General features: G+C 39.8%; 1 protein-coding gene across 1 annotated transcript; it reads left to right on the top strand.

The window, feature by feature from the left end:
- Positions 1–37,945: 37,945 nt before the first annotated feature.
- LOC149434185 (1-phosphatidylinositol 4,5-bisphosphate phosphodiesterase eta-1-like) lies at positions 37,946–139,665 on the top strand (the record flags this gene model as incomplete). Its single annotated transcript, XM_089663990.1, has 11 exons — positions 37,946–38,253; positions 71,687–71,833; positions 75,628–75,871; positions 90,556–90,685; positions 111,771–111,941; positions 124,275–124,368; positions 129,115–129,318; positions 130,927–131,047; positions 132,412–132,583; positions 133,526–133,633; positions 139,504–139,665. Coding segments are annotated over exons 1-11 (1,635 nt in total), but the record flags the coding sequence as incomplete, so codon positions are not given.
- Positions 139,666–144,179: the final 4,514 nt, after the last annotated feature.

The following is a 144,179-nucleotide window of genomic DNA, read 5'->3' as shown; positions in this document are numbered from 1 at the left end:
GGGTCAATAAAGGTACCACCACTGCTCTAAGCTAAAATGGGCCAATTAAGATACTACCATTGCCCTAAGCTAAAATGGGTCAATACAGGCACCACCATTGCCCTAAGCTAAAATGGGCCAATAAAGGTACCACCACTGCCCTAAGCTAAAATGGGCCAATAAAGGTACTACCACTGGCCTAAGCTAAAATGGGCCAATAAAGGTACCACAATTGCCCTAAGCTAAAATGGGTCAATAAAGGTACCACCACTGCTCTAAGCTAAAATGGGCCAATAAAGGTACTACCATTGCCCTAAGCTAAAATGGGCCAATAAAGGTACCACAATTGCCCTAAGCTAAAATGGGTCAATAAAGGTACCACCACTGCTCTAAGCTAACATGGGCCAATAAAGGTACTACCACTGGCATAAGCTAAAATGGGTCAATAAAGTTACCACCACTCACCTAAGCTAAAATGGATCAATAAAGGTACCACCACTGCCTTAAGGTAAAACCGGTTAATAAAGGTACCACCACTGGTCTAAGGTTAAATGGGTCAATAAAAATACCACCACTGCCCTAAGCTAAAACGGATCAATAAAGGTACCACCACTGCCCTAAGTTAAAAATGGGTCAATAAAGGTACCACCATTGCCCTACAGTAAAACGGGTCACTAAAGGTAAAACCACTGTCCTAAGGTAAAACAGGTCAATAAAGGTACCACCACTGCTCTAAAGTAAAACGGGTCAATGAAAGTACCACCACTGCCTTAAACTAAAACAGGTCCATAAAAATATTTGCATAGCGATTTTTCTTATTTTCATATGACATAATTGTAGTGCTCAGCAAAGTACACAGACAAAAGTTGTACAATGGGCTTTTCCACAAATATTATGAAACGTATTAAATAAGAATACTAATGGGAGGAGTAAGTATTCAGAAAATAAAGATATCTGCCTCCTTCCTCTGTTGGTGTCAAGCAATCAGATAAATTGTCATAAGAAAAAGGTAATTAGAATCACTCTGTCCTGTTTCCTGCAGTTAATTCATTCACTACGCCTATATTAAAGAACAGAGGTTAGCTGGATTCCTCTCTGTCTTTTGTTAATCCATAGCTGGTTCTCTGTATTCCCAACTTCTGTGCTGAGAATTCCAGGAGGCTGAACTCTTATTCTTCTCTGCATGAAAGGCAATCTTGCCTGGCAGTTATGTGAAACAACTAAAGTTTTACAACAAAAGTTCATGCAAAGATCTTTTTTTTTTCTTTTTTTTGCTGTAGAACATGTCAGAGAGAAGGAAAAACTGCAGCTTCTATTTTTATCCGAGGGCTTCTATTTTGCTTTTATTTTGTGCTAATACATTAAAGGGTCAGTCCAAGGAAAACTGGTTTCAGTTCTTGGTATTTTCGGTAAAGTTAAATTATTTTTGGATTTCTTTTATTCTTGGGAACTCTGTTAGATCTCGCTGTTGGTCCTTGCCTAATTTCTGAATAATTGACTTGGAACAATCGTATAAACATAGAAACAGAAAAGTGATAGCAGAAAAAAACGAGTAGTCCATTGAGTCTGCACGTTTTTTTTTTAATACGTTTTGTATTGTTTTTGTTTCTGTTTTTTACTTTGTTTTTCTTAACTTTTTTGTCTAAGTATCGATCTATGTTTGTCTCAAGCATGTTTGAAGCCACTTGTTGACTGACTTACTACCTCTGCTGGAAGATACTTCCAAGTATCAACTACAAATCAAGTGCCATATGCTTGGTTCATATCATTGACTCAGAAAGTAGCCAATTAACTATGAGAATGGCAGCACTTGAACTTTCACCTTCGAATCAAAGTAGCAAGGGGCTTTTTCGTGCAAACCTAAACCTTAATATTTAACCTTAAAACTAAATTCCAAGTTATCAGTGAACCTCACAGCTGAAGAACAAATATGGGAGCATTTTTACCTTCCAAACTGTTTGTATTTCTGCCCTGAGTTTATATAGCACAGGCAGAGAATCTAGTGACCTGACCTTCTTCACTACAGTTATCTATTACAGTTAGGTCACTTTCCTGTCCCCAGCTTGTGACTGGACTGTAAGGGCTTACTCACATCTCCATTCCTGGCAACACACCACCCAGTTTGGCATATTTCTGCGGCAGTACGAAATATTGATTTATACAAGTTGAGAAGTCGCAGGTAATTGGAAACACCTGGCTGCATCCACCACAAAAATACACTTATCTTAGCAGTGTACAGCCAGGAAGGACCATGTGAATGAGCCCTAACACCTTGGTCACACCGGGTGCAACTTGGCATGCAATTTATATGCCATGTGACTTGCAAATCGTATGCCAAGCCACACCGTATTGTCCACAATTACAGCGGTCACATTGGTGCAGTTCCGACTTGGTCAGAGCCGCACCGATTTCTAAAGTAAGTACATGTACTACGTTTTCTGCGATTTGCATAGACATCTGACATCTGTGACATCTGAAATCTGCATCTCACCCGACTTTGAAATCGTGCGACTTCACTACACGTCGCACGATTTCAAAGTCAGGCTTGATGTGACCGGGGTGTAAAGGAGTAAGGCACACTGATGAGCTTAGATGGTTGAATCAAAAAATAGTTAGAAGTTACCCTAGGTTCACACTTGAGTGGATTTATGGCTCATGTTTGCACGCCCATGCCAGCCCACGCATTTGAATAGGCCGCAGTGCCTAAGTTTCCTGCAAAAAAAGGTGCTTTTACAGTTTTAAAAACGCAGTAGAAGGGAAATCGCTTATTGCTTTTGTACCATGCGATTTCCCTGTGGTTCCTGCACCTGCAAATGTGCTGAGATTTGAGATGCATGGGGTTTCCATTAAGAATGAATGGCAGCCCCACGCATCTCTACAGAGCAGCTCGTTTTGGCTACGGGTGGTTGCGGGTGCAGGAACATCTATGATTCCCTCATTCCCCACCAGCACGCACAGTGTAAACCTAGCCTTAGGGAAAAAGTTTGTCTTCCAACATATCAACTTTTCTCCCAATGTTGTTGCCTAGAGGTCATATACGTTATTTTAATATTTTGAAAGCTCTTTGATTAAATCAGTATCAAAATGAATACATTCTAAGATGTATGTATACCAGCAGAAAAGAGAAGGGGATCACTTGAAATAATTAAACCGAACTGATATTTATGTAATGATGACATCCCTTTGTATTGCGTAACATGAATGGCTTAACACAATAAAAGAAACATATCCCTGTGTACTGTTTGTTAATTTCTTTACTTCAGAATTTGCTGTTTACAACTTTTGAAGCTGGTGGCTTCTGCTCTCTCACTGCTGCTTTCAGTCTTCACAAAAAAGAGTTAACAGTGGATAGTGCAGTCTTTGGTCAGTTTGTAGTTTGGAGAAGGGAGGGAGGAGCCAGGGATTGCTGGGCAATGGGGTTTTGTTCTGTTTGTGTGATGCACGCAGTCTAGGAAGACATAATTCTAGTCCTTGCCTGCAATGGTGGCTCCATAGGAGGCTTCAAGAGAAAGGAGTCACCCTGAAACAGGAAAATAGGGGCAGCTATCATGTACCAGCTAAAAGAATTGCTAGGCAATGGGGCTTTGTGTTCTGTTTGTGTGATGCACGCAATGTAGGGAGACATAATTCTAGTCCTTGCCTACAAGGGTGGCTCCATAGGAGGCTTCAAGAGAAAGGAGTCACCATGAAACAGGAAACTAGGGGCAGCTATCATGTACCAACTAAAAGAAACATAGGCAAGAATTAAAAGATAAAGAAGCTACATTTTCAGTAAGTGATTAAAGGTTCTAAAGGCTCAAGGTCTTTTACCTTCATGCATTCTACGCATGAAGGTAAAAAACCTCCTGTGTGCAGCATCTCCCCCTAATACTCACCTAAGCCCCCTCTCGATCCAGAGATGTACACTGGAGTCTCAGCTAGCCTGGGACTCACTCTCCTCATTGGCTGAGCCATTTGCTCCCACCGAAGTCAATCACAGCAAGTGAACCAAGATAGGGGAAGGGGTCGAGCCGCAGCTCCATTTGTGAATGGATACACAGAGCAGTAGGTGCCCCCATAGCAAGCTGCTTGCTGTGGGGGCACCCAACAGGAGGGACGGGCCAGGAATGCCAGCGGGGGACCTGAGAAGAGGAGGATCCGGGCTGCTCTGCGTAAAATCACTGCAGAGAGCAGGTAAGTATAGACATGTTTGTTATTTTTCCTAAAAAAAAAAAGCTTTTACAATCACATGAAATCAGCTGCTGAAAGTATTTAAAACTGAGGATTTAATATCACTTCAAGACAGCTAAAGATCAGGATCACTGTTACCCTGTCTGACCAAACTGGACAACGATCTAATGTTTATGGCAGTAGCAGACATCTGTCAGCTGACTGTTCTCATTGGGAAAGATCAGCTGGACCAGTTTAAAAACCTATTCTAAGCTCCACTATTTCCCTTAGAAGAAATGGTGCCAAAAGCTGTTTGCTTCCCCTCCAAGCATCCATGTTTATACATATGCAGCCAAGAGGCATGCTTGAGGGCAAATCTGGAGTTTTCAGCACAAGCATCTCATTTAGTCATCAGACTGCTGCTTTTTGTGTCAACACTTCAGATGAGGTAAGTATGCTTCTGAAGGGCTTCACCATTAATAATTATTATTATACAGTATTTATATAGCACAGAAAGGTTTGCTCAGCGCTGTACATTATAGTGGGGGACAGAACATGAGACAATACAGTAACAAAACAATACACGAGGGGTTCGAGGGCCCTGCTCTTTCGAGCTTACAATCTAGGAGGAATTGCATTACTGTTTCAAATAACTAAATAAATATGTAAATAAATAAATAAATTGATCAAATTAGTGTTAAGGTCAAGGGTTAGGGGTTTAAGCATTAGGGTTACTTAAAGCAGTATTAAACCCAAACATTTATTATTTTGCAGCTTACCAATTCTTAGATATGATGGCTGCAATAGTTTTGCTTTTTAAGGCTTTCTTCCTTTTATTTTAACCTGGTGATGTGGCCAGTAAAACTGTTGTTTTTCAACAGAATATACTGTCCTGCAAATGTAGCAGAGACAGTAGACAAACCATTTAACACTAACAGGGGTGCTTACAATGATCAGCTTTTATTTATGTAAAACCTATATTTCAAAAAGAACTCAACTTTTGCTGTAATTGTTTAAAAATGGTTAGCTGGAATTAGTTTGTTTTTTTTTTTTGTTTTTTTTTTTAGTGCCAGTTCACACTATTGTGGTGTGGAAAACCACATGTGGTTTGAACAGGAATCGCACCGCATTCCAGTTCAATTCACATGCAATTTTTTTCAGTGCAATTTGAGCCATTCATTTTGTATGGCTCAAATCACACTGCAAGCACCACAATCTGATTCAGCCAAACGCACTACATTCTGCAAACCATGTTTGGGATGTCATTGACTTACAATAGACATCTGCAGCGGTTCACATGAACAAAGTGTGGTTGTGATACGATGAAATGTACAGAATTAGCTGCGAATCCCTCACTGCATCAGTGTGAACCGGCACTTAGGCTTTCTTTCCATCTGGTGATCCAGCCAGCAAGTCTGTTGTTTTTCAACAGACCAAGCTGTGCTGCAAATGTAGCAATTGGAGTGTTGAGACAATCCATTTACCACTAACAGTGGTGCTTACAATGATCAGCTTTTATTTATGTAAAACCTATATCCCAAAAGAAAAAAAAATATTGCTGTAACTGCTTGAGTAACTGCAGTCTGAGCTGGATTTTGGCTTCGATTTCTTAGTGTATCTAAATCTGCTAGTACAAGTAACACTCCCCTCCTGACAGACTGACAATGCACCTTTCCAAATGTGCCCTCTGTTCTCCGTCATCCAGAGTGGAGGCTTTCTAATACAGGAAGAGAGTTGCTGACCAGATCACCAAGTGAAAACAGACGGAGAAAAAAAAAAACTAATGCAGCCACCACATCTAATGATTGATAAGCTGCAATATATTATGCTTTTAAGTGAGTGGGGAGAATGAGCAGCTGTATTTAACACAGTGCCATCCTCCATTCTACTAAAATTTCAAATCAGCAATAAAGCAATCAGATTAAGATCTAGTGTCTGGGGACAGGCAGAGTTGGTGAGAAACATTCATATATCTCCACCAGAATACAGTACAACTTGAGACAAATCTAACACAGCCGTACAGCATCATAAAACCTATTAGAATATTCCAGTTACATCATCTTTAACAGGACACATGCCCAGGGCCATGGATAAGGGGGTACCACCAGTCCTCTTGTACAAGGCGCAGGCCAGCAGGGGGGCCCTGGCAGCTGGGTGAATTGGATGTAAGCAGGGAGGGTGATCTGCACAATTTCATAAGAAAAAATATGACCCATGCAGGGGTCCATGTAACAGAGAGCAGCTTGATGTTTGGTCAGCTAGAGTAAGATACTTGACGATCATGGCCAGAAGTATAGCAAAACCTGGTAGTCTACAGTAAGTATCCGCTGTAGAGTCATAGAACCTGATCGCCAGGATTTCTCCTATCAATATCCCATCATTGGCTCACCTCGGGGGAAAAAAGGGGAGGGGGAGGAGTGAGGGTCAGTTCCGTGATCTTTAGAAAGGAATTAAGAAGGATGGGGGAGCATGACGTACGACAATACCAAACAGTGGCCCCAGGGGCCTTAGGAATAAAAGCGGTGGAGAGAAGGGAGAAAGACAAAAAAAAAAGGAGGAGAGAAAATGAATGCAAAATAGCAAGAGAAAAGCGAGGGATGATGGGAAAAGAGAGATCCTATCGTCTCAGAAGGAAACAAAAAGGTGAAATGGAGAAGAAGGGGAGAAAGAGGTAGAGGAATATAGACTAGGAGAAGAAGAGGAATTCACCAATGAGTAGGGGGAGTGTTACACTGTAGGTTAGAGATTGGTCTTCTTCTCCAGCTCTCAAACTCTACAGATAATGCATAATTCCTGGTATAATAAAGAACATTGATAATAAGCCTCTACCCAAAAATATAAGAGAATAACAATCAGTTAGATACCAAACATGCCTATGTTATATTGTGTAGCAAATTAATTCATTCACATTTAATTTCCTGCGCAACACATGCATCCAGTTTTGCTCTTTATCAAATCATAATTTCATTGTTTTGTTTTCAGATGGTAAAACCTGGTCATCTTAAAATATTGATATATTTAGAAAATTAACATTGTAGGAGTGTTTGCTGCAGCATGATAAAACATGTAAACACTTCCTCAGCAGGGCTGTGGATAAGGGGGTACCACCAGTCCTCCTGTCCGGGGCCCAGGCCAGCAAGGAGGCCCAGGCAGCTGGGTGAATTGGATGTGGGCAGGGAGTGTGAGCGGCACGGTGGGGGCAATTACTGGAACTGATGCCCTGTATAGCTGTCTGCGACATCTGAAAGCTGGATTAGTCTCCTCTCCCTCCTGCTATTTTTCAGTTGCTACAAAGAGAGCCATACAGGGGATCAGTTCCAGTAATTGCCACCAACCATGCCTATCACCGTCCCTGTACACATCTGATTTACCCTGCTGCCTGGGCCCCCACAATGCCGGCTGCCCTCCTCTCCTTTCCACTGGCAGCTGCAAGCACACAATAGGATCCTTCAGGATGGAGAGTGCGGGATGGGTAAATATGTCACATTAACCAGCCCCTTCCTTTCCTTAATGAACACAATTGAGTGATTGGCACTGGTCACTTACACTGTGTTCATTCATAACTGTCAGGTTAGCTGTATGGGGCCCCGTGGTTTCTAACAGCAGCCCTGACTCTGAGCAATTAGACTCTGCACAAGAAAAAAGACCAGATTTTGTTAAGTGTTTATCCCATTTAGTTCTGTTTTAGGCCCCTTTCTCATGGGGCAAACTCCATTATGATAAGTAGGGTCCGCTGATCAGGGCAGAGCAGGTGGATGACAGTTCTGTGTTTGCTCAGTTTATGCAGAGCAGACATGGACGGTGCCTGCTTTGTGCTATGGACCGGTGAGAGTAAACAGACTCTGCTGTCGATTTACACCTGGCTGCCCTCCGGTCTGCCTGGACAGAGGAGAACGGATGACGTCCTGTTTTATTTTTCTATAGTGGACCAGATCCATAAAGGTGAGTGGGTTCACCTGAAAAACTCACAGGTGACATGATCGGACCTGCTGAGTGCTCGGCCCTGCTCATGGAGCTTAAAATCTAAAGGAAGAGGGAGATGATACAAAAGGTGATAGGTGCGGGGGATGATCTGGTGGAGGTGATTAAAGTACTGTTCTTAGGTGGAGGTGGGGTAGGCTTCCCTGAAGAAGTGAGTGTTCAAAAATCGCCTAAAGGCAGACAGGGTGGGGGCTGACTGAACATGCTGTGGTAGGGAGTTCCAGAGGATGGGAGAGGCTCTGGAGAAGTCCTGGAGGCGAGCGTGGGAGGAGGTGATGAGGGAGCTAGAAAGGAGGATATCATGGGAGGAGCGGAGTGGGCGATTTGGGCGGTATCTGTGGATGAGGTTGGTGATGTAGCTAGGGGCATTGTTGTGGATAGCTTTATAAACCGTGGTTAGAATTTTGAATTTTATACGTTGGGTTAGTGGAAGCCAGTGGAGGGATTGGCAGAGAGGGGCAGCAGTCGTTGATCGGTTGGTAAGGTGTATGAGTCTAGCAGCAGCATTCATAATAGACTGAAGGGGGGATAGCCTGTGTAACGGTAGACCAGTGAGGAGGGAGTTGCAGTAATCAAGGCGGGATATAACCAAGGCGTGGATAAGTTGTTTTGTGGTGTCATTGGTCAGAAAGGGGCGGATTTTGGAAATGTTCCGGAGGTTGAGGCAACAGGATTTAGCCAGTGAGTGGCTGTGGTGCCCAAATGAGAGGTCAGATTCTAGGATTACGCCAGCACCCTGTCATGAGCGGAATGACCAATGGTTGTGCTGTTGATCTTAATGGTAAAGTCATGAGTGGGGGATCGGGGAGGAGGAAATATTATAAGCTCGGTTTTTGAAAGATTGAGTTTAAGGTAGTGATGTGACATCCATGCTGAAATGTGCACAAATATGTGCATATGAGCATAAATATTACTGGTTTTTGCCTACGATTATATTGTATGTGCAAACATGCATATGCGCAAATACGCACAAATGAGCACAACACAAATGCCAGAAATTATGGCCAGAAATGCTTTTGCTCAAACATCAGTACCATGTGCAAGCTGCTTAGATTGTTGTCCCACAAGCTGGAAAATCTCTGCACAAGTTGAGGCTGAGAGTCAAATTGTCACATTCTGATGACAGTGGTGAGGTTGGAGAATGCTCTCGGCACATATCGGTGGCAGTGGTGGGATTTAAAATTGTTGTCATCACATCTCTGACCAGCTTTGCAGAGAGCAATGATGACAGCCCTTACTGACTTCAAAAAATCAACCCCAATTCAGCTCATAACTAAACTGACTACAAAAACTGAAAGCTGATTGGTTGCTGTGTGTTACTGCATTTTACACACCATTGTTATTTCTATGGCATTTCTAAGGAAGCCTGTTTGTGTCTTTATTTGTGTGATTAATATAAACAAATTCCACTGGATCATGTGAACTGGTTTCAGACATTAGAATTTGCATATTTTTTAAATGGTGCAAATGCTGTTCTGTCAAGATATGGCTTTTCTGACCACACAGAAATATATTTTCCTGCTGAAAATGAGTGTATGTGTATCTGCTTGTCTGTGTTTAGTAAATCGCCCCCTTGCAGTGGTCAGCTGAGCAATCATAATGAATGCCAGAAAGGAATTTACAGGTGGCAGGCATGATGGAAGGTTGCATTTAAATCCAGCTCCACAGAAGTAACTATTAAACAGCTCTAACCAGCTGCACAAAGTGGGTTTATTAAACATCTCTATGCCACATTCGTTCTGTCATTCTGACATGTGGAAGCACTGGAGGCTTACTTAGTCCACAGCAGATCTGAGCTTTGCTATTTCTTGTTATGAAGTGAACCCCTGCCAAACAGCTGCATTGCTTTAAATGACAATGATCATGCTGAAGGTTGTCTAGGACAACCAAGGTCTGGCTCCTAAGGAGATCACATTGGAGTTGGTTGGTTAGGCAGCTGTGAACATCCCACCTCTTCATTTCTGGTTGTGCTGTAACATTATTTAATGGTCCTAAAACATGCTTTTTTGAAATTTAGAATGCTGATGACAGAGGGCAGCCATATGTTTTTTTATCATTATTTATGTAACTATATATTATTCTTAGGAAGGTTTTGTCTATCAATGTGGATGGTGCCGTGGCTATCCCAACCATATGGAGAGACGTTGCCGCACATTACTAAAGTTAGGATGAATAATATGATAATTCATACCACATGTGAGGCAGATGAGGTTGGGAGTTGCTTTTTCTGATGTAGCACATGCCTAGACAGGTGCTAGGTTAGGTTCAAGTTCATTTCAGGCTGTGGGTTTGGCTGCTTCCCTTCCTTCTGGATGGTTCTGGAAAGTAGTTGGCTGGAAGTGTCAAATTTGCAGCATATTTATGTTGACCCAACATATCCCTGGGGGAAAGTGCCCAGAAGGTGGCTGGGAGGAAGCTTAAATGGTTTGAGGCCTGTAGCAAAGGGGTCCTTGTCCAGAAAGAGAAGATCCTAGCCTGAAAGGCTGCTACCCTTTTGGGCAATCTAGCTGTTATTTTTCATTTGCTCACCGAGGTCCCAGCTTTTTTTAGCTGGGGGGGCTTTTCTGGTGAACTTTGCTAGAGCTGACTGAAGAAATTTATTTTGAGTATCTGGTCTGAAGAGTTCACAAGAGATATCTAGCTGATATTGGAGGGAGGCATCCACTATCAAGAGGTATTTGTGAGGACAGACTTGTTTGTGATATCCCAGTGACTGTGTGCTGCTGTTATCCTTCTTGCATCAAAGTCAGCTTGTACTTAACATAAGCGGACATGGCTTATGGTGTCCTTGTGTAGCTCAGCCACTCAGCCCATCATTTGCTGCTGCAAGGACTGTGTTAAGACTCTTTAAGAGGAAGATAGGTGTCCTCAAGTTGCTACTTAACGTTACTGGAGTATCCCACAGTTATCCTGCACCCATCCAAGTTCAAGTTTGTAATAAAGCATAAAAAATTGTATCCCTAGACTAATCATTGAGCCAGAAGAGTGACTGAGACTGTGTGCCTGGCTACTGGTGCACTTATTGGGGAAAGAACCTCGGGACCAAGTCAGCAGGACCTTTCAGGGATGAGTGATACACTTATTTGTATATGCCCTCTTAGCATGTCCTTTTGAGCAAAAATGAAGTTGCACTGTTTCGTACAGTCTTTGGCAAATATTACAGAAATCACCCAACAGTAAGTTATATAATTTGGTTTAAGAAGGAATCCTCCAGTGTATGTGTTCATTCACAAGGAAGCAATCTCATCCAGTGAGATCTGGAGGACTGCAGAAGATTTGAGCTATTCCAAAGAGTGTGTATTGTTAATGCTGGAACCTGTTTTCCGTTTTGTATGTTGTTTAAAAGCAAATCATAAAAAAGCTATAGTAATTTTTGTATTATGCAGATCACAGCTCATGCTCATTTGTTTTTCAATTACATTTCGCGCGATTCTCCCATCATTGATTAGAAATTTGTTTGTTTTTCAAAAAATTTCCAAGATGCCCGATCACTCAGATTCGATGATCGCACGAATATCGGCCGTTTCTGTGGCCCACTAATGGTGCGAAAATTCTTAGAAAAGATTTTCTAAAGAAAATTCTTTTGGAATTCGACCCGTATATGGCTGGCTTTAGGAAAACAATCTCAACCACACAAGGTTCTCTAATCTGTCCAGTGAATTTGTTCTCTGAAAATGATCTTTTGCACAGTCATTGATACATTTGATCATCATTCTGGCCAAAAATGATAAGAAAAGATTAGGCTGCTAATCATTGGAGTTTAGTAACAGGCACTGTGTTCCTCTACTCCGTCATTAAGCACACATCAAACATACATTTATAATAATATACATTTCTAAAGATTGAAGCATGGAGGCTTCTGGTATAATCAGATTGAGTTGCCTTTAATACACAGTTAGGGTTGAGCGGTTAGAATCAATTAATGCACATTTTTATGGAATGTAGGTCATTCGGTTCCTCTGAGAAAGAAGCACATATAGGATCACTGGGCACTCTGGATTATTTAATGTTCTGGGAGAAATTTGTTTTATCAGACAACTTTTAATGCTTTTCTACCACCATGGATGAAATCCCCCAATTAAAGCAGGACTGTTCATTTCCATGCAATGCTGAGTGATGCATAGGACTGCTTGCACTGAATGATGTAGCTACTCTGAAAGGGTGTTCAGAACTAATACTGTAGGGGGCAGATACGTTCCATTTATTGATGCTAATTGCAGGTGAAATATGCTTAATTTTTTATTTATTATGCATACTCTTCTCATTGCACCATACATTTTTTCAGATTTCATATAATTTTAGGCATTCCCTATGCAGCATTCATAAAGGATAGTGCTGATTCAAACAAGACTTAGAACTTGATATTGAAGTTGATTTCCTAAAGCAGTAGAAGCTGTTCACCTAACAAAATTAATATTTACTTTGGAAAGAGAATATTCACAAGTTCCCATGCAAAGCGTAACTTCCCTTGCAAAGTGAAAGTAATTTAGTAAAATCAACCCCAATGACATGCAAGGGAAATTTTAAAAACTGGATGTTTGCTGGTGCCTGATTGGACAATCAAAGTGAATACAGCTATGATCTAATTCACTAGGCTCATTAAACATTAGCTTTTCAAAGTAAACATTCACAAAAGTCTGTACTTCCTTAGTAAATCAACAAATGAATGATTGATAGAGAGCTCAGTGAACCAGTGAGCGTCGTTATTAGTGGTTCTTGAAAACTTTCAGCATGCTGGGAAAATTCTACCCTCCACGAATTAAAATACTGATTAAAAGAAGCGATAACAAGCTGACAGTGTCCTGCGACTGTTGGAAGAACAATAGTTCTGAAGCGTTTTGTTGGAATCAGCAAAAGAACAGCTTAAAGCTAGTAACATATGAGCAGATTATCTGTCAGATTAGGTTATAGACCTTATTTTCTAATAATCATCTTGTGTATGGCTAGCAGATCACTGCCATTCCTGATCAGTGTTAGCTCTGGTTTAAATGACTGGACAACAACTCTAGACAATATACAGTATATTTAAATAGAGAAATATTTTTAGTTACTCTTGTTCTCTGCACTGTGTAGTACTTGAATTTAAATCCAGAAATGTTTAAGATTTAGTAAGATTAGTAGGTGTGTACTGGAATCTTTAGATAAAAATAATGGTCATAGAAATTTATTTTGATTACATTATTAGTACAAGTTTACAAAAAAAAATCAATTTGGTTGTTAAGGGTTACTATACAGTTGCATCTTTCATACATTTGTCAGTGGCATTTGTTCACATTGAGGACAAAGCAAAAGCCTTTGAACATGAGAGCTGGGTATACACTAGAAGGTTTTTTTTTTTTTTTTGTTTAACCAGCAAGCTGTATGGAAAAAAATGAGAGATCGTCGTAACACAAGAGATTTTAATGTGGCGATCTCCCCCGTTCTGCCTCTGTGATCCGAAATGGGGAGTCCCCATAGAGGCCAGCACTGGTCAGATGCTGGTTTTCCAGCATGCCTGTTCAACAGAAGCAAGTTGTGAGACCGGCTTTTGTAGAACAGACAACTGTACACATGGGCTGAAAGTCTTTTGACAGGGAAGGAATATAAAATAGATACATAGATATCCTGTGACCATAACCATGTTATCTATGTGCAGGAGTGCCCATGTGACCTCCAGTAGGTTTGGCGTACCACTGGGAAACTTGCTGTCATTTTAAAGAAGTTCATGAAAAATACCCTACTGGATTGAGTTTTTATGGTATTTTTAAACATTGGGGGGATTTGTAATGAAATAAAAAAAAATCTAAAAACTTAAGACAAAATAAGATATTTTTATTGTGCACACCATAATCAGATGGTCCTAATATAGAATTAGATTGAAATTGCTTTATTTTTGATTACTGATTCATCTATGTAGGTTTTGATACAGAGTGTATTACATTCAGAAAATTACAGAAAAGAGTATGTTGACTTGGATATGCATTGTACAGTATGTATGAGGTTTAGTCCCCTGTGTATTATTATTTTTTAATGTATACCATTGATAATTTTTGGTATTTTATTTATGTTCTGCAAAGCTCACTGCACACATTGCAGTCTGATTGGATCTGCCTGGAATTGTGTGGACATTAAGGTATAATTGACACATTTATAGCTCTTTCTATTGGGGATACATATGTTGTACTGTTCACTGTGTAATAGCAAGACAGCTGCTATTTCATTTTCATTTTATTTAATTGTATTTATTGTTGCGCAGATTGTGTGTGTGTGCGTATATATTTTTTTAGATCATGTTTTAGGCTAAAATGCTAGAAAAATGTTTTTCAGGCTTATATATGTCTGAAAATACATTGAGAATGAACTTATCTAATGTTTTTATATGCATAAACCCTAGTTAAGGTGAAAAGCAACAAAACATGAACATGTAAAACATGAGCACAATTCACACATGAGTGGTTTAAAAAGGTATCTAGATCCACTCAGCTAAGGCTTGTGAATGTTTAGCAAATTATAAAACTGAACCACTGATGCCTGTCTGTCTGTTGGCCTGTGGAATGGCTTGAAGGCCATTTTGAATATCTTTTACTGAGCCTTCTCGCTGCTGACTACACTGGTAAGTCTATTATCTCATGAGAGGGGGCGTTCTGCAATTCTACTTCAAACAGCTCACAGTTAGAGCCTTGTGAAAAGAAATGTGCTTAGAATACATTTTGAGAGATGAATTATTTGAACATTGCGTGTCCAATGCTCTTATTTTATTAAAGAAGCACTGCAATTTGGTTTATGAAAAAGCATTTTTAATAACATACAACATTACAAAAGTACTATATTGTCAAAACTGGATACATGTTAAAAAAGTGAAATAGTATGGAGTGCCTTTTGCTAGTACCTGGCTGCTTTCTTCTTTGATAAACCCTACAAAAGAATAAAATGGCAGATAACTGGAACACAATGCTTCACAGAAAAGATAAATACAACACATATATATATATATATATATATATATATATTTTTTTTTTTTTTTTTTTTTTGGCATATTTGTCAAATGATTGGGATCATCAAATTGTAATATTACATAAAATACAAAATGCAATTTTTAAATGATGATTTCATTTATTAAGGGAAGCTGTCCAAACCTGGCAGGCCCTGTGTGAAAAAGTAATTGCCCCCTAAACATAATAACTGGTTGTGCCACCCTTGGCAGCAACAACTGCAATCAAGCATTTGCGATAACTGGCAATGTGTCTTACACATCGGTTTGGAGGAATTTTGACCCACTCTTCTTTGCAGGATTGTTGAATTCAGCCAAATTGGAGGCTTTTTGAGCATGAATGGCCCGTTTAAGGTCATGTCACAACATCTCAATCAGATTTAAGTCCAGGCTTTGACTAGGCCTTTCCAAAACCTCAATTTTATTTTTTTGAAACATTCTGAGGTGGACTTCCTGGTGTGTTTTGGATCATTGTCCTACTGCATAACCCAAGTGTGCTTGAGCTTGAGGTCATGAACTGATGTCCGGAAATTCTCCTTCAGGTTTTTCAGGTAGAGAGCAGAATTCATGGTTCTATCAATGGCAATTTGTCCAAGTCCTGAAGCTGCAAAGCAGTCCCAGGCCATTACACTACCACAGCCATGTTTGACTGTTGGTATGATGTTCATTTTATGAAATGCTGTGTTAGTTTTACGCCAGATGCAATGAAACACACACCTTCTGAAAAGTTCATCTTTTGTCTCATCAGAACACAGAATGTTGGCCCAAAAGTCTTGGGGATAATCAAGATTTTTTTGGCAAATGTGAGACGAGCCTTGGTGTTCTTTTTGGTCAGCAGTGGCTTTTTCCTTAGAACTATCCCATGGATGCCATTTTTGCCCAGTCTCTTTCTTATTGTTGAGTCAAGATCACTGAACTTAACTGTGGCAAGTGAGGCCTGTAGTTCTTTATATGTTGTCCTGGGTTCATTTATGACCTTCCAACTATTGCTTGTGCAAATTTTCACTTTATCTCCTCTGATCACTAAATTGTTAAATACTTTATAAAAATAGTGCTGATACGAAAAAGTCTAGTTTAGCTACATACAGTAAGCAGCATCGAGTTCCTGCAACAGTAAGCTAGAACTGAAAAGAGTCTCCAAGTCTACAAGTCTCCTCTGATTGGCTGAGGTAGAAATCATTACATCATTCATCCACCTCTTTACCTCAGCCAATCATAGGAAGCTTTGTATTAATTATTAAATATGCAAGGCTTCTTGTGAATGGTGGAGAAGCACTAAGCCTAACTCTTTTTAATGCTGGGCAGCAGTTGGGAAGTCACCTGTGCTACTGATGGAACACAGTGCCACTCACTATATGTAGTTAATGATACTTTAATATATAACAGAGCTAGCAATGGAAATAGATATCTTTGGTCAGATTGGCCCAAACCAACTGTTTGAAGTAACATGAAACTGCTTTAATAAACCCATTTCAAGCTGGGAATCATTGCTGCACTACTTTGCACTGTTAGAATGGTAGAGACGATAGATTTGATTATACAGACTGCACTTTGTATCACAGAATCATTATGAGGATTCTAAATCACCTTATAGATCTAATCCCACCTGTATGCTGTATTCTGGCCTGGGGTCATATTATAAAAGGACATGCCTGGCATATCTCCTTAAGGAGATTCCCAGGCAACAACTAGCACCTTTCAGTTCCAGTGATTGCTCTTCTTTAAGGTGTTTTCAGTCTGTGCCACTACTCAACCATGAAAAGCAAGCCAAGCCCAAGGAGAAATCCCATGTCTGCCCATTACATTCGCTAAATCATCTTATACTTGGCAGTTATCTTTCTGAAGGTTGCAGGTAGTTCTTTTATGTAAAAATAGATGGACAAATTCATAATAGAAGCAGTCAAGTCTAGTACCTGCTGGCAGCCTTACAGGGAACAGGCATGGAATGGACTTGGATAGAAATAAGTTTTTGAAGACCTATGTTTGATGGCTACTCACCTATGCTTTAGTTAGTGAGCTATTGACCGAGAGCAAGCATAAAGCTTGCCATGACATGCATTTCTGTTTCGGTGACTGATTAAATAGTAACAACATAGCTAGGGCATGCCAAACTGTAATTAACAGTCAAAATAAAAAGTATTAATCACAGTAACAGTAAGCAGGCTATGTGTTTCAACATTAAAGAAGTCCCCCTTCATTAGTACTTATGGATATTAGGCTGAAAAGCATCTGGATAAAGGGTTAGTAGTCTAGGCCTAAAGTTGATAGCCACACTCGGAGCCTGCTCAGGCTACTGGTCTAGCATCCTTATAACTGTAAGCCCTAATGAAGGGGGACTTCCGAAATCCCCAAAATGTGTTGGCTGATTTTAACTTACAGTTTGGCACTCTCTTTGTTTTACCAATCTTCTAACTTCTCAAAATCCAAGTTAGGGCTCATCTGAACCTAGTGAGGTGCCTTTGAGAAATAAACTGTCATATAACGTTGAAATATTCACCCAGACCAGGGTCTAGTGCTGCACTACCTAACTATTGATTAAATAGTAAATAACAACAATAAGAATAATTACTAGAGTTGTTAAAAATGTAATATTCCATAATTCACTGCAGACTAAGGGACTAGTTATGCAGATGAAAAAAGTAAAAACCCAAGATGCCAGCTTTTGCGTTTTGTTGGTACATTTAATAATGTTCTCCTGGGAACTGTCCGGTACTGACATAGGGTAACTAAATTCTTTTTTTTTTTATGTGTACTTGTTCTTTAAATAATAAAGAAAAATTAAACTTCAACACCCTAGTTTTTTTTGTAAAGTAGAATATAGTGTTCAGGGGCACAAGCATCTCTTGCCCTGTAGCTAAATTTAAACTTCAAACACTAGTTTTTATTCCCTGATATGAAGAATAAAAAGACCTTACCGTGACTTCTCCCTCTGTCTTTAATGGGATAAAGAAAGACCTCAGGTTGTGGGTTTCAGTAAGAAAGCAGAAAATAAGACGTAAAAGCCTCTTTGCTGAAAAGAAATACAAACAAGCTCAGCATCTGATGTTCTTTCTTGATGTTTTTTCTGGGGTAGCTACCAAGAATATCAAGTAGTTTTTCTGGCAAAGAAAGAGTTATTGAATGACAGTGAAGTACAAGGCTACAACTCAAGATGTGTTTCGTTCCAAGAAAGGCCAAAGACATCAGATGTTTGCTGGATGTTTGCAGACGGAACAGGCTTTTTTTGCCAACATCAACATGTATTTCATGTCTCACAAACATATGTGTGTCTAGTAATTACGGATATTTTCACAACAAATCTTAGCTCTTGTCAACCACAGACTATTGACCCTAATGTTCCAGTTCAGAAGCGGCCTTCTAACCTTGAATTGATCTGTTACAGTTGCACATACCCTGATGAAATCCTGTTGATTACCTTAGACATTTAAAGGGGATCTCTAATGACAGAAACAACACACAGAAATATATTTTAAATGGATCTAAACCAAAAACCCAAAACATTTAAATTATTGTAGCTTACTAGTCTTTAATGTGGTGGCTGCATTTTCCCCTTTTTTTCAAGCTTCTTTTTTTTTATTCTCACCTGGAAATCCTGCAATGAACACACTTATTGCCCCTTTGTGACTGCATCAGTCCTGCTCTGCATCTATGGAGGGAGCCATAGTTGTTACCCTGGGCTGCTCTTCTGAAATCGACTACAAATTTGTAATTTCCATTACTTGGGGGACCAGGCAACCGGTGATTTAGAGAAGATAGGAAGGGAGTTATTCTGTGGTGCAGCCCACAGGAAGTGACAAGGATATTGCACTTCTTGCAAGAGTAACAGGTATTTTCTGTTCTGAACTTGAAAAATAAAATTAATGAAACCATCTCAAAGGACTATCAATCATCTAAGGGCTGCAATACATTGCATTTTTGTTCTTGGGTTTAGTCATCCTTTAAAAAGCAACCAAACTCTGAGAAAGAGAATACTTAGTTTTATAGAGCACAAAAGCAAATCAGGATCACATTATTTATTATTTCCTTGATTTGGGTTCATAATTTATCTACTTGCAATGTGGACTCATCCTATGGACTCTTTTTTATTACTTCCCATGACCATGGACAAATTTCTTAACTTGCATATCCGCCTGATGCTAGTAGAATCTTCAGGATGAGAATAAAAACCTGGGAACATGAAGACTTTAAAAGGAGTCTGCTAATACAGTTCTCATACTTCAGCTATGACATGTAAATCTTAAAGTGACCCTGTTGTCATTAAAATAAAATTTGCATGAAAAATAAACTTTTTAATGTTGGTGTGTCTTGATGCCCACACCGCTGATCTTCACCAATTTGAAGATGTAGTGCTGTCCAAATCATCTTTTGCATCCATCACTTTAAAGAAAGCCAGATGCCTGGTCACCTGCTGAGTACTGTGGTTCCTCCCACTACTCTGTACGCCTCTACTGTGTCCTGTAGTGGCATAGGGGCCAGCCATTTGAAGCACAGGGGACCGGGCATCCCACACTCCTAGAAGTGCAGTTTTACCATTTTGATAGAGGACATTAAGGTGATGTGTCCTCCTCCCCACAGAAAACTAATGAAATTATCTGAGCCTAGGCAAAATCACTTAGTGATAAAAGATACGTTTTAAAAAACATGTAAAAGTAGGGCTCTTGCACACAAATGTACATTAGGGCATATGGCCATACAGAATAAAATACACCTGTTGTTGTGGTGCCAAGGAAACACAGCTGCAATACAGTTGTGTCAATTATCATACATGACAGAATACGTTGTGCACAGTTATATGCATGTAGCCACTGGCACTCACTTTTACATATGCACACTTATGGAATTTTCCAAAATGTAAACCTTTATGTTTTGAAAAATACGCCCATAAACTTGAGTGTTAACAATTACACACATACAGCTGCATGCTGTGCATTCTGTCATGCCTGTCAATGGACACAATTACGCTGCAGAGATGGATCGCAGGCGCCACAGCAACAGGCATATTACTCTGTGCTGCCCTGTGCAAGAGCTCTTAGAGATCCCAAATAACAGAGAACTGTGCAAAGTGCAGTAATCAAACAATAAAAAAATCATCTTTAGAAACAGAAAAGTGTTGGCAGAGAAAAGACCAAGTGGTCTATCAAGTCTGCCCTATTTGTTTTTTTTTTTTAGTTTATACATGATGTTGTATTTTTTTGTTGGCAGAGAAAAGACCAAGTGGTCTATCAAGTCTGCCCTATTTGTTTTTTTTTTTTAGTTTATACATGATGTTGTATTTTTTTGTATTTTGTGTCTTTCATTGTTGAACACAAATGGCAGGTGAAATTTGATTGTTTCCTGCATTTTGAATTCAATTTCTGTTCATTGGATTTCCCATATGAAGAAAAAGTAGACATTCTTTGGCTTTTTGGCTACTTCCAAGTCCCAGAATGCTGTGCCAGCTTGGTTACTGCAAGTGAATGTCCCTATTTGCACAGACACGGTTAAACTGTGGTTGTATTTATTGCTCAGAATGTTTATTATGTAACTACCCCTAAGGTATGCATATCAATCTCATTTCATAATTCCCTTCTCAGTACATATGCATCACTGAGTTTTGGCACAGAAAGCAATGTTTGTGAGAGCAGCTAATGGAGTCTTTTTATTGGATTTAGAAAAATATGCCTATATTTATTGTGTGAATATAGGTTGATCAAATTGTATATCTAATTTTATTTATATTTTATATTATTTTATTTTATTATTACAGTATTTATCTAAAATTAATCCAGAAAATCTGAACAAAATTTAATGGTATCTACATATTTCAAGCCTAACAACAGTTACTAAAAAGAGAAAAATGTAATCATAATTACAACAGTTTTATATGTGCTGAGCAAAGAAAAATTAATATATAGGGTACTTTTTTTCAAATTGTGTCCTTTATAGACAGAATTGTGAATGTACATTTAAATGTAAGTGTATATAAAGCCAAAGCTCTTTTGGCTGTACTTCTCCTGTGGATTATAGGAGTGCAGTTCGTTCTGCACTCCTGTGACCCGTTTTCACCTGACAGCGGGCTGAAGCTGTCACTCAGCCAGTCCAGGCTAGGGAAAGATCCCGACTCTAAAGTCGGGATCCACCCCAGAGTCTGGTGCGGCACCTGGCTCAGCCTCCACAGCGCAGCGCTCCAGTAAGCACTCTTTGCTCAGAGTGGCTGTGAGAACTCAGCTATGAGCAGTCATGTGATTGCTGAGTTCTCACACTTAGAGCAAGTGGGGGACAGATGCAGCATTGGACCAATGCTGCATTTACCTAGGTTAGTATAATTGGGGGGAAAAGCCCATACGTCTCTTTTAAGCTGGCCATAGATGGTTTGAATGTCGGCCAGTTCAGCAGGGACTGAACTTCGAGCAATCTATGGGCAGGCCGATTGTACCCAAATCGAGCAGGTGTCCTGTGTGACGTGGTGTGCTGTGTTGTAAGAAAGGATCCTGTGCATTTTTTTGGAATGGGACATGTAGGTAGCCCATTTGAAATGAACAGGCTGCTATAATGCAGCAAATGTTAGTGCAAGATACAATGCATGTTACTATAACCCACAAAAGTGTGAATCCCACTTGAGCATGACTTATATTTTACATTGCTTCAGTAAATTAGTTCAAGCCTGGTTGTTGGATCAAATGATCTTGTTTACAGTGGTTGGTTGTCTATAACATATAAAGAAACAGAAGAGTGTTGTGTAGAGGTTTCAACTGAACACCAACTTTCAGGATCATTATATTTTTTTTATTTTGAAATTGTGCATTTAAAGCAACCATCTAGTTTCATAGCTGATATTGTTTGATTTTTGTTTAGGATGCAGCTTTCTTGTCAATGTGTGTGTCCATTGTCGATGCACCTTTTTGTTTTTTGACAAATCGTATATGGTAACAGCAGATGGCATGCAGTCTGAAGGGATGTCTGAAGCGTCCCTGCCTTTTATTCTGTTTGCAGAGTTTTTGACCTACTTTTTTAATCAAATCCCTTCCATGTAAAGTGGCATGATCTGACTACTGCAAAGTTGCTCTTGCTATTCTGTACAGCAGGCGTGCTGTGAGCCATACTCTATTGTATAGATAAGACAATATCATTTCCACTATTTAAACATGTTTTTCAATGCATTGTGCAAACATTTCACAAGATGAAACCTTATGCCTGAAAAGGTTGTTTACAACGCCCAGGAACGATGTAACACAAACCGTGTTCTTAGGTAAAATGACTTCAGCTGTCTATTTTGCCAGCGGTAGTTGAATGATCTATGATTTCATGGGTAGTTTGGTAAGTTGAATTAGATCTAAACAGTTATTTAGGATAGGAGAAAGCTGTTTATTAAGAACAATTGCTTTCTGAAGAGGGAAAAGTGCATGCACCAGAGGAGTTGGGGTGTTACCAACTGAATACAATAGTATCTAGTCACTTGAAATGTTTTTTTTTTCATATTATATTACTGTTGTAATGCTAACAGAAATGCACATACAAATTTTCAGGTGCAGTAATTACAATTCTTAACAGCCATCAATATGTGTATTCAGGTTCCTGGGTATAACAACATGATCCTACCAACAATAGCTACAACTGCTGTATATGCCATCTAACTACAGATAAAAAGTAGTTTTATTGGTGAAGGATGAGGGATTTCCCAACACTTCTTCTATTCAAATATGATCAAAGTTACACCTTTTGTTTTCTATGTAAGAAATACACTTCCGATCATTAGGTTTCCTTTTTGGGAATATTGGCAATCCAGAATGATGAAAAATGTCTAATTGCTACTTTAATAATGTAATAAAAATTAATTATAAAAATGTAATGGGATTGAGTTGCTAAAACTGGAGAGTGCAAATCTGGCGCAGCTGTGCATGGTAGTCAACCAGCATCTACCTTCAGCTTGTTCAATAAAAGCCTGTAAAAACCTGAAAGCTGATTGATTTCTCTGAAGAGCTGCACCATATTTCACACCCTGGAGTTTTAGAAAATCAACCCCTATGCTTTTATATTTTTGATGATCAAAACCAAAATCTTACATGTACCAATACATAAAGAAAACTTTCCTAGTGCATTGCAATTTGTTTCTGTTCTTTGCGTTAAGATCTTTCTCTAATAAAATGCTTAACACAGTATGGGAATAACACATTTCCTTGCATTGGCCAATTATTTAGTGCAATTTAGCAATTATTTAGTGAATTTATACATAGCATGTAATGTATGGCCAAGAGTAGATGAGATGACATTACCAATCTATGAGTGGTAAGCTTTAGGGTTAGTGTTCACTGAGCCATCACCTGTGTGTTTTCTTGAAGGGTTAATTAGCTGTTTATAATAACATTAATGAGAACCTATCACTTGGACTAACCCAAGGAGTACACGGGGTAGATTTACTAAAACTGGTTCACTCAGAATCTCTTGCACTTGTTCATAGTAGCTAATCAGCTTCAAGCTTCAGCTTGTTCAGTTAAACTTTGGCAATAAAACCTGGAAGCTGATTGGTTTCTATGCAAAAGTGCACCTAATGTCGCACTCTCCAGCTTTAGTAAATAAACCTCACAGTGACTAGTGCACTATGGACTCTCCCTGCCAGCTACTGGGGGTGGAGGAGAAAAATCCAAACCAGTTTTATGCAAATATGGTGATGTTATAGCTTTTAGTACCACAGTCCCAATGCACACCCCACAGCAATTTAAGCAGAGGGAGTACAAGTACAGGCCCTCCTTATTTGATTCATGGTTACCATGTTTGCTTTAAAGGTAGTTAGGCTCAACGGCTAGCTGTGACATGGCTTAAGCTGGCCATAGATGGATCTAAACCATTTATTGGCAGGTTGCTTGTACTAAAGTCGACCGATAGGTAAACCTCCCGTTGTCAGAATACAATAGCTCCTGTGAAGAATTCTCCCATCAACACTGAATGTGTTGATTGGGAAATTGAGCTATTTTCCTTCCTTCAACCATAGGTTTAAGGAAGGAAATGTATGGCCTGCCTTACTTTTATGGAAACAAGGACCAACCGAGCTGAAAATGTTAGAACCTTAAGATGAGTACACACGGGCTGAAAATCGCCCAGAAGCTCTGCAGAATCTGTCCGACTTTTGGCTTGTGTGTACAGCTCCTTGTTCAAAAGAAGCATCTGATTGGCATTCAATCAGTGCTGGCAGCCAATGGCTGGAAGCGCTGATCAGTGTGTCCTGGCGGGGGTGGTCCTCCTGTCTGAATACAATAGCTCAGCGGGGAGATCAATGCACTAACCTCTGATGTGTTACTATGGCAATCTTTAGGTTTTTTCATTCAGCTCTCGGGGTTAAATGAAAAAAATACTTCCCATGTGTACCCAGTGTAAATGATGGAATCAGAAAATTCAACATTCATGTAAATGATTTGTATTCTACAATTTCCATACCAGTGTTGCTTATTTTCACTAGCCAAGAGCGGAATTAATAAATTGTTAGTATATAATAGCAGGCTTTTCTTCTGATTACATAAGAAATCACGCATTGTTTTCCAATTCTCTGTAGGGCTCTGAGTATTTTCATTTTGGCTGTGATACGACATGCAGGGGTATAATGAAGAAAATTACAGTAACAATAGTTTGAAAAGCTTGTAATTGAATTTGAAAAGCCGGAAATGACTACCTTTTTATTTATAGAGTGCCAACATGTCACATAGATTGTACATTACAGCAATACAACCGACATTGGGCAAGGGCAGAGTTTTCTCATCCAGAAATAAAAGTCTTTTAAACTGGGAATACACAGTGGAGTTATTTACAAAAACTGGAGAGTGCAGCTCTGCATAGAAACCAATCAGCTTCCAGGTTTTATTGTCAAAGCTTAACTGAACAAACTGAATTCAGAAGCTGATTGGCTACCATACACAGCTGCTCTAGATTCCAAGTGCACCAGTTTTAGTAAATCCCCCCATTTAGTTTATTTCATTCTCTCATCAACACACAGGATGTGAATGGAGGAATCCTCCCCACTGTGCTATTGTATTCTGACAGCTAAGAAGTTCCACTGTCAGAAGCGACATTTGGTCGGTTCCTGCTGAATCAGCCGAATTTCAATCCTTGTGGCCCCAGCTAATGTAGAACTGACGTTTGAAAGTTGCAAACAAGGAAACATGGCGGTCTTCCCTTAACTATTTAGATAAAGTTTTTAAATAATTTTCTGCTGTGCCCTGGAAGGATATAAGGTAGGACCTACTGGCTGATATTACCAAAGCTAACACTAAAAAAATGACTGCATAAAAATTCCAGCGGCCCATCAAGTCTGCTTTTTTAAAACATTTCAGTTGTTACATAATGCACATAGAACTTTTCACTCCAGCACTGGCACCTGGCCTTGGTCCTCAGGAAGGGTCCTAGAATTAAAAATAAAATACATCTGATTGTCAGACTGAAGTTCTCTCATGCTTTCATTCACTGTGGTCTTTGAAGTTAAAATGTATTAAAACGACAATGCTTAAAAGGAAAAGGAGGTGTCAGTGCTCTCTCTACGCTGAGCATCAGACTTTCAGTAACACATAGTGCCTGGTCGGGCAGGTCTTCCGAAGCCAGGATTGTTAGGTAATCACAAGGTTGTTCTGTTTGGGAGGCAGGAAATGACCTAAAAAACATGAATAAAAGATCAGATTGTGATAGTAAGGGGGCAGCAAAAATATTTGCCAAATCTTAAAGAACTTTTGATTTAAAGTGGTATTAATCCCAAAAACAAATAGTTATTATATAGCAGCTTGCCAGTTCTTAGATGTGATAGCTGCATTAGTATTCTTTTTTAGGCTTTTGTTTTTCTATTTTCATCTGTTGATCCATCCAGCAACTCTGTTGTTTATCAAAGCTCTCTGCCAGATGTGTCAGTTACAGGGATGATATAAACCACTTACCACTGAAAGGGGTGATAAGCTTTTATTTATTTATGTAACACCTTTAACCCAAAATGAAAAAAAAATGTTTTGCTGTAACTGATTATAAAGTATTAGCTGGAGTTTGGCTTCAGTTTGCTCGTGTATTTAATTCTGCCAGTACATCTAACACCTCCTTCCCCCAAACTGGCAATGCTGCTGTCCTAAGGTGCTCCTGCATCCAAAATGGGACCACTCTAATACAGGAAGTGTGTAACTGGCCAGATCACCAGATGAAAACAAAGGAAAGAGCCTAAGAAAAGAAAACTAATGCAACCAGCACATCTAATGATTGGTAAGCTGCAATATATTACATTTTTGGTGATGGGTTTAATACCGCTTTAAGAACAAGACTGCAAACCAGTAAAAACCAAGCACATCACTCATCACTGTCACTTTTCTGCACACTAAGACATTGAGGCTGATTAGCTTAATGAAGTGAGAATGTCAACACAATGAAATGTGTGAAGATTCACTTCATTTATCCAGTCATGTAAAAAGAAACTCCCTGTTTACTTATTTCAAAATTCTCAAATACTTTAGTAAATCAGCCTTGCTGTCATTAAATTGGAGCTTAAGGCACAATTGCCTTAGTTCCAATAGTCTGGTGCCTGTGTGGTCCCTCTCCGGTGCTGGCATCATCTCCCTCCAGGTTCTTCCTAGGTGCCGATCAATGGCAGTTGCGAATGGTTGGCATGACATCACTCTGCTGCTTCAGTAGTTTGAGTCTCTGATCCAAAATATGGAGATCAGATAACTGAACTTCACTCCAGTGTGGCTGGTTACATACATGTTCCTGGATAATGATTCAGAAAGTATTCGTTACATAAAAAACTTAATAAAAGTAAAGCCAGAGCAGATCTGCAGCCAAAAATTACAAGATAAAAATGAATCGCCCATTAAAAGATAACTAAACCAGCTTTTGCACTTTCAAGCCATAATTTGCCCCTGCAGTACAGTCTGATGGTGAGCATCATTCAACCCACTCCTTCTGAGCAAAAGTCATCCTGGAGTTGCCTCACCTTGTGACTGGACAGTGAACAAAGAAACAGCGCAATGATGAACTCATCTCTCTGTCACTCTGGTTTCTTCTCCTATTAGCATTCTTCTTGTCAGAGCATTGGAAGTGTAGTGGTGTGAATTAGCAGTTCTGTTTCAGTTATCTTTTCTCCTCTGACAGCTCCCTTAGTTATTCATGTGTTTAATGATGACTAAATACGATAGCCAGTCATTTTAAAACTGTAGGATGGACAGGGAAAGGAGAAATCCAAGGTGAGACCAGATCCATTGTAATTGCTGCCAGCCAGAACTACAGCAGGGCTTTCCATGACTGGTGAATTGCTAAGAGCAGGCATCGACATCTGGTTGTGCAAAGAGGAAATAAGTTCCCTATTGCTATCTTTATGCACAGTCTCAGGAGTTTTTTGTGAGGAAACAGCAACATTGCTAAATTAATCTGGTCAAACTCTTGTAAGCCAAGGTACTGACAAACAATTACTGTTAAATTTGTCATGCTCAGAGTTAAGCTTTAAGAAAAGTAATTTTACATAGTTACAGTCATGACCAAAAATATTGGCACCCCTGCATTTTTGTCAGGTAGTGCACCACTTTGTCCAGAAAATTGTTGCAATTACAAATGTTTAGGGATTCTCATGTTTATTTATTTTGTTTGTGTTGGTATGACACAAAAAGTGGAGAAACAAAAAGCCAAATCTGACACATCTGACACTTTCCACACAAATCCTGAAATTTGACGGGACAAAATTATTGGCACCCTCAATTTAATATTTGGTAGCACACCCCTTGGAAAAAATAATTGAAATCAATCGCTTCCTGTAACCATTAATTTGTTTCTTACACTTCTCTACTGGAATTTTGGACCATTCTTCTTTCGCCAACTGCTGCAGGTCTCTCAGATTGGAAGGGTTCCTTTTTCCAGCTGCTGTTTTGAGGTTCTCTTACAGGTTTTCTATGGGATTGAGATCTGGACTCATTGCTGGCCAGTACAGTACTTTCCAGTGCTTTGTGTGAAACCATTTCTGGGTGCTTTTTGACGTGTGCTTTGGGTCATTGTCCTCCTGTAAGACCCATGATCTCTGATGCAGACCCAGCTTTATGACAATGGGCCCTACATTGCACCCCAGAACTCTTTGGTAGTCTTCAGATTTCATAATGCCATGCACATGGTCAATGCATCCATGGCCTGAAGCAGAAGAAAACAAATTATATATTCATCATGAATAACATACTCCTTTAATATCACTATGAAAGGCCATTCAATTTGTATCAGGACAATATACAGGTTCTTTTCCAACATTTCTTTTTTTTAAGTTGTCCTGCAGACAGGTACGTTTGTAAATGAAGTGGCCTCCACCTCTTCTTCATGGATTTCTGGTAGGAAATATATATTACATCTACACATATTAGATCAGCCATTTTCAACCAGGGTTCTGTGGCACCCTAGAGTTCCTTCAGAGGTTAGTGGTTCCTTATGCTTTGGTTGCCACATTGTATTTCAATAAAATCCAGCCTACTTCTATTAATCTGAACGATCTTGAAGTTTGTAAACTTTGTGAAAATCCCCACATATTTACTTCCTTGAATTCTGTAACACGTATACACTATGCCCTGTGATTAGACATTGCTGTGTCACGCATTTCACAGAGCCTGTCTTCTGTGCTACAGAGGTGCTGAGAGGAGGCGTTTCAGGAGGAGGTATCAATACAGGAATCACTGATTGAAGGCAACAAGGTACCATGGGATATGTAGTCCTTAGAAATTGAAAGTAAACAGCAGAGATAGGCTGCAAAGCATGCTGGGAATCCAAGAAGTTGTAGAAAGAGAAGGCCAGTAGACAGGCAAATCTCACAACATGAAAGGATATTTTTCAAGTAAACCTATTGGATTATCAAAAATAACCATTATTTGTATTGTTATTATAATGCTGATATAAAATGAAAGAGTATGCTGTAACTATAGATCTTTCTGGATGAAAAAATCTGCTTCTGTATGTCCAGTGTCTATTTGTATCTATTTGGCACAAGACCGATTGTGACAGATTTTTGCCTGCCTTGACTGAGCAGAGTGTGGAAGATGCAAAGCTAAGCCTGTTTTAACAGTAGTGCATTTTGTCTTACTACAAGCAGACAGCAAGGTGCCAGCTGTTTACCCCATAGCACTAGTCCAGGAAGATGTTCACTGCTTGTTTCTCAGTATATACTGCTGAAACTGATTTTCTCACAGTTACTAGATGTCAGTTGAAAATTTTACTTGTCCTTACAAATGATTGCAACATCACCGTGGGAAAGTGGAAAAGTGTAACTAAAAGAAAGACTTTTTTCATTTTGGATAAAGGGAAGCTTTTAACCACGTCAATGTTTTTTTGCCATCTGTGTCTCATTGAGGAGAATTCTCTTCACTTCCTGTGCCATACCCAAAACAGGAAATGAGACAAAATCCCTTGAAAGGTAACAAAACCCCAGTTGTCATTAGAGTAACCAGAATTAGTATCCTTTTTGGAACATTTCACCTCTGTTAGTGTTTTGATGTCAGCCCAAAATGGCAGATTTTCTTTTACTTTCACATTGGATGATAATGGTAAACAGGACAAATAGAGAGGGTGAATTTCCCTAACTGAGCACAGACAACAATTAAAACCAGACAGGTGTTGTATACCCTATCCACTCTGTCCAAAAATTAAAAAACACAAAGTTTTGCTTCTAGTTACATTTTAAAGTAAATAAAATTTCAGACAATATTAAACATTTGCCACCTCAATACTTGAATATATATGTACAGTATATATATATATGTATATATATATATATATATATATATATAGACAGGTGCATCTCAATAAATTAGATAATGTATAGCATAAAAAAGATAATGTATTTCAGTAATTCAATTAAACAAGAGAAACTCATATATTCATTACACACAGAGTGATATATTTCAAGCAGTTCTGTCTTTTAATTTTGATGATTATGGCTTACAGCTAGGGAAAACCCAAAATTCAGTATCTAAGAAATTTGGATTTTTTGAAAAGGTTCAATATTGTAGACTCACGGGGGTTTATTTACTAAAGCTGGAGAGTCCAAAATCAGACTCCCTTCTGCATAGAAACCAATCAGCTTCCAGGTTTCATTGCCAAAGCTTCATTGAACAAGCTGAGGTTAGAAGCTGATTGGTTTCTATGCAGAAGGGAGTCTGATTTTGGACTCTCCAGCTTTAGTAAATAAACCCCATGGTGTCACACTCTAATCAGCTAATTAACTGAAAACATCTGTAAAGGTTTCCCGAGCCTTTAAATCAGGCATGTCCAAAGTCCGGCCCGCGGGCCAATTGCGGCCCGCGTTCCGGACTGAAACGGCCCCACAGGTGAGCTACCCAAATATATAACTTACGGCCCCCGGTAGTGATTCCCTGAAAGCTACTGAGGACTCCAGCAATCTCTTGACATCATCAGCTGGCGCAGGAAGGAGAGCCCAAATCTCGCGACGTCCGAGATCTCGTGAGATTTGGGCTTTCCTTCTCTGTGTGCCGGCTGATGACATCAATTCCCGCTCGACAGATCCCTGGAGTCCTCAGTGGCGTTTGCAGAATCACTAGTGGAGGGCCGTAAGTTATATATTGGGCAGCTCATCTGTGGGGTCCGGAACGTGGGCCGAGGGATCCCAGGTGGTGCGCAGGGAATTACTACTGGGGCTACCATTTACCATTATTTACTATGTCTGCAGTCTCTGGTCATCTCCTGTACTGTGTCCGCAGTCTCTGGTCATCTCCTGTACTGTGTCCGCAGTCTCTGGTCATCTCCTGTACTGTCCGCAGTCTCTGGTCATCCCCTGTACTATGTCCGCAGTCTCTGGTCATCTCCTGTACAGTGTCCGCAGTCTCCGGTCATCTCCTGTACTGTGTCCGCAGTCTCCGGTCATCTCCTGTACTGTGTCCGCAGTCTCCGGTCATCTCCTGTACTGTGTCCGCAGTCTCCGGTCATCTCCTGTACTGTGTCCGCAGTCTCCGGTCATCTCCTGTACTGTGTCCGCAGTCTCCGGTCATCTCCTGTACTGTGTCCGCAGTCTCTGATCATCCCCTGTACTGTGTCCGCAGTCTCTGGTCATCCCCTGTACTGTGTCCGCAGTCTCTGGTCATCTCCTGTACTGTGTCCGCAGTCTCTGGTCATCTCCTGTACTGTGTCTGCAGTCTCTGGTCATCTCCTGTACTGTGTCCGCAGTCTCTGGTCATCTCCTGTACTGTGTCCGCAGTCTCTGGTCATCCCCTGTACTGTGTCCGCAGTCTCTGGTCATCCCCTGTACTGTGTCCGCAGTCTCTGGTCATCCCCTGTACTGTGTCCGCAGACTCTGGTCATCCCCTGTACTATGTCCGCAGTCTCTGGTCATCTCCTGTACTGTGTCCGCAGACTCTGGTCATCCCCTGTACTATGTCCGCAGTCTCTGGTCATCTCCTGTACTGTGTCCGCAGTGTCTGGTCATCTCCTGTACTGTGTCCGCAGACTCTGGTCATCCCCTGTACTGTGTCCGCAGTCTCTGGTCATCTCCTGTACTGTGTCCGCAGTCTCTGGTCATCCCCTGTACTGTGTCCGCAGTCTCTGGTCATCTCCTGTACTGTGTCCGCAGTCTCTGGTCATCTCCTGTACTGTGTCCGCAGTCTCTGGTCATCCCCTGTACTGTGTCCGCAGTCTCAGGTCATCCCCTGTACTATGTCCGCAGTCTCTGGTCATCTCCTGTACTGTGTCCGCAGTCTCTGGTCATCTCCTGTACTGTGTCCGCAGTCTCTGGTCATCTCCTGTACTGTATCCGCAGTCTCTGGTCATCTCCTGTACTATGTCTGCAGTCCATTGGTTCAGAATTTTTTTTCCCTGTTTTTCGCCTCTAAAACCTAGGTGCGTCTTATGGTCAGGTGCGTCTTATGGAGCGAAAAATACGGTATCAATTTGGGCTATAATGGATTGGTGCTCAGGATCGCTTGACGTCATCAGACAGTGCAAGGAGAAACAAAGCCCAAATCTCGCGACCTCCGAGATCTCGCGAGATTTGGGCTTTCCTTCTCCCTGTGCTGGCAGAGTGATTTAACACCTGTTTAGATTTGTCATCCAAGTCACAAAATGAAAAGTATGCCGTTTTCAATAAACTTTTGCATAAAATAGTTCATTTGCATTTAATGTTAATGGTTCATCAGAATGTCGGGCAAAATGGTCGGCCCTCGCACATGTTCACTTCATCAAATCTGGCACTCTTCCAAAAAAGTTTGGACACCCCTGCTTTAAATGGTCCCTCTGTCTGGTTCAGTAGGTTACACATTCATGGGGAAGACTGCTGATTTGACAGTTGTCCAGAAGACAGTCATTGACACCCTCCACAGGGAGGGTAAGTCACAAAAAGTCATTGCTAAACAAGCTGGCTGTTCACAGAGTGCTGTATCCAAGCATATTAACCGCTTGCCTGCCGCCCTATAGTAGAAGTACTGCTGCAGGGTGGAAAGGCTGCACAAAATCACATATATACAGTATGTGATTTGCATTTCTGGATAGGAGGCACGCACGCTGCACTACCTGCACTGCCGTTGGCAGCTAGAGATTCCAACCACCGGGCCCCAGCCAACGATTTCCTGCCAGCACTCGATGAATGTCGGGGAAAGCTGACAGGGGAGAGACCTGTGTGTAAACAAAACAGGTCTCTCTCCTGTTAGCAAGGACATGTTGCTAAATACAAAGCAGAATGTCTCCGACGTAAAACAGCACACAACACATAATATGAAACACACACAGAACGCAGTTAACCCTTTGATCAGCCCAGATGTTAACCCCTTCCTGCCCAGTGTCATTAGTACAGTGTCAGTGCTTTTTATTAGCACTGATCACTGTATTAGTGTCACTGGGAATGTCAGTGGCAGTTAGTCAGTTCCCCCCAGTGTCAGAATGCCTGCCACAGTCCTGCAGTCCCGCTATAAGTTGCTGATCGCTGCCATCACTGGTGTAAAAAAAAAAATCCAGTATATATACCACCATTTGTAGATATAATAACTTTCATGTAAAACAATTAATTCATTTTCACATATTGGGATTATTTTTTCAGCAAAGACATGTAGCAGAATACATTTTGGCCTAAATTTTTGATGAAATTTGATTTTTAAAATTTTTTTATTAGATGTTTTTTAGTAAAAAGTAAAAAATATTGTTCTTTTCAAAATTGTTAGTTTTTTTTGTTCATAACACAAAACAAAAATGCAAAGGTGATCAAATACCACTGATAGAAAGCACTATTTGTGGGAAAAAAGGAAACAAATTTGATTAATGTACAGCGTTGCATGACCGTGCAATTATCAGCTAAAGTAACGCTGCGCCGTATCACAAAAAAAAAATGGCCTGGTCGGGAAGGGGGTAAATCCTCTGGAGGGCAAGTGGTTAATGGAAAGTTGAGTGGAAGGAAAAAATGTGGTAGAAAAAGGTGCACAAGCAACGGGGATAACTGCAGCCTTGAGAGGAATGTGAAGCAAAGGCCATTCACAAGGAGTGGACTACGGCTGGTGTCAGGGCTTCAAGAGCCACCACACACAGATGTATCCTACAACTGCAACATTCGTTGTGTCAAGCCAATCCTGAACCAAAGACAACATCAGAAGCATCTTACCTGGGCTAAGGAGAAAAGGTACTGGACTATTGCTCAGTGGTCCAAAGTCCTCTTTTCAGATGAAAGTAAAATCTGGAGGAAGAGAGGAGAAGCACAGAATCCAAGTTGCATGAGGTCCAGTGTGAAGTTTCCACAGTCAGTGATGATTTGGGGAGCCATGTCATCTTCTGGTGTTGGTCCACTGTGTTTTATCAAGTTCAAAGTCAGCACAGCCCTCTATCAGGAAATTCTAGAATACTTAATGCTTCCCTCTGCTGACCTGCTTTATGGAGATACTGATTTCATTTTCCAGCAGAACTTGGCACCTGCCCACACTGCCAAAAGTACCAATACCCAGTTTAATGATTATGGTATCACTGTGCTTGATTGGCCAGCAAACTCACCTGACCTAAACCCCATAGAGAAATTGTGAGGTATTGTCAAGAGGAAAATGAGATACCAGACCCAACAATGCAGACGAGCTGAAGGCCGCTATCAAAGCACTGCGCAAACTGTTGGCGCTACATAAATCCTGCATAATAATCAAAGCAAACTGGACTTCCATAACACCTCAGCAGTGCCACAGTATGATTGCTTCTATGCCACACTGCACTGATGCAGTAATTTATGCAAAAGGAGCCCCGACCAAGTGTGTACTGTTCTGTACATGGACATACTTTTCAGTAAGCCAACATTTCTATATTAAAAATCCTTTGTTTTATTGGTCTTATGTTATATTCTAGTTTTCTGAGATATTGAATTTTGGGTTTTCACTATCTGTAATCATCAATTTAATTACTGAAATAAATTACCTTTTTGATGACATTCTAATTTATTGAGATGTACCTGTGTGTGTGTATATATATATATATATATATATATATATATATATTTTTTTTTTGCCTGTTACTGAGGTGGTTATATTGGAGTCATGGTTGAGACTACAACAATGATGCTGGTACTGATTTTTTTCAGTCGGCGATTCTCTTTCTAGTAAAAGTGATCCAAGCAGCAATACACCACACAGTCTTTGCAAGGAAAAATATCCAACTGGCTCATGTATGCCATGGCCCCATTCATTTCTATGGATATGAATACGGCTTTTAACACCTTTGCTCTCTAAAAGTGAAATAAATAAAACTAAAAATGGGACCATAGCAGCTGTTCTAGACCTCCAAAAATGTATATAATGTAATAGGCAGGAACTGCACTAAAATAAAATTTAAATAGTTCCCACCAATATGTGAAGCTTATACACTCAGCAGCCACTTTATTAGTTACACCTTTCTAGTACTGGGTTGGACCCCCTTTTGCCTTCAGAACTGCCTTCATTCTTCATGGCGTAGATTCAACAAGGTGTTGGAAACATTCCTCAGAGATTTTGGTCCATATTGACATGAGTTACTGTTGCCTTTCTATCATCTCGAACAAGTCTGCCTATTCTCCTTTGACCTCTCGCATCAACAAGGCATTTTCATCCACACAACTGCCGCTCACTGAATATTTTCTTTTTTTTGGACCAATAAACCCTAGAGATGGTTGTGTGTGAAAATCCCAGTAGATCAGCAGTTTATGAAATACTCAGACCAGCCTGTCTGGCACCAACAGCCATGCCACATTCAAAGTCACTAAAATCCCCTTTCTTCCCCATTCTGATGCTCGGTTTGAGCTTCAGCAAGTCGCCTTCACCACGTCTAGATGTCCAAATGCATTGAGTTGCTGCCATGTGATTGGCTGATTAGCAATTTTTGTTACCAAGCAATTGAACAGGTGTACCTAATAAAGTAGCCAGTTAGTGTTTATATAAAAATAAAGTGCAATGTGTGCTTACTATCCTCAAGTGCGCCACTTTTTAATATGATCATATATAAAACCTTATGAAAGAATGAAGCTTTTTAGTATTTATAATGTGTTATATGACTAGACTGTCTTGCTTTCTGTTAAATATAACTGTGCCATTTCATAACTACTATTCTAAAACATTAATGAATCCATAAATCCTCCACAACTGAAGAAAAGAAAAAAAGGATAAAAGAGAAAGACAGTCTTATGTGCAGAACAAATCCAGTGAAACAAAAGTCCCATAAACACAATTTCAGTGCTCAAAACAAGTCCACTATAAAGACATGTCCACAATCCACTCTCAGAAAGTGACAGTTATATTTTCCTTCTTTTTTCTTTTCTTCAGTTGTGGAGAATTTATAGATTCTCTAACGTTTTTGCACTCAGGATAGGATTAGCACATATTGGTGAGAATCATTTGATTTTATTATATTATTTTAGTTCTGTTCCTGTTTATTATATTTCTATGGATTTCTATCTATCTTTTTATGAATGTGAATTATGAACACAATCCACTGGATGGTATTTTTATTTGAACACACAAGCAAATTTAAACCTAAGTGTAGCTAAGACCTTTTTATTTAAATATTTATTTAACACACAAATAAGCACATAAAACATCGGCATAGAGACCAATTACAGTCCAAATCATTTAGACCACTGTACATGGTATGCTCAGAGAGTAAATGAGAAAAAGTAAAAAATTAAGCAATTAAGACTACATGGGCAAAAGTCCATCATTTAGCCTATAAGTAACCATATTTTTAATATACGGAAGGCTGGTTATACTGACTCAAGTGGAGAAGATAAAAAAAAAACAGCAAGAGGAAGATACAAGGGAAGCAGAGGAAGAGAGGAGTAGCGATGTATAGGATAAAAATATAGTGATAAAAAGTAGCTACCCAGAGCCCCTGGCAACCTTGGAAATTGAGAGCATCAATGCATATTAGAGTCCTGTAGGTGTCCCAAGTGCCCCATATAACATTAAGTTTTCCCAATGTATTCTGTAATCTAGCTGTGAAGTGTTCCATCAATCTCATGTCTGTGATCTGAGTAAGTCATGCATAGATGGGGGAGTCTGTTTCCATTTAGTAGTTCTCAGGAAGTATGTCGCTGTAACAATATGGGATATTGATTTGGAACATCAGATTGGAAGTCTCAATAGCTGAGTCAGAGGATCCAGAGGTATAAAAGATTCCATTAATATGCAAAGCAAGGCATTGACCTCCCTACCAAAAAAAGATGTATTACCGGGGCAAGTCTACAAGATGAATGTTCATGTGCCTATTGCCGAGTTACCACTTTTTAAGCCAGTGCAACAGTCTTTTTAAAAAAGAAAAAAAGGTTTCATTCATATGACTGAAAGTTGTCAGTGTAAAAGTTTTTCCCAACCCCTGTAACTATCCCATGTTCTGCACACCTTGGCCTGCATACAAATGTGTAGAATAATATAATTGAAGGCATGTGAAATAAAAAAGGCATTGATAAACTGAATAATATTATAACAGGTAATAAACACATACAGTTACCAGAAAACAATAGGGGTTGATATACTAAAACTGGAGAGTACAAAATCTGGTGCAGCTCTGCATGGTAGCCAATCAGCTTCTAACTTCAGCTTGTTCAATTAGGCTTTGACAACAAAACAGGAGGCTGGTGGGTTTCTGTGCAGAGCTGCACCAGATTTTGCACTCTCCAGTTTTAGTAAATCCCCCCAATTTATTTCTCTATGTGGTCTTCCTATGTGCACAGTTAATAATGACCAGAATCCATACTCTATCTTGTAGGGTCACAAATACAATGTATTCCGCACAACTTTCTTAATAGCATGGTAAAAATGAACTCTGTAAAGTGTCATATCCTTCATGTACAGTAAGTACTCAAGCTCAGCAGGCCTTAATAGACTAATACTGTATTGCAGTAGTAGTTGGCGTAAACCTTGTTGAGTCTGGAGGTCAAGTCTCCTTGGCTTTAAACAGACACTAAGAGCCTTTTTCTGAAACCATCAGCTCCATTCATTCAAGTTTCGGAATCAAGCAGATTAGTCAGGCCAACATAAAGTGTTCCTGGGATACTTAACTAAATTTAAATAGCTCATACAATGTGGAAAACAGTTGGATTTCGATGTGGAAACCATTTGAATTCAATTTGTTACAAATATATAAACTGTGTACCAGCAGACTGTTTTCTATTATTCAGGGACTGCATTTGCCATAGTTGACGTTGTCTCCTGTGAATGAATGAACATATGAAAGAATGAATGATTTTGACAAGAAATACCAAGGAGCAGATTCATCTCCAGCATGCATAAATATGTTGGCACTTTCACCCTTTTCACATCACGTTAATGACTGCAATGTTTTCATGTCTATAGACTTGAGACTGCCCCTTGGGTTACTATCAGAGGAATAGTGCGTCAGCTGTGAGCCTGCTGCTGTTGGACTGAACCATGTTAGTGTTTTTTTTTTTTTTTTTGAATAGCTGAGAACTGGGTTACATACAACACAGTCTCCTGATGTTTAGTGGATTAGTGTGATATTTTTTCACCGTACGATGACAACACAGCCTTTGCTCAGAGTTGCAGCTTAGTGCCTCCTGCTCAGCTGTTTAGATTTATTCTGCAATGGGAAGCAGATCCTGTCAGGTACAATAACTATCATCTGCCTTAACAGAGAAGCTCTCAAGCAACATCTGGACTTTCTTTGAGCTCGAATGGCTTCCCTGCTGGCGTCTGAGATGTACCATGTGGTAGGAAGTGTAGCCACTTCACAAAGATTCAGGCTGGCACAAATGGGTTAGTACCTGCTGTAAACTTTGTCCTGGTCCCTATTCTAGACCTGTGTCTTTAGTGTTGTCAGGTGTCCTCAACTGTTGGATCCTTGTGTTGTCCATGAGTTGTGTGTTTTGTCTCCTTCACTTTATTTGGTGTCTGCAATTTCTGAATTATGTAGTTTTTTTTCTAGAAAGTGGTTGAAGATTGTTGGAGGTTGCTGTGTGATATCTAAGTGCTAGCAAATGTTCATACTAAGAAATCCTGACTATGGATGCTTCCCACAGGTTGTACATTACTTATTTTCGTACTCCCTGCGCAGATCTTTGGAATGTTCACACTGTCACAATATATTAGACTGCTGCTGCCTCCACTCCTTTAATTACACATTTAAATATCTATGTCATGGCAAGCTGCGCACTAGCCATCTACTTTAAAGAATGGACTAAAGCCCTCTGACAGTTTAAAGAACGTATTTTTCTTAATGGCTCTTCATTTGTACCCAAGCTCTGAAAAGTTCCATTTACTCAAGTGATTAGAAAATGAGTTTACCCTGACTCTTAATATTGCTTCATATAAAATTCATTTTATTATTTATGTATAGCCTCCCGTCTTTCTACGGTGGGATATTGTGTTTTTTTTCCTTTGCCTTGCACATTAGTATTCCAGTCATTTTTCAGAGGTTCCACAGATAACAATATTGCAGAAGTCTGTTTGTGTCTAAATAGAAGAAGCAAAAAATCTATTATAATGCCTAAAGTAACCTTTATTGTAGAGCATACAATCCATTCTGATTTCTAAAATGAAAAATTATGTTTTAATATCACAATAAAGTAATGTTTTCATTACAGTGTCTTTTATGATCAGTTTATTATATCAGGTAAAATGAAGAAATGTTAAATGACAAATTCTAATACATGTTTTTATTAGCTAGTTTTTAATGAGTTGCACAACGGAAGGATGTGCTATAGTATGTACTCACCTGCAGCTAGACAGTTCAGCAGTGATTTGTTTACTACGGTATGTCTGGCTTTTCATTCTTAAGGATGCCGTAAACACTGTCGTGAAATGCATAGCTTAACAAACTGTACAATAGTTACATGAGATGACATATATGAAAGTTTCATGGCACTGCAAGGCTAGAATTACATCATTCAGGTGGAATAAGAGGGATTAGTAAATGTCACCATGTATGTTCCAGTACATTGCATTTTCATCAAATGTCTCCCAACATTCAGGCGTATGTCATAAAACACAGCAAAGAACAAAGATGGGGTACAAAGTGCAGAAGCCTGTAGCAGCAGGAATTCTTATATCTTTATATATGTCTAACTTTTTAACAATTGTAAATGATCATCATGAACTATTAAAACAAAGTTTACATTGACATTGCAGATTCTCTGGTCAGATAGTTTCACAGATGTTTGGAAGTTTGGAATGGATGTACCTGTTCTAGTTCACCTGTTGAATAGACAAAGGTGCCTAACGATGCTCTAGAGAGGATGATTTTGGCAACTACTTAACCCCTGGTTCACATATCCGCATTCCTGCGGTCTGCGTTTTGCGTGGGCATGAGAGCCCATTCATTTGAATGGACTCCTGTGCCCTGGGACACGCAGGGAAGAAGTCCCTGCACTTCTGAAAATGCAGCCCGCACAGGAACCTCGGTTCCCAGTATGGTTGCAATTTCTACTGCGGGCGGGGTGCCATTAAAATTAATGGCACCCGTCTGCGGGTCCGCATTCCTCTGTGCGGGTGGTGCAGCTGCACGGATCTTTGTGCGGATCCGCAGCGGCACCACCCGCACATATGTGAACCTAGCCATAGGCTGAATTTTGTATTTATGCTAGAGTGTCTTTTTTATGTGCATTAAAGGGTAACACCACTTTCATGGGAAAAAAATAGCAAATAAAAACATTTTATAGTGTATACAAGTGTGACATAATCATATTGTAATTTAATGTTATTAAAAGTGACCTTTCCTTTTCAATCTGTAGTAGTGTTATTTTCTGTAAAATGCAATATGCCAACCTGGAAACGTTCTGTACACATATGGTATAAGAAATGTCCCCCCAGAAAAGTTATTTCCTGCTTGTGTGATTGGCTCACTTATTCTCCCAGAAGTCTGCACTAAGATACAAATCAGACTTTGGACATCCCCTGCAATAAAAATGTCATTTTTGTTGAGATACTCCCAAAGGGAAATCCCATCTAAAGGGTTGGGGACTCTGCCACTTTCCTCAGAGTTCTGCTAGTGCAGCAGTTGGTTGATAATTATAAAATCACTTCCATACTATTTCACTCAGCAAATGGACACAGACAAAAAAACGTATTTCTTCAGAATAGCAAAAGGTAGGACTCTGCAATGTTTGGTAAAATTCTTGCAATGTACATACTGTAGACCACCTAGAGGAGAATGTTTTTTTCTCACAAAAGTAGAGTCATTCTTTAAGTGAACTGGTAGCATTAGTAAATTCATTGCATATCGGCCTCAAGCACACCAACTCAGTAATAAATGCACTTGACTCTAAGTGCAATTGCATTGTGTTGTGCTGTATTGGGTAAAAGTGGGTTAAATATGTTTCTTGGAGTATTGAAGTGTTGAGAGATCATAGGAAATAAATGAAAAGGCACAATACACTTTAACAAGTGTTAAACTTGCAGCATAGACATAACATGACTAACAAATTAAAGCAGCATTAACCTCTCCTATCCCTTTCAGCCAAGAAAGCTGCTATCTTGGCCTCAGTTTGATCTGCAACTGCCATGATGCTGCACATGTGATCAGTTATGACACCAGCCATTTGATGGTTTGAATGTTTGGTTGTGGGCACAAGCAAATGTGGCAGTTAGCAATCCTGGCATGCCAGGAATATGGCTGTTTTTTGAAACCATTAAATTGATGCGTTTATTTCTGCTTTAAAGTAGTTCTACAGTAATGGCACAAGCTTTTTTTGCCTTCATGTATTCTATGCATGAAATTAAAAACCTTCTGTGTGCAGCAGACTCCCCAGCCCCCCTAATCCTTAGCTGAGCCCCCTTCGATCCAGTGACATTCTTCACAGTCTCTGCTGTCTGGGGACTCTTCAGCAGTGGTTGCCCATTGGCTCTGCTGCTATTAATCACAGCCAGTGAGCCAATGAGAAGAGAGTGGGGTGGGGGAGGGAGATGCAGCTTTATGTCTCTTCTTGAGGACGAGCATGCAGTGGTGCCTCCAGGGTGAGCAGCTTTCCCGGGGGGCACTGCTCAAGGGGGAGGAGCCAGAAGTGCCAGCGGGGACCTGAAAAGAAGAGAATCAGGGCTGCTCTGTGCAAAACCACTGCACAGAACAGGTAAGTATAGGCATGGTTGTTTTTAAAAAACCACAACAAAGCTTTAGTGTCACTTTAAAGCTAACCCCAGCCAACACTTTATAAGCAGTTACAGATATCGTTTTTTTCCTTTTGAGATAAAGGTTTTACATACAGTTGCAAGAAAAAGTATGTGAACCCCTTGGGATTACGTGGAGTTTTGCATGAATTGGGCATAAAATGTGCTCTGAACGTCATCTAAGTCACAACAATAGAAGAACACAGTCTGCTGAACATAATACTACACAAACATTAGATGTTGCCATGGTTTAATTGCACATAACATGTAAACATTCACAGTGCAGGGAGGAAAAAGTATGTGAGGCCCTAGCTTAATGACTTCTCCCAGAGCTAATTGGAGCCAGGAGTGAGCCAACCTTGACTCCAATCAGTGTGATGATATTGGATGTGTTGCTTACAGCTGTCCTGCCCTGAAAAAACACACACCTGTTTTGGGTTTACTGGTTTCAAGAAGCACTGTCTGATGTGAACCATGCCTCGCAGAAAAGAGCTCTCAGAAGACCTACGATCAAGAATTGTTGACTTGCATGAAGCTGGAAAGGGTTACAAAAGTATCTCCAAAAGCCCTTGATGTTCATGTGTCCACGGTAAGACAAACTGTCTACAAATGGAGAAAGTTTAGCACTGTTGCTACTCTCCCTAGACGTGGTCGTCCTGTAAAAATGACTGCAAGAGCACAGCGCAGAATGCTGCCTAAGGTAAAGAAGAATCCCAGAGTGTCAGCTAAAGACCTACAGAAATCTCTGGCACATGCTAACATTTTTGTTGACACATCTACAATAAGGAAAATATTAAACAAGAATGAAGTACATGGGAGGACACCACGGAGGGAGCCATTGCTGTCCAAAAAGAATATTGCAGCACGTTTGAAGTTTGCAAAAGAGCACCTGGATGTTCCATAGCACTACTGGCAAAATATACTGTGGACAGATGAAACCAAGATTGAGTTGTTTGGGAAGAACACACAACACTATGTGTGGAGAAAAAAAGGCACAGCACAGCAACATCAAAACCTCATCCCCACTGTAAAACATGGCGGAGGGAGCATCATGGTTTGGGGCTGCTTTGCTGCCTCAGGGCCTGGACGGATTGTTGTCATTGATGGGAAAATGAATTCCAGAGTTTATCAAGACATTTTGCAGGAAAACGTACGACCATCTGTCCGCCAACTGAAGCTCTGCAGAGGATGGGTGATGCAACAGGACAATGACCCAAAGCATACAAGTAATTCAACAAAACAATGCCTGCAACAGCACAGAATACGCCTTCTGGAGTGGCCCAGTCAGAGTCCTGACCTCAACCCGATTGAAATGCTGTGGCATGACCTTAAGAGAGCGATTCACACCAGACATCCCAAGAATATTGCTACACTGAAACATTTTTGTGAAGAGGAGTGGTCCAAAATTACTCCAGATCGTTGTGCAGGTCTGATCTGCAACTACAGGAAACGTTTGGTTGAGGTTATTGCTGCCAAAGGAGGGTCAACCAGTTATTAAGTCCAAAGGTTCACATACTTTTTCCTCCCTGCACTGTGAATGTTTACATGTTATGTGCAATTAAACCATGGCAACATCTAATGTTTGTGTAGTATTATGTTCAGCAGACTGTGTTCTTCTATTGTTGTGACTTAGATGACGTTCAGAGCTCATTGTATGCCCAATTCATGCAAAACTCCACGTAATCCCAAGGGGTTCACATACTTTTTCTTGCAACTGTATTTGATATACTGGCTGCATTAATATAATGTAAACTATTTTCTTCAAATTAGAAGTCATCTATCAGTCAGTGAGGGGAAACATTGCTTTTTTAAGGATGTGCTGCATCAAAGTGTTGCCTGTATCAGGGGAAAAAATTGTGTGACTCCGTGATCCCAGGTTGGAAGTGTGGTTGGCATTCAGTCTAAGGTGTTGTTTGTTTTTCTTCATCCACGTTCACTCATAACAGTAGGCTTTTGAATGGTGCAGCAAATGGTGTTTAGGCTGCAGTTTCCTATTAAATATTAATGCTGAAAATATTAGCATATTTAATCAAGTTACTGCCAATAAAGGATCATGAGTCTTGAAAAACTTTTAGAGTTGTTTCCCCAATAAAAATGGCAAAATACTGTATATTCCAGTTATGGTTTATTCTCCATAGCATAATATTTATGAGGTTTACAAGTGTATTAGTCAGACGGTTTGGCATATGTGGTCATACATTGATCACATTTGCACTATATAGTGCTTTGCAAGTTCTGAAAGTTTGGTTCAACAAACAAACAACAAACACTTAGATTATTCAAATGTGTCAGCAGGATATTGTGCTATGTAGAATCCAATGAAGTAAAAGCATCTAAGAGGCGCTGGAATTGTAATACAAGTTCATACAAAGCAATAGAGGACAAAAATATTTGAAGAACTCGCTGGCTCAGGTTAGGCTGTTTACAAAAGACAAGGCTACCCCCCAGTGGCTACTCCAGCGGTGGACCGGAAAAGATGCACAAATAGAACGAGCGGCAGACCAAGGGATAAAAGTGTCCAAATTCATTTATTAGTTTGGGTTACGTCTCTTATACAGGAATATGGACCCTTCCCATGTGATTTTGCTGGTATTGCATTGTTATGTTAATATGTATCAATTAATCTTTACAGATTTAACAGTAGAATATAATACATGATATACTTATGAGACTTGGCTCTGTGCATCAGAGTGGTAATTATTTAATGCTTAGATGGAAGATTTATATTGATGTGTTATATAAGTGCATACATTATATTTGATACCATTAACATTATATAGGGAATGTGCTGGGGGATTCCAAAATGTTTATAATGGCCAGGGTCTTGTATAGTACCATATACATTGTATTTAATAAATAATGCAAAAATAAATAAATAGTGCACGTTGTATCATAAGCTATTGTCATATTTTTTAATAACATACAATTTTCTTTTTGTTATCCTTTGTTGCATATCAGCTGTAGCATCCTTACAATAACTTATTATGAACATTTATGTACTTCAGCAGTGGCTGCATGACATTGCTCAGAGCAGGTTTTCTGTGGGACATGCCAGTGCAATGTTGAGGCATTTATGTTTGTATTTATTATTAATGATGTAATGTTGTGATCAGGGTTCCAATAGTTTACATCAGTGGCAAGAGTATTTCTAATCCCCTGTTCGCAGTTCAGAGAACGGGGGAACAAACTGGCCATATATGATGTAGCCAGAAGTCATAGGCAGAAGCACTACCACTGTTTAAAACAAACTGACGAAGATCCTGGATAATGTAATTGAGCAAATCTGGTCATGGCCATGTTTGGTCAGTGATGTCACCCAGGATCCCCATTGGCTTGTTTACATACTGAAGCTAACAGGGATATGTCATTTAGTGGTGATAGCGTTAACTCTCATAAATGACAGGCTTTTGGTTACATCAAATATGGCTAGTTTTTGCAACAGGAATTTTTATTTACTATTCACATTTTTTGTGAATGACTAAAAATGCTATATATTCTCTTTGCATATTCACCAGGGGTTAGGGGCAGATATCTTGGTGCCCCTTTATTCTACATGTGACAGGTTTCTATGAACGTGAACCATTGTACAAAGCCATCTCAGGGTTCCCCTGGGTGCAGAGTCTAAGCCCCAGTGTGCTTTTTCACCAGGGCCCCTAATGGAGGGGATGGACTTGCAGCAAACTGAAATGCAAGTTGTAGTCCCCAGGTATGCCCAGATAACAATGTGGAGATCACTTCCATGTGTAGAGTGCAGATGGCAGGAGACAGAAGAGGATCCAGGAAATAAGTGGAAGTCAGGGCAGGCGACAGGTAAGCAAAGACTATGGATGGAGCTGGGGTCAGTGCACAGGTAGTCAGGCTCAGAATACAAGTAATGCAAGGCAAACCAGGAGCACAGAGAAACTAGGAAGTTGCTCAGGCAACACAGGCTTCACTGAGCGTATCTTATATAGGAAAACAGCCTGGGAGGCAGGCCAGGAAGTGATAGAAGGGAAAAGGATATAAATCCACAGTAGAGTAGGTAACACCCATAGGTGAACACCAAAGCCTGCAGAACTTGTAAATGGAATCACAAGTCTAGCAGAACCACTGCAGCAAAGAGGTAAGAAACTCACAAACAGAAAACTGCAGGTTAGACAGTGACAACAGTAGGCTTCCAGATTCTGATAAATTCTCGGCAGACCCCTACAGCCCTTTTGAGGGACAGGATATGGGAATAAGGTGATGGGGACAAGGTGCATTCAAAGGAGAAGGCTTTGCTGAACCCCTGCCCTCCCCCTTCACACACACACCCTGCAAGGTATCCCCCTAATTTTGAGTGCATGTGGCCTGGTATGGTTCAAAGGGTGGCTGCATGCTCACTGCACCCCCTTTCCTGGCCCACCAGGCCGTATGTCTTTTAATTATTATTATTTTTTTTTAAGGGGAACCTCACACTGCTACTTGCATTGCATTGAGAAATCAACACAGTCATTTGTATGTTAAAAAGCTGACAGGAATCCAGGGTGACATCATCGACCAAACCTGGTCATGACCATCATTGGTCAATAAGTCACCCAGGATCCCAGCTAGCTTGTTTACAAACAGAAATAATCAGGGACCTGTCATCTAGAAGCAGTAGTGATACCACTAAAAAATGACACAGCCCTTGGTTTGTTTACAAACAGAAGCTGGATGGGATCTGAGGTGCTACTGCACATAAATGACAGATCCTTGTCTGTAATTTATATACACAAGATGTCACTTTTAAAGGAGTATATCATACTGCATTTATAACTTCATGTCCAAGTTCCAGGCACCCCCAAAGCAAGGTTTTAAAGGATTTGTGTTTTTTTAATGTTGCCCTTTAAAATTGGTTGATTAATCTTCCATAGACACAATGGGGTTCAGCACTAATTCAGGTTTATCAGATTTTTCCTCTGGGTTTAATGAATATTCTAACTTTGCTTGGTTTGCTGTTCCCTAATTTGGCTTAAGAAAACTGCAAAAATTGTTTTGGGGAAATCACAGCATCATCTGCACATCAGGTACGAATTGATGAATGATCTGAATGATTTTGACGCAAGTGATACATTGATCTAATTCCTGGCCACATAATAGTCAGTCTTAGGTTTACCAACAGAAGACTGTTGAGTTATTCCAACTACTGCTGAATAGCATATATGCCAGGCATGTCCAAAGTCCGGCCCGCGGGCCAATTGCGGCCCGCGTTCCGGACTGAAACGGCCCCACAGGTGAGCTACCCAAATATATAACTTACGGCCCCCGGTAGTGATTCCCTGAAAGCTACTGAGGACTCCAGCAATCTCTTGACATCATCAGCTGGCGCAGGAAGGAGAGCCCAAATCTCGCGACGTCCGAGATCTCGTGAGATTTGGGCTTTCCTTCTCTGTGTGCCGGCTGATGACGTCAATTCCCGCTCGACAGATCCCTGGAGTCCTCAGTGGCGTTCGCAGAATCACTAGTGGAGGGCCGTAAGTTATATATTGGGCAGCTCATCTGTGGGGTCCGGAACGTGGGCCGAGGGATCCCAGGTGGTGCGCAGGGAATTACTACTGGGGCTACCATTTACCATTATTTACTATGTCTGCAGTCTCTGGTCATCTCCTGTACTGTGTCCGCAGTCTCTGGTCATCTCCTGTACTGTGTCCGCAGTCTCTGGTCATCTCCTGTACTGTCCGCAGTCTCTGGTCATCCCCTGTACTATGTCCGCAGTCTCTGGTCATCTCCTGTACAGTGTCCGCAGTCTCCGGTCATCTCCTGTACTGTGTCCGCAGTCTCCGGTCATCTCCTGTACTGTGTCCGCAGTCTCCGGTCATCTCCTGTACTGTGTCCGCAGTCTCCGGTCATCTCCTGTACTGTGTCCGCAGTCTCCGGTCATCTCCTGTACTGTGTCCGCAGTCTCCGGTCATCTCCTGTACTGTGTCCGCAGTCTCCGGTCATCTCCTGTACTGTGTCCGCAGTCTCCGGTCATCTCCTGTACTGTGTCCGCAGTCTCCGGTCATCTCCTGTACTGTGTCCGCAGTCTCCGGTCATCTCCTGTACTGTGTCCGCAGTCTCTGATCATCCCCTGTACTGTGTCCGCAGTCTCTGGTCATCCCCTGTACTGTGTCCGCAGTCTCTGGTCATCTCCTGTACTGTGTCCGCAGTCTCTGGTCATCTCCTGTACTGTGTCTGCAGTCTCTGGTCATCTCCTGTACTGTGTCCGCAGTCTCTGGTCATCTCCTGTACTGTGTCCGCAGTCTCTGGTCATCCCCTGTACTGTGTCCGCAGTCTCTGGTCATCCCCTGTACTGTGTCCGCAGTCTCTGGTCATCCCCTGTACTGTGTCCGCAGACTCTGGTCATCCCCTGTACTATGTCCGCAGTCTCTGGTCATCTCCTGTACTGTGTCAGACTCTGGTCATCCCCTGTACTATGTCCGCAGTCTCTGGTCATCTCCTGTACTGTGTCCGCAGTGTCTGGTCATCTCCTGTACTGTGTCCGCAGACTCTGGTCATCCCCTGTACTGTGTCCGCAGTCTCTGGTCATCTCCTGTACTGTGTCCGCAGTCTCTGGTCATCCCCTGTACTGTGTCCGCAGTCTCTGGTCATCTCCTGTACTGTGTCCGCAGTCTCTGGTCATCTCCTGTACTGTGTCCGCAGTCTCTGGTCATCCCCTGTACTGTGTCCGCAGTCTCAGGTCATCCCCTGTACTATGTCCGCAGTCTCTGGTCATCTCCTGTACTGTGTCCGCAGTCTCTGGTCATCTCCTGTACTGTGTCCGCAGTCTCTGGTCATCTCCTGTACTGTATCCGCAGTCTCTGGTCATCTCCTGTACTATGTCTGCAGTCCATTGGTTCAGAATTTTTTTTCCCTGTTTTTCGCCTCTAAAACCTAGGTGCGTCTTATGGTCAGGTGCGTCTTATGGAGCGAAAAATACGGTATCAATTTGGGCTATAATGGATTGGTGCTCAGGATCGCTTGACGTCATCAGACAGTGCAAGGAGAAACAAAGCCCAAATCTCGCGACCTCCGAGATCTCGCGAGATTTGGGCTTTCCTTCTCCCTGTGCTGGCAGAGTGATTTAACACCTGTTTAGATTTGTCATCCAAGTCACAAAATGAAAAGTATGCCGTTTTCAATAAACTTTTGCATAAAATAGTTCATTTGCATTTAATGTTAATGGTTCATCAGAATGTCGGGCAAAATGGTCGGCCCTCGCACATGTTCACTTCATCAAATCTGGCACTCTTCCAAAAAAGTTTGGACACCCCTGATATATGCCCTGTTCAGAGTATGTGCATGTTGAAGGAAAATAACAGTCATCCTGGTCAGAATTCCTTGAGTGTGGATGTATCCTTATATTCTAGAATTTTGAACTGTTTCTGTACCCTTAAATATTGTGAACATAATTCTGTGCTAATTTTAAAGGTTGTACTTTTGTGGCATTAAGCAGCTGTCCTGTTACTGTATATGTCAATCTATCCCTGTTGATGAGCTTCAACTTCCAACCACTGGTCCTCTTTGTTCATATATGGCATATAAAGTCATTATTTCATACTGTTCACCCCCTGACTTACTAAAGCCAAATTCCACCTTAAATCTGTTAATTACATCATTGCCCTCATCTTCCTCCAGAGCTGGATGTTTCGTAAACTCTGCAGAGAGCTGCACCATATAATGACATGTAACTTGGCCGCATTTTCTGCAGGGGTTTCCTGTTAACTTAGGCCTGCATGATGTTGCACACTCTCAGGTGGTGGGCCCATGACTATCTGACCCCACAAGAAGTAGGTTGAATGATGTTGTCATTTAAATTAAGAGAAGCAGAGGTGCATGCAGGGCAGTGAAGTTTGCAGGAGACAGCACTGGAGGGCATGTGTGTATTGCACAGAAGAACTGTTTTTTATTTGTACAAGTGACAGCTAGAAAAGATAAAATTGCTTTTAAGGTACCGGCATTTGAACTATTTGGTAACTCTGTTAGTTTAAGAGCTTTATATGCCAATTTTATTGCTGACACATACTGCTAGTTGGCAGTAATCACAATAGAACAAGATACTAATACAACCCCTGGCAAAAAGTATGGAATCACCACTCTTGGAAAATGTTCATTCAATTGCTTAATTGTGTAAAAAAAAAAAAACTAATCACAGACATGCCTCAAAACTATTTTCATTTAACATTCCAACCTCCTGGCTTCAAGAAGCACTTAAATAAAAAAAAATAAAATTGTAGTCAATTGCAACTGTTTTTGCAGATCGAGCAGAGGAAAAAATATGAAATCACTCAATTCTGAGAAAAACATTATTGAATCACCATATACTTTGCAGTTCTAAAACGAACATCTGCATCAGATTACATCTACTAATTAGTCTGCAGTTAAAAAAGAGTGCTTGCACACCTTGGTCAGCTCCAGCACGAGAGATGTCAATTGAAACAAACAAGAGGATTATAAAATGTCTTTAAGAAAGTAAATCAGTATGAAATGTTGCAAAAGATGTTGGTTGTTCACAGTCAGCTGTGTCTAAAATCTGGACCGAGTACAAATCATATGGAAAGGTTGTAAAAGGGAAGCGTACTGGTAGACCAGGGAAGACATCAAAGTGTCAAGATAGAAAACTATAAGCAATATGCCCTGAAAACAGAAAATGCACAACAAAACAAATGAGTAACAAATGGGCAGAAACTGGAGTCAATGTCTGGGAACGAACTGTAAGATGCTGCCTAAAAGAAATGGGATTTACATACAGAAAAGCCAAATGAAAACCATCATTAATACCTAAACAGAAAAAAACAAGGTTACAGTGGGCTAAAGAAAAGCAATCAAGGACTGTGGATGATTGGATGAAAGTGATATTCAGTGATGAATCACAAATCTGCATTGGGTAGGGTGATGAAGCTGGAACTTTTGTTTGGTGCAGTTCCAATGAAATGTGTAAAGAGATTACTCCCTGAAGAAAACATGCGAATTTCCACAATCATTGATGATCTGGGGTTGAATGTCAGGTAAAGATACGGGGGAGATGACAGTCTTACATCTTCAATAAATGCACAAGTTTATATTGAGATTTTGGACACCTTTCTTATTCCATCAATTGAAAGGATTTTTGGTGATGACATCATTTTTCAGGATGATAATGCATCTTGCCATAGGGCAAAAGCCATGAAAACTTTCCTTCAAGAAAGACATGCTGTATAATGTCAACGGAATGGCCTGCAAATAGTCTGGACCTCAATCCACTTGAAAATCACTGGTGGAAATGAAAGAAAATGGTTCATGACAAGGCGCCAGCCTGCAAAACTGGTCTGGCAACTGCAATAAGGGAAAGTTGGAGCCGGATTGATGAAGAATACTGTTTGTCGATAGTTAAATCCATGTCTCAGAGAATTCAAGCTGTTCTAAAAGCCAGAGGTGGTGCAACAAAGTACTAGTGGTGTACTGCAGTGTTTTTTCATGATTCCATAACATTTTTCTCAGAATTGAATGATTCCATAATTTTTTGCTCTGCTTGATCTGCAAAACTAGTTGCAACTGACTACAGTTGTCTTTCTTTTTTATTTTTTAAGTGTTTCTTAAAGCCAGAAGGTTGGAATGCTAAATGAAAATAGTTTTGAGACATGTCTGTGGTTAGATTTTTTTTCTACACAATTAAACAGTTGAATGATCATTTTCCAAGAGTGGTGATTCCATACTTTTTGCCAGGGGCTGTATAACTCTGAATTATCAATGTATTATTTCAAAAGAAAGAGCTAAAGAATATCTATAATCCTAACAAAAATTCTAGGCAACTTTTGATTCTTAGGGTAGCATTCCAATTGCATGGAAATCCAACCAGGTTATCAGCTGGTGCAAAGCTGAGGGTAAGGTGAATCCAGGACATTGGGTTTTGTTGGGTCATTGAGTTTTGTTGTTTATGGGGTGAAGGGCAATGTGTTTCTGGAAATTATATAATGCTCATCTACACAATTGGCACAGCAGCTGTCTAGGGAGAGATGAGCACCTGGAAGAAAACGGGCAAGGTGATGTGTAAGGTAACTGGCAGTGAAGTTAGACATTGGTCATCCTGTGAATAGCAGATGAGCCCTTGCAAGAGAGCTGACCATCATTGGTGAGTGGCAAACAAGACTAGCAACCCCAGTGATGGCTGAGATTCCTAGCCTTTCTCAGTGAGTTGGGAATTATATTGGATTGTATGTCTTAAAGTGACTCCTTTTGGAAGAAATAATTCTATTTAGAGAGCTGTCTTGAGCTGTGTAATTTGGAAAGTTGTGTTGTCCTCTAGACCCAACAAGTGAAAGACCTGGTGGAAATAAATTATAGGGGTTAAAGGTTGTTATTCTACATGTACTAACTTCTGCTTTTCACATTGTATCTCTAGAGATCCAATTTATTCCCTTGTACATGACTGGTTAAGACAAACGGTATCAATAATTTCAGAGGTTTGGGGTATAAATCCATTATTGCAGTGCTCATGCATGTATCTGACTGCACTGTTACAAACACAGTAGAAACATGCATTTGCACTTACTGAAATTCTTTCTGACAAAGCATCAGTGTGTACATAGCTGTGTGGTGGGTGTTGAAGAATATGAGGTTACATACTGTTATATATTATTCAAGATAGTCATTGTAAACAAGAGATGTGTAATTGTATTGTGTTTCAGATAAATAAGGATACATAGGAGTGCATAATTTGCAGTGTGCTGGAATGTTGCTAAACCTCAGATTGTAATTGAATTGACTGAAAGGGGGTTGGAATTGTAAGCTGTTATTGCTTAGAAATATGACTATCAGCTTCAAGAGGGCTTTCCTTTTCCCTCTTGCCCAAAGCACCGACATTGATTTGTAGCTTGCGGATTATCCTTCTTTATTACCCAAATAGCTGCCGTATGTGTATATTTTAATGGTTTATTTATTTATGATCTACATAAAATATTATCCTTTAATTATGCAGTCAAGCCTTCCACAGCTTATTTCTATATGTGCTCATGCTGCTCTATAACTAATTATGGTGTTGTGTATAGAGTCACTACAAACTGGGAAAATTACTCCTGTATCAGGACAATAGTTTATGTGCAGCTGTCTGATTTCCTACAGCAGTCAGTGCTTTGTGGCATTGACTCTTAAGTGTAAAAAGTATCTAAAAGTCTCCGTATTGCTGATTGCAGACAAATTGCAGATCTTATTGATGAGAAATCTAGTTGCTACAGGTAACAGAGGCACTTTTTCATTCATATATCTTTATATGGGGTTTATGTTTTTTGAGCAGCATGTGTGTATTGAAACTCACTCACTTTTGTCTGTTACTACACTTTACCGCAGAGACAGATTGCATATAAACCAGTTACCAGCTGTCTCTAATTGCCACATGGAGTCCCAAGAAACTCTGTAACTTCTGTAACCTTGCTTTCTTTTTGGAAAAGTGAAAAACCTTTAATAGTGCTGGAAAATCTGCTCTGCCAGTGATTCAGGGATCGATTTTTCCTTCCACGGGGCCAATATTCCATCTGGCCAGTGTATTAGTAAACTGGGGAAATGTGCTGCAATTTGGATCTGATGTGCAATGCTGAAGGGGGTTATGGGTCAAATATAGTCACCTCAGTGGTGTACATAGCCTTAAAATAAATTTGAATACTTCTTTTTTCGGCTCTAAGTAAATTATTATTAGTAATATACAGCGCCAACAGTTTGTGCGGCCCTGTACAACATGATGGCAGCCAGTACAGTTATAATACAATGCAATACAGAAGGAATTAGAGGGTCCTGCTCATTTCAGCTTACAATCTAAAAGGGAGGGTCACATGATACAAAAATTAATAACTGTGGGGGATGGGCTGATGGATAAAGAATAAATACAGTTATTAGGTAGAGGCGGGATAAATAAACAGGTATAGCACGTCCTTTAAGGGCAGTGGTGTCCATACCTGGCAACATTTGATAATCAAAACTCCTGAGAATGGGGCAGAGTAGGGAGCAGAGCAGTGGGTGTAGTGAAATCGTGCTAACAGTGGGAAGGGCTTAAAACATGAGCCTATGTGCAGAATGTAGGAGTCAGAAGCATGTAATGTACATAGTGCAGGGGTCCAAATTTGTTGATGTATATACTGTAGTGCAGGGGTCCAAATTATTTAATGTATATTATTATTATTATTATACAGTATTTATAAAGCGCCAATAGTTCGCTCAGTGCTGTACATTACAGAGGGGGACAGAACATGTGACAGAACAATACCAATACAATGCAAAACATGAGGGGATTGAGGGCCCTGCTCTTTCGAGCTTACAATCTAGGAGGGAGGGGATGGTGGCACAGGAGGAGATAGCTGTGGGGGATGGAGTGGTAGGAAGAGTGGAGGAGGTCGGCAAGTTAGCAGGGGGTGGGGTAGGCTTCCCTGAAGAGGTGGGTTTTCAGGGTGCGCCTAAAGGAGAGGAGAGTAGGTGATAATCTGATGGGTTGGGGCAGGGAGTTCCAGAGGATGGGTGACACCCTGGAGAAGTCCTGGAGGCGGGCATGGGAGGAGGAGACCAGGGAACTAGAGAGAAGGAGGTCTTGTGAGGAGCGGAGTGTGCGTGCTGGGCGGTACTTGGATATTAGGTCTGTGATGTAGTTCGGGGCAGTATGGTGGACAGCTTTGTACGTCACCGTTAGGATTTTGAATTTGATCCGTTGCGCAATTGGAAGCCAGTGGAGGGATTGGCAGAGGGGGGTGGCGGAGATGGAGCGGTTGGAAAGGTGAATGAGTCTGGCAGCCGTATTCAGGATGGACTGAAGCGGGGATAGCCAGCGGCGAGGCAGGCCAGTGAGGAGGGAGTTGCAGTAGTCGAGTCGTGATATGATGAGGGAGTGGATGAGCTGTTTAGTGGTTTCTGGAGTTAGGAACGTGCGGATTTTGGCAGAATGACACCAAGTACTCTGGCCTGCGGGGCGGGTTTGATGGTAGCGTTGTTCGATGTGATAGAGAAGACAATGGGGGGTGGTGTCCGGGCTGGGGGGAAGACAAGAAACTCGGTTTTGGAGAGGTTCAGTATATAGTGCAGGGGTCCAGGTTGGGCAATGTACATAGTGCAGGATCCAGGTTGGGGAACTTACATAGTGCAGAGGTCCAGGCTGGGTAATGTACATAGTGCAGAGATCCAGGTTAGATAACATACATAGTGCTGGGATTCAAGTTGGGTAACTTACGTAGTGCAGGGATCCAGGTTGGGTAATGTACATAGTGCAGGGGTCCAGGTTGGGTAATGTACATAGTGCAGAGATCCAGGTTAGATAACATACATAGTGCTGCGATCCAAGTTGAGTAATGTACATAGTGCAGGGGTCCAGGTTGGGTAATGTACATAGTGCAGATATCCAGGTTAGATAACATACATAGTGCTGCGATCCAAGATAACATACATAGTGCTGCGATCCAAGTTGGGTAACTTACATATTGTAGAGGTCTAGGTTGGGTAATGTACATAGTGCAGGGGTCCAGGTTGAGTAACATACATAGTGCAGGGGTCCAGGTTGGTTAATGTACATAGTGCAGGGGTCCAGGTTGGGTAACGTACATAGCGCAGAAGTCCAGGTTAGGTAATGTACTTAGTGCAGGAGTCCAGGTTGAGTAACGTATATAGTGCAGAGGTCCAGGCTGGGTAATGTACATAGTGCAGAGATCCAGGTTACATAACATACATAGTGCTGGGATCCAAGCTGGTTAACTTACATAGTGCAGGGATCCAGGTTGCGTAATGTATATAGTGCTTGGCCCAAGTTAGGTAAAGTACATTGTACAGGGGTCTAGGTTTGGTATCATATATAGCGCAGGGATCCAGGTAAGGAAATGTACATGCTGCAGGGGTCCAGGTTGGGTAACGTACATAGTGTAAGGGTCTGTGATGGGCAACATACATACAGTGCAGGGGTCTGTATTGGGTAATGTACAGTATATAGTGCAGAGTGTGAGATGGGTAACATACAGGGATTGGGTGTGTAATGTACAGAGTGTAGGGGTCAGGTGTGGGTAATGCACAGTATAGGGGTAAGGTGTACAGTATGTAGTGTACATAGTTCAGTAGACAGAAGTACATCCAGCCCAATGCACAGAACCCCCTTTGATTCTTTTCACCAGCACCTGCTTATACATAACACAGCAGTACCACCTATGCACATACATACACAATGCATACAGAGGCAAAAAACATACATACATACTGCATCCACATATGTGTAATGTACATACACATATATATATATACTGTACATACTGCATAGAATGCTGGTTTGCTAGTCAATACACCACCCTGACAATATTCGTTCAGATAAGCAGCCCACTGTGCACTACATGGATGAAGCACTAGTTCTGCCACAAAACACTGGCATGATTACTGTATCCTTATCATCCATCTCCTTCATTCTCTCAGTGCAGCATGTGCAATAAGACTGATTGATGACATGCATATTTACAAACATCCCATTTGTTACCTGACAGGCAGGCTCATAGATTTGACAGATCTGGCTGTGATCCTGCAGCTAAATCACATTTCCAGCATGGACAGGTCATTCCTGGCAAGTTCCCAGGTATGGTGTTGTCATACAGGGGATTCTAAATGCAAAGTTCAAATTCATAAATGTAAACTATTTTACCAACTGATTTGCAATTCTTTTCAGCCAGTCTTGTAATTCACACGCCTGACACAGTAACTGACTTGTTAGGGGCAGCACAGTGACTAAATGGTTAGGACTTCCACCTGGCAGTACTAGGGTCGTTGGTTCAAATCCCAAACACGGCACAACCTGCCTGGAGTTTGCATGTTCTCCCTGTGTCTGTGTGGAATTCATCCAGGCACTCTGGTTTCCTCCTACACTCCAAAGACATGCTGGTAGGTTAATTGGCTCCTGTCTAAATTGGCCCTAGTATGTGTATGTATGAATATGAGTTAGGGACCTTAGATTGTACGCCCCTTGAGGATTAGGGACTGATGTGAATGTACAATATATATATGTACAGCACTGCATAAACTGATGGCACTGTATAAGTACCTGTAATAAATATATCCTGGGTCATTTCATAGCTGTGTATACTGAGGAGTGGCACAGAAAAACAAAAGTATAACTAAAGACAAAAAGTTTTAATTTTGGATGCAATGGAGAGGGATCAGTACACTTGTCAGGTTTTGTGCCCCTATTAGGGAGAAAATAAAATACATTTCTAAATGTTAGGTTGTCTTCAGAACAGGAATAGAGGGAATATCTTCCAATGGGGGCACTAGTTCTAGGATCCCCTTACTTTAGAGGGGTTTCCTTTCACTTCCTGTTTTGGCTCTGGGACAGGAAGTAAAGGGAAATCTCTCCAATGGCAAACATGGAAAAATACTGACAGAGGCTATAACCCTTCCTTGATTTACCCTAAATGAAAAAAAAGTTTACCTTTAGTTCTACTTCAAGTTAAGTGGATTAGGAAATAGTGAAGTCATCTTTCCACTGATGCAGTGTAAATGGGCAAATCACATAACTGTCTGAGCACAATTACAAATCTTTTAACAGGTAAAACATTTTACACATACCGTAAGTGTATTTAGCTTTTTTTTTTAGATCCTGTATTAACATATCCATAAAGCTTAGTTTTTGGTCATCCATTGGGAAACAATAGAACAGACATCACTACACCAAACACCCCTAGCACAATTCAGCACAAGGGTATTGTTTGTGGAAGGGAGTCTTTGAATGCCCGTTTCTGCCAGTGATATTATTATGAAAGGGCATTGATAATACAGGCAGGAAGAACTACAGTGGAATACGCATTTGCTTGAATCCAGCTGTCGGGCAAGCTGTTGGAAGCATTGATTGCCTCCGTGTTCTGTGGCCCTGATCCTGAGTGTGAAAATCTGTTTAAAACTCATGTTTGACTGTCCCAGACAGATTATTTCAAATGTGTGACTTTGATGTAAAGGTTTCTTATTATTACGGTAGGGATGATCGAATCAGGAGACGTACTAATTCATATTTCTTAAGCAATTGCAAAATAACTGAACATAGACATCTAATCGACAGAGAATAGCAGTTGGGTAACTCAGGCAAGCATCAGCCATGTACTGGTCAACTCTACATACATATGCCTAGTTAAAAATAAAATTTACAGATCATTGAACCTGGCATTGAAACCAATAAGCCAATTAGAGTATGAATGACTGAATTTGTTGGCCTGGTCAAGTCTAAGATCTGCGGAAAACTGAATAATGCGATTGGGGCTCTATAGTCCTCGGTCTAAGGTAAATTCAAATGATCTGTACATTGTTTCAAAGTCTTCCAGTGATCCCTGCTATAACAGAAGACTGTCCATTATCATGTGTGGTACATGGAAGCTCACAAGCTTCCTGACATTTGCTGCCAAAATAATAAGATTGTGAAATCTCCCCTATCAGCAGTTCTAGTTTTTAGCAAAATTGTCACAATTCACTGAATAGGGTTGTGATTTGGTAAAGGACAAGTGTAGGATTGCAAAATATAAACCTTCACACTCACCAACTGTATATGGCTGCAGCATTGTTGCAGCTGTCCTTTGCCAACTCTAAGACTGAGAACTGAGCAATCCCATAACCGCTGATTGCTCAGTTCTTGGTTTTCACTGAACACAGAGTGATGACTGTCAGTCACCGACTCTCTGCTCAGCCCCTCCGGCACTCACTGGAGTGCAGGGCTGTGGAGGGGGTGGGTGCAGTAGGCTCAGGCTCCTATCAGTCTGCTAGGAAGCTGAGCCAGCTGCTGGTCATGCATCTGGGTGGACCAGCTCTGTGATGTCAACCGGCTTTAGTCCACTGTTGGGTCACAAATAAGTGCACTCCTGTGACCCAGAAGAGAAGTATGGCCAATAAAGTGTTTTCCATACTTCTTTTTTAAATGTTAGCTCAGCATGGAAAATTAGTGGCAAAGTTTGAACTGTGTTAGGGGTTGAAGCTTAGCATGTCCCATTTTTTATTTTGTATGCTTGGGACATTTGACGCGCAAAGGATTACAAAGCCACTTCCAATAATGTAAAAGCCATTTGGTTTTTAAAAGAAGTTTTACTGGAATTAACATTAGTACTTTTTCCTAATTTAGTACTTAGTACTTTTGCATTTATTATTATTATTATTATTATACAGTATTTATATAGCGCTAAAGGGTTTGCTCAGCGCTGTACATTACAGTGGGGGACAGAGCATGAGACAATACAGTAATAAAACAAAACACGAGGGCTTGCAAATGCTGTTAAATGTGTCTACCCTCTAATCATTTTTGTCCAAAATATTAAAGTGGAACTAAACCCTTCTATCCTTTACAGCGAAGGAAGCTGCCATTTTAGCCTCTGTTTGATCTGCAGTTGCCATGGTAGTGGACATTTAATTATATTTGACACCAGTCATTTGATGGTCTGACAGTTCAGTTTGCAACTTTGACAGTTATCATTCATAGCATGCTTTGGAAGTAACTGCTTTGCGAAACAGTTAAATTGATGGGTGTAGTTTTGCTTTAATTAGAACATATAGGGGGAGGTTTACTAAAACTGGTGCACTCAGAATCTGGAGCACTTATGCATGGTAGCCAATCAGCTTCTAACTTCAGCTTGCTCATTAAGCTTTGACAATAAAACCTGGAATCTGATTGGTTTCTTTGTAGAACTGCTCCAGATTTTGCACTTTCCAGTTTTAGTAAACAACCCCCTAGTGATTAGCATGCAGATATTACATAGTTGTTTATTTTCTCTTTGCTTGCCAGAAAACGATTGTGGTGGTCTGTGACATTTTTATATTGCTTTTTATTTATGTTATTTCAATGAAAGCAGACAGAAGCAGTTAGATGTTGTTGTTGTTGTTGATAGATAACATTTGTTGAACAAAGCTGTGCTTTTGCTGTTATGAACTGCTTCAACCTCTCTTTTGAATGCATTATAATAGCTGTCACAATAACAATAAAGTGTAAGCATTGGGTCTCCATCTGTTAAAGATAAACCCCCTGCTCTTTATTGTCAACGAGGTCACATAGTCCTAAGCTTTTCTATAATAATGTATTTCATGTAGATCACTAAATGATATGGGATGTGATGAGAATTTCCTTTTTATTTTTAAATAGAATGCCCTGGGCACTTCCTGACGTCATATGTGCCCTGTCCATACAAGATATTGTTTTGTCCTGGGTTCAGCTAAATCGAATATACTAACTACTGTAATTTATTTATTATAGGTACTTATATAGTGCCATCAATTTATGCAGTGCTTTACATATATATTGCACATCCACATCAGTCCCTAATCCTCAAGGGATGTACAATCTAAGGTAATCTAGACTTGTCAAAACGTTCACTTGTAGATAGCCATTTATAAAATCAATGGTGTGAAAAATATGAGCGTCTACTAAGTACTGTCACTCGTGTCATTTATGTAAAATTGCCAGTTGTAGTAGAGGACATGGGAATGAGATGTAGATACATTTAGGGGAATCGATAAATCCCTTCCAACATTTTTCTGGTGATATGGCCCTTTAAAAGATTAAAAAAATCCCTGCCGTTCATTTCGGTAACTTTACTGACAAATGTGGCTGATTCAGATAGTTCTTAATAGTGCCACTTTTATAAAGCAGTTCTATTAATGCACCGAATTTGTTTGTAGATAACGAAACTGGAGGCAATTCAGACCAACTCTAGGTTGACATACGTAGACAGTTAAAGTGCCAGTCCCTATATGCAGTGTAGCAGGTGCCATAATTGCCACCACTAACCCTTCCTCTCCCTACCTGTTGCGGGTTGTAAAGACACTGTCGGCTTCACAGTCAACAGCCTTCTGGCAACCAATGACGGTGCAGTGGGTGGAGCCTGATGGTGAAGCTGAGACACTAATTCTTCATCAGGTCCTTGTGATTGACAGCAGGCAATACTAGCAGGGATTCTAGAGCCAAAAGCAAGCTATCTGTTGGTAGAGGATCTGTTCACTGCCTGCTGTCAATTACAAGGGGTACGGGCTGGGTGAAACCCCATCAGACTCTGCCCACCCAGATGCAAAACCTCTCCCACACTACGCTGTATGACAGCTATGGTGGCAGAAGGAAGGGCATAGTGTAAACTCTGGTCTTGGTGCTCCTCCGTACCCCGTGTGTTATATAAATTCCTGCACCTGATTACAACAAATACATGAATCTGTTGCTTGCACCAACATTTGTCATGCAGAGGCATGTCAGAATCCTAAAGAGTGCTGTGGACACTTTTTATGAAAATTGGGAGTTTGTGGATGTATAAGCCTTCCCGTATTCACCATTCCCATATTTCACATCTTTTTTCCCAGAAATGCACACAGAAACCAAGAATGGGTAATACAGGATACCCAGCACTTTAGCTTAAATAATATCCATTTTCCAGCGCAGTAATTTTTGTAATGAACCAAATAAAGTTTGTAATGAGTCACCTGAAGTTGGTTAAACAGCTAAATACACAGATGAAATACATACTGTTTATGAGAGCTCTTTTACCCCGTCAAAGGATTTCTGTCCATCTAGTCCTGAGATTTACACAGTTCAGTCTTGTCTTCAGCGGAGGGGACCTGATCTTTCTATGCTTCAGTGTCACTTTCACTTACAGGTCTCTTCCTTACTCCCATCCTGTGACCAGACAGTGAAAAGAGAAACAGTTGACTGATGAGTTTATCTCTAAATTATTTTGATGATTACTGTTCCTATCAGCATGCTTCTTGCGCTGCAGCATACCTGATTGGCTTCCTGTGCTGCTTCTTTCTTAGCCTCTCTGAAGTCTGCTGTACTAACTGTACAGTAGCACTAATACCAAGGTAAAGTGGTTGTAAAGGCTCATGGTTTTTTACCTTCATCATTCTATGCATGAAGGTAAAAAACCTTCTGTGTGCAGCAGCTCCCCTAGCCCTCTCCATACTTACCTGAGTCTTATCGTGATTCAGAGATGTGAATGACAGCCTTGGCTGTCCCGGGTCTTTGCCTCCTCATTGGCTGAGACAGCAAGCGGGAGCCATTGGCTCCTGCTGCTGTCAATCACAGCCAGTCAGCCAATGAGGAGAGAGAGGGGGCAGGGTCAAGCCATGGCTCTGTGTGTCAATGGACACATGGAGCAGCTGGTGCCCCCATAGCAAGTTGGAGCCAGGAGAGCCTGCGGATGACCTGGGAAGAGGAGGATCCAGGCTGCTCTGTGCAAAACCACTGCACATAGTAGGTACGTATAGATATGTTTGTTGTTTAAAAAAAAAAAATGAACCTTTAGAATCGCTTTAAATTCAAGTAATTATACAGGATTACAGAAACTGCATTAATGTGTGCCTTTTAAATCTGCCGGGAGTTAAAATAGATAAGATAACCATACACATGAAGATGTGGCTACTTTTTCATCTTTGATTTTCAGATCTAACAAATATAGGCAATCAGCATTTGTGCTGATCCCCTAGACTGTGCAAGGGCCAATGAGGTTTATTAGAAAGACTGACTGCACTGCATCAAACTCTGGTAAGATAATATTATATTGTGTGAACATCAGAAGGTATTCCAGGGTTGCAATGTTTCTTACAATACTGGAATTAAAAAACTCTTACTTCACACTCCTTAAAAAAAAACATGCATAAACAACAAGGTACTACCTATGGATAATATCTAATACCCAAGGTTATCCAGATGAAGTCACGAGTAGACGGTGACGTAACGCGTAGGTACGCGAGCCCGTAGTTCCGGTGCGTGGTGACGCACTTCCGGCGTGAGACGCCATCTTGCTATACCCGAGAGGTCCCACTCGCATGCAGTACACCCACACATCAGTGAGGAGGGAAGATTGTCTGCAATGTGAGTGTTAAACCTTTTTTACTCTTTATGAAATAAATGAAGTTGACTCAATACTGCACTTAGAGAGTTTTTTTTGGCTCACTGGATTGGTGAGCTATTACTCTTCAGGACCGCCCTGACTGAATAAGGGTACTGGGAACCCTGTAAAGGAGATCCAGGGAAGGAAGGAAACTGCTGGCCATTACATACTAAGGATCCAGGGTGATCCTGCAAGCCTGTTGGCCCTTTGGGGTCAGTGGGAGGAGGTGAGGAGGCAATCTAGCCATTAACAAAAGAGGAGCTTTACACAGTCACGTTTTTCATTCACTGTTGCACATCGCATGATTTGCTTTATTTTTCAACATAAGGACATTGCTCTTAATATTGTATATACCTATGTTGATTCATTTTGGTGATATATATGTTGATCTATGTATATTTTATATCACTGCTGCACATCGCATGATTTGTTTTATATTCCACTAAAAGGATATTGCATTTGATATATATTATGTGGATTTATTGTTGTGGCACTTTGTGAGCACTGCTAAAGTTTTCTTTGGATGACGCTTGGAGTGTCAAATATCATACTTAATTGCGGGCACATTATTTTTATGGTCACGGTTTTTGCACTTAATTTTTTTTTATGTTTATTTTTATATGGGTTGGCACTAATTTTTTATTCATATCACTATTGTTATCTTTGTTGTTATTATTATTATTGAGTTTTAGTTTTTCAGAGCGCTGCACTGTTCATTTACTATAATATCTAATGTTTGCCCAATCTGGCCTTTTATGTTTACTATTTTTTTCATTGATCTGGATGACCTTCCCTACCTGGACCTGCTCTTGGACTGGAAATTGATTGACTAGGATGAATTTCCCTGTTTCATCATCATTGTTTCAGCTAGCGTCTATGGCACTCTCCCTACCCACCACTCCTTTTATAGGATACAAACCATTCAAGTTCACTTATTGCAGACTTTTATGTTATATATGGTCATGCTTAAGAACACTTATTCGGCAGGCAAATCATACATGCATGAGTGGCTGCCATGTAATATCTCTAGGTAGCGATAATTTGCTATTAACAGAGTTAGGCTTTTACTTAAACAAACATTTTTTAAGTTACTGTGGTCCTATCACTAGCTGATGTGCCACACAATACTGCAACGGTATAATTTTGTTTACAAAAGTGTTTTTATTATAGACCCTTTCTGCTGGAGGTGTGGTGCAGATACAGGCATGTTGTATCATATTTTCTGGAGCTGTCCATTGATCTGCTTCTTCTGGCAGAGTGTTTGCATTCTGATACGAGACTTCATGGATCTATCTCTTGAGCATAACTCTGCATCTTGTCTTTTACACCTCAGTTCTTTCTCTAAATGGAAATATAGCCATTCCCTAGCTGTCCAACTCATCAATGCAACTAGGCTTTGCATCTCTATCCAGTGGAAGTCTACCTCACCTACTAGGTTAGATCATTGGATCAAAGCTGTGAATGACATTCAGAAGATGGAGGAACTCACCTTAACTCCAAGAAGCCAGTTTAGTAAAACCTGGTTTTATTGGACTCTATTCTCCCTTTCTGACAAATACACAGATCTACTGGCTTCCTGCCTGTAGTAACAGTTCCCCCCTCATTTCCCTCCCCCTCCTTTTTTTAAAAACCTTTTTACTCTTCTTTCCTGGTATACTCTTTCACCCTCTTTGTTTTCTTGTTTAGCTGCTCCTTGTTCTACTTCTACAAATATAAAAATGGTGGGGGCCCTCGTGGAACCTTGTTATTGGCATACACTTTCCTCTTAATTGTTCAAATGTCGACCATATTTTAATTTATGACTTAGCAAGGGTCTTCTTCCCAGTTGCTTTCTCAGTGCTTTAGATGTGTTCTATTCTCTGGGTCATTTTACTCTGCAAGCTTCCCTTTGATATTTCTTCACATTTCTTTCATTTCTATGTAACTAATGCGATAACTTGATGTTTCATCAGCCTGGTTGGAACCTATGTTTTCTATGTGTGTTTGTCGATTTAAATAAACAATTTAAAAAAGTGTTTTATACATTACTTGTAATGCATGCACTTAACATTGAAAATATATCTGTCTTATCTTTAAGTTGCTTCAAAAGCAGAGGCTTTGCATCCAAGGCTCAAGATATTGAAAGATGTGTAAAGTAAAATAAAATACACAACTTAAGTGACTAATTGTGGAAATCAATTGAAAAATAAGGTCTTCAGGAGACATTGAGGGGACATTAATCAACTGAAGAAACAGTCATAATTTTCTTGATAAATTGTGTAATCAGTTATGACCTCTGAATACCTACAATTTGAATCAAGATTGTTCTTAATTTAATAGCATAATTGCAACTAGGAACTGTGACTATGAAGTAAAGCCTACATATGTTTACTAATGAAAGTTACTTGTTCTAGAAATATTACTGAGTACACATTTCCTTCCTCCCTGGATGTCATACTGTATGTACTGTTTAAATACATAGGTGGTCCATATAGTATTCACTTTAAGGTCATCACAGAGGACAAGGGGGTGCTCTTTCTAGAGGGAAAAAGATTTAAAAGTAGGAACTGTAAAAATGTGGAATAGACTCCCTCAAGAACTAGTTAAAGCCAGCTCAGTAGATTGCTTTAAAAATGAGCTGGATGCATTCCTAAATTCACAAAATATAACTGGATACTAACATTTATAGATAATAACACCAGGGGTAGTTGATACAGGGAATATCTGGTTTCTTCCTGGGGGGTCGGGAAGGAATTTTTTTTCCCCCTCTGGAGAAAATTGGATCATGATTTATTGGGGTTTTATTGCCTTCCTCTGGATCTGGATCCAGCTGTGGGTATATGATTGTGCATATGGAATTCTAGAGCATTTTTTTCTGTTGGTTGAACTAGATGGACATGTGTAATTTTTTCAACCTGACTGACTGACTATTTAACTATGTAACCATTAAATCTAGTTGTTTAGGATTTACCAGAAAACTTAACTCTCCTGTGGGTTATAAAAACCTCTCACAATGTCACTATGTCTCCTGACCTGTGATTTCTAATCCCTCTTCCCCAAATTTAAGATTCTTTTCTTTTAGAGAAAGCAGTCAGTAAACTTTTGTCCACATTGACTATTGAGAGACCGTGGTCTATCGAGAGACCGAGTATTTTGTTTTTTTAGTCCATATGCTGATGTTGTAGTAAATTCTAAAATACAGCATTGTTAAGATTCAGCTCTGCCTGGTATAATGGTTATTTTAATCGATTCTGCGTTGTTTTTCAGGATGTGCGGTACCAAAGCTGGCATTGTCTAATCAACTAAATTAGCCGCATAAATGTGGAATTGCATATAAGTGACCACAATGCACCATACAGAGGCTAATGTTCAAAATTGATTCTGATTTTGTCTTTTTGGAACACCTGTGGACATATAGGGCTCTTTCACACACACATGGACCGGCACTGCTTTGGCCGATGCAACATACTACATCCCACATCCCACAATAAACACATTTCTATCTTTGTATATTGAGTACTGAAGGGCAAATGCATTTGTGTATCCTATATTTGTGCAGTGGAGTACCATTCAGAATGCATGATAGCACCACACCACAACACTTATATACAGTGTGTTAAAGTGTAAGTAAACCCACAGCAGTAAAATCAGTCTGTATATGCAGTAAAGCATACTTGTTATACTCACTGTGGAACCTAAGGGGTTTATCCTCTGTATTGTGTAAAAACACTGTTTGATCCTGACTTCTCTGATCCTCCCCTTCTTCCAGTGCCCCCTCTTATCTCCTCATAAGACATATCGTGTGGAATCACTCTGTACATGCTCAGTTTGGTGTGTATTGCTAGAGAGGTTTTGTTTTTTCTTTTTCTTGGGAGAGTGCATGTGATCAGCACAGGGCCACTCAGCATTGTCCAGACAGAGGTCAGGAGTCCTGCATCCTCCTACAGCAGAATGAACTCCTTCTACAAGCTTTAACCAGTGCTCGGCTGGACACTGATAGAATTCATATGACTGCTCTAACTGCTAATGAGAAAAGGTACTTAGCAGTTTATATTTACTAAAATAATTGCACTTCCATGTTCTGTGTACTGTGGGAGACCGGATATAGTGAATGCAAAGTCCTGGGTTTAGTAACACTTTAAACCCTTGACGCCGACGTCACACAAATATGCGGTCTCACAGAACTGGGCTTTTTTTCCATGGGGCCGCGTATTTGCGTACCTGTCTTTGTGCTGGGGTGTCACTGAGAGATCGTTATAGCGATCGGGACCCGGGTCTTCCAATTCCGGGTCACATGATCGCTGTTATAGTCTCTGATTGGATATCATAGTGATCAGTCACTGTGAAGCCCGCACCCCCCCTTGGGTTTTTTTCTCTCTGAATGGAGGAGTGAGATACATTGTATTTCTCTTTCTCCTCGCATACAGAGAGAGAGAGAAAAAAATAACTGTTTGTAAAAAAAAAAAAAAAAAGATAAATAAATAAATATAATAAAATAAAAGAAAAAAATAAAGAAAAAATACCTAGATCAAGGTTTGATCTAGTTCAGTGTCAGGGTTAGTGTTTGGGTTAAGGTCAGGGTCAAAGGTAAGGATTTTTCAAATTGGTATCAGTGTCAGTTAGTGTCAGTGTCAGTGTGTTTTAGGTAAAAAAAAAAAAAAAATGCGCACTATTGTTTCTAGGCTGTAGTACAGGTACAAACAACAAACAACATACACATATATGGTATCGCTGCGATAGTCAAGAGCTACAAAATTTATTTTGGGTTGTTCTTTGGTGGTAGGTTACGGTAATAACAAGAAACACAGCTAAATGTAAAAAAAAAGATTTTTTTTTTACTATTTTGGCCAATTTCCTTTGATAATAAAAAAAATCAGGAGATATCAATTACCATTTACCACCAAATGAAAGCCCAATTTGTCCTGAAAAAAGCAAGGTATAATTCACCTGGATGTACAAAGTAGTTGTGATAGCATGTACAGTTTTACTAACACATGTCAAAGTTGTAAAATTTTACTTAGGCTTTAAGATTTGTTTTACCCATAGGCGTGAAGGGGTTAACATCCATTGTGGTAATACATGTAAAAACAAAGGTCATTCCAGTTTACCCATAGATGTAAGACTGTGCTAATCAGGCGTGTGAGCAATCTATTGTACAAAACAAAAAAACATGTGCATATTTCTAACCATTCTATATTTATAAGAGGAACTTAATGCATTGTAAGCAATATTATCAGCTTGTATTTATATAATAAAAATCTTGTTTTCGTGTGTAGTTTGCAATTATCATTGTGCTTTTTTACACCTCTCATACCAATTGCTGAACAGTAGATGCTTTGTCTCAATGTTGATTGGTAGCCAGATACCACTGGGTTGATTTATTAAACGCTGATGCATTGTTCACTTTGCAAGTGAAGTTGCACGCTGCAAAAGAATTTTGCCCAGAGCTTAGTGAATGTGGTGGAGCGTCACTTACATCTGTAAAAGAAAAACCTTTCTGCTGTAATTTTTTTACATGGACAAATTGGTGTTTCTGTTAACTTTGACTGAGTAATGTAATGTCTATAGGTTGCTTTCTCTGAGATAAACTGGCACCAAGTCTTCCTGCACAGGTCCTCTTTTACCCCTCTTACCCCTATCCTGCTCATCTCCATAATTGTGTGACTCAAGCATTTCTCTTTAGGGACAAAGTTGTGCCCGTAGACTGTTTTGTTCTGCCTGCAGACTATTTCTTACTCTTGCTTATGTTGAGGATCAACCCAAACCATCAATATAACCAAAGCTGGCCATAGATTCCATCAACCAAAAAAAAGAAAAAAAGAACTGATTCCTCCATCCATACAATTGAGATGGATGGAGGAATCCTCCCTGCTGAGACATTGTATTCTGACAGTAGGGACTCTCCGCTGTCAGAATTCAGTGATCAGTGGCTGCAGCTGCTGAATAAGAAATGTTTCAAACAAGCCCATTTGACAGAAGTTTTACTTCTGTCAAGTGGGAGCAGCCACACATGGACCTAAATTGTGCCAGTCCCTGCTGAACCATCCAAATTTTGATCCATCTATTGCCAGCTGAAAGTGATATTAGACCTTCATTTTTACTTGTATATGCATGTCATACTTATTTTATTATGGTATTGCTCAGAGCAGCGCCTATCTTCCTCTTCTCTGGTCCCCCACCGGCGCTCCTGGTTCCTCCTCTTTGATGAGTGCCCCCATAGAAAGCCACTTTTTATGGGGGCACATGTGTGGGCTCCCTCCCTAGCCCCCCTGTCTGCGTCTATTGAAAAAGACAGCGTGGCTTGGCCATGCCCCCCACTCCCTTGTCACAGAATGTGACTGACAGCACCCGGAGCCAATGGCTGCTACTGCTATCAATCTGCCCAGTGAGAAGGGAGAGAGTGGTGAGAGCTGCTGCTCTTGTGCACATTGCTGTTTCGAGATCAGGCTCAGGTAGGTATTAGGGGGGTGAAGGGGGTATCTTCTGGCACAGAAGGTTTTTTACCTTAAAGGATAAGTACACCTTTGGAACATGTAACATGTTCCGCCCAATTTTAGGGTGGAACGTGTAACATGTTCCGCCCAATTTTAGGGTGGAACATGTAACATGTTCCGCCCAATTTTAGGGTGGAACATGTAACATGTTCCTATAGCCGTAGTCACGCCTGCCGCCCATCCTCCCTCTGACAGATAGTACAGGGATACGTTTCCCTGTACTATCTGTCAGATTTGAAACCAGCGCAGCAATGCAGGGCTCTGCCCACATGGCTACGTCACTCATTCACAATGTTCTGTGAATGAAGTGCCTACAAGTCTCAACAGCTTTAGCAGCTGTGGGCTTGTAGTTTTCAATGAACTACCACGGTGATGTGGAGCACATTGATAGTTCATTGAAGCTTCCTGTTGGTATATCTGCTTGCTCGTACATCCTGTATGGCAAGCAGATATTCTGACAGGTCTGCAAGAGACCTGCATGGCATCAGCGATCTACTGATTGCTGGTGCAATGCTTTACAGGCTCCTTTGGATAAAAATAATAAATGCACATTTTTTACCTGCAAAAAATGCATGAACGTAAAAAAAACCTTACGCCTTTACAACCACTTTAATGGCTTTAGGGGATTAATAAGATAATTCACATCACTCTTAAAATGTAGAAATCTCCTCTGCCATTCTCTCCTCTGTTGGAAAGTGTCAGTGCTAGCTTTTCCAATAAGCCAAAGAGTATGCCATACCCTGTGGTGCATTTTGGTTTGAATGAATTGCCACTGTGTATTAGTCATTAGAACATGGTATACTATTCACATGGCAATTCCTTGTATTTCTGACTTTTGCTTAAAAAATTAAACATTATTATTATTTTTCAAGCTTCATAAAAGCTTTTAAAAAATAACTCCAATATAAACATACTGTACACATTTATATAAGCCTGCAGGCGCAGAGCTGTTTAGATTCCTATACATAATCTGATGTACCTCTAGTAACCACATACAATCCTGCTCTAGAAGGGATAAGATTCAAAGATGTACAACCCATCATAACAGAGAATGAAACTCCAAAAGAAATATTCCAGCAACCTCCAACACTGGCTTCCAGACAACCACCCAACCTCAGACCTAAACTAATCAACAGGAAATTTCATTCTGATTAGGAAGTCACATGTAATGGAAGCAACCCCTGCAATAAAAAATGCTGCAAACTGTGCAACCAAATCAATCCATCTCAAAGTGTCACACATACACAAAATGGATCCTCAACATCACCGATTCATATAGCTGCACCTTCAGTAATGTTGAGTACCTCATCCAATGCAATAAATGTAGCTAAGGATCTTATGTTTGTGAAGCAGGACAGAAGTTACAAACAAGGATGAACTTGCAGAAGCACACTATCAAGGAACATAAGGAAGATAGTTTCTGCACATCTGCAGGACATCATTTCTCACAACCGGACCACACCATGGAAGACCTCAATGTCTTAGTTCTTAGATAATGGCCTAAATCTAGACCTAGGTTAGGTTTTCTAAATCACTATCCAACCATTTTATGACCCCACTCTGTGACTGCCTCCACCCCCCCCCCTTTCCCAGCCTACAGCTCTTTCGCTGTCTTATCTCATTAACTATGCTAGTTTAATTTCCATTGCTGTGTACATTTGTTTGTTTGTTTGTCTTATTTTAACATTCTTCTAAAACTTTGTGCATTAGTATTGCTTGGACCTTGAAGAAGGGGGTTCACCCAAAAAGCTTGTCCTGAAAAATTGTATGTTGCAAATAAAAAAGGTATCATGGACAGTACTCCATTGTTTCTGTCACAAGTGCAGTAATTCGGCTGCAAGCACCTCTATACATAATCTTTTCAAATGTTTGTCTAATGCTGGCCGTACATTTCTGAAATTCAAACCATGGGTGGCCCTACCTGTTGGCACCATCTGACTCTAGAAACTTTGATCTAAAAATTGAAGGATTCAGCTTTAAAATTCTTGGCCAAATAGTTACTGAAGCCAATCCGATGCAATGACTGGGACAGTCGCATACAATAGCTAGCATGAGAGATTCCCCCATCCATGCTGTTTAGCATGGATGGGGGAATCTATTGATTTTTCTCAAACAATCCCAAGACTCAAATACACCAGTTTGGCCAGTGACTGTATAACTTTCTTTACAAACGGGATGATTTACTAAAACTGGAGAGTACAAAATTGGATGCACTTGTGCCTGGTAGCCAATCAGCTTCCAGGTTTAACTGAACAAGCTGAAGTTAGAAGCTGATTGACTACCATGGACAGCTGCTTCAGATTTTGCACTCTCCAGTTTTAGTAAATCAACCCCACAGTGGATTCATTCTGCATGTCTAACCATCTGCCATCTTGTAGACTGTTTTGGTGATAGCCATGCTGTGTTTGTGTCTGCCACCACTGACCATGGTGATAAGATGCACCAACAACATCATATTTTTTAAACTCTTTTAAACATGTACGTACTAATGTTTAAATAAGACTTTGTTACAGACAGGGTTGTTCTTTTTTAGATGTAAAAATTGCTTAGCGGAGTTCTGTTTAAATTAACAAAAGAAATAGGACTTATGGCCACATCATCTTCTGTAGATGTTCATTATTTTAGAACATTCAGTTGTTTGTCACTGAAGATAATGTCAACATTTGAAAGGGAAGCTGCAGCCAAATATTTTTCAAGTGGGGAAAAAGTGGGGAAGGATTAGAACTTTTGTCAGGTTTATGTTGCTTTTTGCATTCTCATTGAGTAGGTTTTTTCCATTAACTGAGCATATTTTCTTTTATTTTGTAGTTGAAAGATGTATGAGTGTAATGCAGTCTGGGACACAAATGATCAAACTAAAGAGTGGAACAAAGGGTCTGGTCCGCCTCTTTTATCTGGATGAACATCGTACCTGTATAAGATGGAGACCCTCAAGGAAAAGTGAGAAAGCTAAAAGTAAGTTTTGTCTGCAAATTTGAAAACAAAATGGATATTTTCTCAATGCTTTGTACTGGTATTGTATGTAAACGGCAAACTTCCTCTATCTCTTGGTCGCTCTGACTTTCTAGTGTCTCCTTTATATTCACACATCTAGTCCACTACTGATCTCCTACCCCTAACAGGGTGGATGATTCCACCCATCAGTGTCTACCAAATGTAAATCAATGGGTTTTGGGTGGATCTGGACTGTAATATTACCTAATATATTTCCGATCATTGTGGATTTTCATGATATGGCAGCAACAACAGTATTGTCTGGTAGTCTAGTAGGAATGTTAAGGAATCTTTCACACAGGCAGCCAGAGGGCAGTAAAAACAGGTGTCTAAGCAGTGGTTTTACTGCCCCCTGATCACCCACCTAAATTCTAACATTACAGCCAGTCAGGGCTGTCCAAATGCTGTTGTCACCATGTTTTGCTTCATGGCTGTGGCAATTTTAACTTACCTTGCAAAGTCTTACAGGTGGCACTGGGAGGTCAATGAGAGTGCACCACAAGCAAATGCTTGGCTTGTGGTTGTTGTGCGATAATTTAATATATAATCCTCCCTTGAATTAAAATGAAAGACATTCAGGAGGTGGCAGGATCACTTTCTGAACACCTGCCAACTGCTGCTATACATTCCTCCAAAAAGCTATCCACCCTAAGACAGATGCATAGTCTTGATCATGGAAAAGAGGATCTCTAATAACACTTTTCTAGGGGTAATAGAGTTGTTATTATTATTATTATACAAGAATTATATAGCTCCAACAGTTTGTGCAGCACTTAATATAAAGGGAGACAGTAAACAATACAATAAAATACAAGCGGGTTAAGACGGCCCTGCTCATAAGAGCTTACAATCTAATAGGGTGGGGCAAGTGATACAACTGTGGGGGATGAACGGATGGAACTGATAAAAGTTCAGTTAGTTCAGTGTTTCTCAACTCCAGTCCTCGTGGACCCCCAACAGGTCATGTTTTCAGGATTTCCATTATTTTGCACAGGTGATTTGATCAGTTTCACTGCCTTAGTAATTACCACAGCTGTTTCATCTGAGGGAAATCCTGAAAACATGACCTGTTGGGGGTCCATGAGGACTGGAGTTGAGAAATACTGAGTTAGTTGGAGGCGTATTAGACGTCCATAAAGAAATTAGTTTTCATGGATCGCCTAAAGGCAGCCAGAGTAGGAGATAGCTGGACAGACTGAGGTAGAGAGATTCAGAGGATGGGAGATGCTCTGAGAGGTTCTGGAGAAGTTCTGGAGATGAGCATGGGAGGAGGAGACAAGAGCTTGAGAGCAGGGAGGAGTGGAGAGGACTGTTTGGGTAATATTTAGAGACAGGATTGGTGATGTAGCTTGGGGTAGAGCCATTTTAGGTTTTCTTGTTAAAGGCTGAATATGTCTCCCATGCCTTGGCTTTCTCACAGCAAAATCTTTACAGTTGGTGTAAGCACATCTAAGTAGCGAGATCAGACTGTTGTATATCTACATAGCACCAAAGGGGATGCGGCAGTATGTATTGTGAAAAGGTCTGCTAATTCACATTTCCTCTATCCATTTGTTTTCAGTAATAAATTGATTTGACCTAATTTCCCTTCCTTTTTATATTGTTGAATTATAAACTCATGTTAGTATATTTCTATGCTGCAATGAGTGTAGCTTTTCCATAGAATATTTCTTGATAATTCATGTGATTTAAGACACTATAAAATTAAATGTCCCCGGAGTATGTCATTATCTAAAAATAGGGTACCCTTTCTTAAATAAAGAATGATAAGTCTGACTTTGATGTTCAGACTGTGCTCTGTAATTACATTTCACAGAGTTTAACCAAAGGGAACAGCAATATGCTTTAAACTCCTTAACTTTCACATGTTAGACATTTACAGCTAAAATATTAATTTTATTCACAATCTTGTACAATAAGCTCTGTGAAACTTAACAAATGTGGGTGCTTTGAAAGTAGAACTAGTTCAGCTTTTCTCAACTGTATACAGAAGAGCTCCACTGCTAAGTGGCAAATCTAGTAAAGGTAGCTCTGAGGTTTTTACCTCATGGCCATCCATAAGAATTAATTTAAAACTGGGAATGTCTAATGTTGGACACAGTGGGATCCCCTCCTCCTATATACATACATGTGGAACTCACATTATCTACTACTAGAAAATTCTGGTATGGAACATGACCATTGTAAGTAACGGTTATCAGTACAAACCACTGTATGTCAGCAGTGTTACTCTATTCCTTCAAATATTGAGATTATTTTCCTCTGCTATGAGAAGTGGAGACCCCTACATTTGATACACAGAAATGCCTCAGTAAAATAAAGAACTTAATAAAACTGATACCACTCAAAAGCTCCAATCTGTTGTTCCAGAGGTGCTGGTTGGGCTGAATATTGGCTTGTCAGACACATTGAGGGCTACAACAAAATTGTGCCTGTCCGCACACTGCCTCAGCATATAGTGAGCTCCTATTAGAACAACATGGCTTTATCTTGGTCTACCACCCATGGGGGATTTGAATGGATGCAGAAGAAAACAAACAGGAAAGCACAAGCTTTGTTTTAAAACTAGTTTTTATGCAGATAAAAAAATCTCTCACAATAAGGTAAAGGACAATGAGCTCCTCTGAAGTGTCCAAGATGCAACATAGGAGAGAGCCCCAGAGATTTTTCTCTGATCGCCATGACAGCACAGAGCCCACTGGAAGTCACCAGGGTCATTGGTAATTTCCCCGGTTTATGGTGACTGGTCACTACTCTTTCCTGTTCTGGTGAGCACTCAAAATCTGGGCTTTTCTTTCACTTTTGGTGATACAGTAATTGTCACCAGGACAAATAGAGAGGGTAAAACAGGGACACCGACAGAAATAAAAATCTCTCCACACTATCCAAAATAATAAAAAAAAAGTTTTGCCCTCAGTTCTGAGTTAAAGCAGATTATTAACTGTTACATTCAAGACATGCTGTGATAACTGCCACAGTGGCTTTACTCTTTAAAGTGAACTGTCAAGTCACACTCAGGCACCAGCCTCACTTGACATGTAAATAGGAACCCACACTTTGCTCGAGCATATGTGTTTATTGTATGAAGAAATACTGAGACATTAGCCAGTGGACACATTTTTATAACTGACCTAATTTCAATTACCGTGACAGATAGCTGTTTATGCTAGGCAACCATAGGCATTAGATCTTTTGATATATCTACTATCCACTGTCATATCACATCTTTGGTTATCTTCAAGTTGTGGAACTGTCATGTCTCGGCATACTTTCCATCCTCTGTAATTGTAAACATATAACTAGTTTACCTGTTAATAAAAGAACATATACCGGTAACTTGCATTGCTCAGTTAGGATTGTCCATGGGGCCACAAGCAGGCAGCTCTGCTTATGTCCAACTTTGCCTTACACAAAAGATTCGTAATGATTGTATTTTATCTTGTTTTATTAGCTAGTTTTTCCCTCTTCCTCAGTGGAACAATCATGTCTTTCCAGTAATTCATAGACCCCCACACTATAAGAGCATCATATCTTCTCACTATCACTTGTGTGACTTCTTCCTTTGAATTGACCCACTTAGCCTTTATGACCCTTGCCCACTAACAAATGTTTATCCTACAGTAGCTTAACTACTGCCTGTATAAACTGATTTAGTGCAGACAGAATTTTCCGTTTATTATGAGATATTTTCTGAACTGCATACAGAGCTCCCCTGAGAGTTTAATCCAAAGCCTAATTTTGTTTTCTCATTTCAGTTATAATTGATTCAATTTACAAAGTCACGGAGGGGCGGCAGTCTGAAATCTTTCATCGCCATGCGGAAGGGAACTTTGACCCCACTTGTTGCTTTACCATTTACCATGGCAATCACATGGAATCTCTGGATCTGATAACATCCAACCCCGAGGAAGCCAGGACTTGGATTACAGGGTTAAAATACCTAATGGCTGGTATAAGCGATGAAGATTCTCTAGCAAAAAGGCAAAGGACACATGATCAATATCCTTTTTTTTAATCTAACATGTTGCATGCATCCCAACAAACAGCTGCTGAGCCTTAGTTAATATCACATTTTGAGTTCAGAATTCAGAAGTACCTGAGCATTGTGTTGCTAGACTGTGGTACCTAGGACACGTGTGCTGGGTCTGCAGTTAAATGTCCTGGGTCAAGCAACAATCAGCTAGCATGCAAGAACTGCTAGCTGGAAGGACAGTGCTTGCATAACACAATAGGCAGCAGACACTACATCATTGACCACCAATTTAATGAGGTCCAGCACCATTGACCACCAAGTAAGGGGGTACTTTCCTTTATGTGGTTACAAGGACTGCATTATATATGCACTATACCCTATACAGAAAGCCTATTTCATTATGTCCCTGTAAGCCATGTTCTCTGATTGCACTGTTCTCTAGTTTTCTCTTTTCATGTTGCCCCATGGTTTCCTGGATCTTTTCTAATCTTAGCAATGTCCCAGTGGCTGGATGATTCAAACTATGCATATGATTTAAAAAAATACATACGCAGTGATTACTTTCAGAGAAAACCCATGTTAAAATGTTCTGTAAATGCAGATGATGTTTTTTTAACCTGTTTTCTCCCATTCTGCATCCTACATCTTTTTATTGGTCAGAGTAAATATAACGAGAGTTGGGTAGCCAGAGAGGAGGTTGCCAAACTAAGCTTTTACTGGATAAGTCAGTATTTCAATTAAATACTCCTGCATAAGTATCTGAATCTACTGATCATTTTGACATTCAGTTTGTACTGAAAGTAGCAACCACTTAAGGATATTTTTATCATATTCTCGTTTGAATTGCTCAGGTATGTGACAGGTTTACTTAAAACTTGTTATATTCTAATTAATTAATTTTGTAAGTGTTCTTGTATTATTCTAGACTCATCGCAGGTTATTGCCACTTGATTTATAATAAAGCTCTTCAGAGCTTGGGGATTTTGGTCTAAAATCTTGTTGGCACATCAAAGCTACTTTTTTTAGGCACTGGGACTTGTCAGAAAATTATTTTGTCATTTAATGCTCCCAGTTAAGTAAAAGCATATTGTGTATACATGTATCAAACAGGAAATGTATTTAGCTTGCTTATGTTGCAGTGAGTGACATGGGGGAATCAATGCTTCGTAAGACCATACACATACAGTATATGTGGGTATTGGGCTTTCAAAAACAATTAAGTGTTAATGTGTATGTATAGTCAGATCAGTTTTTTAGGGTGAGGCTGTGCGGCGACCGGGGGTGGCATTTGGGACCGGAGGTGACGCAGGAGCGCCATTGTTTGAGTTCCGGCGGTGGTGGGAGCACTGCTTGGTGCCCACCAGTGTATGACAGCATACTGCAGTAATCATAGGCGTTGTATTTGCCAAATTTTTGTAAGTGACTGTCTACTTTTAGTGATTAAAGGTGTGTTTTGTACTGCCCCATTGGGGTATTGTTTTCTTTCTTGTTTCATGATCACTAACCCTGAGAAAAAAGATTGAGGAGACGGAGAGTGTTATCTATATGGGTATAGCTGCTCATTACTAGGAATCTGTTAATCTATGAAGTGGTGTGCGCTGGTCATGGAAGTGAGAGGCATGGAAATTTGAGGATAAACAGAGAGAAGTGAAACAATATCGATACTGGTCGACTTCCTTCCCATCTGGATTAATATAATAAGTGATTCCAGCCAACCATGAGAATGGGGGCATGGTTTTTCGGTGAGTGCATACCCGAAAGGGGGAACACCTTCTTTATGAGCACGTGGTGATTTCTTTTTGGGAATTAGAAGAATTGTTTGGTAGAAGAGACATTTATGGACTTTCCATTTTCCATTTTCATTTATGTTGATTAATCACTTGTTTATGTATGTATATATTTTTTAATATATATTTTTTGCGCTACTGAATCACTTGAGAGTTCTTTTTGAATTGGGTTAACTGATTTTGTTTGAAGTGTAAGTACTGTTTTTTGTAATTTATATTCAATTCATATATTTTTTATTGTTTGATTTTCATTGGCTATCATGCATCTAGTGCAAAAGTCTTTTGTTTTCACATATCAGTTTTTTAGTTGTTGTCCGAATTACAGGTGAGTCTAATATTCCAATGGCGGCCTTTGTTAAGGTGGCAGTTATCTAAGATGTATATCATGAAAATATGCAGCGCTCATAAATTAGAGATTAACCAGATTCCATATGTTAGAGAAACCTGATCGCATATAATAGATATAAATTAGATAAGATTCATGATAAAAATATAACATAAAAAGTAGACATATTAACTAGTGACTTCTGTGCTGCATCCAGGGTTGGGAAACCATAGGAAAAAGTTTGTGACTCTTGTGTTGAAAACTGAGAATAGCTTGCACTAACCAGATGTCTCAGCACATGGAGCATGGAGTAATTAAGACCTACTCCTGGTACTCTGAAAAGAAGCCACTGGAAGGGATGATGTCATCTGATCTCTCGCCACTAGATGTCATGTTCCCAGGACAGCAGGAAGGTGATCACGGAGATATACATCAGCCAAAGGAAGAATTAATCCAGCAAACCAGCGAGCAGCACCCAGGAGACCAGGAGGAACCGAGCACCTTCAAAAAGCCCGGGCTCCCTCCAGAAAAGAGAGCCACAGGCCAGAAGCTTTGATAGTGTAGTATTGTATTTATTTCAATAGAGATTTCAAGTAGTAGAAAAACACACTTACAAATAAAGAATCACAGGAACATGGGGCAGTAAAATGGTATGTCCAGACAGTTGGGGGGCACCTTCCTGACGCGTTTCGTGTCACACACACGTTTTCAAAGGGACGACGGGACGTACGGGTGCCGCCGCCGGCGGCGGCGGGAAATTTAAAAATTTTAAAAAATGTCATTTTTTTTTTTTTACATTTTACATAGTAAAACATTGCTGTCTCAACCAATTTCACATACATTTTGTCCCGAGTGCTTTGTCCGGCGCCCTGCCTGCATTTTCTCTGTTCTTTCTGCCTGGAAACTGAGAAATGTCCATGGCATCCAAAAAGTGTCCCTTTAGGTCAAAAGCGGTTTAGATCAGCTAGAGAACAGCGATAGTAAATCAGAACCACTTGCAGAATTGAGTGATAATGATTTGTGGGGAAATTCGTCATCAGACACTGAAAACGATTTTGCGACTGAGCTCAGCAATGTGCGAACTTGGCGCTATATTTCAAATTTCAGTGTTTTTGGTTTGATTATATTATTGAATTAAATTTTTTATTATTTTTATATTATTTTTATGATTATTTATTAAATTATAATTTATGATTTTGTGTTTCAAATTTTATCATACCCGGGATGTTTACTAGACTCTTGTTCGGACAGATTTCAGTGAGTTTTTCCTAAAAATTACAGGCCTACAATTAAAAAAAATACATATTTCCATGCAAAAAAATGGTACCGCTTTCAGCACCAAAAATCTGAAATAATCATACCGCCAGGGAGGTTAACTAACTATATGAAAAACTTAAAAGAAAAGTTTTGGCTTTACTTACACTTTAGCTTCAGAGATGGAGCCATATTCAGATTTTAGTGTAATTGTAAACAAAGAACAAAGAGAAAGAAGATAATATTGGACCCAGTGAGTATATCTAACAAATGCAAGCCAGCTAACATTTTAAAGTAAATGTCATCCAAATTCTAAGATATTTATTTTCATTTAATTTTACCAAACTGTATTATCAGTGGAATACATGAACTAATAAATGCAGGCATATCCCATCAGTCATTGTTTCTCAATGCATTTCCTCCCCCTCTGCTCTGTCTGTTTTGGTTTTCTGTTGGAAAAAGTCATCCATTCACTGACACAGTGTAAAGTAATTCTGAAAGACTGAATTATGCAACTTCATTCAAGAGATTGGACACTGACAATCAAATCTGTAAGACAGTGTAGTATAACCCCTCCCAATCGCAATACGCTTCAGTATCATAGGAGAATGAAAGTATTTTCTCTTCAGAGAGAAGCAAATGCATTTATGTACTTTTTCTACATTTTATCCTAAGTGCTTGTGTCTCACTGCTGGTGAAAGCACTTATACAGGTTGTCCCTCATGTGGTTCCGCTTGTATGTTACCCAGTGACACTGTGAGATCTCAGCTTGTTTCTTTCAGTCCTTCAGAAACTGCCCTTTGAACCTTTGAACTCATTTGTCCACCTGTGTGAGGAGAGTTTCTGAGTTGGCGACTTAAACCTGTAAAAAAAAAAAAAACACATTCTACACGAAGACAAGGTTATGTAGACCTCCTTTTTTTTTCCCAAGGTGGGTTCTTCCTTTCACCTTAAGCAGGACATTGTTCTCATATTTCTCTGCCCTGATCCAAGACATCCCAAGATTTTGTTCCATTATCTTAATATGGTATGTGGTGTTTAAAGTGGAACTGCACCGTACTTGAGTGACACAAACAAAAATCACTATTTAAAATTGATAATATTCAGAAGAAACTTCCCCATCCATCCATCCATCCATGTCTCCATGCTTTATTTTGCTGAGAAATCTCTTTGAAATCCCCTCTATCATTTCTGGCCATAGTCATCTTGAGTAAGAGCAGACGATTCATGTAGCATTTACTTCTTGGAATCATCTGCTCTTAGCTCAGGCATGCATGCATGAGGGTGTGCTTGCCTGAGAAAAGCCCTCCTCCCCTACCTAAGCCTCCTGGGATGACATAATTTGCCTAGGCCTGGAAACCAGGAAGTAACTGAAGAAATATTTAAAAAAAGGTTTTAAGTGTTACTAAACCCACAACAGTAAAATCAGTCTGTATATGCAGTAAAGCATGCTTGTTATACTCACTGTGGAACCTAAGGGGTTAATCCTCTGCATTGTGTAAAAAGGCTGTTTGATCCTTTCTTCTCTGCTCCTCCTCTTGTTGAAATGTCTACCTGATACAGACTGAATCCGTAGTCACATGCACATGCTCAGTTTGATGTGTATGACTAGAGAGGTTTTTTTTCTTGGGAGGGTGTGTGTGATCAGCACAGGGCCAATTAGCATTGTCCAGACTGAGGTCAGGGGTTTCACATCCTCCTAGAGCAGAAAGAAAACTCCTACAAGCTTTAAACAGTGCTCTGCTGAAGTCACAAGACTTCTCTAACTGCTAATGAGAAAAGGTATTTAGCAGTTTTTATTTACTAAAATAATTGCATTTCCATGTTGTGTGTACTGTGGGAGGTTAGATATAGTGAATGTAGGGTCCAGGGTTTAGTATGACTTTAAAATATGAAAAATAATATACCTTCCTGTCTACTTAATAATGCTAGCAGCATAAGGATTAAAAATAGTCAATGCTGACTGGGAGAGAAAAGCTTTAAATTAATCTCAGTTACAGCTTCTTTTTGGCTGACTGATGCTCTTTTTTGTACTTCTTATGGTTTTCGTAACACTTTTTGCTTCACTATCCAGGTAGATTTGGGAGTTTATCATTCAAGTCTATATTATGTTCCACCTTTCCTTGTCAAAGTGCACTTCGTTAGATTCCTGGGCTTTTCTGCATCAGGCATTTGTTTCTCAGATATGCACAGCTGCCACTTGTTCTTCTGTTCATACGTTTGTTAGGTTTCAGCAGGTTGGGTGTTTAGGCCTCATCTGAAGCTAACTTCAGTCTTAAGGTTCTTCAACCTGCACTGTGAGCTGTGTTGAGCCCCCTCTATTAATCTGTTTTCCAGTGTGGACCGGTTAACATTTTGCTTTCTGTGTTGTCCACGCCTCATTTGGTATGTGTTTGGTTATTCCAGTGTTTCAGAATTACTTAACACGATGTTCTGTAATGAGCAATCAAGAAAATAGGATTTTTGTCTTATCGTAAATTAATTTCCTCTGTGTTTATTAAAGTGGTTCTAAATCCTGAAGGTTGTTTACCTTTATGCATTCCATGCATGAAGATGAAAAAACCTTCAGTATGCAGTTCTCCTCCCAGCCCTCCCCCTTATACTCACTTGAGTCCAATCCTGATCCAGTGGTGTGCACAAGAGCAGAAGCTCTTCTGGGTCTCTGTCTCTTCATTGGCTGAGGCACTGCAGCAGGAGCCATTGGCTGTCAATCACAGTCAGTGAGGAGGGAGCATGGGGCTCCCTCACTTGCTCTGGGGGCACTCAGCAGGGGGAGTGGCCTGGAGTATCCCATTGCACAGAACAGGTAAGTATGACATGTTTGTTATTTAAAAAAAAATCAGAACCTTTACAGTCATTTTAAGGAACACAGGTTCCTCCTCCTTTATGAATTATAAAATCATTCAATAAACTACAGCAATAGATGTTTATTATATATGTGGTTTTGCACAGGATTATTGTCTATTGCAAATTGTACCTGTCAACTATACAGTGTGAAAGTCTGAGACATCCTTGCAAATTAACAGGTAGATATCCAACATACTTTTGTGTGCATTCCTTCTTAGGATCCATTTCTCATACTGTCATTGTTTATTATTCTTTTATTCAGCAGAAAGTATTGCAGTTATCATCTAAACAAAGTAACCTATCATATGTGGATCTTTTTTATGTGCAGATTGGGGCAGTGTGGGTTGACTCCCAAACTCGGCAGATTGATTCACTCAGCTCTAATTATAAACTCACATAATTTCTCTAGCTCTGTTTTAGTGAGAATAAAATGAACAGCTGGAAGCCTGCTGTATGCACTGAGCCCATAGCTGTTCCAGCTGGCAGCAAGACTTGACAATAGCCACAGAGGAATAGGTTGAGGGAGATAGGGTGGAAGACGGCTTCTATTGTGCAGATCAAGTGTAATACAGGGACAACAGGCACACAGAGGGCTAGAGACTGCATTTCATTCTAGGCTTCGAACTTCTCATTTTATGTTGCCATTGACTTTATTGTGTGTAGGAATTTAATTTCCGAATGCTGCTGTCTTAGACACCCCAAATTACAATAGTAAATGGGAACCATCTTTAGGTTAAATAAAGAGAAACATCAAAATACTAATCCTAATTTAGTTTTATGTTCCTTTCTTCCCTCAGTGACATTGCCCTATGTAATGGCTGCTTTCCTTATATAGAATACATGCCTGAAAAATATTGTAAATGTATGTAGATAGAAATGCTATGAAATTGTACAGCTGGAGCTGCCATTATGCTTTAATATTAAAAATCCATAAGTGACCATACAGAGGACTAGACTGCTGCACAAAGCAAAGGGTATTGTTGCAAATTCCCAACAGTGTATACATGCACAGTATACAAATTGTCTTATGGATTTAGGATTCCCGCATCAACATAATGCTTCATATATACACACATAAGTAAACCAACCAACAAGCCAATTTTAAAGTGTTACTAACCACACAACAGTAAAATCAGTCTGTATATGCAGTAAAACATGCTTGATATACTCACTGTTGAATCTAAGGGGTTAATCCTCTTCATTGTGTAAAAATGCTGTTTGATCCTGTTATCTCTGATCCTCCCCTTCTTCCAGTGCCCCCTCTTATCTCATGAAAAGACATATGGTGTGGAGTCAATCTGCACATGCTCAGTTTGCTGTCTATTGCTAGAGAGGTTTTTGTTCCTTGGGAGAGTGCATGTGATCAGCACAGGGCCAATCAGCACTGTCCAGAGAGAGGTTATGAGTCCTGCATCTTCCTAGAGCAAAATGAAAACTCATCCTACAAGCTTTAACCAGTGCTCTGCAGGACACTGATAGCAATCATAAGACTGCTCTAACTGCTGATGATAAAAGGTATTTAGCAGTTTATATTTACTAAAATAATTGCATTTCCATGTTCTGTGTACTGTGGGAGACCAGATATAGTGAATGCAGGGTCCTGGTTTTAGTAACACTTTAATTTTTATTTAGATGAATACTAAAGCAAAGCAGTTGAAGAAAACCTTGCTGATACAGTGGCTGACAGAGCAAGAACAAATAGATGTAGCCAAGCACCTCCTTGTGTAGTCTAAAGACTTTTCTGTCTGTTTATTACTAACTAATGGGATCCCTGAAGCTGTAGTGACATTATATAATATATGGATCTAAAGATTCATAGAACAAGTGGACTGTCCATGGCTGCAGCAGGTAACCCTGATGCACTTAAATGCAGGACATTAATGTCTGGTTGCAATTGTTTGCTATTAGCCCCTTTTTCTCCAGTCAATACAGAGATAACTGTAATGCTGGGAGATGGCTGTAATCCAGTAGAATCTTTTTAGACCCAGTTATTCTCCATCGTGTACCACTATATTGCTTCTTTAAACAAAACAATGGGCTGAAGGCAATCTGTAAAGCACAGTTCTGCACACCAAAGTCACCTCTGACCTTTCTATGTCGTGTTTTAGTGATCTATTCATACACAAGAGGCCAATGGGAATGGTTAGTGGTACAACTGGTTTAATTTAATGGGGAAATTAATTTTTGCTTTAATTTTAATAATAAGAATTGGTGCTCTTCAAAAATAAGGAATATTTTCAGCTTGATGATAGACTTCCTCATCCAGTCCTGCAGGATCTACTCAATATTACAAATTATTTGGCATGGGCAGCAGCATCTTTGTGAATCATTCAAAAATGAATTTATTGTTTTATCCAGTGACACAGTACAAGCAACAATAATCAGTAATATATAACAAATGCATCAGTGTACAATGTATATAGCATAGATCATCTAAAGATACTTTCTAAACCATATTAGCATGCTTTGTAAATTGAATTTTTGTTTTATATAAGAGGATAATTTGCCAGTATAAACTATACTTTACAGCTGTCTTGTAGTTATGCTAATAAGAAAAATGCAATATTCCCACAAATTACAGCAGTACAAAAGATAAACTAGAATGAACTCAAAATCTTCTTTTTGACACAGATAAAATTCATCAGAATGTATTTTACCATATTTGTTAAGATTTGCATTCCAAGCATTTTTTAATCTCCCAGTGGACTCATAAGTGCTATTAATTCAGTGGAGGAGGCATCGTTAATTAAACATTTATGAGACTTTGCTGGAGACCTTCTAATTTTTCTGCACAACAGTGAAGATGACAGGAAATGTTACTTGGGGAACAGCTTGGAATACATTTTGTAGCACCTTATATATGATAATATTCTAATGAAATGCTTCCTGTAGTTATTCAGCAAGTGCTACAAAAGATTCAAATCCGATCATTTAAGTCACATTTTGCTATAAAAGTACTTAAATGTAAGGTTTTATGTTTTTGCTGATAAACTAAATGAAGTATACTCAATAGTTTTATTGAAACTTTCTCTGATCTGAAACAAGCATCCTACTGGCTTCCATTAAATAGTGAAACAGGGACCATTAAATTACAAAAACAGGCTATAATTTTAACTGGATTTGTCTGCAGCATGAGACCAAGCTAAAGAGTTCTGAAAGGAATAGAAACTGAAATTGAACAAGTTGTGATCTGGTGCTAGACCAGCTTGCCCTTGCCTTGTCTTTGACTAATTTTTCTTCATACACTGCATTATAAAGTCTTTTTTATCCCCCCTAATTAATTGTCTTAAAGTGTTTCTTTGCCGGTTGTAAGATATCATCTACATAGGCAATGCAATAATTTAATAGGCTGGCAGAACCATAAGCCCTTTATAAAAGGAAACAGCTAAACATAACCATTGTGTAGGGTGACAAAGCAGAAGCTAAAACCATTATACGGGTGGCACAGTGGCTTAGTGTTTAGCACTTCTGCCTTCCAGCATTAGGTTTTTTGGTTTGAATCCTGCCCAAGACACTAGATGCATGGGTTTCCCCCTGCTACTCCAATTTCCTCCTACACCCCAAAGACATGCTGGCAGGTTAATTGTCTTATGCCTAAATTGGCCCTAATAGGTGAATGTATGCATGTGAGATAGGGAAGTTCCTTGAGGGAAGGGGCTGATGTGAATGTACAGTATGTAAAGTACCAAGTAATTTGTCGGCACTATATATTATACATACTGGTATAAAAAATGTCATTAGCAAATATGTATGCCCTCGTGTACATACATAATTGCAAGCTATATATATAGTTTAAAATATGAACATCAGTGATCCTGTCATCAACTTGAAAAATTGAAGGTAAACCACAGAAAAATCAATTATTTTGAATACATAATTTTTCCTTTTTTTCCTGTCCATAAACACTTGTTATTTACATGAAATGTGCCTCTGAAATTACTAGCAAATGTGACTTCTTCAGGAAAGTCAGTTCCCTAGGACAGCCCCATCCCTTCTTCTAGGAGTTTCTCATTTCTATACAAGCTCCTCTGCACCTCACTTCCTGACAGAAAGTTTTTTATAGCTCCCGGGGAAGAAGTGAAAGAGAATACTATACAGGTTCACTTGAGCGACAGCTCTGAGTCTGCCGAGGCTGTTTTCATCACATCAAAGATGGTGGCGTACATTAGGGCTTTTGGATTGCCTATACAAGAGAGGTAAATAACATGCATAAAATATGTTTAACCACTTGCCCTCTAGAGGATTTACCCCCCCTTCTTTACCAGGCCATTTTTTGCAATACAGTTCTGCTTTACTTTAACTGACAATTGCGTGGTCATGCAACGCTGAACCTAAATTTATGTCCTTTTTTCCCACAAATAGAGCTTTCTTTTGGTGTTTTTGGTATTTGATCACCTCTTCTGTTTTATTCTTTACGCTATAAACACAAGAACAGTGACAATTTTGAAAAAAAAATATATATATTTTTGACTTTTTGCTATAAAACATCAAGTAAAAAATTTAAAACATCAGATTTCATCATAAATTTTGTCTTTGCTAAAAAAAATACTACAATTTTGGCCGTATTCAATATATATATACAGTGGGGATCGAAAGTTTGGGCACCCCAGCTAAAAATTTGTATTAATGTGCATAAAGAAGCCAAGGAAAGATGGAAAAATCTCCAAAAGGCATCAAATTACAGATTAGACATTCTTATAATATGTCAACAAAAGTTAGATTTTATTTCCATCATTTACACTTTCAAAATAACAGAAAACAAAAAAATGGCGTCTGCAAAAGTTTGGGCACCCTGCAGAATTTATAGCATGCACTGCCCCCTTTGCCAAGCTGAGACCTGCCAGTGTCATGGATTGTTCTCAATCATCGTCTGGGAAGACCAGGTGATGTCAATCTCAAAGGTTTTAAATGCCCAGACTCATCTGACCTTGCCCCAACAATCAGCACCATGGGTTCTTCTAAGCAGTTGTCTAGAAAACTGAAACTGAAAATAGTTGACACTCACAAAGCTGAAGAAGGCTATAAGAAGATAGCAAAGCGTTTTCAGATGTCAATATCCTCTGTTCGGAATGTAATTAAGAAATGGCAGTCATCAGGAACAGTGGAAGTTAAAGCAACATCTGGAAGACCAAGAAAAATATCAGACAGAACAGCTCGCAGGATTGTGAGAAAAACAATTCAAAACCCACGTTTGACTGCACGCTCCCTCCAGAAAGATCTGGTAGACACTGGAGTTGTGGTACACTATTCCACTATAAAGAGATACTTGTACAAATATGGTCTTCATGAAAGAGTCATCAGAAGAAAACCTCTTCTACGTCCTCACCACAAAAATCATCGTTTGAACTTTGCAAATGAACATATAGACAAGCCTGATGCATTTTGGAAACAAGTTCTGTGGACCGATGAGGTTAAAATTGAACTTTTTGGCCGGAATGAGCAAAGGTACATTTGGAGAAGAAGGGGCACAGAATTTAATGAAAAGAACCTCTGTCCAACTGTTAAGCATGGGGTTGGATCAATCATGCTTTGGGGTTGTGTTGCAGCCAGTGGCACAGGGAACATCTCACGAGTAGAAGAAAAAATGGATTCAATAAAATTTCAGCAAATTTTGGATGGTAACTTGATGCCATCTGGGAAAAAGCTGAAGTTAAAGAGAGGATGGCTTCTACAAATGGATAATGATCCTAAACACACCTTGAAATCCACGGGGAATTACATCAAGAGGCGTAAACTGAAGGTTTTGCCATGGCCTTCACAATCTCCTGACCTCAACATAATTGAAAATCTATGAATAGACCTTAAAAGAGCAGTGCGTGACAGACAGCCCAGAAATCTCAAAGAACTGGAAGACTTTTGTAAGGAAGAATGGGCAAAGATACCTCAAACAAGAATTGAAAGACTCTTGGCTGGCTACAAAAAGCGTTTACAAGCTGTGATACTTGCCAAAGGGGGCAGTACAAGATATTAACTCTGCAGGGTGCCCAAACTTTTGCAGACGCCATTTTTTTGTTTTCTGTTATTTTGAAAGTGTAAATGATGGAAATAAAATCTAACTTTTGTTGACATATTATAAGAATGTCTAATCTGTAATTTGATGCCTTTTGGAGATTTTTCCATCTTTCCTTGGCTTCTTTATGCACATTAATACAAATTTTTAGCTGGGGTGCCCAAACTTTCGATCCCCACTGTATCTATATATAAATGCATTTTTTATATATTACAAACTATCTGAAAATATTTAAAAAAAATACATTTTCAAATATACTGTATGTCTTTCAAACTACATTTAATCTACATTTTTGGAAAGCATTTACAGATATATGTAAAAATATATGTTAAAATGACTGTTTTATATGTTAAAAAATCAGAAGAATATATTTAAAAAATATATATTTTTAACAATATTCTTCATATATTTTGTAACATAAAAAAGGCATTTCAGCATACAGTATACATATATATATATATATATATATATATATATATATATATATTTTTTTTTTTTTAACCTCACTGGCGGTATTCCTGAGTGTAGCTCGGGGTAAAGTTTCAGCACCACAAGTGGTAACCCCGAGATACACTCGGGAATACCTTGCAGCGCTTCTCCGGGATCTCTTCTTCACTTACCTTGTCCTGCGCTCCCACGATGTCCCTCCTGCAGTGTCCCCTGCAATGTCCTCCGGCCGATGCCGGCATCTGTCTTCGGGGTTCCGTTCCCTGCGACGTCAGGACATACGGGGACAGAACGGCAGGAAATTTAAAAATGTCAAAAAGTGACATTCACTAAAATCACATAGTAAAACATTACTGTATCAAACCATTTCACATACATTTTGTCCCTAGTGCTTTGTCCTGTGCCCTGCCTGCATTTTTACCTGGAAACTGAGATTTCCATGGCATCCAAAAAGCGTCCCTTTAGGTCAAAAGCGGTTTTAGACCAGCTAGAGAATAGTAAATTAAAACTACTTGCAGAATTGAGTGATAATGATTCGTGGGGAAATTCATCATCAGACACTGAAAACGATTTTGCGACTTTGCTCAATGAAGTGCAAACTTGGCGCTATATTTCAAATTTCAGTGTTTTTGGTTTGATTATATTATTGAATTACATTTATTATTATTTTATTGGTTTTTATGATTATTTATTAAATTATAATTTATGATTTCGTGTTTAAATTTTAACATACCTGGGATGTTTACTATACTCTTGTTCGGACAGATTTCAGTGAGTTATTCCTAAAAATTACAGGCCTACAATAAAAAAATACATATTTCCATGCAAAAAATGTAGTGCTTTGAGCACAGAAATACTGACATAATCAGACCGCTAGGGAGGTTAAATATATTGAATACGGCCAAAATTGTAGTGTTTCAAATATATGTCAATATATTTGGGAAGAACATTTTTAAAATATATTTTTGTTCCATGTGGGAAAAAGCAGCGACACCGTGCTAATGACACTGGGCAGAAAAGGGTTGACATCTGGGGTGATCAAAAGGTTAACTGTGTGCTGTGTTGTGTTTTGCATTATGTGCTGTGTGTGTTTTACTAGGGAGACAAGCTGCTTTGTATTGCTCTGTAAGTCTGTTTGTGCTGACTGGGGAGAGATCTGTGTTTACACACAGATCTTTCCCCTTTCACTGTTCCTCCTCAATTGCTGGGCGCCGGCAGGGAATCTCTGGCCGGAACCTGGAGATTGACAGGGGTGGGGTATCCGGAAATGCAAAATCACACACACACACACACACACACACACACACACATATATATGTGATTTTGCGCAGCCCTGCCACCCTGTAGCAGTAGGTCTGCTATAGGGCAGCACAGAAGCAGTTAATGTACATATAATATTCTGGGAAGATTGTTGTCAAAATGGATAGTCTGGTGACAAAGTATCTTTAAAGTTTGACCTGTTCTTGTCATAGAGACCTTCTGTTCATAGTTACATAGTAGCTTGCAGAAATAATAGTGATAGTCTAGAAAATCCATTTTCCTTATCGTTCCGTAAGAAACACAGGACCAGTAGTTATTCTGATAACAATTGTTGTGTGAAGGCAATCCTTTCCTTTGCCAATGTTTACAGTAACTGTTGCCAAATATGATTTGTGCAGCTTAAAAAACCCCTCTACTCCAGTCTTCTCCAGAGACCCAGTTCTCTGGTGCCACAATCTTGCCTCTCACATCGTAGAGAAGGAAGCCTTCACCTCTGCCCTTCAAGTGACAGTCCAGCGTCACTGTTTGTATATTTAGGCAGTCAGGAGGGGAGTAAATTAAAAGGGCTTAATTGCTGACATTATCAACAATGGTGCTGTTTATTCTAGGCTGCACATTTTGGTTAGATAGAGTGAATTACGAAGGTACCATTCTGACTGTATGCTTGTGGAATAGAAAAGTTCACTGAAATAATAATGATTATAAATAGTTTTTTGTGTAAAATAAGTACAATTCTTGGGCACATTTATGAGTTCCAGCACTTCCTTAACACAACCATACATGGGTGAAGCAGACGTTTGAAGAAGCTGACAAGAATGGAGATGGCTTGCTGAATATAGAAGAAATCTACCAGCTCATGCATAAGCTTAATGTGAATTTGCCTCGCAGGAAAGTCAGGCAGATGTTCCAGGTTAGTTCTTTTTTTCAAATTTTCTTTTTCTCTGTCTGTTTTTTTTTCTTTCTTGTTTATAACAATAAGTAGGCCACTTACTGCTTACAACCCTGTAGCCATTGTGAAGAGGTCACGCACAGATATCAGACGGCGGCTCTTCCAGTCAGAGTATACATAAAATTATCAATATTGTTACAGCTGATTTAATGAAAAGATTGTGCCTGAAATGTTGTGTGATTTTACTCCTAGTCCCCTGTGGGTAATCCACCATGCAAACTAATAGCCATCACCTCAGACCTCTTTATGATACTACTCATTATGGCTATTGCATTTGACATACTTTAATGTCTCTTGTTTCCGATATGTAACAATGTTTTAAGCATTATCACAGGACTCTTTAGCTGTGGAAGTGAATTCACATCAGTTTTAAAGTGATATTAAAGGTTTTTTGTTTTTTTTCTAAAATAAGATGTTATACTTATGCATTCTGTGCAATAATATTACACAAAGTGGTCCCTTTACCTTTGGCAGTCCCCCCGCCAGTGCTGTCCACTCCTCCTTCCTCCAGGTGCCTCTTTAGCAAACCAGGTACTATGGGGGCACCCGTGCACATGCGCTCCTAAGCCAGGCTGTGTGCATCCATAAACACACACAACACTGATATACCATGGCCCTGTGGTTTGACTGAGAGCATCAGGAAGTAAGGGGAGCTATAATGCAGCTGGAACAGTGCTGGATCAGTGACAGGACTCACCTGACAAGACAGACAGTGGTGTGAATGCATTAAAGTAAAAAAGCATTTTGAGTTAGAGCCACTTTAAGCATGTGACATTTTGATATTGGCAGTGGCGATACAAAGTAATCACTCTACTTATAGATGAAATATCATTATTACTTTTTTTAATTTAGGTCCCCAGGGAACCAAGTGCATATAACAGTGTGCCTGTTGTCCTAAAAAACTCACCTCTATATGCTGTAGCTCAACTCCCTTTTGAAACCCCAATGATGGATGTTCCTGTGAGGGGAGGTACAGACAGTACAGAGCCCCACCCCCTCTAAATTGAGTGATCTGTCACTATTATAAATGAAAAATCAGTGCTGCTTGATCATTCATAATAGTTAAATATCATTCAAGACTTTGGCTCTGTGCAAAGTATCTATCCTGTGTATGTTCAAACAGCCGCTGATACATTACACAGATCCGCAGCCATGAGGGAAAGTATTACTCTTATTAATCAGCAAGCAGTACTGATTTTCCATACATACCAGTGAAAGATCAGAGCTGCGGTGCTATGTTTCCACCAGGACTGTTTTTACACATCCAAAACCCGGCCAATGGATCACATAGCACTATAGTGCTGTGTGAGCGTTTGCTATTTATGAATGTGTGTATCACAGATCGACAATGTTGATAACTCATTTATTGATTTATAAAACTTCAAAGCTCACACAGCACTGCTGCCCTGTGTCACCCACCGGTGGATCTGTAAAAATCACCCCTGATAGACTGTCTAGGCTATATGATCTTTTTTTGAGAATGGTAGCACTAGTCTCTGAAGCTGCACCTCTGGGTGCAAGAGTTGTCTGACCATAATACTTAGAAACAAAGAAAGGGATTTGAACAGGGCCAAGGGCTATAAACACTTGGTTTCCTAGGGAGTTAAAAAAAAAGAATAAAAAAGGTGTAATGATAGTTCTTCTTTCAAGAAGCTGAATTACTAAAGGAGATGGGAATGTTCACTCAAAACGGAGTGAAAATTTACTTCAATTATCCAATTATGTTCAGATGAAATAAACAGTAACTTTTTATATAATTGGATAGTTAAAGTAAATTTTCACTATTTTTTTTGAGTGTACATTTTTAACTATTTTAGTAAATCATCCTCAAAGTGTCACTATACCTTTGGTGTAGTTACACGTACAGCATGTTGAAGCTTTCCCTGCACAAAGACCCCCCCCCCACAAGTCTTATACTTACCTATCCAGCAAGAATTTTCTGCTTGTCACACTCTTCTGAACTGGGACCGCACATGTGTTATACAGCGTCTGTTCAATTCTATGGAGAATTCATACCCCACCAGAGCGCACAGTACAAACTCTCTATAGGACTGAATAGAAAACAGCACTTGTATGGGCTCAGCCAAGAAAATTTTGACAAGAGACTCTGTGACATTGTCAATGATATCCTGCAGGATCAGGGACAGGTGAGTATAAGACCAGCACAGAACAGAGGAAGCTTCAATTAAGGATAACTGCAACAGAGGCTCAGGTACACTTTACGGCAAACCTGTCACAAACCTTGATGAGTGAAACTAAGTATATGTGTAAAATATAGTGGCTAGAAAAAGTATGTGAACCCGCTGGAGTTTACTGGTTTTCTACAGTAATCTGCCAATTCTGATTTCTCATTTTTTTTTATCAAACACACTCATTAAGCAATCAAGGTACTGGAGGAAAAAGTTAGTGAACCCTTGGAGTTAATAGCTGGTTGAACTTCTTTCAAGCAAGTGCTTTTGGTAGCTCTGGATCAGACCTGCACAATGTTCAGGAGGAATTTTTGACCATTCCTCTTTACAAAACTGCTTCAGCTCAGACACATTTGTAAGATGCCTGGTGTGAACGGCTCTCTTGAGGTCATTCCACTGCATCTCTATGGCGTTGTGGTCTGGACTTTGACTAGGCCACTCCAAAAGGTGTATTTTCTTTTTCTGAAGCCAATTTTTAGCGGATTTACTTCACTGTTTGGGGTAATTGTCCTGCTGTCTCACACTAAACTTCAGCTGATGCACAACCACCCTGACATTATCCTGTAGGATATTTTGGTGAACTTGATAATTCATTTTTCCCTTAGTGATAGCAAGTGGTCCAGGCCACGAGGCAGCAAACCCCCCCACCATACTTTAACGTTTTGATGTTGGTAACCTGCGCCCTTTTTGCCCTATACATAGTGGAATTATTCTTTGCAAACAGTTCAACTTTTGTGTCATCAATCCACAAAACATTTTCCAAGCAGTGTTGTGGTTTGCCAAGGTGCTCTTTGGGAATCTTCAGGCATGCAGCAATGTTTTTTGGAGAACAGTGGCTTTCTCCATGCGTTCTGCCATGGAATCCCTGCCTGTTCAAAGACTTACATATGGTAGATTCATGAACAGGGATGTTTGCCAGTTCCGGTGATGTCTTCAAGCCTTTAGCTGTTACTTGTGGGTTCTTCTTTACCTCATTGAGGATTGTACTTTGGGAGTCAACGTGGCGGGTCGCCCATTTCTAGGAACAGTAGCCACAGTACAAAACTGTCTCCATTTATAGACAATTTGTCTGACTGTTGACTGATAGATGCCTAAACACTAAGATTGCCTTGTATCCCTTTCCAGCCTTATGCATATCAACTACTCTTGATCGTATGTCTTCAGAGCTGCTTTTTGTGAGCCATGGTTAATATCAGCTGATGCTTCTTATGAGCAGCAATCTTAAAATTTTTAAGTGTCTTATCAATCAAAGTAGCTCTAAACCACATCTCCAACCTTATTTCATTAAATGAACTCCAGGTGTGCAAACTGCTGACTCCAATTAGCTTTTGTTGAAGTAATTAGTCCATAGGTTCACTTTCTGTTTCTTCTGGCACTGTGAATGTTTAATGGGTGTGTTCCATAAAGACTCGAGAAATTAGAATTGTTTGTGTGTGTTATTCTCTTGAGCACATTGTGTTTGTGTATTGTGACGTAGATGAGTATCAGATCACATTTTATGGCAAATTACTCTAGAAAACCAGTTAATTCCAAAGGATTCACATATTTTTTCTTGCCACTCTATACAGGTGTTGCCCTCAGTAAAAATGTATGTCAGGATAATGAGAAGATCTGGAGATATAGGCAGTTAAACTTATAAACAGACTTTAACGTTTCCTACCTCTCCTACCACTGAACCTCACTATTGGTCCTTTGATTTGATTGGGAGCCTCACAGACCAATAGGAAAGGGTGGGAGTTTGGGAGTTGGGAGGGAGCAGGACAAAGCTTTATTTTTATAAGAACAGTAAAGTTGTCTTTATTTATGGATCTGCTGGTCATTTTGACATGTGGTTTCACTGAAGTCTGCTAATGCATTTTTTCACTATGCCCTGACTGTAAAATGCACTGGTTTGTGACATGTTTACTTTACTTTATGTAAGATTCCCTGCCTTAAAGTGACACTAAATGATATACTTATTCTCCAAATATCATCCATACACATCCCCTATAAGGCCTCTAATCTATTTTTCATTTGTCTTTACTGCATTTGTTTTGCCTCCTTGCAACATCCTCTGTGAGCTTATGAACTTCTCCTTTTCCCCTCACTCCCATTTGTTTGGAATGAGCAGTACACATTAGTTGTGGTTGTGTACACTGCTCTATGCACACTACAAATCCCATAGTCTATAGTCCATAGTCTATCTCAAGAGTAAGTTCCTACATATATTGAGACCATGGAGAACAACATAGCCACCCTCTAAATGGAAGCCAGATCACAGCAACATTAAAAAAGGAATTTGAAGATTTGGAGGAAGCTGAGAGTAATTGAAAGAACTTTTCTGAGTTAGAAATAAATACTAGAATATATATTTTTTATTTAATTAAAGTTTTTCTTCACTTTAATACTGCTGAGTAGCCCTTGATATTCATGAGCTGTTGGTAGACAGTATTGAACTCTACCCTATAATGTTCCCACACTATGCAAACCTTCAATGATAGTTACGTTTGGGATCTAATATGCTTTCCAAAATGTAAAGCATGTGTCTCACGTGGTCTAAATGGAGATTGTTTATACATGGGCTCTGGTTCCCCATGGAATTTTCCTGCTATCCAGCTGTTCAAAGACATCAGTGTATTCTTTTGGCTTATATTTCTATAACTGTAGAAACTATTAAAATTGCTTCTGCGGGTTAAAGTGAATTTTATGTGAGTTATTTTTAAAGGAATGGGCTCTGGTCAATTTTAATTCTAACTTTACTACCAAATGAGCAAAGAGTCAGTCAATGATGAAAAGCCTAAATTCTCATCCTGTGTACTTGATCAAGGTCAACAAATCAATAGCTCTAATTCCTGTACCTTTAAATATAAGCCAGCAATGACAGCTCTCATATTTATATCCTCAAATATTTCTCACTAGAGTCTCATTTGCCATGTGTATGCTGCTTTGCATAGCTGGTCTACCCCTGGAAACACAGAAACCTGTTTATGTAGGGAATATTCTTCTGTGCATTAAATACCAATAAAGGGGCTCTGATAGTTTGACTGATAATTACTCTCATGCAATGCTCTACCCAAATGAGTTTTATACTATTTTTGAGACAGAGCTTACTTTTAGTGGTATTTAATTACTTTCTGTTAAAATAACAATGCCAGAATAAAACAGAAATGTATTTATTGCAAAATTGTATACATGTAGATATTTACCCATTGGTAACAAATTACAATGCAGGGATTTATGTTTGACTATATTTTATATCTTTATCATACAAGGTAAACATGTCTATACACTATCACAGAACAATATTGCAAAGGCTGTCTAACTAAAGCTTTACTGAGTATTTCATTCAGCCCTGGGACTGTGCTATTCACCAAGGGAATTCTCAGAGCTGTGACAAGCCGCAAAATATGTTGTCAGTGTGAAAGCAGAATGACTGAGAAGACCATCTGTATAATGTAGAAAACCCTCCAAACACTCTTATTCTGTGTTGCAATATAAGGCAGCCCAGCAGTGTAAGGAAATTAATGTAAAGAATGGAAAAGGAAAGAATGTATTTCAATTAGTCTGTTGTAGAAAAGTCCATACCACTGTCTTGTGCAATGGAAATATAATTCAAGTTGATTAAATGTATGCACATGGCACAAATGATACAATGGAAAGTACTCCATTGTTTACGTTTCAGGATATATTTATATCTTTATATAATTTATGCAAAGAGCTGATTAACATGTGACACATCACTCATTAATACCAGTCAAACCCACTTATATAACCCTTAAACCTCCAAACCCTGTGAGTTTCCAGAAGACATTCTCATTATTTAGCCATAACAGGCTCACTTAGAGCAAGATAACCCAGTCTCTCAACAAGTTGGCTAACAAGTTGGCTGGGTATGGGGCAATCTAGCATTTCCCATGCCTAATACCATAAACAGTTGACACCCCTCACACATTCATATTATGTATCGTGACCCTCTGTTTAGCAAGGTAAGTTGAGGGGTACAAGATCATAACCAGTGCCAGGCATATAGCCTGACTGAAGCAATGTTCAGATTTCCCCAACAAGGCTGTTTAGATCTTTGTGGTGTTTTGTGCTGTGGTTTGAAAAATGAGGCATTTTTCCATGTATTTTCATGTGCTGTGATGCCCAATAGAATATATAAAATGTGTGTCAACACTTGTTAAGAAGCGAACTAAAAAAGTAAAAAGTAGGTGTGAATAGACTTAAACATGGCTTTATATCTAGATACCAAGCTGTGAAAGTGCCAATGTGCTACATATCATGTGTGAACAATTACTTTACCCTGCCTGTAGTAAATCAAAGGCCAGTGATAGGTTATGCTGTCGAACTGGGAACTGAATCCTTCTTTCAATGAAAAAGCTTGCAGGATTGTCTCAGGTTCAACATCTACACTCTCCACAGGGGCGGCTTCACACTAACCTGCTACACTTTCATTAAAGTGCAGTTAATCCTCAGTCTTCATGCAGGTGAGCTGTGCTTTCCCATAGACTTCAATTATGTCCTGTAGTTTCCTTTGGAAGGATTGCCGCACACTAACAGCTTTGGGTGTATTAAATGTGCCAAGCGACCTAGCCCCTGCTCCTGCTGATGACCATGCCCTTACGGGGGCATGGTAATCGGGAGGAGCAGTGGATGAAGCTGCTCTTCACATTTAATACACCCACATCCAGGGGCGGACTGACCATTTGGGAACTCAGGCACTGCTCAAGGGCCCGGGGTCAGTAGTGGGCCCTGTGAGATGCCCCTGGTACCTTTCATAGGTTTTTTTGGGTGTGGTTTGAGTGTGGGCGAGGACACAGGGGCCCCATGATCCCTTATTGCCCGGGGGCCCCATGAGTTGTCAGTCCACCCCTGCCCACAGCTGTCAGTGGGCAGTGATCCTTCCAAGGATTACCTGTCATGCTTTCTGTATAAGCATATTCACGCCAGCAATCTTTCTAATGGGTCATCTGAGCAGTACTTTCAACACCTGGGATAGTAGCTTCAAAAAGCTTTATGGCATGTCCCACTGCTTTGGTGTGCTTTCAGAAAGTGCACCAAAACCACGGGACATAACAAGAAGTTTATAGGAAAGCTCAGCTAACCCTGCCCAAAGCGCAGTGGGGCAGTGTGAAGCTGCCCTAACTTGAACACATTGTATAATACATTATTTGTACGGAACTACTTAATGTTCTGTGTTCCATGGAAAATTTTAAGTCCTATGAAAGGTACCTGGCTATGAGTGCTTACATTGATGTTTTGTTGCATTTCATTATCATACTAATAGAATAGATGTGGTTATGAACAATCCGTTTCTAATACACTTGAGTAAGTACTTGTCTTTGTTAAAGCGAAACTCCACCCAAAAGGGTAAGTTCCGCTTTAAGCCTTTGTCCCCCGCTCCTCATTAAGGATTAGCACCTTTGGGAAGCTGGGGGGGGAGTGGATACCAGAATTTGACAGATATCCGTTCGCACTTCCACTGCGATCGCTTAGGCGATTGGAAGCGGAAGTTGTTCTCCCCCCCTGCCTTCTGGGACACTTGACAGGTTCCAGAAGACTACAGGGCCATTCACAAAGTGCAGCGCTTCTCGTGAATGCACAGTGGGCACCCGGCTGTGAAGCCGCAAGCTGTCACAGCCGGGTGCCCACACTGAAGATTCTGGCACCAGGGAGAGAAGACGGCCAGTGAAACCATGGTGGTGAGATCACAGCTGGATCAAGGGACAGTTAAGTGTCTGTATTTTAAAAGTCAGCAGCCACACTGACTGCTGACTTTTACTTTTTTTGTTTTTCAGGTGGAACTCCGCTTTAAAGAGACAATGCAGGAGATTTACTAAAAATTGAGCAGTCAGAATCTGATGCAGCTCTGCATGGTAGCCACTCAGCTTCTAACCTCAGCTTGTTTAGTTAAACTTTGGCAATAAAACCTGAAAACTGACCGGTTTTACCCGATTTTGCACGCTCCAGTTTTAGTAAATCCCACCCAATATGTGCCTTGTAAAACTGTGTTTCCCTTCTGCAAGTAAAAAAAAAGAATTAAAAAATGCAGGGTGAATTCAGATTATAGGCTCAATTTACTAAGATATATCCTGATTTGCCATACTGCTCTGCACTTGTTAATTTGCTCTCCCTTTCCTCTACCCTTGTCCATTCACAAAAAGTCTTGTTTTCTTTTCACAGAATACAAAGCATTCTTTGACTGGGTAAGAAAGGATCCTGTCCTTCATCCACCTTTACTCTCCCTTGTCCATTCATAGAATGCCTTGTATTCTGGGAAAATAATGCGTGGCTTTTTGTGTCAGGATGAGGGTAGAGGACAGGGAGATTGAACAATAGGATCCCTTTTCTATCACAGCCACAGCTCTACATCCCTTCAACAGCAGAAGTATGGCTGTATGTAAAATCAGGCATTAGAGCAGCTATTGTTTTTGTATTAACCACTTCAGGTTCGGACACTTTTACCCCCTTCCTGTCCTGGCCAATTTTCAGCTTTCAGTGCTATCACACTTTGAATGACAATTGCGCGGTCATGCAACTCTGTACCCATATGAATTTTTTAGCATTTTTTGAGACAGATAAAGCTTTATTTTGGTGGTATTTATTCACCACTGGGATTTTTATTTTTTTGCTATATAAATGAAAATTTTGAAAAAAAGTGTTTTTCTTATAAAATTTTGCAAATAATCTTTCTTTGTAAATCTTGGCCAAAATGTATTCAGTTATCTTTTTATAAAAAAAATAAAATAACCCAAATTAGTTTATAACCAAAAATTATAATTTTTAAAAAAGTTTCCTTCATTTTTATTTTATTTTTTTATATTATTATTTATTTATTTATTTTTACATACTGTGACCCTAGCAGTACAGTGTCACCATGGTGACACTGTACTACTTGTGGGGGGTTATGAAGATTTTTTTTTTTTTTTTTTTTTTACACTGATTGCTCTTACACCCATAAAGGCTGTAAAAACAATCATTTCTCCTTCTCTCTGGCTGCATTTTGCAGCCATTGAGAAATACTGTGTGAGCTGCGATTGGTCACAGCTTGTCACATGGTACAAGGCTGTTGTGAATAGCCTTGTACCATGTGACCTCTGTGATCATTCACAGATTTCACATAGTAAGCAATGATGTCAGAAGTGACATCTTGCTTACTACTCTTCATCTTCGTGATCAGTGATTGGCCAGTCAGTGATCACATGATCGGGACCTCACACAGAGGTCCCGTACAATGATCAGTGTTCCACTGTGTCCAGAGGACACAGCGGGCACTGGATCGCGGTGCTGTGTGCTCCCAGGGAGCGCGCACAAGCAGGGGGCAGGGAGGCCGTTTTCTAAATGGCCACCCACCTCTGCACTGCCACCGTCCAGTCGTTTATATACAACGGCTGGATGGGAAGTGGTTAACTAGCAGCCATGCAGACCTAGGATAGTTTTTACTAGAGGTGCCTTAAAGCAGCCATAGATGCTTCAAATTTCGATCAATCCATGTATGGGCAGGCTGATTGTACCCATGTCGATCCATCGATTTGCTTGGTTAAAACCAGCATGTCAGATTGCTAGCATGCGATTACTGCCAGTGGATTTAAGTGCTAGCAAAAATCACTGTGTGCTCATGGCAGGGACAGCTCCCCAGGGTCCCCAGCCAGAAGAACACAATAGCTCTGTGGGAGGGATTCCCCCATCACCACTGACTGTGTTGATGGGGGAAGCGAGTGATTTTCTTGCCTGCGACCCATAGTTTCGGGAAAGAAAACACATCATCTATGGCTGGCCTATCTTGTGATGTTTAAAAAAAAAGTTTTCTGGAGTTTTAGAAAGATGGGTCCAGGAACAAATGGCTCAAGTTAAATTAAGAAGAAAATTGAGTTCTCCTGCAAGAGCTAAGAGTCACAGAGGCACTTCTCCAGCGGTGGATTGCTGGGGGGGGGGGGGGGGTCTCCTCCTAGTTGGTTTTGCATATTTCCCCTTAGTCTCTTGCCAGTGCAATTCTCATAGTTGGTGAAAGGATGTGGTAGTATCTGACCAGCCTGCTCGATGCTTGTATGCCTATTTTTGCACAGACGTCAGACAGTTCATCTGGGAAGCATAAGGTTGCTGTTTTTCCTTCTTTCTTGACAATCAGCTTCTATCAAAAGCTAAAAACAATTTTTTAGTTGTACTTATTCTTATTCTTAGTGAACTCTGCTTTGACATTTGTATTTAGCAGCAGAGAAATAGCTATGTAATATTACGTTGAGAATCATACTCTGACACAGCAAAAAAAGATTCATGTGTAAGAAAATTAAATGTAACTAAATTTCTCCTGGTGAACTTCATGCAGTTTGCACAGAAGAAACAATTGCTTCAATAAAACATTTCAGGAAGCCAAACTTAGCACTGCCTTGCCTTCAAGACCTATATAACAAGAAGCGCCATATATTAGAAAACCTCTGTCGAATGTTGGGTAAATCCTGAGTAAATCCTCTTAGGCAGATGCTTGAAGCAGAGACATTGATGACATAAGTACTGTGACTGCGTCTCTAAGGACAATCTAAACCCGCTCATAAGACATGTTTTATTGGCACACAAGATTGTTGTGTTCTTCACAGAATTGCTGATGCTCTCATTTTATACTGTTCTAAATATGGTGCATTTAGCATTCTTAATGCATCACTAATCCTAATATTCCAGCTGCCTCATACAAGCTAACTACTGTCAGTTTTTGTAAATGCATGTCTGAAAGTTGCTTTTTGTTGACAGAATTTAAAGATCTGCCTTTTTTCATCACTAGATATACAGCTAAATATAATCTAGTTTATTTAATCTTTGAAAGAGAATAAACGACTTTGTTCAAATCCTAGAAAGTGCATGTCATTCAAAATGGAAAATTATGGTTTGAATGAGTATGTTTTCATCCAGCCATGGCTCCACTGTCATTGGTCACCCACACCATTTTGCTGTAATATTGGGATCCTGGAACTCATCTCCTTGGGATTCTGTAACACAGTCCTTGCTGCCTCTTGCACACAAACAGCTTAATGAAAAACAAAAAAACAAGCAAAGAGAGAGAAAACTACACAAGCACAGGCTCCAGGAAGTATAGTCCCAGTGACCATCTGTGGAGCTGTGTGTGCCTACTTTGCAAGGAATTGGGGTTCATGGAACTGTTCTGACTTTAGCACAGTGCGGTAAGATTTTACCAAGCAACCCCTAGCTCCCTAAATCTGTCTTTTTCTGAATGTGTGAAAAGTTTGTTCTTTGAGAAACAGCAAGCAGAAAGACTGAAAATAAAAGTCTACATATGTTTTCACTTTGGGGTTGATTTACTAAAACTGTAGAGTGCAAAAACTGGTACAGCTGTGCATGATAGCATCTAACTTCAGCTTGTTCAATTAAGCTTTGGCAAAAAATCTGGAATCTGAATGGTTTCTATGCAGAGCTACACAAGATTTTGCATTCTCCAATTTCAGTAAATCAACCCCATTGTGTTTCCAGATAGACTTTGGTAAATAGGTAGGTCTATTATCGAAGCTATGCCTGGGTGGTGCCCACACCAATATTTTATTACCTTGGGGTGATTTAGAAACCAATAAATCAAACGTAGTTATGTAAAATTCATAAATGTATATATGCATTATTATAACAAATATTATTATTATAATACAGGATTTATACAGTGCCAACAATTTGTGCAGCACTTTACAAAATAAAAACAGACAGTATAGTTACAATACAATTCAATAAAGAAGGCCCTGCTTGTTAGAATTTACAATCTAAGAGGTAGAATGTGATGCAAAAGGTAATAACTATTGGGGGTTAGCTGTTGGAGAAAGTAAATAGTCTTCTCGAAAGAGATGGATTTTCAGGGATCGCCTAAAGGTGGATAGAGTAGGAGATAGTCAGACCAATTGGGGTAAGGAGTTTCACAGGAGGAGAGAGGCTCTGGAGAAGTCCTGGAGGCAAGCATGGCAGGAGGTGACAAAAGAATAATACAATGGGCACCCCAGGACAGTACACACAGGCACAACAGCATTGCATTGAGTTAAGAATTATGCAGCAAGTCACTTTCGTGAGGAATCAATGCTTGTCAGTTGCCTGCATTAATTTCAAAGGTAATGCTTTGTAACCACACCTTAACAGCACCTACATCATTTATGGTGTCTTAGTGAAGTATTTATAAAGTGTTATCTGGGTGCTGAGGGAGAGACAGTAGATGTACCTGTATCCCAGAATGCACTGGGAAATAATGGAGAACTGGGACAGAGCAGCTCCAGCCACTTCCTGGTTGTACAGAGCTGCCATGTGGTGACACCATTTGCTTTTGTGTGCAAGCAAAAGCATCAGCCAGCCAGAAATACTGACAAAGCCAAGCAGTAGCAGAGGCATTAAGCATTATTGTCAGTGGCAAAGCTTTTTGTATCAGCAACCTTGTGTTGTAACAAACCAAGTGTCAAAGAGGTCAAAGTATACAAATCCATCTTGCAGAGAATTCACAAAAATAATTGCTATCACACCACAACCTAACCATGCTTCAAAGCAGATCATTTCTTCTAAATCATTTCCCCTTCAAGCACTTCCCCTTACAAAAATAACACTTTAATGGGCATTTATCAAATATTCTTGAAGCTTTTTCAGTGTTTCAAGAACAAAACAAAAACATGTCAAAAACGTGTTATTGAGGATTGCTTCGTTCTTCATAATCAACACGTGTGAACAGGCCCTTACAGTATCGTCAGCGTTTTTAAAAAAAAGTTGTAGCAAATGCAGCTAAATCTTGAGATGTATCCTAACTTACCAATCCGCTGTTTGCCCATACTCGCTAGCTCAAAACCACAACAAATGGTAAATAGTTGTCATAGAATTCCAGTGGTAGAGTCTGGAAGAACCCCTTCACCTTAGCAAAGCTTTTCTTCCTTTCCTCTGTTGATCCACTTTTTCTGGGCTTTCATTTCATGTCTGGATTAAGGCCAAGTAATGTTCCGCTGCTAGTTCAAATGTTCCAAAGGGGCGGTTACAACTCAACCAATCCACCACATTTTTCTCTTCCTCAGTTTGCTTGGAGCTGTGGCCATTTTTTTTTACTTTTCTCACTTTACAGTCACTGACTGTTCTGTTCTTGGACCTCTCCTATTCCCAATCTACACCTCCTCCCTGGGTCAGCGGATAGCTCATTATTTCTACTCTGATGACACTCAAACCTCTCTCTATCCTTCAGCTCACAACATCAGTCTCCTTGGGCATCACTAACTTACTGACTGGCACATTATCTGGAATGTCACACCACTTCCTCAAACTCAATATATCCAAAACCAAGCTCTTAATATTTCCTCCCTCATGTGCCCCTTCCCCTGACTTCTCTGTCAAGATCAATGGCACAACCATCAACCTTTCCCCGTGTGCCAGGGTGCTAGGTTTAATCCTAGACTCTGAACTCTCCTTTTGGCCCCACATCCAATCACTTTCCAAAGCTTGCCATCTCAACCTCTGCAACATCTCCAAAATATGCCCCTTCCTAACCAATGGCACCACAAAGCTCCTAATTCACTCCCAGGTTATCTCTCACCTCGACTACTGCCACTCCCTCCTCATTGGCTTACCTTTACATAGGCTATCCCCCCTCTAGTCCATCATGAATGCTGCTGCCAGGCTCATTCACCTTAACAACCATTTAGTGTCTGCCATCCCTCTCTGCGAATGCCTGCATTGGCTGCCACTCACCCAAATAATTAAATTCAAAATACTAATATCAAATTATAAAGCCATTCACAACTCGGCCCCCAGCTACATCAGTAACCTAGTCTCACAATACAAACCAAATCACTGTCTTCGTTCCTCCCAAGACTGCTCTCTAGTTCCCTTGTCACCTCCTCCCATGCTCGCCTCCAGGACTTCTCCTGAGTATCTCCCATCCTATGGAATTCCCTACCCCAATCTCTCCAACTATCTCCTGCTCTTCTATCTCCTCCCACTTTTAGTCGATCCCTGAAAACCTTTCTCTTCAGAGAAGTCTATCCTGCCTCCTCTTAACAACTGTATTTTATTTTCTCCATCAGCTCATCCCCCACAGTTATTACATTTTGTATCACTTGATCCTCTCCTTTTAGATTGTGAACTCTAACAAACAGGGCCCTCTGATTCCTCTTTTATTGAATTGTATTGTAGCCATACTGCTTGCCCTCAAATTGTAAAGCGCTTCGCAAACTGTTGGCGCTATATAAATCCTGTTGTATAATAATAATGATGAAGTGCCGCTACTATTGCTACTGGCTTGTGTGGCTGCTCTATCACTCTCAGAGAAGAAAAGTGAGAGATGAAGCAAAATGTAGAGAAGAGGGAGAGCAGCTGCTGCAAAGGAAGGGGGAAGAATACAGACATCATTGTCAGGATCTCATGCTAGGATAGAGTCTAGTCCCTCACACAGTATTAAAAACCCTGAAAGGGGGTTTTATTGGCTGGAGTTGGACTTTAATAATGTTTTTTATATTACTAAATAAAATGAATAGTGACCAAATGTGACTGGTTCCTTAGTTGGCTTAATTACTTTTTCATCTGTTTTTAGAAAAAGCCCTAATAGCTGTATCTGTTAAATCATTAATAGACCAGAAAATGACCATTAGGGAATTAATTATGAACAGAAGCTTAAACAACTTAATTAATGAATCATAACAAAGGTTTGCAATTTTAGCTGATAATTAAAACCAATTTTTAGTGTTTTGGATGAATTATTAGACTCTAGCAAACCCATCATTTAAAACCACAAAATTAGAAAGTTCTTTAGAATCTCACCTTATAATTAATGAAGAAGGGAAAATAACCTGTTAAGCATAATTAGTGAAACCAATATAGATATGTATGACCATTACAGGGTGAAGCATGTCACTTATGAAACAAACCTCAGTTGTTAGCTGCTGTTCTCTGAATCATAATAATTAAAGAGCATCAACATTACAGTGAACAGATGTCGTTTCAGGGCCTCAAAACTAGCATACAGCCTATAAGAGTGTAATGAATGGCAGTCGTTTGCATTATGAAACATAGCTTTTAATGTGTTGATGTATTTTATTACAGTGTCCATTCAAAGTGAGCATTTCTATGACTATATTAGTAGGAAATATAAATTGGATTGGCAGATAACTGAGGGGAAATGAGATGTAAAATCAAACAATGCATCTTACATTGCAGTAGGGTGAACATGGTTGTTACTTCTCCCATAACCAGCTTTGCTATATGTTGAAGTAATATTACATTTCAGCTCTTTAACAGGTGTCCTAAAGAATTATTCCAAATGCATATATATTGATTGAGTCACAATCAAAACAGGGCTATGCAATTTGTGGTGCATCCATATTTGCTGATTCCTGCCCAGCCAAGAACAGAAGAGATTAATTCTAGGTCAATAAGTAATATATTGTCCAGCGCATTTATCATAGTTTCTCATGTATCAATTTACCTTGGCACAACTGAGGAAATGGACCTACAGTTTACACTGGGTCCAGCCCTGTGTAGTAGTACTGACAGTAGCCCTTGTGTAAATGAAGCCTGTACGCAGTGGTTGCAGACTTCATTCACAAATGCAAGGTAAAAATAATGTTACAGTGCATTTTTAGACAAATCAAAGAATTATCCTTTAGTCAGTGCATAATGTCAGTTATAGCAAACCTACTGTCATTTTGACTTTTGTATGTAAATATAGTTTCTTTTTATTTAATTCGTAAACATTTTCAACATGCTTTATATCAGAAACCTGCAATCTGCACTCCTGATGAGTTAAGAGCAGCTTTACTTCCCAAATGGACAAATTGTGGTTGTGAAAATGCAATTCTTAGCCAGGGATTCCTGCTTTGACATCTTAGGGTGCCAGATGACCTTGGATCAGCCCAGTGATCTGTATATTATTATTATACAGGATTTATATAGCACAACAGTTTGCGCAGCGCTTTACAATATAACGGGAGACAGTACAATTACAATACATTTCAGTACAGAAGGAATAGGAGGGCCCTGCTCGTGGAGCTTACAATCTAAAGGAAGGGGGAGGTGATACAAAAGGTGATAGATGTGGGGGATGATCTGGCGGAGGTGATTCAAGTACAGTACTTAGGTGGAGGTGGGGTAGGTTTCCCTGAAGAAGTGTTTTCAGGGATCGCCTAAAGGCAGACAGGGTGGGGGCTGACCGGATATGCTGTGGTAGGGAGTTCCAGAGGATGAGAGAGGCTCTGGAGAAGTCCTGGAGGCGAGGAAATATTACAAGCTCAGTTTTTGAAAGATTGAGTTTAAGGTAGTGATGTGACATCCATGCTGATATGACGCTTAGTAGATTTGTGATATGTTAGGGGGTTGAGGGGGTGAGCTGGGGAGTGGAGAGATAGATCTGGGTATCATCAGCATAGAGGTGGTATTGGAAGTTATGGGAGGTTATCAGTTGGCCCAGGGAGGAGGTATAGAGAGAGAAAAGGAGGGGCCCAAGGACAGAACCTTGGGGTACCCCAACAGAAAGAGGAAGCGGAGCGGAGGAGGAGGAGTTGTATGTGACACTGAAAGTGCGCTGAGAAAGGTAAGGGGAGAACCAGGAGAGAGAAGAGTCACGGAGGCCGATGGAGTGTAGTTTACTGAGGAGGAGCGGGTGGTCGACTGTGTCAAAGGCAGTGGAAAGGTCAAGGAGTATGAGTATGGAGTAATGGCCGTTGGTTTTAGCAGTTAGTAGGTCATTAGTGAGTTTTAGTAGGGCAGTTTCTGTGGAATGTTGTGGGCGGAAGCCAGACTGTCGGGGATCAAGAAGGTTGTTGTTGGTGAGGTAGCAGTTCATATGGTTGTGAACAAGGTGCTCGAGAAGCTTGGAGGCAAACGGGAACAGGGAGATGGGTCTTAAGTTATTCAAACAGGTGGGGTCCAGAGAGGGTTTTTTGAGGATGGGGGTAACCAGTGCATGTTTGAGTGGGGAGAGAAATATTTTCTGAATTAACATATGTAATTTAGGGAAAATCTAATGTACATACAAGGAGGGCTTGGCCTGAGTTTCTGACACTAGCTTAATTTACCCTAATGCTGAAAATGCACATAATGCTACATATGATACACATTCCCTCGCTTGCTGGGTTAAAAAAGTCTCTTAAGGAAAACAATTCCCCTTCTTCCAATGTGGCCCAGGAAAGTTAAAAAGGTTGAACACCTCTAATTTAGCTCAAATTGAGTGACCTCATTTTCCAGGGACGGTCCTGAACATTAGTTCCTGTAAGTTTTGTTTCTGGAAATGTTTCTGTTTTCTACACTGACAACTCATTATTTGGGCAAGGCCAACATGTTAAGGGAATGTTTAAGACTGTAATTTGCTTCATTAAAAAGCAAACATTTCCCTTGTTCAGCTGAAAAATCTGACATTAGCTCAGCCTCAGCATAAATTTCGACGTGTATTGTTCTTCAGTTCTACAAAAGCATGTGGGAAAGCTTTTGCTACAGAGTAGACTGCATGCAGCTCTAAAAGCCAGACCCGTCTAGGCTCCTAATGACCCATGTTTATTTCTTAGTGTGTATGGTGTCAACCAAGAGAAGAAACAATTTTCCATTATTATTATTCAGGATTTAAATAGCACCAACAGTTTGCGCAGCATTTTAAAAATAAATGGAGACAGCACAGTTACAATACAGTTCAGTGCAAGAGACATCAGAGGGCCCTGCTCATTAGAAGTTACACAATCTAAAGGGGATGGTCAAATGATACAAAAGCTAATAACTGTGAAGGATGAGCTCACTGAGAAAGTAAATGTACAATTTATTTGTTGGAGACAGGATAGGCCACTTTGAAGAGCTGAATTTTCAGGGATCACTTAAATGCAGACAGATTTGGAGATAGCTGGACAGATTGGGATAAGGAATTCCAAAGGATGGGAAAGGCATGGAAACATTCCTGGAAAATGTAGGTAGTACAGTTGTCTTGCAAAATTGCAAGAAATATTTTTACCTTTCCTATATTATACGAAATGCAATTTGATTTACTAAAGGAACAGAAAATGTTCAGTGGATATAGTTAAGACAGGACCTTATTTTTTCCATTTCCCTGTACATGACTGAGTATTCAAGGTGAACATGATGTCACTTTGTTTACTATGATTAGCAAACATTCGCTATTCTTTTAGTCACTAAACTCCACTGCATGTTTTGCCCCTTTACATGGTTACATTTCTAGAATCCTTTAATATTAAAAATTTAAATATTTCCTCACCTGCAAGATGCCACTTTTCAAGCTGCCATTCACTGTGGACAGCAACACTATCTAATAATGATGTACGGTATAGTGTACCTTAGACACTTGGAATAAATGTCTGTTTGAGTTCCTTAAACAAAGTAAAGCTCATGATGAGGGATGACGGGGCATCTTCAAGCCTACACATAACAATAACCAGACCAGATGTGTAAGTTACCTTATATCACTTCAAAGATTAATTTGTATAGAATGAATCCATGCTTTATGCAAAGTTAGTATGGATGAAAAAAGACAAAAGTCCATCCAGTTCAACCATTAAAAAAAAAAAGAAAAAAGTTATATTCCTATACCCACAGTTGATCCAGAGGAAGGCAAAACCCAGCAAAGCATGATCCAAATTGCTCCTGCTGGGGAAAAAATTCTTGATCCCCCGAGAGGCGATCGGATATTCCCTGGATCAACTTTACTTATAAATGTTAGTATCCAGTTACTGTATATTCTGTGTATCTAGGAAAGAATCCAGGCCTTTTTTAAAGCAATCCACTGAGCTGACCAGAACCAAAGTCTATTCCACATTTTCACAGCTCTCACTGTGAAGAAACCTTTCCATGTTTGGAGATTAAATTTTTTTCCTACAGACGTAAAGAGTGCCCCCTTGTCCTCTGTGATGACCTCAGGGTGAATAGCTCTACACCAAGTTCACTATATGAACCACTGATGTATTTATAAATGTTGATCATATTCCCCCTTAATCTCCTCTTCTCAAGAGAGAATAAATTCAGTTCCTCTAATCTTTCTTCATAGCTGAGCTCCTCCATGCCTCTTATCAGTTTGGTTGCCCTTCTCTGCACTTTCTCCAGTTCTCCAATGTTCTTTTTGTGAATTGGTGCCCAAAACTGAACTGCATATTCCAGATGAGGTATTACTAATGATTTGTACAGGGGTAAAATGATATCTCTCTCTCTCTGGAGTCTATACCTCTTTTAATACAAGAGAGGATTTTGCTCACTTTAGAAACCGCAGCTTGGCATTGCATGCCATTATTAAGCTTGTTTAACAAAGCTAAAGGTTCACTTTAATGCAGACCTCCAAAGCAGAATATACCTACTCTTTCTTGTTTCCTTCCATTCCGTCACTGAAAAAAACGATAGTCCTGTGTAGGGTATGAGTTGCTGGAGTGGCATCGTACATGGGGCTATGGGCTCTCTGCTCTACAGCACTGATTGGCCCAACGTTATCAGTGAGTGAAATGTTTCTTTATATCCAAAAGTACTATGTCAGAGAGAAAAGGAACGATAACTATATTCTGCTAGGGATAGGGGGATCAAACCTGTGCTTTATCCAGAATAGGCTTTAGGAACACCCATTTGTTTGGTAGTTGTTTGGTATTTTTGTATTATTTAAAATCAATGTGACATAATCTCAAATATAATTTTAATCCAATAAAGGATGTTCCAGCTAAATTTGAAAACAAAAAAGGTTATTCCACCTAAACTGGAAAGTAAAAAAGAAAAGAAAAAAGTTTAGTAGACCTGTGACTGTTTTGCTCCCAAGCTGGTGACAGAAATGATGACCTCTCTTATGTGAATTCTTGGGATTTTAAAATAATTTATGATAGCAGGCTTTTCCCAAATAAAACATTGGCATACAAAAATTGTCAGTACATTCAATGACTTGACAATTGTCATTTGAAAGTACTTCAAAATGTTTAAAATTCAATTTTTGAACGAGTGGACTTTACTGAATGAAAACCACATGCACTGTTAGAAATTAATTTGTTTTAAAACATTTTTCCATAGTGCTCTTTCAAATTTTCTTGTTATTGTGGTCAAAAATTAATGTCACTTTTATACCATTAACAATTTAAAAAATTGAAGAAATGTTCTTTAAATTAAAAGGTTTAACTCCTTGGCCCTGAGCGTACGCAAATATGCAGCTTCTCGACAGCTAGGCCTTGGTGTCGAGGGGCCATATATTTGTGTACCCAATGTCAGCAAAAGATGTGGCGAGAGTGCACGCCTTGTGCGCTCCCAGCACATTTACCAGCGCCTCATGGATGGGGCGCTTTCCGTTCATGTGACCGCGCAAAAACCCAATCACCGAGAGGTCACATGACCCTAAACCCTGCCCCGCTTCCCAGCATGACAAACCCCTTAAAGGGCTGGGAGGCGCTTGTGCCAAGGGGTTAAACTAAATTCTACTAGTGTATGGTCAGCTTTAGATACCTTCTTACCATTAAATTGTATTACATGAATGCTACCTGCTATAAAAGATGAGCAAAAGGTTTGCTTTGTTCTTTTACAGAAATGTGATTATGCTAATCAGGTTTATCATGTTTTCATTTTTTATTAACCTCTTGGCGCCTGCCGAACGCAAATGTGCACATTTGCGTCCTATTAAAAAAAATATGTGCTGAGAGCGTGCTCCCTGCATGCTCCCAGCACACACGTTCCGTACTCACGGAAAGGTCCTGATCTCCTCTATCGATCGGGACCTTTCCCGATCATGTGACTGCCATGCCAGCGAATCACGGCAGTCACATGACCCTAAGGCCACGCCCCGCCTCCTGGCTTCTGGAACCCTTAAAGGGCCGGAAGGCGCCGGCGCCAAGGGGTTAGGATAGTCATTAATGACCATATTATATTATGATATGGGAACAGTCACGTGATTATATGAAACATTTGTTTTACAGGAAGCAGACACTGATGAAAACCAAGGTACATTAACCTTTGAAGAGTTTTGCGTCTTCTACAAGATGATGTCATTACGAAGAGACCTGTACCTCCTGCTTTTAAGTTATAGTGACAAAAAAGACCATTTAACAGTGGATGAACTAGCCCAGTTTCTCAAAGTGGAACAAAAGGTATGTAAGTTGTTCTGTAGCTGCTGTGCAACATAAAAGTTGCCTTTATACGATTTGAAAGTACAATGTACTTAGCTAGCTCTTTGTTGCTCTGTCCCAACTTTTTGAGACATGTTGCTGCCATCAATTTTGAAAGTACCTTATTTTTTTCTTAAAATAGTACATTTTCTCAGTTTGAACATTTGATTTGTTTTCTGTTCTCCACTGTGAATAAAATATAGGTTTATGAGAATTGCAAATCATCGCATTATGTTTTTTATGTAGAAATTACACAACATCCCAACTTTTTTGGAATTTGGGGTTGTAATAGAACATGTATGTGCAATGCATATCAGCTTCCTGCCAAGTGCGGTAAAAATTAGAACAGAGTAGATGAATCCTAACTTTGCACTGTGCCCTGTGCAGACTTCTGGTTAAAGCAGTGATCCAGTCACTCTAGCAGGAAATTAAATTTAGGGCTTCTTCACCCCATCCTGTTTTATGTGCGCTGTAATGCAGGAACACAGCATGATAAATGCAAATGAAAACCAATTGCCATAATAACCTATGAAGCTCTTCACGTCAGTGTATTGCAATGAGCAGGTGTTTCATTTTTGAAAAATCCTGCTACCTGCATCTTTTGTGTTTTGATAAAAAGGCTTGTTCCATGTATGGAAAAAAAATTGAAAAATGCTACAAAATAGGTGGATCACCCTGTGTCATCAGTCATATAGATGTGGGTTAATACCGAAAATTGAAAGCATATAAAGAAATAAACAGCCCTAAAGAAAGGCTGTAGAGTAATTGATGGTACAAAAATTGCTTTATTGTGAATCTCGCATAAAAAATGTAAGAAAGCTTGCAAGGTGAAAAATACACTTCAAAATAATTGCAGACGAATAAAGCTGGTAAAAGTACCCAGCATCATGTATATGCTCCATAAATTTAATCCATTATCCACAGAAGTGGTAAATACCACATATCTAGGTAAATGAATTACGACATGTCATCGTTAAGTGAAAACATATGATCTTAGTGGCGTATTACAAAATTATATAAGTTCCGATTATCCAAAAAGGAAAATGATGGGATCACGCAAACCCCACGGAACAAAAAGTAATCATGTAGGCCCATATGCAAGCATTATCACCACTTATCAAAAAAATCAACGATGAAATTTAGCACCATTAATCACAAGGGACAACCAAATTGAACATATATTGTACATACAGCATAATTAATAAGCCTGGTCCCATTGATAAATTAACATAGACTGACAATATATCATGTGTGTCATTTTATGACCTGATATAGAATAAAGCATAGCATTTGTATGAAATAGTACCAATCATCCCCAAGTAGAGAGGTAGTTTGATAGACAGGTACTAAATCCACACACCAATCTGCAATGCAAACTGACCAGCATAAATGAATATAAGTAGTGAAGATCTGCTGTAGTGATAATATTGAAAATAAAAATGTTGCAGGGATTGACCCCATAAATTTCCCTGACATATAGGCCTTAATGGTGATGTGGAAAGTCAAATGTTGCAGGGATTGACCCCGTAAGTTTCACAGACACTTAGGCCTTAATGATGGTATGGAAAGTCAATTTAAACTGTTACTTTACAGCCTTTCTTTAGGGCTGTTTATTTCTTTATATTGTTCCATGCAGGGGCGGACTGACAACTCATGGGGCCCTCGGGCAATAGGGGATCATGGGGCCCCTGTGTCCTTGCCCAAACTCAAAAAAGCTTATGAAAAAGGTACCAGGGGCATCTCATGGGGCCCCCTACTGATCCCGGGCCCTCGGACAGTGCCTGAGTTTCCAAATGGTCAGTCCGTCCCTGGTTCCATGTATGGCCAGCTTTGGAGTCCACGCTGTGACTGACAGAAATGGTTGCACACCTGATGATTGGGAATCACACTGATTGTTTCCTGATCATGTTATTATCATGATAGTCATTTGGGTTAGTAAATTATTTACAGAGTTGTAGTCAAGTAAGTGTTCTGATTCAGAGACCTCTGTTTGATTTGTCTGTCAGCTTAGCTGTATATATGAAACCTGGGTAGCTATTGGTCATTTATCTTTTTTTAATTTTAAAATGTGCTATTTCTGTTTTACTTAGGGTACAGCTCTAATCATTTAGAATGAGCAGCCCGTAAGGCTTACTTATACCCTTACACATAGGGGTTGATTTATTAAAGGCAATAGACTGTGCACTTTGCAAGTGCAGTTGTACTCATTTTCCCCAGAGCTCAGTAAATGTGGTAAAGTTCTGCTGATTTCTTTCATCTAATCACGTGGGAGAAAAATGTAGTTTTTCATATTTTCCTTGCACCTTATTGTTTTTCTTTACAAAGTGAAGCTTCACCACATTTAAATTTAGTAAGGAAATTTAGTTCAACTGCACTTGCAAAGTGCACAGTCTGTTTGCCTTTAGTAAACACACCCCATGCGCTAGCCATTTTGGCCTAAAGCCATTGTAGTCAGAAAGCCAGTCCAGAGCAGATATAATTCATGCCTTCTGTAGTAAAGCAGTGGTAAGCTATTGTGTGTAAACCTGTTTTTCCTATAATTTTGCTGCTGGATATACTTTGAAGAGTTGAACACAATTTAGGATGGTAGGTTTTTCTTCAATACTGTCAGATAGTAATAATCATTGGCAAGTAGCTTGGTTGTGAGTGAGTAGATAATGACTTTAAAGCCAGTAGGTGGCCTGCTAAAATGTCACCAGCATTGAACTGAGCAATAGATCAATATCAGTGATGAGCTTTGCAGGAGGATATTAATGCTGGGTTTGTGTCAGAAATTACCAGCTATTCTGACATACATATCCTATCAATAAAAAAACTCTTGTTAGAAGGTTAGAAATACACCTTGTGCTACAAAGATATATTAATATATATATATATATATATATATATATATTTATGTATTATAATGTATGTATTACTGCATTGCTGGCCAAACATCATCGGATGATCTGTCTACCATAATGATCTGTCTACCATACGAAAAGTTCCAATAATTGCCCATTCCCTAGCCGATCGTCAAGCTCCATTTAATGTTGACAGTATTTTTCCTTCTGGATTTTGTCACACTGTGTGGTTAAAGGATTGTTTCACTTAGTCAGCTAACTTTTCTTCCAAATTTTTTTGGGCCTGCTGTGTGTCTGTGATTGCTTTTATTGACATGTGGCTCAAAAGTGCCATAATTTGTCCTGCAGCCTAGACTCTGCAATTGTTGCTAATAAAAATTGCTTGTTTTTTGGCTGCTGTCTGTATGTGCAATTATATCGGTGGCTTGCAAATCTTCAATTACGTTACCTGATATGATCATCGTTTTATATCTTTGTGTTTAATGTATCATTTAACCCATGTACACATGATTTAATGTATGTGTGGTGTATTCTATCATTTAAATCATCCACATACAGCTAAATTAGAATGTATGTAAATACCTTTTTACTGCATTCTCATTTAGCAATGTAAGGATAGTTTAAATGATACAATACTCCACACATACATTAAAACATATGGACATATGATTCTTTTTTTAGTTCTTCAGTTAGTCTATGTGAATATATGACTGGAGCTATGGCAGTCATGTGATTGATCAGAAAAAAAAAAAAAACCTCACAATCACAATCTGCTTACCCTGTACATTGAGAATGCATTTCTAATGTAACACCAACCTATTATTACTGCATGCTTATATTTTTTATTAGTCTCCAGATCAATTGCAAAGTCCATTACTTACTTTTATTCTGTAACATTTACCTTGTGCTAATAAAATTCTTAGTCCTTTCATTCTAATAAAAATATTAACAGTAGAATAAATGTATTGCCAAATCACACTGTGTGCTTTTTTTAAAATGTATCCTCATGAAGTTTGGGTCCCCCTATAGTCCTGCACAGCCAGGCAGCACACATTTTCTTCTTCCACACTTGCACACTGAGACAGCAACCAGACCTTAGGCTTGTTTTTGAGATTTTACTGGGGGAATTAGAACTTAGATGGGGTGAGGGGGTGTATGGGATGCCCAAGGACAAAGGTAACAGAGGACAAACTCCTTATAAACCATGTACAAGTCTTTACAGTGAAAATTCTTCTGGAGAGCTAGCCATCATCTCCTACAGTACCATCCCAGATCCCAGATGAATCCTTTCATCATCCAGCTGTACTGGGTGAATCTCTGGGCAGTAAATCCAGTGCCTGCCACTGCAGTGTGAAACAGTCTCGGGTAAGAAGCTAATACAGTTTCCCACGAGAGTGCCTATTTCCCCTTGTTGGCCCAGGGGGTGCAGGTCTACTCACTTGGTCCCTCTGCTGTGTTGCTAGTAGGTTGGTGGCTGCTACCAGGCCTTCTAGCGGGGCCGCTCCTTCCCTGCCACACAGGTGATCCTCTCTCGGGGCTGGTGACGTCCCAAGCTTTCCTTCTTCCAAGGTCCCTCTGCCTGAAGGTGAGGCCCTCTCCCTCAATCTGGGCCCTTTCACAGGCTCCTGCATCTCTTCTTCTCTCACATCTTCCACCCGAACTCTCCTCCAACTCTCCTGCTGCTGAGCAGGCTCAGTTACTCTTAAAGGTTACCCTAAGGCTGGCCATACACTATGCAATTTCTGTCCATTTCTGTCCAATTTCCTTTAAATTTACCTTCAGCTATGTTGTGCAAGGGCCTGCCTAATTGAATACAATTGAAAGTGTTGTTAGGTATGACCTCCTATTATATGGTTTTTGGTAAATCTAAACCAAAAATCTCAAGAAAATTGTATAATGTATGGCCAGCTTTAGAGTATAGGTCAGCTACTCCTCAGATCCACCCTACTTCTTCTAGATCTTTCTCCAAAGTTCTAGAGCAGGGGGAAATTCCAGGGGGCTAGTCTGTGGAGCCTATCAAAAATATGACACATCCAGGCTGCTACTCAGCCCTAACTAACAATTGGAGTCTAGCTCCGCCTAGCTGACTAGGAGGGTGCAACACTCAGATCTGTTTTATATATGATTAAGCACAAATAGCTGAAATTCAGGCAGATATAAACAGAATTTCAGCTGTGTTCTGTCAAAAAATAATAAAAATACATGTTTACCTACAACGAGCATATGTACCTGAATAGTTCTATTAGCTTCCTGCCATCTACTGCACAGCAGCATTTTAACTGGGAGAGGGCAGGTCTAAGAGCCTATTAGTCTCTGCTGTTTGCATATGTACTGGCAGAGAACATGCTTATAGGAAGAAAAAGAAAAGTGAGCTAAGGAAATAAAATCGGTGCGTTGCTGCTCCTTCATTGTCCAGTCAGGCTGTGTGTAGGGGATGATTGTGCTGCATTCCTTTAATCTAACAGACATCTAAGTGTGTAAACAAACCTCTATCGCACTTTAAATTCATTTCAAATCTTTATTTATTACAGATACAGCCAATGTGTTTCAGGGGAAAGTACTCTTCAGGCTAACATGTAAAGAACAATAAAAATGAAATTAACTAAAATAGTATTTTTAGCAGTATTGGCTACATTAGTGTTATTTAAAATCTTATTTAACCAAAACAAATAACAGTAAAGTATTTGTATCTACATATATACATATATATGCATGTACACACTCATACATATATTGTAAAGGATGCAAGGGATGGGTCCTAGGAACTAAGCACGTTTTCCAGGTTTTTTAGGTTTTTATCCTTTTAAGATGGATGATTTCAGTGCAGTTTTGGAATACACTTGGCTTCTCACCTGAGCAGTGTGAGGAGTTCTGCTTGGAGAGGGGTAAACTAACTTACAGTTTTTCTAAGATTAGTAAGTCCTTATTGGTATCCGGAATTTAGAGGCTTGGAGAGACTTTGAGTGATTACAAGGACATTGGTCCTGAAAGGGTTAACCCGCCTGCAGGAGAGGCCTGAAAAGGAGCAGGAAGCAATTAGCAGGTGTCTGTGAGGTAGAGTGTGACGCAGGACACACTTAGGAGGAAGAGTGATGGACTGCTTGTGATTTAGACATGGCTAAGCTGCTGATGACCTGTCCTTTGCGATTCTTGAGGTAGGTGGGGACTTAACCCTGTTGGTTTTACCAAAGTGGGTGGATGGTGATCCCAGGCGCCCAAAAAAATAACTAGTGCTTTACTCCAACAGAGAAAGTGATGTCACCCTCCTGGCTGGACTGTTTGGCAGAGGTTTATTAGTTATTGAAGTGGCTGGACAGAACTAACTAAAATCCTGTGGGCTAAATAATATAGGTTTTGTTCTGTGCTTTAGAACAAGGATAAGAAACAAGGGAACTCCCTGAAAGCTTGTCCAGAAAATTAAAATATGCAAATAAAAAGTAATACAGTTTTTTGATGGTCATACAAATTCCCGGTGCAAGGCTGCTTTTCTTAAGATCAGTTTTAGTTTCAGTGGTAGAAAGGAAAACAAAATATTTTTCGATTGGACACAAGCTGCCGTTAGCATCATCAATCAGGGTGATTTGATACTTTGCAGTCCATTCACTCATTTGTTCTTCTTGTGATCTATGGATGAAATTGATCCTGTCCATGCTTGTTCAGCCAAAGTTTCATGCAATCTGTCTCAAACAACAATCCATCTGATCCATTATCTATCATCTGCAGCTTTGCACTGCAGTTCAGGTTTATTATGTCTAAGTGCTTACAAATCTGTGATATTTCATAGGTGTTTTATGTACTGCCGGAGCGTTTTCTACTTTAGAACTAGAGTCTATGTAATGAGGACTGTTTACATTGATCACATCATGTGGTAGAGGGGCAGGACTGAACGGTTTTGTATTTAGCTTCTGTTGTATTTAATAATAAGCCTATGTTACAATTTCAGACATCTTTGTCAGTTCATATGCATGTCTCGGTCATTTTGCCATCTGTCTATGAATTGACATCCAGAAAATGTCCTGGAAAAATAAATCTGGTCGTAATGGAGCTATTTCTGACATACTCCACTGCAGTGCTGCTGTTATCAAAGCTTGTAATGACTAGAATATTTATAAATCTCTATGTATTCAGCTGCCAGTATATATGTGCATGCAGTTGAACTATGGTATGCTGCTCATTAAGTGACTATATAACAACATTTTGAGTGCAGTACATGTCAGTCATTAATCATTCGATCAGTCATCACCTCCTCTCCCACTAAAAATAATTTTTTCTGGTTTTTTGTTTGTTTGTACAGTATTTCTCAGTTTACTGGACAATTTGGAGTTAAAGTGGAATAGATTTCCTTACTGCTAATGTAGTCTTCTTTTATTGATCAAATATGAAAGACTTTGGTCAAGATGTTTACAAGCCACCTGGACAAAAAATATGCAAAAAAAATGAATATCTGATAACCAAATTGCTGAAATTGGCAAAACTGTAGAAATTGTGGCCAGATTAAAAAATGTGAGGAGCTCATACAAAATTTTCTTTTCACATTTGTCATACTTTAATGACCCAGATTTTAATATTGCACAAAAATAACCTGAGTAAATAAGAAATCACTTAAATAGAAGCTGCCTAACAAAGTGAAGCATGCTAAAAGATTTCAAAAAGCAACACACCATGCAACGATCTAAAGAAATTCAAGAACAGATGAGAAACAAAGTAATTGACATGTATCAGTCTGGAAAGAGTTACAAGGCCATTTCTAAGGCTTTGGAACTCCAGTGAACCATAGTGAGAGCCATTATCCACAAATGCAGTAAACCTGGAACAGTGGTGAATCTGTACAGGAGTGGCGGGACTACCAAAATTACTCCAAGAGCAAAACGATGACTCATCCAGGAGGTCATAAAAGAACCCAGAAGAACGTCTAAAAACTAAAGACTGGGCAAATATGGCTGTTAGGGATCCGGGTATGACCAGAAATGTGTGGACTGACACAGGGAAGTAGCAGGCTTCAGGAACACAGGCGTAGTCAGGGCTGGAGAGGTGGAATGGTCAGGCGGGCCGTAAGGTACTGTCAGGCACCGCCCGGCGGGATCTCTAGTGACCCACAGACCAGGATTCCCCAGGGCGCGGAGTCTAAGCCCCAGTCTACCTTTTCACCAGAGCCCCTGATGGTGGGGATGGACTTAGCGCAGGACTGAGACCAAGTCGCGGCCCCTGAGTGCACCCAACTGTGGTAGAGGGGTCTGCCGAGGGTATGTACCGGGGGAAAGCCTGATGTGAAGGGGCTGGCAGGTTTGGACAGTAGTGACTGGATCTGTGCGGGATGGATGGATCGTCTGGGTAGCATCAGGCGTAGTCAGGCAGGCCAGGTCAGCAACGTGCGGGCAGTGAGGTACCAGAGGAGCAGGCAGAGAATAGTCAGGGTCACAAGCCGGGTTGAGTAACTCACGGGCAGCGCGGTACAGAGGATCAGGCAGAAGGACGGTCAGGCAAGCCAGGGGTTCAACAGGAGACGGTCAGCAGAGGTCAGGATCAAAGCAGGGTCAGCAACTAGGCAGATAAGCAGGAACACAGGATACCAGGTACAGGGGCTCATGGGAAACATACACCAAAGCACTGATCACAGGCCTGGTCATTCCTTAAATACACCTCCTGCAATCAGCCCCAGGTGTTGGCTGACTGCAGGAGTGAGCTTCTGGCTGCTGAGAGCACCCGCTGGTCAGCCCTGGTACTGCAGCCCACATGGCAGGTGAGTCCCACCACCAGTGCTGAGTCCATTCCTGACAATGGCATCTATGGGAGAGTTCCAAAGCAAAAGCCACTGCTGATCAAAAACAACACAAAGGCTTTTCTCACATTTGCCAAAAAACATCCCAATTGTCCCCAAGACTTTTGGGCAAATATTCTGTAGACTGATGAGACAAAAGCTGAACTTTTTGGAAGGTATGAGTATCGTTACATCTAGCTTAAAACTAACACAGCATTTCTTAAAAAGAGCTTCATACAAATATGGTGGTGGTAGTGTGATGTTCTGGGGCTGCTTTGCAGCTTCAGGAGCTGGATGAAATGCCACAATTGATGGAACCATGAATTTTGTACTCTATCAGAAAATCCTGAAGGAGAATTTCTGGCCATCAGTTCCTGACCTCAAGCATACTTGAGTTATGCAACAGGGAGTTTAGGGGGAAATTTCTTTTTCACATACGGCAAAACAGGCTTGGACAGCTTTTTCCCTTAATAAATTAAATTACCATTTAAAAAACTGCATAATAAAATTTGTTTGAGGATCTGAATCATTTAAGTGTGATAATTATGCAAAAAAATTAAAAATCAGAAAGGGGGCAAATACTTTTTTACAGCACTGTATTAAGAATGGAGAATTATTTCAATTTCTTTCATTCAACCCTCAAGCTGAATGATAAAAAAAACTATATGGCCAGATTTAGGGTGGCTGTAGACAGAGATTTCCTTTAAAGCCAGCCATACATGGATTGAAATTAGGCTGGTTCAGCAGGGACTAATTAGTGTTGTCTGACAGTGGGGAAGTCTCTCCGTTGTCAGACTACAATAACGCAGCAGGGATGATTCCCCCATCCACATCATGTGTGTGGATGGGGAAATCAAGACGTTTTCTTTTGATGAACCTGCTGGTTAAATGAAAAAAAAAATGTTACATGTATTACCAGCCTAAAGACAAGAGGCAGTAAGATTTGTCTATCATCATCTTGCTGACAACTGCACTCTCACATTTGATGCACAATACCTAGCAGTGGGGGGAAATGACCACTTCCTTGACTTCCAGACTGGTGGAAGAATCTCTGTCAGCATTAATGAGAAATGTAACTGTCGTGTGTATTTGTTCTTGCTCCACTCTTTGCTCATATGCTGCCCAGTTATTCCAAGCTATATTTCAAAAGATACAGTGATTGCAAATACGTGTCTGTACTTTAGGTGACCTTAGAGTTCACAGTGATTACCTTATTTTCAGAAGGTCTTAGGAGGGTAAGCTAATAAGGCCACTTATCTTACAAAATTAGAAAATTGTCGGCTAAATAGTGGTGCTGGCTGTTGAAATACAATAGCCATAGCAGTAAAATTTCTCCATCCACTCTGTATAGCATGGCTGGAAGAATCTGCTTGAATTTATTTTGTCATGTAGCTTGCAGGCTGAATGAAAAAATCAATATGTGAATGGTCAGCTTTATGGTGGCTGTTGACAAACAGACCACCCTTTAAGGCCAATAGGGCGGCAAACAAAAGAATCTCTGTCAGCATTAATGAGCAAATTAAAGCTGAACCGAAGGATCTAGCTATCAATTACCTTGCAGTTAGAGATTACACTCTTAAAGCTCAGCTGAACACAGTTTAAATGATATTGTCTTCCTTTTCTTGTAATCCACTATTTTCAGTCCCAGTGATGTCATAATAGTCTTTGGAAAAAAGTGCTTCCTCCTGCTGTCGGGAGGAAGACTTTATCTCTTGTTGCGGATCACATCTGAGCAGGGAAAGAGGACTACATTTCATTTCCCATAAATACATAAAAGTGCAGCGCTTAAAAAAAGTGACAAATAATCATAAAGAAACAGTGAAAGGTGTATAAAAAAAAATTCCATCCAAACATGAAAGAAAAGTCCCAGAGGTTGTGATGAAACAAAAGAAATCCAAGGACAGTTGTTGTGTCACCAACCACTACTACAGAGGGCTTACCAGAAAGGCATGACCCCCTGTTAAGAGTGGTCAATCGCACTTTGTTTAAACAATCCAGAAATCTGGACACTCGAATCTTCCTCCAGATCTCCAAAAGAGCGTGTGTGCGTGGCTCCGCCCAATGGCCACACACACACGCTACTGCGCATGCGCGAAAGGGCCATTTTGGAAACTGGAAAATTTGGATTTTTTTGGGCATTCAATGCCTAATGATGTTTGCTTACATGTGAGTGCAACCATACTTTAAACAAATGTTGTGATTATGGTTTTACACTATATGGAGTGCTCTTTCTTTGCATGTTTTCCAAGCCTTATCCTGAGTGGTTTAGCTACCCCAATTAAGGTCCATTGTTTAGAAGATCTTTATCTGCTCTTTTGGAGATCTGAAGGAGGATTCAAGTGTCTGGCTTTCTGGATTGTTTAAACAAAGCACAACTGACCACTCTTAACAGGGGGCATGCCTTTTTGATAAGCCTTCTGTAGTAGTGGTTGGTGACACAACAACTGTCCTTGGATTTCTTTTGTTTCCTCACAGCCTCTGGGACTTTTCTTTCATTTTTGGATGGACTATTTTTTTTATATACTTTTCATTGTCTCTTTATGATTATTTGTCACTTTTTTAAGAGCTGCACTTTTATGCATTTATTGCTGGTTGCCTAGTATCAGGGTTTTTGTGTTCAGCTGCTATATGTTTCACAACTAATTTTTTGATTATTGATTATTTATTGTGGTTTTTATTAGCGCAGGTTTATATATATATTTAATTTCCCATGATGCAAAGGGAAATGCAGGAATTGAGAGGCAGAATGTGCAGTGAACTGGAGGAGGAGCAGAGGACGGAGTTCGCGTTGAGGACTGTATCTGCTATCCATAGTGGGTGCTCATACTAGGAGTCTTAGACTTCTGAGTCTGCCCACTACAGCAGGGCAGAGATGTAATTACATTTCTGCTCGTTGTAAAGAGTTACAGCAAGGCAAGGTGAAAAGAAGGATACACAGCACAATGGTCACCTGTCTTACAAAATGGATGTCAGAGGGATTCAAGCTGTGGTTGGTTCAAATAACACACCCTGGATTTCTCAAAGATTACAGAATGGGGAGAGAAAAAAGCAGCATATTGCACTAAGGTTTGACAGCACCAATACTGCCAGCTGATACATTTTCTGCCTGGAGTTCAGCTCTCATGTATATTTGTTCTTGCTCTGTTGTTGGCTCATGCACTGCCCAGTTATTCCAAACTATGTTTGAATAGGTACAGTGATTGCAAATGCGTGCTGTGCTTTAGGTGACTTTACAATTCATGATGATGATCTTATTTTCAGAAGTTTACGGAGGGATAAGCTAATAAGGTCATTATTCTTACCACAGCACATTCTCTCAGTTATTATATCTGCTAATAGGTTCCTTACGCAGTTATTGTCCATTCCCAAGCCTGGATACTAATAGCTCTATATACTGTGTATTGAGATAAGCATTATGTGCTTGCTCTAAATGTGCCTGTAGAAATCATTTTAAAATATCAATGTGTTTATGATATTTCATCTTTTTATGGTCCATCTTCTCTAAGCTTTGTAGATGAAAAGCAAGATCTTTTGAAACACTGCTGAAATTCAATTTATAAATGTTTTGCTGACAGTTTATTTATGGTTCACTGCATCAGAGCCGTTATGGAGGGACTTCTGCTATAGACCAGGGTTCAGACTTTCCATTGAATTAACACTCGGTGTACTATGCAAGAGAGCAACTCACAACGGTCCTGTCATTTCTTTGTACAGATGAATAATGTGACAACAGAGTACTGCCTTGACATTATACAGAAGTTTGAAGTTTCTGAGGAAAACAAGGAACAAAATGTTTTGGGAATAGAAGGTAAGAGTTTTGTAATATTTGTTAAGAAATAAAATAGGAAATAATTAGGGTGATCTTAGTAAAGTATCCCAAATTTTTTGGCAGATTGTGACAAAAAGCGTGTCATAAAACTCAGTTCATGCATAACCATTCAATTTTGGGTATGTGTCAGGTTGTTGAAGTTAATAAAGGGTGAAACATGAAGCATGATTCTCATTTATAGAGAGCAAGGTTGAAAGGGTACAGTATCTTTTCACCAGACATGAAGCCATATAATAACTCTATCACAGTAAATGTAGTCATGTAGACACATTGGTGCCTATATGGCAACAACATACTGTTCTAACAAAGAATATGCGCAAATGGTCTTGAAGAAAGAAAAAAAACTCCTAGTAGTAGTAGTTCAATTCAAACAGGGACTATTGAATATGGTGTGCTGAATCATTTTGTCAATATCTGAAATAATTTTTTAATACCTATATACTATATGCAGCAACCTAGTTGCATTTTTCCGTAGCTGAGCAACAGAGATCTTGGGGTTTATTTACTAAAACTGGAGAGTGCAAAATCTGGTGCAACCAATCAGATTCCAGGTTGTATTGCCAAAGCTTAATTGAACAAGCTGAAGTTAGAAGATGATTGGCTACCATACACAGTTGCACCAGATTCTGAGTGCACCAGTTTTAGTAAATCTCCCCCTATGCCTCTAAAGGATTACTGTTACACATCACTTTATTAATAAAAGAGCATAGTTACAAAGAAACACACAGGTCAAACTTCATATGGAACCACGCTGTCAGGTAGTGGCCTTTGCAATAATATCACCTCACTTACTTGCACTTGTGTGTGCTTTATGAGTTGTAGTTTGATCCAGAACAGGAAGACTGAGACCACCATTCTCTTAAATGACCTCTAATGGTGGCTATGGCAGTGGCAACACAAGCCTTGATATGTATAAGACTGATTGAAGTGTATGTAAACTCTAACAATAAATTTATATTATTTGCTCCCTTTTGGTCTGTTAATGCATAGCTATGATCAGAATGTAAAAATGTATTTCCACATTGTATTTCAGTTATTTCTAGCTTACTCCTATTGATCTGAGTGATCTTGAAGTATTAAAAGCTTACTTTGTGAAGATCCCCACCCAGTTACCTCCTTGAATTCTGTGACACGTAGTCATGCCCTGTGAGTAAGCACAGCTGTGTCATACATTTCACAGAGCCTGCCTTCATAACTACAGAGGTGCAGAGAGGGGGAGTTTCTGGAGGTAGAGTCAGTACAGGAATCACTGCTTGCAGGCAACAAGGTACCATGGGATATGTAGTCCTTTGAAATTGAGGAGAAGCTACAATGCATGCAGGGAATCTGGAAATTTATGAAGAAGAGAGGGAGGTGTTATGTAGTCCTAACATACTCCCTTTTTTAGGGTGACAACACTGCTCAATATATCACCCTAGGACAGAAAGTTAGGAATGAGTTAATGACAAAAAGCAAAATAAATGTGGAAGAAGACTAATTTGGCCACTGCATCAAAGGACCAGTACGCTGCAATACTATCAACTGCTGTTCTTGGGTTTAGATACGTTTAAAATTAGTTGTTCTGGGTGAAACTGTAGCAGGTCAAAATATAAACCTAGCCACTGGCTATTGCCATTAAACCATGCTACATGTACGCCCCTTGAGGATTAGGAACTGATGTGAATGTACAACATATATGTAAAGTGCTGCGTAAATTGATGGCGCTATATAAGTAGCTGAAATAAATACATGAAATATGTGTATCTTCCTGATGTGGTCCAATGTCCAACTGTTTAATGTTCAGGTTATTTGGCTGGGTCCTCTGGGGTATGGCGTGAAAGTCTTTGCTTTCAGGAACATGGTGTATGGGATCCTTTGATTTGTTATCATGCGTAAAATAAACACACCACACTATTATTGCAGGGAGGCTTGTGCAGATGAAGGTAGCGTGATATTTAAAGCTCATTTCGCTGTTGCTGAGTGTTCTGGAACTTTTTATTAACTAATGAATTGGAAATGATTGTCTTAGTTTCTTTGAATGCTACAGTAGTTGCGGAAGCCCTAAGGTTGTAAAAACAAGGTCACAGATGGTATGTTAATTTTGAAACTAACTTTATTTAACATTCTCTACTGTATCCATCAGTACAAATGTAAAAAATAGGTCAGATAGCACAGGCTCTATTCTGCCATTCTACCGTGTGTCAAATTGTGGTATTTGGTTTGTTCTTCCGTTTGTACTAATTGTGACCAATGCTTTTTTAACATAAACAGTACAGATCTGTGTTTATTGAACTCTCTTATTGTTCTGTAATACTGTAGTTCAATTGCATATATCATATCTTTAATTTTTGTTAAAGGGGTTATAGTGCTTACACAATTTGAATACAGGCAATAGAAGCTAACAATGCAAGCTATGTAAAAACTTTCTTTGTTGATTTAACTAAAACCAAATCACAAGTTCAAATTTAAAGGGTATCTGTAATCACCCAGACTATGAAGATAAAAATCTATTTACATATTTTTAGCAAGTAGTGAAAGAACTTTAAAAAAAAGTCCTCACTGTGTCATCCACTAGCTGCAGCTGCAGGTACTGTGGAGAAAATCAACTTCAAAGATCAGAGCAGAGACTTTTAAAGGGGATCTATGGTCACAGCATACACTTTCATTTTATACCATCAGCATTGTACTGTAATTGCAATACAAGCAATAGTTTTTTGACAATCCCTGAATACTTTTCAGCTTCTTCTCCTGTATTTATTTTCAATTTCTGACGACTAATATTCAATGGTACCTTGCTGCCTGCTCGCTGTGATTCCTGTACTGACTCCTGAAACACCTCCTCTCAGCACCTCTGTGGATCAGAAGGCAGGCTCTGTGAAATGTGTGGCACACTTACAGGGCATAGTAAATACGTGTCACAGAATTCAAGGAAGTAAATGTGTGGGGATTGTCACAAAATAAGTTAACAAACTTCAAGATCATTTAGAGTAATAGCAGTAGGCTAGAAATCATTGAAATACAATGTGGAATGGAATATATGATTTTACATTTTGACCATAGATATGCTTTAGGACAGTTGATTTCTGGACAAAAAAAAGAGAAAAGCAGGGAAGCACATACCTTGCACAGTTGAATCTTTGATGATATATTTCATATAGTAAAAGCTGCTTAATCACTTGCTGACCACGCACTGTAGTTTTACAGCGCGGGTCAGCTGTGCAGAACATTTATATATACTTGATTCTGCTCTTCTGGGTAGGGGCAAGTGCGCATGTGTCCCCCCACCCAGCTGCGCTGTCACTGGCTCCCTTACTAACCGATCACTGAGTCCCGGCCAATGATTCATGGCCAGGACCCGGTGATTGGCGGAGTGAGTGACAAGAGTGAAATTTATGAAGCAATTTTATTTTTTAATTTTTTTATGTGATATGTTTTATAGCAAAAAGTTAAAAATATAGTTTTCTTTCTCAAAATGTGGGGTCTTTTTTCATTTATAGTGCAAAAAAAACCCAGAGGTGATCAAATACCACCAAAAGAAAGCTCTATTTGTGCTATGCAGAGCAATATAAAGCAGCCTGTTCATGCTGACAGAGGAGAGAACTGTGTTGTTTACATACAGACCTCTCCCCTGTCAGCTGTGCCGATGATCACCGAGTGCCAGCCGAGAATCAGCGGCCGGGACCCGGTGATTGACATGCCGAGGAGCCAATAGCGGCATGGGTAGGGAGTGCACTCGCCCCCTACCTGGAAATGCAAAATCATGTATACATACGTGATTTTGCGCATCACTGCTGCCCTGTAGCAGTACTTGTGCTATAGGGTGGGCGGGAAGCGGTTAAACAGTAAGACTATGGGATACAGTCTTCTTCTATGACCTAAAATATCATCATGGCTGACATTCTTAGTGTTGTGTGACATACACATATAACATAGCAATCATTTTTTATGACATTTGTTGCTTTATTGGACAGTTCTACTAAAACACTTTGGACAAACCTGTCCAAACCTGTTTCTGAACAGCAGTGGGTCTAACCTTGGTATAGGATTTTTCTTAGTTTCCTCAGGTTGTGACTATTAGTGGAGGTAGCTGTGGGAAATCAGTAGCTAAAAGAGATTTCGACCTGGAGTTTGCTTGTTCTCCCTGTGCCTGTGTGGGTTTCCTCCAAGTACTCCAGTTTCCTCCCACACTCCCAAGACATGCTGGTAGGCTTATTGGCTTCTGTCTAAACTGACCCTAGAATGTGTATGTATAAATCTGAATTAGAAAGTTAGATTGTAAGCTCCTTGAGGGCAGGGAGTGATGTGAATGTATATGCAAAGCTCTATGTAAATTGTTGGTGCTAAATAAATAACTGTAATACATAAATAATAAGAGCTCAGTATAGGACTTGGGGCCAGTGGAAAGGTAAATGATAGTTACATATATGTATATTAATTACATTACTTTCCACTGACTGGTGGCTTAATTTGGTTGAGTAATCCTTTTGTTTTACAACAATGGGGTTCATTTACTAAAGCTGGAGAGTGCAAAGTCAGGCTCATGTCTGCATAGAAACCAATCAGCTTCCAGGTTTTATTGCCAAAGCTTAATTGAACAAACTGAGGTTAGAAGATGATTGGTTTCTATGTAGAAGTGAGCCTGATTTTGCATTCTCCAGCTTTAGTAAATAATACCCCCCCCCCCCGTATTTACATTGTTTAGTATAAATAAAAGAGGAACAATAAGAACTCTTTACTATCCCACAGGTTTTACCAGCTATATGAGAAGTCCTGCAGGTGATATATTTAACCCAGTGCATGGTGAAATTTACCAGGACATGGAGCAGCCACTGTGCCACTACTACATATCCTCATCCCATAATACATACTTGACAGGGGATCAACTGCTGTCTCAGTCTAAGGTAGACATGTATGCTTGGGTATTACAAGATGGATGTCGATGCATAGAAGGTATGTTGAAGAAATTTTAAATAATAATCAATCGAGGGGATAGTAACGATATACATTTTTTTTAATTACAAACATGTCTATACTTTCCTACTGTGTACAGTGGTTTTGCACAGAGCAACCTAGATCCTCCTGTTCTCAGGTCCCCCGTAGACTCTCCTAGCTCCTCCTATCTGTCAGGTGCCCCCACAGCAAGCAGTTTGCTATGAGGGCACCTTCTGCTCCGTGTTCACACATGGAGCTGCAGCTTGGCCACACCCCATCTCTCTCCTCATTGGCTGACTGGCTGTGATTGAAAGCAGCGGGAGCCAATGGCTCCCACTTGCTGTCTCAGCCAATGAGGAGGCCGACCGGGCACAGCCAAAGCTGTCATTCACATCGCTGGATCGCGATGAGGCTCAGGTAAGTATTGAGGGGGCTGGGGGCACTGCTGCACACAGAAGGTTTTTTTATCTTCATGCATAGAATGCATGAAGGTGAAAAACCTTCAGCCTTTACAATCACTTTAAGGTCTGCTCTTTTGTCTTGTTGCCATAATGTAGTAAGTCTTTTAGATAAGAGAATTAATCTCTTTGCTTTTAAACAGAACAATTAGCAGCTATTAGGACACTGTAGTGATAAGGCTGAGTAAACTAAACACAATTAACTCTAACAATCCTCTTCACAGCAGTCAGTGAGGGCAATCAATAATGGCGGTGATGATCAAGTATCATATATGTCATTATGAATAATAATAATAATATTAATCCATAATAGCCTGAGCTTTCTGTCTTTTAAGTTGTGTAACATTATTCTGAATATACAGTATTGCAGTGAGCCTATATTGAGCTGCTCCTTTGCTTTAGAACATGAATCTAGTATGCAGAGTACATACAGGAGTTCACTTTGTAAAGGAATTTTTGCTTTACAAGGGTATTTTCCATTAGCTTAGTGAATGAAGTAAAACTCTGTTGACACCCATCATCCAAACAATTACTTGCAAACAAAAATACTGTTTTTTTTTTCATTTTCATTGCACGTGATTGGGTATTCTTTGCAAAGTTAATTTCCTCAACATTCACAAAGTTAAGGAAAAATTCCCTAGTAAAGAGAACAGTCTATTTGCCCTACTTGTAAATCAACCCCACCATCTTATTATGCAATGTTAATTGTAAAACTATTTAGCCTATGCCCATATCTTTCATCAGTGTTTTATTGTTGTGTCTTCTTAGCTCGGATCACACAGATGATCAATACTCTGCTTGTACAGATGAAAAAAAAACATCTGATGTTCTTTTAGCACTTGTACAGATGGAGAAAAACCCTCTGATGTTCTTTTAGTGAATCCTATCCAGCTGTCTGTCTCTTCTGCACATTAGTGCGCATGTTATACATTTTTGTGCAATAAACATAAGCAAAGTACAGCAACTAATCAGATTTCCGTTTACTGAAATGAAAGATGAATTTTGACTAGTTTCAATAAATTGTTCCTCTAGTAGAACTTAAGACAAACATGCATTATAACCTGAGTGACTTATTTACAAAAGTGTAGACCAAACTTGCTATACTGCTAAAAATATTTAGATTTCCATATTGTAGCCTGATTAATTACCTGTGTTGTTTATTCAACAGTTGACTGTTGGGATGGACCAGATGGAGAGCCAGTAGTGCACCATGGGTATACACTCACCTCAAAAATTCCCTTTAAAGATGTCGTTGAGACAATCAACAAATATGCCTTTGTTAAAAATGAGTAAGTTGACCCTTAATGTTTTGTGCATAAATGAAACCTGTTTTAATTCCAAGTTCCCTTGGACGTTTGACAGTTCTATACTCCTAGCATCATATTTCATATCTTATTACATTAGGGTATACAGTAAACATACAACACGATCAATGCAATGAAAGTAACAGGAAAGGGAATGTTTGGGTGTCCTGCTCATTTCCAGCTTCCGGTTTCATAGGGAGCATGCACTTGAAAGACAGATGTGTATCAATAGGGTAGATGACAAACTGTGCAACACATGATTAAGAAGGTGGGATCAAGATGAAATAGTTAGTATTCCCATAGATATTAGGCACCATTTTGTCTGAGATTTGCAGTGTAAGCAGGGCAACAGTTAAGGTCTATTTGTGAAGCATTTGGTATGACATAACTGCAGCCATAACAATTGTTCTCTGAAGGATTATGCAGAGAAGACGTTTAAGGACACTGCTGGCTCTTCATTGTTTTCCAAATTTTATGAATGAAATGTAAAATGCAGACACAATGTGGAGTAATGTACTGTCCGAGAGACAGCAGTATCTGCTCATAGGAAGACGTGGACACACTAGTGGATTTTCACACTAGTGCAGGGGTGGCCAACCTGCGGCTCTCCAGCTACTGCAGGACTACAAGTTCCATCATGCCTCTGCAAGTCAGTAACTTCCCATCTTTCTTCCCATCTTTGCAATGCCTCATGGGAAATGTAGTTCCACAACAGCTGGAGAGCCACAGGTTAGCCACCCCTGCACTAGTGGATTTTCAAATGAACATTTATATGTACATTTGTAGGCAAATTCTAAGTGCATTGGGTGATTTGGGTGATGAGTGTCTTTCAAAGTACTTAAATGTTCTTTTCCTTTAACATCCTATTTTGGAATGAATGTAATTTCCCTAACAAAAAAAAAGCGCATACACTCCATTCAATAAAAATAAAAAATAAAAAAAATGTATCCAGGTCAAATTTTGTCATCAAAAACGGATGTCGAATAGGCACTACTAATGTCTAGAAAATCCAATTAACTTTCTTAAAATGAAAAATTAAAAGAAAAAAAAAGCATTCTACTAGTATATGGCCACTTACGTCTTTCTATTGGACCAGTGCAGACCTCAGTTGATCTTATAACTCATTTACAAAAAGATAGAGACATTCTTAACATGCGACAAGGTGAACTCAATCTGAAGGGATCAGTTGTTGAGAGTGTTTGCTTACTTCAAATTCAGAAAGCCAACTAGTGCTATTGGACAAGAGTGGGCATTATTTTTTGTGCTGTTTGGCACTATGCAGCTGCATATTCTGGGCCCCCATATATTCAAAATGTTAAATGGTTGCTAACTTATTTTCTTTATTGCAGGTACCCTGTAACTTTGTCCATTGAAAATCACTGTAATATTCAGCAACAAAGAAAAATTGCTCAATACCTCAAAGAAATATTTGCAGATAAACTTGACTTATCGTCAGTACCAGTTGGAGAAAACAAGCAGCTTCCAAGCCCCCAGAGCCTTAAGGGCAAGATACTTGTGAAGGTAAACAATAATGTGGATTGCCGCTCTTTATGAAAACTTGCTGCATACTTGCCTATGAATAGATTAATTTATTAACAACATATACTGAAAAAATAAGAATGGCATCTCTGTAATTTTCAAATTATACTGTAGAGTAGGTGTTACTTTGAAGACAATAGATATTGTTCCTGGAGAGATACAACAGCATGAACAGAAAGTAGAAGAAACAGATGTTTCCCCAGTAGCGATAAATCCATAAACAGTTCGAATGAAAAAGTATTCTCAAGAAAAGAATGAAACCAAATATTTTTTTAGCCTGTTTGATGTTTACCCTGCGGGCAAAGTATAGATCATAGCCCAACTATTTCTAAACATAATTGTATAGCGGTGGCCTAATGTTTTTTTTTTTAATAGTTTCCTTTACAGAATGCGTATGGATTGATAATTTTGCTGTTAATTAATAATCAAAAGGGTAAACCAATAATTCAATAAAAAAAGAAATAGAATTTGTAAATATCAAAATTGACCAGTTCAGGGAGTGTTGCATGGATGTATTACATTCATACCAATCCAAAGAAGACCAGCGCTTTGCTCTGTAAATGCAAAATACCCATACATTTCCAGTTTGTGGGTTAAATCAGCATGCCCTTTTACTAGAGTCAGCTGTTCTCTCATTAGGTAGATAGACTCCTAAATCCCGAGCCTTACTGTGTACCACCCACTGTGGTACTAGATGCAGACTCTGAAAAACATTACTTTAATAAATTAGTAAACGATTTTAAGAGAAATATCTGTGCTAGTGCTGCCACAGTATAGAAACTATAAATCTTTACTCAGTGTTGTACTGTAACCATCATTAAATGTCTCTTAAAACACTACATTCCTCAATAAATAATTTCAAGTAACCATTTGCAGGCCTATGATTTGAACACATCACAATAGTACATTGTACTCTTTTTCCAGGGGAAAAAATTGCCATATGACCTGGCAGAGGATGTGGAGGAAGGGGAAGTCTCTGATGAAGACAGTGCAGATGAAATTGAAGATGAATGCAAACTAAGTAATTGTTTTGTAAGTAGAACTTTTGTTGTACAGAAGACAATGGCAGGTGATAATCAGACACATATTATTCCTGCCCATGCATATTGTGACATATATAACTGATCTGTTAAGGTTTTGGTTGGTGCAGATCAGGTAAAAGAAATGAAACAGGCCAAAGGCATTTGATAGATGTTTGAAATGGGTGCATATTTGACATCAAATATCCAACCTTCAAATAAACGCACCTTGAAGTTTCTGCTGAAGTCAGAGGCAAATCAAAGGTATTACAGTGTTTGCCAAACCCCATTGAAATGGTAAGAATCAGGTAATGATTGACCAGTGCAGAGTTTCCCTGGAGTATATACCCTGAGGAAACTATAGACAGATTAAATGGGCAATTCTTTATTTTAAGTTCATAAAAATAGTTTAAAAAATATTGTAAATATTAAGTATTAGTAAATAATGTTAAAGTCATTGTGTCACAACCCTGGACATTCATGATGCATGTTCACACAAACCTGTACATTAAGGAGACAAAACAACCTCTCAACAAAAGTCGTCCAACAGAAGAAGGCAAATTCTAGATCAAGACTTACAGCAGTAGTCTTCCTGCATCCTAAGGAAAAGTGACATTCTTTCAAGCACTGTTAGGTGCATATTTTAGATAGAGAACACAACTAGTTCACAATAGATGTGAAAGAGGCCATCTACATCAAACTGTGACAACCATTTTTCAAGAGGTGGGGATGTTCAACATTATGTCTTCCACATATAATGCTGTTTTAACAGACCTACCCTGGTAGTTGACAACAATTTCCACCATTAGCTATGTAAATTGAGTAATTGTTACTTATGCAAACTTCCTGACACTAAATTTTGGATTATGTAACTTAAATAAGGTTCTTCCAGAACTTCTACATGTCCCATACTGCTCTTGGAAATCAACATCTACACATTCAGTGGTGATTGGATTATGGTGTCAATGCTGCCTTTGTGGATATAAATACTGGAGTATCTTCCAAACATTCATTGGAACTGAAGAAGTTGGTTGGAGATGCTACAAAATATCTTCAACATTAAAGACTAAGTCCTGTTGAATGTGACTACTACTAGCTATGTTCATAAATTGTTACTCTATGGATCACATGGTGTACACAATGTAATATAATTAAAAATAAAAAGGTTATACTTAAATCTTTAGCTGTGATTAGTCCTCGAACATGTGAAAATCCACTCCTAGTCCTCCCACATTCATACACTTATGCAACTGTTGAACACAATCCAAAAATCAAATAACAGTGCAATTGGAGAAGTCACACATGGTTTATACCAGCTGCATGTTTAGCCTACATGGCTTCTCAGGTACAACACCCTGGTGTATTTATTAAGAAAAATGTCTCAATTCACACGAGCACTTGAGCAGTTGTTCACAACTTGGCTTACATTACTTTCCATTATTTGATGCAAGGATGTATTCATATTCTGATGAAAAAGTTAAACGTAATTTTACCAAATCATATAGCTGCTGCTTCTAATATTACAGGATAAATTAAAATGAGAAAATAATACAATGGAAATTTGAACACTTTTCAAAATACAGTATGTAATTACTGCAAATCAAACATAATTTAGAAATGAACTCTTATTAATTACCTCATTGTGATCTCTACAAGTAATATATCAGATCCTGGCAAGCAGATTTGAAAATATTAGAAGAGTAGGTAGGTATCGTTATCAGACAGTGATTAGGAAGAAATATATTTTTGACTGCTTCTTAATACCTAAATAAAACTTGAATATTTATTTTTATTGAATATTAGACTCATTTACATAGAACAAAAAAAATAGAAAAAAAATTAGGTAAGATGATGCTTGTTCCACATGTCAGGTGATAAATCTGTTATTTCTAATACTAGATACATTTTGGGTATTAAGCCTTTCAAACTGAAAGATTGTCCTAACTGATACAATCTGTGACCAGTTGTTTACTTTGATGTACGTACATAGAAAACATTATGCTGTCCTTTTATTCTTTACCCTTTCTGGGTTTGAGCATGATTGCAAATTGAGTCATAAGAGAAGATTCAGTGTTCGGTAAGTCCTATATTTAGGAACTGATGAACATAACAGGCTTCAATAAAATATGGTGAGTAGAAAAGATAGAAAAGCATGAAAAGCATGCTCTCCTTTCCTAATATTTTGCATTATTATTATTATACAGTATTTATATAGCGCCAACAGTTTGCTCAGCGCTGTACATTACAATGGGGGACAATACATGAGACAGTACAATAACAATACAGTGCAAAACACGAAGGATTCGAGGGCCCTGCTCCTTGGAGCTTACAATCTAGGAGGGAGGGGATAGTGGTACGGGAGAAAAAGCTGTGGGGGATGTAGTGGTAGGAAGAGTGGAGGAGATCGGCAGTTAGCAGAGGGTGGGGTAGGCTTCCCTGAAGAGGTGGGTTTTTAGGGTGTGCCTAAAGGAGAGGAGAGGAGAGTGGGTGATAGTCTGATGGATTGGGGCAGGGAGTTCCAGAGGATGGTTGATGCCCTTGAGAAGTCCTGGAGGTGGGCATGGGAGGAGGAGATCAGGGAACTAGAGAAAAGGAGGTCTTGTGATGAGCGGATAGTGCGTTTTGGGTGGTATTTGGATATTAGGTCGGTGATGTAGTTTGGGGCAGAATTATGGACAGCTTTGTACATCAGTGTTAGCAGTTTGAATATGATCTGTTGGGCAATCGGAAGCCAGTGGAGGGATTGGCAGAGGGGGGTGGCGGAAATGGAGCGGTTGGTAAGGTGGATGAGTCTGGCCGCAGTATTCAGGATCGACTGTAGTGGGGATAGCCTGTGTGAGGCAGGCCAGTGAGGAGGGAGTTACAGTAGTCAAGTCATGATATGATGAGGGAGTGGATGAGCTGCTTAGTAGTTTCTGGGGTTAGGAATGGGCGTATTTTGGCGATGTTACGGAGGTGGAGTCTGCATGAGTTTGTTAGCGATTGGACTTGGGGCTGGAAGGATAGATTGGAGTCTAGTATGACACCAAGTACTCTGGCTTGCGAGGTGGGCTTGATGGTGGCATGGTTGGACGTGATGGAGAAGTCAGTGGGGGGTGGTGTGCGGGCTGGGGGAAGACTAGGAGCTCGGTTTTGGAGAGGTTCAGTTTAAGGAAGTGGAGAGACATCCAATCTGATATAATTACAAAAAACCTCCTGCGCTCACAAGGACTCCTACCCTATAACCATAAGCTGCTGACACTAAGCTTATACCCAAAATAAGTGAATAAACAGTGCAAAAATTATGAGTGCAGTGCTAATTAGTATCTAATAGAACCGTAATACAATATATACTCAATCCCCAAAATAAATCCAAGATACTCAATACATATACAGTGTCATGCATGTATTCCCTCATGGGGAATATCTCGTGCAAAAACGTGAAAATAAAGTAATATATACTATAATAACATATATACTAATAATAAACAGTGCCACACAAAAAGTGCACAAAGGAATGAACGATAGTTCAAATACGAGAAAAGTCCAAAGTTAATAATAATAATACTGATGATGCTGTGCTTAATGATGAACTTCACACTCCACTCTTCATGCAAAATTATATGCAGTGTACGTGATTCACACGTGACAATCCTTAACAGCCAAAATGCCCCCTCACCTCCTTCCTTAGACCCCAAGGGGCCAGCACATTTTCAGGATCACACGATCCTATCAGTATGGATCACTCTCTAGAAAATATCTTCCTCCTCCAGCATCCACCAGTTTAGCAGCCAGCTCCTCCCAGGGTCATAGTAAGACACAAGCAGAGACCCTCCATAGTGCAACCAGTAATTTTATTGGTAATAGGTATAAAAAGTAGATTTCCACTCACAAAACGATGAATCTTCCAGCCTCCTACCACATGCTATGGGTGTACTGCATGGGTAATACACAGGGTGTTCCAATATGGCCCCCACGCCGGAAATGACGTCACCATGATTACCGGAAGCTCCTCCCCACGTACCGACTAGTTGCGTCACTCCCCACGTACCGACTAGTTGCGTCACGCCCACGTCACGCCTGATGAAGTCACGAAGTGGGCGTGATGCAACTAGTCGGTACGTGGGGAGGAGCTTCCGGTAATCGCGGTGACGTCATTTCCGGCGTGGGGGCCATATTGGAACACATGCATGACACTGTATATGTATTGAGTATCTTGGATTTATTTTGGGGATTGAGTATATATTGTATTACGGTTCTATTAGATACTAATTAGCGCTGCACTCATAATTTTTGCATCCAATCTGATATGTCGTTCAGTAGGCTGGTGATTCGGGCAGAGACTGAAGGGGTGAGGTGAGGGGTCGAAAGATAATTTGCGGCATAGAGGTGGTAGTTGAATCCGTGAGAATGTTGGCCAAGGGAGGAGGTGTAGATGGGGAAGAGAAGGGGCCCGAGGACAGAGCCTTGAGGGACCCCAACAGAGAGGGGGAGTGGGGGGGAGGTGGTAGTGTTATAGGTAACGCTGATTATGTTGGTTCTCTTTTTGGTTTTCTAACACTGTAGAGGAGATGTACTAAAACTGGTGAACCTAGAATCTGGTGCAGCTGTGCATGGTAGCCAATCAGTGTCTAACTTCACCTTGTTCAATTAAGCTTTGGCAATAAAACATGGAAGCTGATTATTATTATTATTATACAGGATTTATATAGTGCCAACAGTTTGCTCAGCACTTTATAATATAACGGGAGACAAAACAGCAACAATACAGTTCAATACAAGAGGGATAGGAGGGCCCTGCTCCTTGGAGCTTACAATCTAGGAATCCAGTGCTGCAGCAGATTTTGCTTCATGCAGTTGTAGTAAATAACCCTGTGTATTCTCAGTTTTCTCGATTGATACCCTGACTTTAACCTCTGCGATGAACAATACCCATTATGACTATTGCTCGCCAGCTATTTTATATGTCTCCGGATCTCCTCTAATGATTCTGCCAGATGTTTTTTTTTTCCCAGCCATGGGAGTCTCTAACAATACTGCTTTTAACCCATATCCCCTTGCTGTTCATTACACTAATTAGCCGTACATTATAATTTGGAGAGTCTTACATAAAAGGTTATTATCATCCTTTTAAGCAATTTAAAACTATCTGATTAGTTTAGGTCTGCCCTCTCAGGAACCATCCCTAAGAGAAACATGGATGCTGAATGTTCTGAAAATGCTACAGGCCTAGTTATTGTGCTAACCCAGTGGCTGCAGTACTTCCTGAGTTTATGATCTGGAACTCCATATCTGAATATTTGTTCCAGATTAGTTGCTAAAATTACTAAGGCCAAAGGCTCAGCATGACACACAGACAACTTTTTTTTCTGAGCAGTGATTTCCTTTAAGGCCTGATTTGTTAAAAATGGAAAATCATAATAGCAATACTAACATGACAAGAATGTTTTATGTTTTAACAGGTAAATATGTTTTCACAATATTTGTGTTGTAAGGTATGTTTTTAAAGCAGTGTTAAGAACTAGCAATTGTTGTCCTCTTTTGAGGGTTTTTAAGAGAATAACACACCAGGCAAACTTAAATTTGCATATTCATTTTGTATGAAAATTACATTTATTTATAGTGTACAAAGACAATGCTTGTTGGGCTGCACTCTGTCTTCTTACATTGAATATCACCCCACCATGCCAAATGCCACTGATGTGTGCAAGGACAGTTGTTATTTTGTGACATAGATTATAGTGGTTTGTTTTTTGCTTCAGCTCAATCAAATACCCGTTCTGCTTTAACAGAAAGGCACACATTCAGTAAATGCTCTTGGCATAGCTAAATACATTTTTATGAATCAGCATTGGAGCACTGAATGGAGCAAATGTTAATGGGTTTTGTGTTAATCCTTTGCAGAGCAATGGAACAACAGAGCACCAAGTGGAATCGTTTATACGGAAAAAACTGGAGTCCTTACTGAGGGAATCGCAGATCAGGGACAAAGAGGATCCTGACAGCTTCACTGTGAGGGCACTGCTGAAAGCAACACACGAAGGTCTGAATGTCAATTTAAAACAGGTAGGAACTTTGCTGTCCCCCGTGGGTAACACTGCAGTTGACAGCTTCAGCCATTGTCCAACACTTTGCACTACGGCCTTGTGTCTCTCAGATGACACATAGCTTTCACCTATTTTATATGTTAGTGAAAGCTACATATAATGTATGAAATTGCTTAAAATATACACATTTAGTTTGCTTTTCTTGTAAAAAGAAAAATGAAGCTGTTGCAATGAGACAAAATGGATTAAACTATAGTGAAATGTTGGCATAAACAGCTTCTCATGCTTCAGATTGGATGAAACCACTGATCTTCCCTAATTATTCCAAATGAGCAAACCCAGTTTTTCTCTAATAGATCACTTGTATCAGTTGGATGTCACTTTGAGTACAAAGTGCAGATAATAAGTCAGAGTATTAAATAAGCCTTGTGATAGGATAGTTCTGGTGACCAGGGGGTCCCCTAAGGATTCCCTTAATTTTGCAGGGATTTCCTCTCACTTCCTGTTTTGGCTATGGGACAGGAAGTGAAGGGAATTCTTCCCAATGGGACACAGATAAACTGATGGGGGAAGCAGATGGCATTGATTGTTGTTTCTATGCAGTATTTGTCATGGGAAATGCTGCTACCTATGTACATTAAATCTGCCCAAACACTAGTAGAATTCCATTCAAAATTTATGTTTTCAGAATGTTGGTTGAATCCCCTAATGGTTTGCTTTCGACCAAAGTAATGAGAAAATTTGAATGAATATGTTTCTAACATTGCATGTCATTTTTGCTTGGAAAATTTATTTCATACCAAAAGGAAATGTTAAAAGCACAGAATTTTGGAGTACTTTTGAACAACATTCATTGAGTTTCTGTTAACATTATCAAATGTGCTGAAAAGTTTGTTTTAAAGTCCACCAGTGTATGGCCAGCTTAAATTCCCTGGCGGTATTCCCGAGTGTAGCGCGGAGTTAAATTTCAGTACCAGAAGCAGTAACCCCAAGCTACACATGGGATTGCCCTTCAGCGCTGCTCAGGGATCCCTCCAGCACTTACCTTGTCCTGCGCTCCCGCGATGTCCCCCCTGCAGCGTAGGCCATGTCCTCCAGCCGATGCCGGCATTCATTTTCCGGGTTCCGTTCCCTGAGAGCATCGGGACGTACGGGGGGACGGAACCGGCGGAAAATTAAAAATGTGACAATTACTCGATACACTAAAATCACATAGTATAACTAGAGATGAGCGAATTATTCAAAAATTCGATTCGGCTGATTCGCCGAATTTCAGGAAGAAATTCGATTCGATGCGAATTAATTCGCTACGAAGTTAACTTATAAAAAGGGTTTCTAGGCTTCAGAGAGCCTTTAAATTAGTGCAGAACACTGTACCTTTAATTTAAATGCCCTTGGAGATGAGGAAGGAGAAGGAGAAGGCGAAGGATGAGAAGAAGGAGAAGGATGAGAAGAAGGAGAAGGAGAAGGATGAGAAGAAGGAGAAGGATGAGAAGAAGGAGAAGGATGAGAAGAAGGAGAAGGAGAAGGATGAGAAGAAGGAGAAGGAGAAGGATGAGAACATGGAGAAGGAGAAGGATGAGAAGAAGGAGAAGGAGAAGGATGAGAAGAAGGAGAAGGAGAAGGATGAGAAGAAGGAGAAGGATGAGAAGAAGGAGAAGGATGAGAAGAAGGAGAAGGATGAGAAGAAGGAGAAGGATGAGAAGAAGAAGGATGAGAAGAAGGAGAAGGATGAGAAGAAGGAGAAGGATGAGAAGAAGGAGAAGGATGAGAAGAAGGAGAAGGAGAAGGATGAGAAGAAGGAGAAGGATGAGAAGAAGGAGAAGGATGAGAAGAAGGAGAAGGAGAAGGATGAGAAGAAGGAGAAGGATGAGAAGAAGGAGAAGGATGAGAAGAAGGAGAAGGAGAAGGATGAGAAGAAGGATGAGAAGAAGGAGAAGATGAAAAGAAGGAGAAGGATGAGAAGAAGGAGAAGGATGAGAAGAAGGAGAAGGAGAAGGATGAGAAGAAGGAGAAGGATGAGAAGAAGGAGAAGGATGAGAAGAAGGATGAGAAGAAGGAGAAGGATGAGAAGAAGGACAGTTCTGTGACTGTTTCTGTCTATTTCTGACAGTTCTGTGACATTCACTCCATACAGCGGTTTCAACCGCTGTATGGAGTGAATGTCACAGAACTGTCAGAAATAGGCTATTTCTGACAGTTCTGTGACATTCACTCCATACAGCGGTTGAAACCGCTGTATGGAGTGAATGTCACAGAACTGTCAGAAATAGCCTATTTCTGACAGTTCTGGGACATTCATTTCACTCCATACAGCGGTTGAAACCGCTGTATGGAGTGAAATGAATGTCCCAGAACTGTCAGAAATAGGCTATTTCTGACAGTTCTGTGACATTCACTCCATACAGCGGTTTCAACCGCTGTATGGAGTGAATGTCACAGAACTGTCAGAAATAGCCTATTTCTGACAGTTCTGGGACATTCACTCCATACAGTGGTTGAAACATTGTATCTATTTGTTTCCATAAATGGATCCATTTATGGAAACAAATAGATACAATGTTTCAACCGCTGTATGGAGTGAGTGTCCCAGAACTGTCAGAAATAGGCTATTTCTGACAGTTCTGGGACACTCACTCCATACAGCGGTTGAAACATTGTATCTATTTGTTTCCATAAATGGATCCATTTATGGAAACAAATAGATACAATGTTTCAACCGCTGTATGGAGTGAATGTCCCAGAACTGTCAGAAATAGCGGAGCTCTGCAGATACACTTAGAGGAGCTCTGCAGATACACTTTTTTCCGGCTTGGAATTATTCTTATTTTCATCCTACTTCTTCTTCTTCTTCTTCTTCATCCTCATCCTCATCCTCAGAAGAAGAAGAAGAGGATGAGGATGAAGAAGAAGAAGAAGAAGTAGGATGAAAATAAGAATAATTCCAAGCCGGCAAAAAGTGTATCTGCAGAGCTCCTCTATTCTGCAGATACACTTAGAGGAGCTCTGCAGATACACTTAGAGGAGCTCTGCAGATACACTTTTTGCCGGCTTGGAATTAATCTTATTTTCATCCTACTTCTTCTTCTTCTTCTTCTTCTTCTTCTTCTTCTTCATCCTCATCCTCATCCTCTTCTTCTTCTTCTGAGGATGAGGATGAGGATGAAGAAGAAGAAGAAGAAGAAGTAGGATGAAAATAAGATTAATTCCAAGCCGGCAAAAAGTGTATCTGCAGAGCTCCTCTAAGTGTATCTGCAGAGCTCCTCTAAGTGTATCTGCAGAATAGAGGAGCTCTGCAGATACACTTTTTGCCGGCTTGGAATTATTCTTATTTTCATCCTACTTCTTCTTCTTCTTCTTCTTCTTCATCCTCATCCTCATCCTCTTCTTCTTCTTCTGAGGATGAGGATGAGGATGAAGAAGAAGAAGAAGAAGAAGAAGTAGGATGAAAATAAGATTAATTCCAAGCCGGCAAAAAGTGTATGTGCAGAGCTCCTCTAAGTGTATCTGCAGAGCTCCTCTAAGTGTATCTGCAGAATAGAGGAGCTCTGCAGATACACTTTTTGCCGGCTTGGAATTATTCTTATTTTCATCCTATTTCTTCTTCTTCTTCATCCTCATCCTCTTCTTCTTCTTCTTCTGAGGATGAGGATGAAGAAGAAGAAGAAGAAGTAGGATGAAAATAAGAATAATTCCAAGCCGGCAAAAAGTGTATCTGCAGAGCTCCTCTAAGTGTATCTGCAGAATAGAGGAGCTCTGCAGATACACTTTTTTTCCGGCTTGGAATTATTCTTATTTTCATCCTACTTCTTCTTCTTATTCTTCATCCTCATCCTCATCCTCTTCTTCTTCTTCTGAGGATGAGGATGAAGAAGAAGAAGAAGTAGGATGAAAATAAGATTAATTCCAAGCCGGCAAATAGTGTATCTGCAGAGCTCCTCTAAGTGTATCTGCAGAGCTCCTCTAAGTGTATCTGCAGAATAGAGGAGCTCTGCAGATACACTTTTTGCCGGCTTGGAATTATTCTTATTTTCATCCTACTTCTTCTTCTTCTTCTTCATCCTCATCCTCTTCTTCTTCTTCTGAGGATGAGGATGAAGAAGAAGAAGAAGAAGTAGGATGAAAATAAGATTAATTCCAAGCCGGCAAAAAGTGTATCTGCAGAGCTCCTCTAAGTGTATCTGCAGAATAGAGGAGCTCTGCAGATACACTTTTTGCCGGCTTGGAATTATTCTTATTTTCATCCTACTTCTTCTTCTTCTTCATCCTCATCCTCTTCTTCTTCTTCTGAGGATGAGGATGAAGAAGAAGAAGAAGAAGTAGGATGAAAATAAGAATAATTCCAAGCCGGCAAAAAGTGTATCTGCAGAGCTCCTCTAAGTGTATCTGCAGAATAGAGGAGCTCTGCAGATACACTTTTTGCCGGCTTGGAATTATTCTTATTTTCATCCTACTTCTTCTTCTTCTTCATCCTCATCCTCATCCTCTTCTTCTCCTTCTGAGGATGAGGATGAAGAAGAAGAAGAAGAAGAA

This window comes from Staurois parvus, unplaced genomic scaffold (assembly GCF_062004578.1).
Source record: "Staurois parvus isolate SC_StPar_1 unplaced genomic scaffold, SC_StPar_1.0 ptg001806l, whole genome shotgun sequence".
Lineage (NCBI taxonomy): Eukaryota > Metazoa > Chordata > Amphibia > Anura > Ranidae > Staurois > Staurois parvus.
Note: the sequence above shows the minus strand (reverse complement) of the source record. Positions and strands in the feature narration are given on the sequence as shown.